Here is a 121,896-nt window from a genome sequence, read left to right on the forward strand (position 1 = left end):
AGACCAAGGCTCTTCCCGAGGCAACCGACTGGCACAGCAGGGCAAGCTAACGTAGCTAGCTAATGCTAGCCAGCATCTCCACATTAAGCAGCTAAAGTCGGCTGACTTTGTACTTTTCGTTTTAACGAACATCTTATCGTACACTGCAGTAACTAATAAGACGTCCGTTAAAACGAAAAGTACCAAGTCGGCGCGGCAGGTTGTGTGTTAAACTGCTGCTTCAGACAATCTGCTTTGGCCACAGCTGTGTCTGTTTCTGTTGTGCATGACTGACAACCACGTTAGCCAATCAGCGCCCGTGATTGGATTTTCAACCGGGGGAAATATTGTTTGCACATGGCGATGCCAGACCAAGAAGAGCCAAATCCACAACTGTGGAGTGGGCGTAGCTTCGAAGGTCTGGAGCCAGGCTATGAAAAGATAATTGTTGTGTGAGAAACTTCTGAGAAGACCATTTATGATTTTTCCTTTAGTTTATATCTGCCCACTGTCTGCTAGGTCAGATGTTACCTTGTGCCTGCTTCACATTGGACAATGCTTTGCCCATCTTTTTTGGTAGAGTCAGCCTGGGATCATCTACTGTCAGACCCAGCACTGTGCCTGAGGCTACCTCTCCTGTGGAATAGATGCCTGGAGAGAAGACACAGGCATGTTAGATAGACAAACAGGTACTGTACATGCATTAGAGCTGCCGAAAATAATCGATTCAGAGATGCATCGCGATGCTTAATAGGACGATTCTGAATCGATTAACAAATATCAAAAATCGATTATTTAATTTTTTTATTTTTTTTATAATCAAATAAAATAGAATGTAAGTACATGCAGTTGTTTATTTTAATTATGGATCATAATACAATGCAATTCCAAATGCACATTTATTTTAAAAGTAGCCACACAGTGAGAAAAAAGAAAGTGAGAAAAAATAAATCATGTATTGCGGAAAAAGTGATGCATCGATTTAAGATGCATCGCGATGCATCGAGATGCATCGTATAATCGAATCGAATCGAATCGTAGACTTGTATAATCGAATCGTATCGAATCGTGAGATCAGTGAAGATGCACAGCTCTAACATGCATACAGGAAAAAAGATTATCATAATTATTTTACGATAATGCTTTGATTCAAGCTGAGGAATAAAGAATAAGCAACCAACCTTTCAGTATGTGAAAAGCATCAGCCTGTTGTCTATGGAGGCTCATCTTGCTCTCATCTTTGCAGTGTTCAGGCCACCAAAGGCAGGATGGCTGGGATTTGCTCATTGCCTAATATCAGACAGAAAACAGTGTCAGTGTTAGATATTAAGATATTTCAGTCACACAGAAAACAGTCTGTCAGTGTTAGATATTAAGATATTTCAGTCACACAGAAAACAGTCCGTCAGTGTTAGACATTAAAATACGGTAATTCAGTGGCTCTGTGCTTTCCATGTTGATAACAGCATAATTCTTACATCACAGTCTGTGGCGGCTTCCAACGTTTCTGTCAGAACAGAATGGGACTGTGGTCCAATCAGACGATAGCGTACAATCTCCATCGTGAGATCACTGCAAAGAACCAGGAATGAAATACACAACTTGTAAATAAAGGTTTTTAGTGCAATATATGCAATGGAAAGTATTAACTCAGGCCAAGCTGGCTCAGTTGGCATCCAAAACAATTTCAGACACTTGACTAACGTTATAACTATTCCAGTTGAGCTGGACTTCCAGGTAACAGGGGTGGTGGGAGATCTGGTTCCATCACCCAGGATCTTCTTGGCTGGAGGTCCATCGGCATCCTTACAGCTACGCTTCCTCTTGGTCCCGGGCGTCTGCTTGGCCTCAGGGGGGTTTTCAGCCTTTAGTTCTGACTCTACAGAGGGAACGAGCTCTGCAGGCGTGACCACCGGAGCAACTGTTGGGAGAACAGCCTCACAACACTGGCACACACTTTGCAACTCACAGAGAAGGTCCTGGAAGAAGCACACCGTTTCTGGAGTTACGAGTACTGCTGACCTTGTGTTCCTAATGATTACCAATATCAATTGTGATAACTTGAAAATATTTTAAAAATTCAATCTTCTCCCCCCAAATTAATTTTACAATCAATTTCTGGATAGTAAAGCAGAATACTACATTTTCAATTTCAGTTGCTTTAAAAACATGTTGTACCTGTTTGAGAGTGGGATGAGCCCAGATCCACAGCTGTCTGTGGGCTGAGGCCTGTGGGCGGGGTCTCCAGAGGAAAGTGACAGGGCCCAGGGGCTGAGTGGGGTACTGTCCTGCTCTGTACACCACCACACTGCCCTGCCTTCGCCCTGCCAAGGACAGTGCTGCAGCAAATGTAGGACCTGGAAACACAACGAATCAGAGGGAGAAAATAGTTCTAAAATAGTAAAATACTGGTCCAGCATTTTTGAGGGGATAGTGAAGAAAGACGTATCCCGAGTATCTGTGGTGGGATTAGGCCATTTTCTCACCCGCCTCCTTGCTGGTCAGCTGTGACAGAGAAGCTAGTAGCTTGTCTTCCTCCCCCTGTAGCTCTATGCAGCAGTAGTATGAAAGGTCCTGTATGGAGATATTTCAATATTAGATGCCTTAAATTACAATCCTAATGTGATAAAGTAAATGTAATAATGTTGACAGAAGATTTAACAGCTGAACTGGGGGTCTCCCTCTGTGAATGTACTATTCAGGATGACAAGTAACCTTCAACTTAATATGCCAGATGCCTCTGTCAGACATAACATGTTTTGTCTTTTTGTCTGCTTCTAACTAGTTCCGATGTCAGCACATTCTGTACGTCCTTGAGAGAGCCTTAAAGGCTAGTTCAAATCTCTCCTTCTTTGAAGAATTGTAATGAAGCCTGCTGCTGAATGCATCTCTTCCTCTCATGAGACTCTGGCACGCAAGTGTCCAGGTGTTATGCCGAGTTTTGCACCCCCGCCCGGCCGGCGCGCAACGCATCACCACCTCACGGGAGCATATTGTAATGATTTATACAGAAACTTAACTGTTTAAAAATGATATAATTGTCTGGGTAGACGTGACCTCGCTGTTTTCCAAGTTAAAACACATGCCGCAGGTGCAAATTAGAGCCGTGCCAAGATATCTGCGGCCCAAAATGCCAGCGCAAACTGGATTTGGGGGGTCTTAAACACCAGAATTATTCACAGGTGTGGCCAGGCAATTGCCTGGGCATTACATCAATCAAACCAATCAGATTCCCGTCTCGCAATCACTGTGTTTGCACGAGGCATGCAATATGGTGTAATTCTCTCCATGCGTAATTTAGATATATATATTTATATACCTATATCTCACAATAACAGCACATCATATACCTGTTAAAAACATCTGTGAATTGATGCAATTTGTTTGCAGTTCTTTTGTTGACTGGGAAATAGAAACATGTTTGCAGTGGGGAAACGGCGGAGACAAAAGAAAATATGGAAGGATTTAGAGTGGACTCACTCGTGCCGAGGACAGCGCGAGATGGAGAGAGCTTGTTGACAGATCGTCTGTGGTGCCAACGACCCTCCGGGTTATGGGATAGGTGAAAGTGAATAGCCTATTGCAAGTAGGCTACAATGTAGATTGTCCAACAAGTTTTCTCAATTAATTTCCCTCTTTGCGATGTGATAAAAGTTTCTCAGTGAGTTATAGTTGATTGCCTCACTGAATTATCTGCTAATACCCAATTTTAGCAGCAGAATTTGATGTCCTTGCGTGGCACATCCGTGCATAATGACATATCCAAAAGGAATTACTCTGCACTGCACAGAGATTATGGTGTGGTCAAGCGCAGCGGGGTATTTTAGCGTGTAAGAGGTGCTTTTCAAAGCTCGTAGCTCAAAGTAATTGCGCACATGCTGACGATGGGTGAATGCCATCTATCCCCCCATTTTTGTGCCGAAACGCCTGGTTTGGCATGTGGCACGCCTATGTCCAGTAGAATTATAACAGGCAGGCTCTTGTGCACGCCCCCAATTTGCATTGCACGCATCGTTAAACCAGCGCAAACGCTAAATTACCGCTTTTGCGACGATAGGGCCCTCTGACTTTAATAAATATATATTCAAGCAATACAAACCTCTGACTCAAGAACTTTTCTTCAACAACTGTATGTTACTTACATATCCCATCTACAACTTTCTGAATGTTTTTACACGATTGAATGTTTCATGAATCACACTCTCTTTCTGTATGATCCCATCCTGTACCTGCAGCAGGCAGTGGCTGCTCATGGCCCTGTAACAGGTGCGGTAGCATTTAAAGGTGGGTCTGTCCCCGAGGCAGTAGCCCCACTTTTTCAGCATGTGGAAACGCTTGGCGTGCCAAATGTGTGTCTCAAGCCACATGTTCTTCCTCTGGCGCCGGTTGAACTCCAGCAGCAGATTGCCATGGCGGCGGCGAGCCTTACGGCTCTTGCTCTTGGCCTGTTCCTTCTTCTTCTGGCCGGCCTCGAGGTGCTTATCCCGCTGGAGGAGGAGGCGGACAAGACAAATGTCACTGGGGGTGTCATGGGAAATAATATAAAATAGGAAGGTAGAGACCATCGGTGAAAGAGGCATCTGAGAGAAAAGGTGTGTGACGAGTGTGTACTCATTCATGCATGCGTCCTGATGTTTACCATCCTGTTGGCGACATCCCTCAGCCTGCAGGGCAGCCTCTTGGTGTTGTGGCTCATGGCCCTCCTCCTCATGTGTTTGGGCATGGCTCCGAACACATGGCAGCTGCCCGTGATCTTGGTGGCGGCATGCAGCATGGTTCTCACCTCCGCTGCCCTGGCCTTGGCAAATGCTACGCCTGGTTCGGGTCAGGTGGGGAAGGGAGGTAGTGGGACTGAATTTTAATAGTCTAATCTGACAGTGACACTGCATTTGTCTCTGATAAACAATTTGATAATGGGTTGCTTCCACTCATGCCTTATTGCTGATCATCAATTGAATTACACTAATTGTTTACTAGAAGGTTGAAACATATATCCCAAGCTATCATGTTTTCTTATTGGGCAATCACACACAGGAAGTATTGCATTCATTTATGTAATCAATCAATACAAAAGTTATTAAACTACAGTGATTTATCTCTGCATTATGTATTAGTAAGAGTGTGCCTTTACCAGTGATGTACTTTGGCATCTCCTTGGCATAGCCCCCACCATCTTTCTGGTGTCCACGGACCCATCCACCCTGACGGGGAGGGTTCCTCTGCTTCGGTGTAGATGGACTGTCCTCACTGCGACCTTTAGGAAGAGAATTACTTTGTCATCCAGATTATCATTTTAACAATGGGTTGTAGGGAAACCAGACAACTAGGTCTGCAACTTTTCCCCCCCAATATTTTATTTTAGATTTTTCTGAACAATACAGGAACAGGACACATGGAGAAAAAAGAAAAAAAAAAGATATATATATATATATATACCGTATATATATATATATATATATATATATATATATATATATATATATATATATATATATATATAACATTCAACACTACAACGTGGTGCTACCAGCCGCCCAAGGCACCTATTTGTTTATAAACGATATTGTGCAAGGGATCCCACGCAAGGGGTCCATGAGAAACCAGCCAGGCGAGTCACCCATCACCCCTAACCTCATCAAGGTAGGCCAGAAACGGGTCCCAAATAGCCACAATTGAAACGAAGGTGAATAGGGGGACTTCCATTCCTTCAGAATGAGTTTCTTGGCAACAGTTGTCCCCTGTGTCAGAGACTGTTGCACAGCTCTAGGGAAGTTCAGAGAGGACTCTGAGCAGCCGAAGATGGCGAGTTCTGCCTCCGGCTGAAGGGTTATTTTGTAGGCCTTAGAGTACCAATCAAATATTTTGGCCCAGAATCCCGTTAGTGAAGTGCAACTATGTCTGCAACTAATGATTATTTTTTCATTATTGATTAATCTGTCAATATCTTGTCTCGATTAATCGATTAGTTGTTTGGTCTATAAAATGTCAGATAATGGTGAAAAATTTTGTTCAGTGCTTCCCAAAGCCCAAGATGACGTCCTCAAATGTCTTGTTTTGTCCACAACCCAAAGACATTCAGTTTACTGTCATAGAGAGGAGTAAACGAACCAATAAATATTCACATTTAACAAGCTGGAATCAGAGAATTTTTACTTTTTTTCTTTAAAATTTACTCAAAACGATGATCAAAATAGTTGTCCTGTTTCTGTCGATCGACTTGATCGTTGCAGCTCTACAGTAGGGATCGACTGATTATCCGCATGGCCGATTATTGACGTTGATATTCAGCATTTTGCCGATTATCTGTATCGGCATTTTCATTGGCCGTTTGCCGATATAATAATTTTATTAAAAAATGCGTTACTTTGGCTCTGATGCAGCTCCAGCAGCCTCTGTGTCAGTTCTGTGCTGCTGAAGTAATGTCCCACCCACAACGCTATCTGATTGGTTACACATTGAGTAATAGCCTATCAGAGTGCTTCTCAGATGAAATCCTCCCTGCCTTCTTTCAGTAGCTCTCGGCTGCATGTGTGCCTCAGTGTGCTTGTGTCGGAGCTAGGGATGTTCATTTTGAAAAATTTCCAAAATCGATAATCGGTGAGAATTAACGATCAATTATCGATTATCGATTTTATTAATACTTCAGAAAATTTTCAATATTTTCAATTTTTTTTTTTTTTTACAAAATGAATGCCTATGGCAGAAAATACGAAAGACAACGTGTTCTCCTCAATGAACTCTTTATTTCAATGTGTCTCCTCTCCAACACTGCTGTCCCCGGCGCATGCCGGTGTGAATTTCCCATGTTTAAAACAGTTTTGTTGGCACAAAGGCCCGTGCCCAGCCAGAAAACTAGAGACTATATGAAGCTCCACCTCACGTTAGTCGGCTGTGCAATGGAGTGGGGCGAGGAGTAACGAATTCCACCCAAACCTAGTCCAAAAAAAAAAAATTTTTTTTTTTTTTTTTTTTTAAATAATTAAAAAATCGATCCAAATGCCACAGCATCGATTCCAATCCTTAACGATCGATTATCGATTTTCGATAATTGATGAACATCCCTAGTCGGAGCGAGTGGACTGGACAGACTGGAGCGGTGGGCAGATAGGCTATTGCTAGCAGGGCACTAGTTTAATTACGTCTTCTTCAGTAGCATAGCTCCACATGGCAAGGGTTGTCGCAAAGCAAACCGTAGCATCCACAAAATACATTTCCCCAGGCATTTCTAGAGTGGAGCTGTTCTCTGTCTGTCTGGGTTAATTTGTGGTGAGAACGTGATCCGACACAACTTCAACAGTGCGCATTTTCGGATACACCAGTAGCTGTAATCAGCTGCGCTGAGCGTAATGGCCTGAAGAGTGAGCATTTTTATCGTTTAAAAAAAACATCTTCATTCTTCAGATCCTGTTTTGGCGACTTGTGTGTTTGCATGGATAAACTTTGGGGGATTTTCGGGGGATCATCACATCAGCAGTTTGAACTCGACCAACTAATTACCTCTGGTCTCCATTAAATAAATGAAAACAAGTCATGGTAATCAGAGCCAGCCTTCTTTGTGATAAGATTCAGACAATCAGACTGATTGCATGTCTGTCTTCCTCGCAATGTCCGTAGGCTATTAAATTATTTATTCATATTTTATTCATGACAGGACAGGTGTTCATATGCGTAAGCCTCTGAAATCTCTGTGATAGTAATAGCAGAAGTTGTGAGGGTCTTTGATCTTCTATCTCCAAATTCCAGATAGATAGCCTAAATAAATACATACATGAATAAATAAATAAACTTTATCCCTCTCTCTCTCTCGATCCCCCCCTCTTTCTTTCTCTCTCTCTCCTCGCATGGCGCATGCCCGACATAGCCTACAATGTAACAAAATGCATTCTTATAATCATATAAAATCTCTGGGAATTATGTTTTCCATCCCGGGAGGCTATTAGCCTAGTTTGTGTTAACACAAACGAACCAAGGTACTGTAATGATCCACACTCTGACCGTGATCACGGAAGAAGGAGGCGTAGATCGACTTGCAATCTGTGCATTTATTTCAGTACCAGGTCACTGTTATGGCTTTGACCTACAGCCACTAAATCATGGAGCAATTCCCACCCTCTCTTTTCCGTTAGCTTGTTCGTTCTAAACATCAGCACAACGTTCCAGACAGACAAAATGGCTTCCCCCTGCTCTACCAATCCCCGGCGAGAGAACATCCACATGTGACTCAGTGTCCTCTTCACGTGCCTCACGCCCGTCTATAGCGCGTTCAAGTGCCGTAGGAAATAGCAACTGTCTTTTATTTTTATACTACACCGCTTGCACAACTTCCCAGTGGAAGTTTAGTGTGCATGTCAGTCAGGGACTACACTGTATGTTCTGTATGTTTTTTCTGTCTGTTGTATGTATCGTGTCAAAACCTCTATGTACTTGCAATATGTGGCTGTGTATGGCACTATCTATGCCCAAGACAATTTTCCCCTCGGGGACAATAAAGTTCATCTCATCTCATCTCATCTCAACTATAACACCCCTGTAACTATACCCGTCGTCAAGATAATCCCATGTTTACCCTAAACCCCACATTGCTACAGTACTACAAATGCAACAATTGTAGGCTATCAATTACCGTAAATTCCGGACTATAAGACGCACCGGTCTATAAGCCGCACCTTCAAAGGTGACTATTTTTTTCTTCTATAAGCCGCACCGGTCTATAAGCCGCGGGTGTTTTGATGTTTAATTACCATATGTAAGGCTTCGTGCACAGAGGGGATTGTCGGGAAAGAGATGGCTGTTTGGGGAAGCTCCCATTTATTAACATTTCAACAAAACAAAAGTCAGGTCACTAATCCCCAGACAAAATCACACATTGTGGTATTTTTTGTTTTTTTTACAGTGCACACAGTGTCCGCGGTGTGGTGAAAAGAGGGCAAGAGAGGAAATTAAAACAGAAGTGGATTTATAGTTAGAAAGAGTGCTAAAGAAGAGAGAATTCCGTTTTTTATTTTTTTATTTTAGTTACTCACAGTACTATTGACCAGTCCAACTCAAAAGATATTCGGCAGTTTCACTTTGAGCTCTTGTTCCGCCGCTGGGCACACAGTGTCCGCGGTGTGGTGAAAAGAGGGCAAGAGAGGAAATTAAAACAGAAGTGGATTTATAGTTAGAAAGAGTGCTAAAGATAGTCCGGTCTGGTTATGACGAGTCTCGCTGGGTACAGTACGCCAAAGCGATATCCATTGACTCGATGATGCTGTTGTATGTTGCGCGTTTCTGTTGCACCAACGCGGAGAGGTCCTGCCGGACGAAAAAGCGCGTACCCTCCCAGGTGAGGGGCTTCTTCCCCGCAGCCTGGAGGATGAGTTGACGGTCGGGCCAGCGGAGTAGGCAGATGAAGATGGCCCTCGGTGGCAGGCCGGGGTCTGGACGTGGCCGAGGCGCCCGGTGTGCCCTGTCCACCTCTGGTGGTTTCTCGCCTTCCTTCAGGTCCAGGATGTAACACAGGATTTTGCCACGAAAGCGTCCATGTCACCAATCTCAGCTCCTCTTTTACATTGATCAGGCGAATGTTATTTCTTTTACTCCTGCTGATTAAGTCATCAACCTGCGTGTGCAGGGTTTCGATTTTGCATTTTATCCATTTTCGGACTCACTGTGTTGTTTTTGTCCTCCAGTGCGCGGATGCGCTTTTCCGCATTATAAACTCTGTTCACGGTTGCCTTAGTTTCTTTAGTGAGTGAGTGGATGGACTTCTGCACGTTTTCAAACTTGTTTTCAAGCTGCTCAAAACCTCTGAGCGATGTCGGACTTAATCGATAGTGTTTCACGGAGTAAAAGTTTAGCCCAAGCGTGTATCTCCAGCCTCCAGCAGGTGAGTCATTTCCTCATTCATGGCGTGATTGCTTCGTCTTTTTCTTTCTGCTTACCTGTGTTGTGTTATGTTATGTTATGTTATGTTGTTAAAAGAGGGCAAGAGAGGAAATTAAAACAGAAGTGGATTTATAGTTAGAAAGAGTGCTAAAAAAGAGAGATTTTTTTTTTTTTTTGGAAAAAATCCATAGATAAGACGCACCGTTATATAAGCCACAGGGGGCAAAAAAGGCCAAAAAACGGGAAAAAAGCCGCGGCTTATAGTCCGGAATTTACGGTAAGCCTCTAAATCGGAACAAAGCAAATGACCCAGAGTTGGGAATACACCCTTCTCTCCACGGCTGTCTTGATAATGTTCCCAAGTCTCCACTACATTGAGCATACACATGGAAATGGTGATTACCGATATCGGCCCTGAAAAAAGCATATCGGTCAACCCCTACTCTACAGACAACAAAAACAGTCCTATGTAAAGCACCACATGTTCCAGAAGAACTAGTACCATACGTTCTGCTAATTGACTGAAGGGAATCATTGCAATCATCATTGCATTTCTGTGATACTTGAGCTGTTTTGTTGCAGTACAATGAGTATGTGTGTTTTTAGGATAATTTACCATGGGAATTTTGGCTTTCCTGTGGTATTTGGGGGTATTCTTCCCTCCTAAATTAATACCTGTGTGGTATGATTTTTTTTCATATTTTGGGTAATTTTAGCCTTCAGCTTTACACCCTTCTGATAAATGTAATAAAATCATGCAATATGGGGCCAGACTCCAGAGGAAAGAGACAGGGAAAACGGACACTGACAAAGGGCAGGCTGCACAGGCTGAAATGTGCTGATCCCTCTGAAACACTGAATGCAGAGAGAGGGGAGAGAGGCCATTTAAAGGAATACAAGGTATACATCAGATCGGCAATTAGGCCCCGCCCCCTTTTAGGGAGAAAACACAAGCCTCTCCCCGTTCACTTCAATGTATAATAGCACTACCAAAACAATTATAGAAAAATAACAATCTCGTTTATTAACACGTTCACTGCCGTGGACGAGTTAACTCGTCAAACAGAAACCAACGGTTGACTGCCGTGGACGAGTTAACTCGTCAAAAAAAAAAAATGTTTTTTTGACGGTGGGACGTGGATCAAAGCCCCCTACATCTCCTATAAAAATATGGGAGCCACCAAAAATAGACTCTGGGTGCAACACACTTTGAAACACGCAGCAGAAAGCCCAGAATCGCACGCAGCTTCATCCCAGCTCACAACCGAAACCCCAGAAACGAGCGAGCCCGATCCAGACTCGCCCGACGAGCGGCCGCCAGGCAGCACAGACAGGCAGCAGAGACTCGCCTGTGACACAAGCTGCAGAGCCACCAGAGACACACCCACGGAGGGAGGAGTTTGCAGGAGAGGGGGGTGGGGGGGTGCTGTTATATTGGAGGAAATTATCGCACGCAGCTTCATCCCAGCTCACAACCGAAACCCCAGAAACGAGCGAGCCTGATCCAGACTCGCCCGACGAGCGGCCACCAGGCAGCACAGACAGGCAGCAGAGACTCGCCTGTGACACACGCTGCAGAGCCACCAGAGACACACCCACAGAGGGAGGAGTTTGCAGGAGAGGGGGTGGGGGTGCTGTTATATTGGAGGAAATTACTGTTCAGAACTATTGTTTAGATGTCTGATGTCTCACTGATGCCAAAAATAAATGGTTCAAGTGACTGTTCTGCCTGTTCTATCGAATTTCACAAAAATGCATTCATCTCAGCTTTCCTTCTCAGACGCTGAAACCATGCTGTATTCAACTGCTAATGCCTACATAACAGAACATGATAAAAACTAACTCTTTTAGACAGAGAAAGCACACATTCTATTAGTTCTTTTGAGATATTTTGTGTTCACAAAGTCCTAGCAGAAAATAATCCTCGGCTCTTGAAAGATGAGCCAGAATCCTCAAAAAAAACCTTGGCAGAAGCTACCTACTGTATTGGATAAACTGTTGGCAGTGAATGTGTTAATGACCCCAAAACACCATGACATGACAATATATTATGCGCAAGATACACCGGAAATATTACTTTGACCCATCTAAAATCATGTGACTCATGTCACATATTTACATTACAGCCCTGAGCCAAGTAGCCTACAACGACGCTGGGCTCCACTACAACAGCATTTAATGTCGGAAGACTAAATTAGCAACAGGCGGACACCGGAACTAGGTCAGAGACGTGTCATGAGTTACATGATTTTAGATAAAGTAAGGAAAGTAATATTTCCAATGTATCTTGTGCATTGTGTGGCCGGCCGAGTTGTAATATATTGTCATGTCATGGTGTTTTGGGGTCATTGATAAACGAGATTGTTATTTTTCTATAATTTTTTGGGGTAGTGCTATTTTACATTGAGGTCAACGGGGAGAGGCTTGTGTTTTCCCCCTAAAAGGGGGGCAGAAACATATGCCGCCAGCAGCCGCCTACAACATGACGTATTGCCGATCTGGTGTATGGGGACAGATGGAGAACAAGAGAAACCGATGCAGATAAATAATAGACCAAAACAGATAAACAAGAAAGCAGTGTACTGTACCGGAGACCGGGGTGTCTCCATTCTGTGGGCTGCTCTTCTCAATGAGGGGAGAAGACGAATACTGTACACTCGTCGGCTGATTTCTCAGCTTCTTCTCCCGCATCTTATGTTTAGCTGCAGACATTTTCTGAGGGAGGAGAAAATAAACATATTTTAACTTCCACCTGCCATGCTCGCTGAATGTTTTACTGCAGTGGTTCACAAAGTGAGGTCAGGAGAGAGGAGACCCTCAGGGGTCCTTGAGGGGGTTCCAGGGGGTCCTCAGCAAAAGGAAGCTAATTTATTTTCATCCATGCACCTGGCCGAGCTGGCCATGCACAGACTTCGGATGAAAAGAGGCATTTATGAGCAGCGTCGAGCTTTCTAACCACGACGTCGAGAAGCAATGAACCCTTGTTCTCAAGTAGGTGGCTTTGAAATGTTTCTGTGGCACTTGTAAATAGTGGGTATCGCTGATGTAGACAGTTTGGGAGCGAAAGTCGCATGCAAGTCTATGTAGGCACACGGGACCCTTTCTGGGTAGCTAGCATTAGCATAGCTAGCAGGAGTACCAAACGGGGCTATGGGGGACCCTGGGACAAAAATCTTAGGATAAAATCGTATCAAATGGTAGCCTCGACTCGACACTCACCCTTCATCATTCAGAATGAAGGCTGAGTCTTGTCGAGGCTAATCAAATCAGTTTAGGCCCCAAACTTTTTCATTAAAGACGCCCAAACTTTAAGAATCAGTTTTTACTGGACCTGACTTTGACATCCCAACCGGCAAACAGCTTCAATGCCTTGGCACACATGATGCTAATATAGAGCTAATGCTGGTGTTCAAAAACATGCAAAACCTTCCTAAATAATAAATACGAAATAATTAACGTTACATGTCGTATATTCTCCTTACGATATATTCCGCAATTACGGATGTAGGTCAAAAACTATACACCAAATTTAAAGCGAACTCACATTTTCCAGCTAACGACGTAGCGTTACATGTGAATTTTCCGCATGCACATGTAGTGTTGTATGCTTCCGGGTATGCTGTGCTCATGGGATATGCATAGTGTATGCATAGTGTATCGGCGCAACGAAAAATTCCAGGACACTACCAACGTATTTTATTAAGTATATTTTTTAGTGTATTATTATGTCCTGTTTATGAAGCTATTTAACATTTTTATTATATAACGCTACCTGCATTGAGAGAATAACGCAACATAAAAAGCATGGTCTGTACGTCTACATGGTCATTTACGGTAAAGCAGCTCTCTGACGCGTTTGTCCATCTGATCTCTGTCGATGGTAGCAACATCAGCTAGCGCTGCACTGTCTTGTCTCATTCTCATTCAGATTCACACTTTGAAATAATGGCTGCAATCATCAGGAGGATAATCAATACGACGAAAGCTCCTGCAGCTATCGGCCCCTACAGGTGAGAGGAGATGTGGATCATGAAGTGAATAGTGAAACCTCGCTGCTTCACGTGGAGTATTATTATTGACATGCAGTAAAAAATAACATAAAAAATAACATTCACAGTTTGAGATCCTGTAGGAAAGTTCATTCAAAAAGTTACTATACGATTAATATTGTGATTTTGTCAATGTGAACATGTTAAATAATTTAACCTACATGTTTAATGACACTTTTTCAAGGGGGGTGTGCACCGTTTTGTCCAATAGTTGTGGTTGGAGGTGGAGCAATTATTCACAGAAAGAGAAAGCTCAGAAAGGAGCAAAGTACAGAATTTTGGATTGTAGGCTAGGCTACTTTAAAACCGCTTTGCACTTTGAATTCGACTTAAATCCAACGGGGAAATATGCTTAATTTTTAGTTTGAAATGTTCTGGATATTTTGGCATTTAGATAGGCTATCTCAAACTTAACTTTTACCATGTCATGTTTCATAGCCTCAATGCGTTGAGGATAGTGTTTCATAGCATTGTTGTGCTGTTTGACCACTGGTTGTCAGTAGATCTTCCATTTTGTAATGTCATGATTATGTATTTGTGTTGTTAACTCACTTCTTAAAACACACAGAGATTTATATGCACTCAGCCTCCTGTAGCAACCTACATTGAAGAAGAAAATAAATTTTTAATCCACAATAGCTGATCCTGTGTCTGTCATAGGCGGAGTTTGACTTTTAGCTGGGGGGGGGGGCACTTCTGCAGGAGGGAAAAAAATTGCTGTTTTACATTTGAAATTGTGCCCGTTTGAACCCAGATTTAGAGGAATATCTAATTTTAAGGCTGGCATCATCATGGTCTCTCTAATTATTGTTTAATAAGTATAAGAATGGAAATAATAAGAAATATTAGAATATGAGTAGAATTACAGTAGCCTGGGTAAACCCAGCCTCCACGTGACCTCTATCTGTGACTGATAGCACATACCGTAGATAGAAGTCACGTGGAGGCTGGGTTTACCCAGGCTAGAATTACAGAACATTAATACTCATTATTGTATGTTTAGTAATGTAATGTATATTATATAGTGCTTCACTGTTCACTGTTGCTTTTAACCGTGCTCAAAGACACTTTACAAATACAGGATAAAACAACTTTAGTAAAGAGAGAAAATATTAAAATAGATGAGAGAGAGAGAAAATGATTATAGGTCAAAAGCAACAGTGAAAAGGTGGGTTTTGAAGGCTTTTTGGAAAGATGATATAATGAGTATGAAAAAGACAATGAGTTTTGGCCTGACAGATGTGACTTGGGAGGGCATTCCAGAGGGAGGGGGCGGCTGCAGCAAGGCCCTGTCAGAGGCCCTCCTGTCACAGCTTTAGCAAAGAGATACCTATGATGCTTGTCAAAGTGGATATAAATTGTATGATCATATTCAGCCAGACCGTGAGATGGAGATTTACAATGGTGAGCAATTTTGTTATTTGTTATTTTTATTTATTTATTTTTACTACTGGGGGGCCTGGTTAACTCCGCCCATGGTGTCTGCATGTCTTTCTCAGCCAGGCGGTGGTGGTCGATCACACCATGTACGTCTCAGGACAGCTAGGGATGGACCCTGCCAGCGGACAGCTGGTGGACGGGGGGGTTCAGGCCCAGACCAGACAGGTGAGCCCTCAAACACCCCACTACTGGGACTCAAAAAAAAATTAGAAACTGAATTATTAAAAACTAAACCAGGGGAATTTGACTTACTAAAATACAGGAAACTGCTAAACTGCTTGTTTCTGATCGAGTCATTTCCTGCAATGACAAGTTGAATGTAGTTCCTTGAAGGAAGGGCTGTTCCAGTTCACCGTCAGTTCACTCTATTATCCTCATCTATTATCTTCTATTATCTTAAATTAGTTTTTCTATTATCCAACTCATTAAGAACTCAGATTGAATGTTTCATCCTAGGCAAATTAAATGCAGTTTCTACTTGTATTTTTAATTTATTATTAATTGAAAGGGAAATTACCTCAGCCCTGCTTGATAGAGCATCATCTGTTTCTGTCAACACATTGCAAATTAAAACATAATAAGAACAGATCAACCATGTCCTGTTATGCTCCCAAACCCTTCTAAAATCTCCAACAGGCTCTTGTGAATATGGGTGAAATCCTTAAAGCTGCTGGGTGCAGTTATGAGAATGGTGAGAGACACTATGTGAAAATGAATGCATTTGCATTGCAAATTCACATAATGGCTGACTGTCATCTTTCAGGCCTGATCCTGCAGTTTGTCCTTGTTTCCTGCAGTTGTCAAAACCACCGTGCTGTTGGCCAACATGAATGACTTCACCAATGTCAATGATGTTTACAAGCAATGTAAGTACAGTCTCTTTATTTATATAATGATATCTCAACACATTTCAATCAACAGAAAGTGTTCATTGTGATGGGTTTCTCATCACTGCGCTGGTACAGCGCGAAATTAAGTCTGGAGATAGTCTGGCAAGGGAAACTTGATTGGTCAGTGGTTCATCACTTCCATTTTGCAATACAAATGTTGTCCATTGGATGTCAGTATAGTCCAGGTTGTTGCACAGGTGACATGTCACTTCTTTCACTCCTATGCACATAGAAGCTGTCCCATCAAAAAAGCCACATTCTTACCAAAAGTTGACCAGAGCACAATCACAGAGAGACTCTTTGACTGTGTGTGTGTGTGTGTGTGTGTGTGTGTGTGTGTGTGTGTGTGTGTGCGCGCGCGTGCGTGCGTGCGTGTACTCATCTATGACTACCTACTTAGTTTGCCATTACCCATACAGTATGTACCCTTACATTTGATATATGTATAAATCAGTATGCACAGTTTGTAGGATACATCCTACGTTCAGATAATTCTCATACTTCAATGTGCCATATTTAGGATGCTTCATATTTTAAGTGTGCAAAGCCATGTACAGTTAGAATTATGAACAACTTTGTTCCAAAAGAGAACCATTGACTTTGCTGAGTCACTATGCCTTAATAAGCCACATCTGATGTCTAATGGGTTCTATGTAGAGAAAAGGCCGTAGGGCTAGCCGCGGCCATGGAAATCCTATAACTCTGGAAGGCTAAATCCTCATCATCACATTTTGTGCGCAGTCTGCGCACAAGGTAGAAATGTATGTTTTTTTCTACTATTGTTTTGATTTGACTTTGTAATTCAGTTTTGTGTGTCCAGTACTGTGGCATCTTTCTCCTTTGATAAAGTGTGAGTCTCTGTAGGTGGCGCTCTTTTCTTTGTTCAGTCGTGGTGGCTATCAGTGCTAATCAGTGCTAATTACCCAATTCTTCTTCATATATTCCAAACAAACCGCATCACTTCCTGTGCACCAGATGATTTTTCCTGATAAAGACCTGCTAGGCACTATTTAGAACGGTAAATGTAAAAGCTTTCATGTACTCGGTATAGGTTGAATCACTGTTGTGTTTATCAGTCAATATAAAGCGAGGAGAGTGAGTAACAAAACAGACGTTTATTTATATGAAAATGAGGTGGATGACACTGACTGCCCAATTTTTACTAAAAGGCCATGATCGTCCCCATATATCGGACTAACTGTAACACACCTTTCTTAATCACAAATCATAAGCTCAGCCACTTTCTTTTTTTTTTAACTTTTTTTTTTATTACAGCAATTCAGACACAGTAACATGGACAACAAATAAGTTAAACCGTGATGGGCACATTGATCATCCACTTTAGCTTCATAACAATTTGAGGATGATGTGTTACGTTCATCTCACCAGTACGTAACATGGATTACACAATGATGTCCATCTCATAAAATGAGAAAAAAAAAGAAGAAGAAAAAACAATAATAAAAGACCAAGACAGGCAAATACAAAAATGAAAATAAAAATACAAAACAAAACAAAACAGACAAAACCCTGGCCGAGGTGAGGCAGGAGATTATCTTATTACCTTAATAGCGTCATCACAGGACTCCACCTTTTAGTAAATGTATGGTTTTGAAGTCTCAGTGAGTATGTTATTTGCTCAATTTTATACACATCCCAGCTCAGCCACTTTCTAGCGATGTCAAAATGTAGTTTTTTCTCAGAGAGTGTTTGTAGACAGACAGACAGACAGACCACTTGGCTCATCTTATCTGACCTTATGTTGTTTAATGTGCTGCCCTTTCTAGTCTTCACCTCCAACTTCCCAGCCAGAGCTGCCTACCAAGTTGCTGCTCTTCCCAGGGTGAGTACCTGGGAAGACTTTTGGCCTTTCACTGTTGATTCTCTGGTGAATTGGACCAGCTACAAGCAAATTAAAGTACGGTAACCATCATGTCTTAACTGTGTTGCTCTCTCTCTCTCTCTCTCTCTCTCTCTCTCTCTCTCTCTCTCTCTCTCTCTCTCTCTCCCCCTCCCCTTCCAGGGGGGACTGGTAGAGATTGAAGCAGTTGCCGTGTTGGGCCATCTCACCGATGCCTCCTGATGAAAACATCCATAAAAAGATACAGGATATAAACCTTTGAGATTCACTGGAATACCCTTGAGCAGTTTTGCCAGGCCAATAGTACTCATGCGTGTCGATGATCTCCTGTCGATGATAATTCCGACAGTTTTCAATGGAAAAAGTCATTAGTTTGACCAAGATGGGCCTATGAAATTACTTTGAATATTGTTTTTATCAATCTTTCCAAGTACCCCCTGCAAGCTGCTCAAGTACACGTACCCCTAGTTGGGAATCATTGATTTAGAGTAAACTGAATAAACAATTTACAGTATAGAACTGATTGATTTTGTCATAGATGTATTCTCTTTTGTAACGCTTTAAGTGATTTAACCCTGGAGGGTCAACTTCATGTGATGAGGATGATTACCTTTGTACGCTGTAGTTTTCTAACAACAGACTAGATCACTTTCTCCTCTCTCATTAACATTGATCAGGTGGTTTTTGAACTCATCTCTGAACTGAACCATAGTTCAATATAATACTATGGCTGAAAATTACCTACTTTTGTTTGTTGTATTGAGTTACACAGTTGCCAGCCTGTGTTATCACATGGTTATCACCATTCATATCTGTGGCAGTCTGTCTTCTCATTGTGTGAGATCATAGATGGTAAATAGTAAATCAATGATAAATGTTTTTAATACACAATAATGCTGTTTTTATTTGTACTCAGAGCACAAGCAAAACTGTGAATTTGCCTTGGTATGGAGCTGCTCAGTGGGCTAGATTGTTTTATCAGACAGAAAACCACTCATACACCTTATGGGTTTAAATCCCAGATCCCACTTCTCAAATGTGTTTCCCATCATCATCATACTTATCCTGGTCCTGCCCTAACCACAGTTATATATATATATATGTTTTTTACATTTACTATTAGCGTAGGGGGGGGGAACCAATCATTCGGTCATGCTAATGTTAGCATGACGCACCACAGCCAAAGATCTAGCTAGCACATCGGGCACACATGATGCTGTGCTGTAGGCTGGCCATGGGCCAATCTCCCAAAAATGTGTGTTGTTATTGTTGGTGTTTTCTTTTAACCACAAGTTTTGCAACACTGTGGTTGCAGAACCCTGTGTGGTCCCCACATTAATTTACAACACAAAATCAGTGAATGTGTTGTTAATAGGTAAAACTTTATTCTGTACACTAAAAAGTTAGCGGCATCATAGACAGAGCTCAGAGAATGAATACGGTATATTACAGAATAGTAATCACTTGCAAGGAGTCCAGGACTTTCATAGATAAAAAAAAAAAGATATCAGACATCAAAACAGACATTTCACCCAACAACTTTCATCACATCTCAATTAAGCTAAAATCTTAAAGGAACTTTACACTTTTGTAACATAGAATGTAGAATGGTAAATTCACTTTTTCTCTGCTATTCTGCTGTGCATGTTGTATGTAATGCACTTAAACCATTTCCATTGTGCATATATGACACCAGCATTGCCAGGCTCTGTGATGCCTTTGAGTTCACTGGTGGACTCCCATATGAACAGGAAAAAGTTAAATTCTGCCAGCTGCAGCAAAATGGCTTCAAAAACAAGATGACATGTCAATAAATAAATTTGCATCATCAACCTGTCAAAGGTTCAACATGTGTTATTATTAACCTACTACACGGCACCGTATCTCTTCCTTACACAAATCTTCAAAAGACATCTATTTTCATGGTTCATACATGTAGCGCAACAAGGTTATGAGGGGAGAAAAGAAGATAAAAAAAACATGCATGCAACTTACAATGGCTTTTATCAAAATTGCACTGTACAATCCATCTCTACTCAACCCTTAGTACTGTCATTCCTATTGATTAAATAAACCTCATTAGCAAGACTGTAATTAAAATGTCATGTGTAAACACAAAACAAACAAAAATGTGGTATTATGACATTATTTACACTGCAACAAATCTGAAAATGTCCATCTATGTCAGAAAACAAGCTGTCAGTGTGAATTTAGCCAACATCTTCTTTACCCTTCCAGTTGGATGTTACTATTACCGAGCTCTTTGCATAATTTTATTCACAGTTTTTATACAGTATGTTTGTCTTGAATTCCTCATAACTTAAGTAGTTGTGGATTTGTTACATGCAGCCTTATTTACACAAATCGCATTGATGAGAGAATTGACAATACAATCTCTTCAATTCACAGTATTGCATCCTAACCTAACGTATCTTGAGTGTGTTCATAGCACATACGGTACATACTGTACATGTATGCGTCTCCAGGCACTTAATTTCTCCGTAAAAAATATATATCAGGAAATAGGAGCAAATGTATTTACAAATGTAGGAACAAAATCATGATCTTTCCTGAATAACAAGATATTAAGGCACCATGTTGTGTGAGACATATGAGTGTAAATGTATGTTTGTTTCGTTGCTTTGTCTTGTTCTCCAGTAGCCTTTACTTGTATCTTTGGAGTTTGTCATTATTTTGGTAGATCTCTGGAAAAGGTCCCAAATTCCCAGCAAATCCATTCTCTGAAAGAAAAGAACAAAAAGGAAATACAAAAGAGGAAGAACAGAATAAGACAATCCACAGGTGTGATAACATTACACTAATCAAATCATGAACTCTTTTTGGCACCTTGTTGTTAATCAGTATTAGATGAGCTTTGTCAGAGTTAGCAAACATCAAATAACTGACCTTAAAGCCTTTTTCAATTTCCATCACAAAATTGTGACTGCAACAGTAAAAAAAAAAGAGTGTCCAGCAGGTATCTGGTTCTGTTCTTACCAGTTCAGTCCTCCTTTTTGGCTTTCTCACTCTCCATTTCCTGAGAGGGCTCTGCTACTGACACCCCTGTCACACACACACACACACACACACACACACACACACACACACACACACACACACACACACACACACACACACACACACACACACACACACACACACACACACACACACACACACACACACACACACACACACACACACACACACACACACACACACACACACACACACAGAGGGAATCAATGCATGGCATTCCCATTCCAAACAACCTGTTACATTCTAGTCATCCATGCTGAGGAGGCTCTGATCTCATGTGATACAGTATGTTAATGGTGACTTTACCGTAACAAACTACTGTATCAACAATGGCCACAACGCCCCACAGAGGGGAAGTCAAGTGTCAACATTCCTTTTTAACTACCAGGACATCTGTTCTGCTGAACCGGTTTACTAGCGAATAGACCCCCCCCCCCTCCCCAGCGTGCACACACACACACACACACACACACACACACACACACACACACACACACACACACACACACACACACACACACACACACACTCTCGCTCTCTGTCTCTCTCTGTCTCACTCTCTCACACACTATCTCACACTATCTCTCTCTCTCTCTCTCTCACACACACACACACACACACACACTCTATACAGTCTGCCCTGCAAACAGCATATAGCCTCCATAAGGAGCGAGAGAGTTATGCAACCAGACCAGTATTATGCACATGCTGCCTGGAGGGGCGTCTCTGCCCTAAAAGTACAACATGTTCTTTGAATGTCAGGAATGGGGTGCAGATTGGACATCAATGGCCTCTGGCCTTACAGCAGCCAATGGACTGCTGGATGTCCAATTACCTGGCTGATCAAGTATAAGTAAGAAGCACATCAAAGTTGTTCTCAAGAATAAAGTTTCACAAGTGTCATTCTCAAACCAACACTGCCCAATTTGTGATTAGAGCAGAATTCACTGCCTTGTAAGGGTTTGATATACTGCATCATTGAACTGTTACCATAATCCAAGAGAGTGTCATCAGCAGAGTGGGAGTTCCTTGGTTCAGGCAGGTTTTCTCTCGGTAAAGTCAACAGTCAAACACACAGTGTACACTTTGGGTACCTCATCAAATTTAGCCCTGAACAAGAGATCGAATCCATTTTGTAGTTATAGAATTCCACATATTGTGGACATAGTCATACATGTAAAATACTACTATTTTCACATTAACCCTGGTTTCATTATTATGGGAAAAATACATACATACATACATACATACATACATACATACATACATACATACATACATAGTACATACATAGTACATACATACATACATACATACATACATACATAGATTGCATTGTTACAACATATTACAAATGAAATACAATCGATGCTACTGTGAGTGTAAAGATATTTATGGGGATCTGGCAGGCATCCCACCAGGCAGAATAGGGAGACACGCATCTACATAACTAGTTTACAACATACATTTGCATAGTGAGTGGAGGCCAGTCAGACGTGTAGAGAAGTTACATTGTGTTATGTAATGTAATTCGAAACAACAGGGCACAATTATTATCTACGCCATTCACAACAGAGCACAATAAGTGAGAGCTGCATGACTGGGACCGTTGTGCTGACAACATGCTCTAGCTATAACTGACACACTCAGGAAGAGCCTTCGCCACTCAGTTTGAGTGTGTGTGCTCCACTGTCCCTCACACTGCATCATCTGTTCAGCCTCATGGCCCAACAATGTCCACCCTGTTCATCCTGTCGACTCGAACCAATCACGAACCAATCAGAGCAGTAGTTTACGAGAGGAATCTGAACCAATCAGAGCAGTAGTTTACGAGAGGAATCTGAACCAATCAGAGCAGTAGTTTACGAGAGGAATCTGAACCAATCAGAGCAGTAGTTTACGAGAGGAAACTATATGAAGGATTGTTCATTACAAGAATAACTGAATGGTTCACTGAGAGTTTGTCGTTGCTAGCCACATGTGTTGGATACTCCCTTAGCAACCAATGGCAATGCCATTGAGGGGGTGCGTTGCAGTAGCTAATATGAAATTAGACGCCATAACAAACCAGAGAAAGGGCATCCGGGTAGTGTAGCGGTAGATTCCCTGCCTACCAACACGAGGGTCGCAGGTTCGCGCCCCCGTGTTACCTCCGGCTTGGTCGAGCGTCCATACAGGCACGATTGGCTGTGTCTGCGGGTGGGAAGCCGGATTATGGGTATGTGTCCTGGGCGCTGCGCTAGCGCCTCATCTGGCGCCTGTTCGGGGTGGAAGGGAAATGGTGGGAATAGCATGATCCTCCAACGTGCTACGACCTGCCGATGAAGCTCCCCGCTGTCCGGTGAAAAGAAGCGGCTGGCAACTGCGCATGTGTCGGAGGAAGCATGGTGCTAGTCTACGGCTCTCCCCAGACCGGCAAGAGGGTGGAGCAGCGACTGGGGCAGCAAGGGGAAAATTGGCCAAGTACAATTGGAATGAAAAATGGGTGGAAATCAGAAAAAAAAGAAAGAGAAAACTTAGGCCCTTGTCAGTCTCAGGTTCCTCCCATTGGTTGAATTGTTCTTGAGAAGTCACAATTACGGCTGGTAAATAAATATAAACGTCACTGCCAAACCCACCCACAACACCACAAGACCAGCTGTCTACATCCATCTTGCTGTTTAGACATTTGCTTAAAGGCCGGCTTTACCGTGGGGAATATGAATATATATTAATTCTTAAAAAATCTTAAATTTCGAATCCGTTGAAATTTTTGAAATTGCTTGTTCACAGCCAGAGAAAAAAAAAAAAAAAAAAGGGCCAGGTGACGCGTTTCGACGCGAAACGCGTCACCTGGCCCAATTTTTTTTTTTTTTTTTTTTTCTCTGGCTGTGAACAAGCAATTTCAAAAATTTCAACGGATTCGAAATTTAAGATTTTTTAAGAATTAATATATATTCATATTCCCCACGGTAAAGCCGGCCTTTAAGTTGCCACAAATGTTGAAGAGGGCAATTCAGTGGCCAGCACCCGTGGGAAGGTGGTACAGGGTAACCTCTTCTGTCTTGATAATGTTCTTAACAGGGTCCTAGGGTTACCCACTGTGGGGGGTAAACCATTCTGTTTTCTGGTGAGGCTAGAGTGAACCCTTCTCAGACCTCCAGATTGATGTTCTTTACAGAATACCCAAAACTTACTGGTCCATCCTCCATAGGGTAGAAGTCAGGACGAACTTAGGATGAACTCTAATGCATCCTGTTAGAGACCCAAGGCCCCTGAAATCTGCAGGATTTTCCTAAACATTTCAGGGTCCATAAATCCTCTGTTGATCAACCTGTCCTATGCAACCCCACCTCTTTACGGCAGGAGCGGCAGGACTTTTGTTCTATTTCTGGTCACAGGAGCCATGACAGGGGCAACCTTGTGAAATGTTGTCTTTCTAAGGGACTCCAGCTATTACTTCAGCCATCTGAGTGACAAGAAGACGGATTATGTGTTCACTTGTGAATTGCTCACCAGAATGTAAACAAGATCTTATCTATTTGTACATTGCTGAGCCCATTCTCGTCAATCGTTCACCTCTTTCTACTTGTTTCGACATGCTTAGTGGCAGACCCCCACCCAAAAACCTATCTGTCACAATCTGTCTATTGATCTGCCATGCTCTTTCTCTTTCTTTCATGCACCATCAAGCACAAGTAGAGCCTCTATATTTAAAGTCAAAATTAGCACGACAGGTTTTTCAAGAAACTGTTCAATGAGTTCAATCTGGCAAATTACTGAACTAGCAAACCTGTCATCAACTCCCTGGAAACTCACGTTGACAATGGTAGGCGCAGCTCATCTGGACCCTATCATATCCATCATCAGCATTAGAAGAAATGTGACCATACCACATTTCAGTGCATCTTTGTCACAAGTAGAATATAATGTAAATTACTAATTGCTGTAAATAGCTAAATATACTATCTGTTCTGTGAATCATTTTTTACTGCTATAATTCTAGTAGAAAGATGATCAGAAATGGGCAAAACAATTTGTAAGTCCCGACGGGGTAGGAGTGGGAGTAATATTGAGGCGTTAGTCATGCTGTTGCGTACCTTCAGGTGTGGGTTCGGGGGCTGGGTTGGCAGCAGGGGGTGGTGCTGGGGCTGCAGCTGCCTCTGTGGTGCTGGGTGCTTCTGCTGGTGGGGCGGTCTCAGCAGGGGTCACAGAGGATTCTTTGGTCTCTTCGACAGGTAGTTGAGGCTTGGCTGGGGTCTGTACTGTGACTGCAGCTATAAGTGGGATCAGTGGAATGGTCGCTGCAGCAATCTGTGGATCTATTATAGACACAACAGCCTCCACTGGTGCTGGTACTTCAGCAGGTACTGGTGTTTCAACTGGTACTGGTGCTTCAACTGGTACTGGTGCTTCAGCCGTTACTGCTGCTTCAGCTGGTACTGCTGCTTCAGCTGATACTGCTGCTTCAACTGGTACTGGTGCTTCAGCTGGTACTGCTGCTTCAGCTGGTACTGGTGCTTCAACTTTTACTGGTGCTTCAGCTGGTACTGGTGCTTCAACTGGTACTGGTGCTTCAACTGGTACTGGTGCTTCAGCTGGTACTGGTGCTTCAACTGGTACTGGTGCTTCAACTGGTACTGGTGCTTCAGCCGTTACTGCTGCTTCAGCTGGTACTGCTGCTTCAGCTGGTACTGCTGCTTCAGCTGGCACTGGTGCTTCAGCTGGTACTGGTGCTTCAGCTGGTACTGGTGATTCAGCTGGTACTGATGCTTCTACTGGTGCTTCAGCTGGTACTGGTGATTCAGCTGGTACTGGTGCTTCTACTGGTGCTTCAGCTGGTACTGGTGCTTCAACTGGTACTGGTGCTTCAACTGTTACTGGTGCTTCAGCTGTTACTGGTGCTTCAGCTGGTACTTCTACTGGTGCTTCAGCGGGTACTTGTGCTTCAACTGTTACTGGTGCTTCAGCTGGTACTGGCTCTTCAACTGTTACTGGTACTTCAGCTGTTACTGGGGCTTCAACTGTTACTGCTGCTTCAACTGTTACTGGTTCTTCAGATGTTACTGGTTCTTCAGCCGTTACTGGTGCTTCAGCCGTTACTGCTGCTTCAGCTGATGCAGCATTTTCAACTGGGACGGCAGCAACTTCAGCAGGAGGCTCAGCTGCCACAGCTGCTGCCTCTTCCACAACCGTTGGGGGTTCTGCCTCCGCTGCTGTAACAGGTTCAACAACAGGGGTAGCGCCATCAGCTGGGGTGTCAACTAGCACACCAGCTGCCTCTCCCACAACAACAGGGGCCTCTGCCTGCACAGCTACAACAGGTTCAACAGCAGCCTCAACAATGACTTCAACCTCAGGAGGGGCCTCAGTCACTACAGTTTCTATGGGAGCAACTTCCTCCATTGGGGGCACCGCTTCCACCACTGCTACAGCGGTCGCAGTGGCTTCTTCTGGGGCAGCAGGAGCCTCTAGAGCTGGCTCTTTTGGGGCAACAGGTTCCGGTTCCGGCTCTGGCTCTGGTTGTGGTTCACGAGCAGCCAGGAGGTCCTCCCCGGAGCCCAGATCCTCCATGGCCTCTAGGGCCACCAGCACAGCCTCCGCTTCGTCATCAGCTCCCGGCTGGAGGTCGTCTGGTAAGGCGGTCTGCACAGGCAGCTGCATCTGGTCTTCGATGGTTTCTGCATCTTCAGCGATGAAGCCATTTCTGACCACTGTTATTAGAGAGACGAGTAAGAAGAAAATGTTAATTAAAGATAGCCTAGTTGTTGGTTAAGCAAGCCTATGGTATTATTAGATTAGTCTTTTCTCCATCTGGCTTACCACTGAAAATGATGGTCAAAAAGAATAAAATATTTCTTTAAACTAAGATTAATTGGCAGTAGAAAATCTACCATTAGTCTCTTCAGCTAATGATGTTCTGTTAATCTGTAACACTGACTACAAGACAACTGAGCAACAGGTAGACACATTCAGGAAGGCTCCTCAAACTTGGTGGGGGGTCTGAAATAACGTTCTTTGAGGTAATCTATGAATCAAGTGGTTTTGTTAATATGTTACGAAATTTGTCATGACAACACTTTAATCAACATACACACAACGCACCTAAACTATGACCCATTCGTATAAATAATATAAAGAGAGAGAAGAGAGAGTGAAGTATTACATAAGTGTCTTCATGAATAATACATTCTTCCCTCATGTGGAAAATATATTGATGAGGAATTAACACTACCGATGCACTAAATATACATAAACTGGTTCAGCAAAAATAAAGTTAACTCAACATGGAAAACAGGAGACATGATAGCCAATAAGGCGCGTAGGAGAATGCATGCTAGAGAAAACATCCTTTCATTTCCGCAGTTGAAAATATTATTGAAAGCTGTATTTTGTCTCAGGCCCTGAGGACAAGCAAGGTTCACACAGAGGAAATAAAATACATGTGGGGATGACTTCGCTGCTCCTCATGTTTGGATAGAAACTCCAGCGTTGTTCCTATTCTTAGACCCCTATTCCTACACACACTATAATTGTAGGTGTGAATGAGTCATATGCCTTTGGTTATGAAACCATAACATCCGAGGGACAATAGTGTACTTGGATACTTCAACTCAAAATGTCAGGTACTGCAATACACACCTTCGGGTCGGGATATCCATTATAGGACTCATAACAGCCTCACAGAAGCTTGGATGTCCCTTATATGACAATGTTCTTTGTTATCTCAATAGTATTTCACAGCTAACCTCCTCACACAAACACTGGGTGCACATTGTTCACAAATGAGACAAACCAGGAGGATTCAGCTCGCTGAATGGTTGGATGGTTCTGACGCCGCAGCTTCCTGATTTTATTTGTCTGTCAGAAGCGGTAAAAAGCACAGGGAGTGATGGGTGGAAGGGAATGTGACGGCCTGGCACGCTGCATGAAAATCAGCCAATGGAAGAACAACCAACAAAGAAAAGTAATTAGGTGCAGCCGAATATTTCTTAACAACCCAGATTTGAGTCAAGCTCCGGAGAGTGTGTTCTTAAATGAAGTTATTCCGCAGCATTTCAGTCTTACAGTTATGTAATTTTATAGGTTGTGAGAAAGAACAGGAAATACTGCTTTGGTGTAACTTATGGGAGGAGGTGCAGAAGGGTGGAGTGAGGGGTGACAGTTAACAGGGCCCATCTGGATCAAGTTACGCTGCTCTCCTGCAAAAGCTGAGATCACAAATGTTTTTTTTCCCCCTTTTGCCTGTGTTCAACATTCCACAGCATGGGATACCTTATAATGATTTACTATTTTTAAACACACACTTCTTGTAAAGATTTCTGACATTTCCAACTCCAGTTCCAGGTCTTCAAGCAACAGTCTCTCTCCCCATCACAGAGAAATGAAAAAGCTGTTGTTTGTCTGTCTGCATGGTTGGCTGGAGCTGGTGGCGAAAAGTGTGTTTGTTTGTGTGTGTGTGTGTGTGTGTGTGTGTGTGTGTGTGTGTGTGTGTGTGTATATGTGTGTGTGTGTGTGTGTGTGTGTGTGTGTGTGTGTGTGTGTGTGTGTGTGTGTGTGTGTGTGTGTGCGTGTGCGTGTGCGTGTGCGTGTGCGTGCGCCTGTGCGTGCGCCTGCGTGTGCGTGCGTTGGGACAGAGACAGCCTCTCTAGCATGGATGACTCGTGTGTCAACATGATTTAGCAGCCAAAGATGACAGACATGACAGTCACAACAGTGGCATGGCTGGCGAGGGCGGGCAGGGCCCCCGGGGGGGATGGGACCACTGGGGGCTTGGATGGCGATGGCATACAGCTGGTGGCATGTATCATCATGTAAACCTCCACCCATTCGCCCCATTACAGAATCCCGCCTGGGCAAAGAGTACAATAAGCACTCTTCTTGTGTGTAAGAGTGTTGTAAGAGCCTGGATAAAGACAGAGCTCCTCCAGGTGACTGTGGTTGTCTGAGCTGGAGAGAGGAGACGCAATGTCCTGACACAAAGAACAGAAAATGACATAATGTACAGTTGGAAGCACTACACATGCTGAAAGAGGAAGTACAGTATGATCCTATAGTATAAGGCTACTCGACTTGCTTTTCCCAGGGGCCGCTTTTGTAAAATGACATTAATAATATATTTCTTTCTGATGCGGATTGTAGGTTTTTGGTTTAGTCTGACAATTTTGTGCACACACAGGATAGTTAGTTTAAGTAAAGTTAGTTAAGTAGCCTACTACAAGTGCCTGGTTGGTCAGTAGGCGGCAGGCAATATTTGGCAATTTAGCTGGAGCTGAGTCAAACTTTATTTAACATTAGTTTTCATTGTGAATTAGAAAATGGTCGGGGAGCCACTTGGCAACCTATCGCGGGCCGCATCGGGTCCCGGGCCGCAAGTTGAGTATCACTGCTATAGTATGTTTTTGATGACCACCCCTGACTGATTGCAGGGGGATAAGAGGATTACTAAACAACACTTTATAGGTCAGGATTTCTCCTTCACTCACTCTAAAGATTCCAGGCTCAATCGTTTGCCTATTCAAATCAAAGTGTGACCTTCACTTAAGCATAAACATCATGCAAAGAAGAATACAAAACAATTCAAAATCTATGTCTATTCAAAATCGCCTACTGTGGACAGGCACAGAGTAAAAGGCAGTGAGCACACTGGGCAGCACACGCTGCACATGAAGCATATTCCCTGCCAGCTGTGCCTGGCATGAAGCAGCCATGTGGCGGCATGTCAGACACACTCATAAATGGACAATCTGTGTCAGGCATCTCTGTGGGCACCTATACAGACTTAGACCATAGAGTGTCAGGCATCTCAGTGGGCACTGGGCACCTATACAGACTTAGACCATAGAGTGTCAGGCATCTCAGTGGGCACCTATACAGACTTAGACCATAGAGTGTCAGGCATCTCAGTGGGCACCTATACAGACTTAGACCATAGAGTGTCAGGCATCTCAGTGGGCACCTATACAGACTTAGACCATAGAGTGCAAAGCCACACAAACCAAGGCAATTAGCCAGCTGCCCTTCTTCAAACAGAACACGACTCCACATTTACATGGAAAAGTGCTTCACAAAGGACAGAGCCAGGCTTTGCTGTCCCAATCCCATGCAGTGGAATGCTGCTACAGGCTTTGGATTCTTTCCAGGAGGGCATCAATCATGTTCCTGCCTCTCCTCATCCACCTTTGCAGCCCTCCGTCCATTGTTTGTGAGAGCTGTACATGTCTGAAAACACATGTGTGCTGTGGATGGGGCACGTGTGTACTTGGCAGAGGCCATTTAACTCACACAGACTTTTTGCACAAACTTTTGAAAACAAAACTTGCTTGCAATTGGAAATATACTGTATTGCTCATCTTATAATCTTTGGGTTAAATATCCCAGTTCAAACTGGGCCAGTTGACCAAAGAAACCCTAAGGGTGACTGTGGTAAAAAAAAAAATCTTTAAAGTCCTGGCTCAGATTTCAGTGAACAGCATGTGTTGAAGAAAATGGTAAAGCAAAGCTGTGCCGTCTTGAATGGCAGCAAACAGGTTGGCTCAGAACTCTTGCCTGTAGGCTGTAGAGAAGAACAGCTGAACACTTCACACAGTGCTATGAGCTGCATGCCGGCCTAGCTAATAACCTACACCAACTTTGTTCAACTATAATGCCCAATTAGCTTTATGGAATTGGGAGAGGTAATTAAACATGATCATACAAGTCAGACCACTTCTCACGTCTCATTTCATCAATAACTGATGCAGTGCAGTTTTTGTCAATGAACACTGGCAGTGGATATTAGGCTAATAACTGACTAATCAATGAGACTCAGTTATTGAGATCAGTGAGAAATAATCATGATAAAAACCTTGTAATACTCTGCAGGAGTTAGTTAGTCAGTTCAGCAGAGCACAGTGAGAAAGCACACAGTGTACCAGAAGGACCGGGCAGCAGTCACACCTCCCTCTGCAAGACTTATGCTGAAGGAAAATAGCCACCTTAAAGCAATTATACCCAGTGGAAATGTATAGAATTTAGATCATACTCCATGCTCATCACCAGTATAAAGTTAACAACAATAAACAGAGAGAGAGAGAGAGAGAGAGAGAGAGAGAGAGAGATCATTTTCATTTTCAATACTTACCCAGTGTTTCTCCATTGCTCTCCTCTGGCTTTGTACCTGGTCTTTTCTCCTGGTCAACAGTCTGTGCACTGGATGAGGAGCACCCCATTTTAAAACAGTTGGCTTCAGAAGGTGCAAATAGTTGGAAAACTTTGAAACTAGGTGTAAATGAATTTCCCACTGCTCTCTGTTAGAAAAGACAGAGAATGGCTGGTGGTTCCTAAGAGTAGCTGGTCGTGGACACCATTATCTCCCCTTGTCTGCCTATGTGTCTGTGCATGGCCTGCTGCCCTCTTGCCCCAGACAAAGCTCTGCTGTCTGTGAGCAGCTAGCTAAGCAGAGCAGGCACTAGGCTACTGCTGAATGTCCCCTGACCGCCTCCTCCCACTCAGGGGAGGAGGAGGAAAATGTGTCCATGTGTGTCCTCACTCCTCCCCCACTGGAAACGATCCACCACCTTGTGGTCATATGTGGGGTAGTGCACAAGTTCATCATGCTATTCCATGATTATATTTTCATAAAATGAGAGGTAAAAAATTATCAAATAAATACAGAATAAGTTTGTATAAGCTGCTAGTCCCAGAGATCCATTTGGTTGTTGCTTTAACACAGCAAGAAAGTTTGTCAAAGGTGAAAAGTGTCAGATATTGGTGTGTCGACTCATTTGCTGATGTGCTCTCAGATTTGATAATTTGACAAAATAAATGTACATTTCCCTTTCAAGTGTTGGACTTTACTTAACAACTTAGATAAAGAACTTTGAACTTTGCTGCAAACATCATAAAGCCTAATAGAAAACATTCCATAAGTAAGTATGAAAACTTTATTTTTCATTGTACAAAGTGTTATTACTTGTTATGACAGATTTGTCAGTATATAACAAAGTAGCTTTGCAGTGACCTGCCATATAAATGTTCTGTTTTAATACCTCCATTAGGCAAAGATACAATTTTAATATCTCTTTCCATTTATACAAAAAGACAATGTGTTGTATACAATACTGTAAAACAGCAGATTCAGTAGAAAGCATTGCATATGTTGCAGTGCAGGAAGCCCTCTGAAGGGTACGCTGCAGGTTAGAGGAGAGAGACACCAGAGAGAAGGTTGAGTCTGTTCTTCATTTGTGCACAAGTTGATTCTCGAGTGTCTCCAGCTTCTTGGACATAGCTTCAAGTAGGCATGTTAAAGAAAGTATCAGATTCAAATAAACAATGTAAAACACACCAAGCACTGGCATTTCTTTACAAGCCCGTTTCATCTTAAAGGGACACTTCACTGAAAAACAATGCTGATTTATTTTATCTCACATATCCAAAAACGGCAAACAGTTTTGTAGACATTCATTTAGTTTGACAGTTATTGAGAGTTGATTTGAGTAAAGTTGTCGACCAGTGATGTCATTCATCCACAAATAACATCACTGGTCCACAACTTTACTCAAATCAACTCTCAATAACTGTCAAACTAAGGCAGGCTTACAAAACCGTTTTTAGATGTGTGAGATAATGTGCAAAATAAATCAGCATTGTTTTTCAGTCAAGTGTTCCTTTAAGTGATATTATGTTAGTAAAGCATTTACATTTTGAACAGGCACACCTTGAGTTCATGAATAGTCAACATTTGTACTCTATTATATGGGAGGCGCTTTCCCCTTTCTTGAAAAGTAAGTCAAACAAAAGAGAGTAAAATGTATTAGGTCACATTACACACATTCATATTTTCTTTCTGGAATATGTTTTGAACTCCCAAAGTACAAACAGCTGATTAAATGTTGCACCAGAGAAGGCAAAATCCTGGACCACTGCTACAGCACCATCAAGAATGCATACCAGGTGACCATCCGTGGCCCACGTGGTCTCAAATGCTATGGCAGATCCTATACTTCCAAACCGGCCAACCTCTGTTTGTTGACTTCAGCTCTCCCTGACCTACTCCTGCATAAACTGAGGCAGCTCAATGCCCAACCCCCCACCACCGCCTGTCACTGGATCCACAAATTCCTCACCAGGGAGTGGGGGTGGTAGCGTCAGGTTATGGGGGTGGGGGTAGCACAGCTAACTACCTCTTCCTCAGCACTGACAGTCTGAGGTGTGCACGCTCACTTTCTTTACTCACTTTACACCAATGGTTGCACTTCCATAAATGAATCCATTGGCATTTTTCACAGCAGCTGTGTTGTATCTAAAAGGCAGGGTAAATACAGATGCAACCAAAAACATGAATGATGGTTTACAAGTTCCAATCCATTTTGGTGTTCTAGTGATGGGGCCCTCATTAATGTTTTGGTTGCACCTGTGTTTAGAGTTCTCAGTTTCAGCCCGAGCCCGATGGGACCCGAATCAGCCCGACGGGCCGGCTGACAATTTATGCTAATTGATTGCATCGGGTCCAGCTCGGGCTTCAAATTACTAGGGTCGGGTCTGGTCAGGTTTGAATTTTCAGGCCCATTGAGAACTCTACCTGTGTTTACCCTGCCTTTTAGACACAAAATGGCTGCTGTGAAAAAGGCCAATTAAACTTCTTAAGTGGGAGGAAACAAGTCGCCTGGTTTGGATCATGGTGTGAAGCCAACAACCTGGAGTCAAACAGAAAACTATGGAGAAGGTCATTGACAGGAAGCCCACTCCACTCCCTCTCTTGGAAACACACTACATTCAGCAGAGCGGAGTCTTACAAATGACTGGGAACTATCATCCAACAGGACCCCGAGTGGGACAGGAACATCACCACAATACAAGAAGGCCCAACAGTGCATGGACATGGTCCAGTTCTACACAGCCATAATAGAATCAGTTATCACATCCTCCATCTGAGTCTGGTTGGGCACTGCATCATCACACTCTTGTGGAAACTATTGTGTGGTGTGTTGAGAAATGGCTGCCTCCCCCCTCTGTTCCAGGAGGGTTCCGAGGTCAAATTTTAATTCTCACAAATTCATAAAAGCCAGGTCTTTTAAACGTTACTCTGCTGCTATGTTAATTGAAGCTATCCGTACTCGGAATTGGTCACCCGTCATTGACACGGAAGATGTCGATCTTGCATGGGCAAATTTTAAATCCTTGTTCATCTCAGCCATTGATCTAGTAGCCCCAGCTAGATCTGTCAGAGTAAAGCAGAGATCTCACCCATGGTTCAATCAGGAGATTTGTGAAGCCATCTGCGATAGAGATAAAGCTCTGTCTGTTTTTAAACAATCTAGGGATCATGTACATTTTATTTTGTTTAAAAATCTTAGAAATACGGTTCAGCTCAAAGTCAGAGAGGCTAAATCAAACTATTTCTCTGTCCAGATAATGGAGAATAAGGATAACCCAAAGGCATTGTGGAAAACCCTAAAAAGTTTGGGCTGTACAACCAAATCCAATATTAACTCCAGTCCTTGCTTATCCCTGCAGGTTGATGGGAAGATTGTCAGTAACAAGAAACAAATTGCCGATCACTTTAACAACTTTTTTACTTCAATTGCTCGTAAGCTTGTTGATTGCCTGCCCTCTGGCCCTGTTACTTTTGGCCGGGACCGTCTCCTTGATTTTTATGCACGTTTGGGTGTTATACCCAATAATTTCTCGTTTAAACCTGTCTCGCTTGAAAATATCGCCAGACTTTTAAAAGGCCTTAAATGTGCCAAAGCCACGGGTCTCGACAACATTTCAGCCAGGTTCCTTAAGGACGCGGCCGACTCTATAGCACCATTTGTTGCTTATATTGTTAACCTCTCCCTGGCACAAGGCATTGTTCCTGATGACATGAAACACGCTAAAACTATTCCTCTGTTTAAGAAAGGTTGCAGATCTGACCCTGGCAACTACAGGCCGATTTCTATTCTCAGTGTCACTTCCAAGGTCCTTGAAAAAATCATTCACGAACAGCTGTATGAGTATTTAAACGACTCTAAACTGTTATTCAAATTCCAGTCTGGTTTCAGAAAGTCCCACTCTACTGATTCCTGCCTGCTTTTCTTAACAGATTTTATTAGAACAGAAATGGATTCTGGCAAGCTCTGCGGCATGATTTTGATCGATCTTCAAAAGGCCTTTGACACTGTCGATCATGATTTGCTCTTTTCTAAACTATCTGCTTTAGGCGTTAGCCCCCCCTGTCTGAGATGGTTTATCTCCTACCTCTCAGGTAGAGATCAAAAAATAGTCTTTCATGATCAAATATCCACTGCCTTGCCTGTGACCTGTGGGGTCCCGCAGGGTAGTGTCTTAGGCCCTTTATTATTTTTAATTTACATTAATGACCTACAAACTGCCTGCAATGTCAACATGTTTCTGTATGCCGACGATTCTGCCATCCTGTCCTCTGACAAGGACGTGGAGTGACTTAAAGCTACTCTGTGTGAGGAATTTAAGAAAATAAAATCCTGGCTCACTGATAACAAACTTTCCCTCCATATGGCTAAAACTGAATTTATTATTTTTGGTTCAAAACCCAGGCTACACAAATTGGTCTCGTCTACCATTGTCCTTGAGGGCCAGTCCTTTGAGGCAAAAGCCTCAGTCAGCTATTTAGGCTGCCACCTAGACAGTAGCTTAGGAGGCGATACCATGGCCCTAAAAACAATTACCAAAGTGATTGGACGAACTAAGTTTCTGGCCAGAAAAGCCCCCTTTCTGGACCAGGCCACTCTTTTTTTGTTGGCCAACTCTCTGGTTTCTCCCTGCTTTGATTAGGCCATCTCTTCTTGGTACGGAGGTTTGACCAAGGTTTTGAAGGAGAAACTGCAGGTTTCCCAGAACCGATTAGTAAGGCTAACTCTAGTCCTAGCCCCTAGAGACCATGTGGGAAAATAACTCTTCCAGAAGCTGGGCTGGCTCCCCGTGGATGCTAGATATGTTCAGCTCCAACTTAACATTGTCCACAACATCTATAACAACAGAGCCCCTGATTATCTTAGCAATCACTTTCTGAGGAGTGGAGATACACACTCCCACAACACTAGAGCCAGTACTGCTGACTTACGTCTACCTGGCTTTAAAACAAACCTAGGTAAGTGCTCTTTTAAATTTATCGGGGCCAAAAATTGGAACATGTTGCCCCTCCACTTAAAGTGTACAAGCAGCCAAGGTGTTTTCAAGAAGAAGGTAAAATTGTGGCTTCTTGATCAAGTCCATGTCTAGGCTATGATGTACAGCTTCTTTTGTGTATTTTGATATGTATGTTTTTTTATCTCTCATTGCACAAACCTACAGTATTGAATGCTTCTGTTAATTATTTCATGTTTATATTGTTGTTTTTTATATCCACCTGTTTTAGACCAAGGACCACAATGGAAATAAGTCTTGACTTTATTGTGCTTTATCCTTGATGTTATTCTTTGAGATCCGTGTTTGTACTTTGTTCAGTATATTGTATTTCAATTTGTAACCGTCAAATCAAATCAAATCAAATCAAATCAAACGCCCCCCCCCCCCCCCCCCCCCCCCCCCCCCTGCCCTCCAGAGTGGTTCAAGGGTCAAAAGGACACAGAGCCCAGTCAACACATTGATAATTTTTGGGCTTATCAGCACTGCTGGTAGCTTCACAAGGACAGCACATCAGTCCTGTTCTGGAAAAGCACAAATCCACAATGAAATTGCAATCACATCTTCACATATGTTTTTTTTAGTTGATCTTGAACATCTAAATATATATATTTGGGAAGATGAGGAAAGATTTGAAAGAGTATCTGGTTTAATGTAAGCTAATCAATGAGCTGCAACGGAGCAGCTCCGGCATTTTGTCACTCAAGTGATCATGTTTGAAGAAAGCTTTGGCAAACTGATCTGCTCAACATCACTTGAATCTTATCTTGAATTATAGAGTCATTTCAGGGTGGATTAGCCCTTCATGAAAGGATATTATTCTGCGTCAATTTCTTCAACTTGTCTGTCACTTGGTTCTGAAACATGATCACATTCTCACACTGGCACATCTCTCCATCAGATGGCTTATCTGTGGGGAGAGAAATAAACAGATGAAATGACTTCCTGTGCTTGGATTTGTCTCTTTCTCGTCTCCTCTCAGGAATTGAGATGTCCTTCCCTGTATAGGCTCTCCTTTCCACATCTCCATGTAATTTAATGTACATTAGTGAGATGCAGACCTGTGTTAGAAGTTGGCTAACAACAAACAGATCCAGATGTCCTGATCAGATCACTGTGCATCACAGCAGCAGCAGGGGGCAGCAATGTATCACTTTAGTGGATACACTGTACCCTTCAACTAGTGTGATTGGCGAGGTGATTTGACCTATAGTGTGATTACATATGAACCGGGTGCTGCTGCCTGATGACTTTTACCAGGAACAGCACAGAGCTATGAGACTTCTGTTTCATCAGCAGTAATCAAAATATCCTTGTCTGGATACACAACATCTCATCACTATATCACTGAAATACTTACCAGGCGGTCCATCAAGAGACATTTGCTGACATTCAGGCATAGGAGAAAATAATTCACATAGAGCAGATCAGTGAAAAGATGAGTTTTCCTCTGTTTCTTTCAGCCTACTTTGCTTGACAAACTTAATTCAGTCATGCATGGAGTACCTCTACATATTCTTGACTTCAGCCTGTTTGCAATTTCTCCCATTTTCTCAAAATCCTCAGCATAATACAGGTGTTTATCATCAGGCTCCGAAGCTATTTCCCTCAGCTCCTGTTCAATAGCTTTGCCAACGCCCAAGGCGTATATTGTGACCCCTGAAAGTGACAGCAAACAGCACAATGAGGAGAAATCATTAGAATTGATTATTGAAGTAAACTGACTTTCATTCAATTCTGAATACTTTTCACAACTAACAGCAGCAACTTTGTGGTTAGGAATAAACAGGAAATACATGATAAGAGATTTTCGATGGTATGGAATATAAAAGTAACTCTACCGGCATTCTTTGCCTTGTTGGCCCATTCAGAAACGTCATCCTGTGAGCGTCCGTCAGTGAACACAATGCTCACATGTGTGATGTTTGCTCTGGCGCCCTCCTTAGCTGAAAAGCTGTACTCAAACATGTGGCGGAGGGCTGACCCGGTCATGGAGCCTCTCCCCATGTACTGCATCCGGGCCACAGCCTGCGTGATGTGCTGAGCTGTGGTGTACTGGCCCAGGGTGAACTCTGTGTGGACTTTGGTGGAGTACTGAAGGAGTCCAACGTGTGTGCCTGTTCTGGAGATGTCCAGCGAGTCCACAATGCCGCTGACAAACTGCTTGACCAGCTCAAAGTTAGCAGAGCCAAGACTCTTAGAGCCGTCGATCACAAAAACCAGATCCATGACTCCATCTCCACACTCTGGCTCTGTCACAAACATGGACACATTATAAATCCATTCTATCCTGTTACCTTTGATGCAACAACCCAATACTTTATGGTTAGTTTAAGGTTTGGAAATTAATGTTGTTCTTTTAATCAGATTGCTACTTCTCAGTCTAGGATAAGACTTGATATCAGTTCAGATCGGATGAGGGATAATAGCAGAGAAAGAGTACATCAAAAGAAGGGGGAGATCATACTTTTGCAGCTCTTGCCATCCTCATCCAGTATAAATCCTTCAAAACACCTGCAGATGTAGGAGTCATTGGTACTGACACACTGGTGCTCACAGCCATGGTCCACTGTCTGGCAGAGATCCAAACCTGTGAGTGGCGTTATAGAGGGACAAGGATGAGTATTATCTAGTTAAACGCTGCTCAGATGGCTTATCCTATTTAAGGTGAGAGTTTTGTGAAAGAGATTAAAATTACGTTCCTGTTTGGTAGCTATTAAAAACAGGAGATATGTTCAGTTCAGGTTGAAACACGTTTGACCATCTTGAATAATATATATTTGTATTCTAAAATGCAAGCTATATTGTAACTGTTGTGCTCATCAACATTATGAACAAATGCTGCTTATTTAATGAGGAAAGGGTATACATAACATGCAGAACAAACCCATTTGTGGTGTATATAATAATACTAGGGATTTTGCGCGCTATGCCTGTTCGATTCCTAGGCTCGCTAACCGCTACACGGGCCCGCCCGTCCTGCAGCTCGCCGAGCTGGCCCTGCAGCTCGCCAAGATGGCCCTGCAGCTCACATTCGCAGCTCGGCCGCTGCACGGGCTTGCCCGCAGCTCGGATGCTGTGTGGCCAATGAGACCAGTATCACTGATGATGTCAGATTTATGACATTACTCATCACTCATCAGATTTATGACATCAGTTGGATTTATGACATCACTGATGATGTCACAGTGGGATTTCATCAGTGGGATTTATGACATCACTGATGATGTCACAGTGGGATTTATGACATCACAGTGGGACAGACAGAGACACAGAGCCCCAGCTCCCATTTATATACTGATGATGATGATGATGATGATGATGATGATGATGATGATGATACGATTTATATAATAATAGTCATATTTATCAAGTAATATAAACAGAGAATATCCCTTTTAATCCTCCTGGTGGGCAAAGCATTGATCAATTGGTCAAATTATGTAACATAAATAGGAGAATGTCACAGAAACATTTGAGAAGATGCTGATGAAAGATTAGATCACTTTGCTTCATATAACTGTAGCAAATATGACATTTTTAAACATCAAAAGTGTGGCTGTGTTTTCTGTTTCTTCACTCCTCTTCAATATGGATTTTAAAAGATGAATATCAGAAATAAGATCAAAATCTAAACTTTTTTGCCTCTACATTGAATCAATTACAATAGCAAAAATAAGTAAAACTTTATCTCTTTAAATCATTCAGCATTTGAATATCCGAACCATATTGCACTTGTACTAGTGGAGTTTATACGAAAGTTCTAAAAGATGACACCTTTGTTTCTCACTCACTCATTCCCTCTCTTTCAGGTTCCCTATACATCTAGCTGTTTAGGGGGGCGTTGGCGCTTTGCTAAACCAATCACAGTCGTCCACATCTTCCCATTCAAATCTCAGCTTTAGCGCCAACCTTTAAGGGCTGTCCTCTTCTCGATCCCTGACTGCTGTCATTTCAGTGCTGCTGCTGCAACCCTCCTCCACCCCATTCTCCTCCAGAAGCCCTTATCAGTTCTTAGAGTTCATCACCACCACCAGGTCTAAACTCCGTGGGGGATATCCTATTCCACTCACAGCTTCACTACCCTCTTCATAATCACAATCAGTGTTGGACAAGTTACTTTCGAAATGCAATATAGGCCTACATATTACTAGTTACTTTCATTTTAAAGTAATATGTTACTTTACAATATTACTTTCTGTGTAGAGTAACTCATTACTTATTACACTACTTTTGCATTACTTTTACCAAAATAACAGCAACAGCAGAATGACATCGCCGCCCCGGAACCATCACGAAAAATAATTTCAACCGCCTTGAAGTCAGTGTAAACAATCCAAAATTCTAAATGTTATTCTTTTCCTTTGTTATTGTCATCTATAGTGGTTATTTGCATAAAAGCACAGTTTGATTAGGACATGATTGTATCTTTTTTAAATATGTGCTTTGATTTAATAAAATGTAACTCAATTTGTAACTTGAGTTAGTTGACAAAGTAACTGGTATAAGATTACAGTAGGTATAATATGAGTTACTGCTAAAAGTAATATATTACAGGTAATATGTTACTTTTGTAATGAGTTACCCCCCAACACTGATCACAATGACGTCAGCACGACGTCTCAACGTCATGATGGAGTCTAATCGCCAAAGCGACTTTGAACATTTCATAACCATTGATCATTTCATAATCATTGTTTATTCCTAATCATTGTTCACATGTAAATAGATCATTGCTCATGTTAATATATCTTTAACTAAATAGTGGTGTCTCTGATTTAAAAAATGTATCATGATTTATCAGCTGGGACTTACTCTTGCATGTTTTCCCATCAGGTCTGAGAGTGTAACCTTTTCTGCATTGACACACACAGGAGTCTTCTGTGTTCATAAACTCCTGCTCACAGCCATGTTTCCCCTCAGCACAGTGGTCAACCTCTGCAAGGGAATAATAGTCAGTCAGAGCAGTTACAGCGAACATTACTTCAAAATATAAGCTATTTAAAGGTAACTGATTGCTTAAAATTGTGATGGTAACAAAATCCTGACTCCCTAATATAATCACATTTTTCAGTTCTTTCCTTTTGGATCAATTTATCTCCCCAAAACTTCCCCAAAACAAATGTGGCGTTAAACAGATGTAGGCTTTGGCTATTTTTCAGGTAACCATATCTTTAGCTGTTTTTCTCTCAACAGGTAACCATATCTTTGACTATTTTTCAGGTAACCATATCTTTGGCTATTTTTCTCTCAACGGGTAAGTAACCATATCTTTGGCTATTTTTCAATACAGTCATTGTAATGGGAATTCAGTCTCTTGTTTTTCTAAGCAGATTGTTACACATAATAAGCTGCTCCCCTGCTGTTGTTGATTTACGCTGGTCAACAAGTTTACATCACTTGCTATAATAGTCCAGTTTCCTGGAAACACGTTTAATCTCTCCTGGACAAAGTTGAAAGTAGACTATATGCAGTTTGTCAAAGAAACCATCAAAGTACTATTTAACTGCTGGCAACTCTGAGAGAGAGAGAGAGAGAGAGAGAGAGAGAGAGAGAGAGAGAGGAAGACATGGGAAAGAGAGCGAGGGAAGGATTTTAATTATGGTACACGGTGAGCCACCGGGGGTCGCACCTAGTGAAGTAGGCCTAAACTTTTTATAACTTATTATAGTTATATAGTATTATTATAGTTTATAACTGTCTGTCGTCGGACCTATTGCAAATAGTTAATAGATCCCTTTTGACCGGCACTTTTCCTGAGTCCCTGAAAACTGCAGTTATTAAACCCCTACTAAAAAAGCGTAGCCTTGATGCATCGGTAATCAGTAACTACAGACCAATATCTAATCTCCCCTTTATAGCCAAAATAATTGAAAAGGTTGTTTACCTACAACTCAATAGATTCCTAACCTGGCCCAATCCAATCAGGCTTTCGCCCCCATCACAGCACAGAAACCGCGCTTACTAAAGTCATAAATGACATCAGAATGAACACAGACTCAGGCAAAAATTAGATTCTAGTGCTACTGGATCTTAGCGCTGCATTTGACACTGTTGACCACTCAATTTTATTGGACAGACTGGAAAACTGGGTTGGGCTATCGGGTACGGTCCTCCAGTGGTTCAAGTCCTATCTTCAAGACAGGAAGTACTTCGTCTCCATTGGCAATTACACATCTGACCTAACTAGGATGACTTGTGGGGTGCCTCAAGGATCCATTATGGGGCCCGTTCTCTTCAACCTTTATGCTCCCTCTAGGCCTAATTATGCAAAAAAACAAAGTAGCCTATCATAACTATGCAGACGACACTCAGTTGTATATAACTCTTTCCTCAGCTGACTATGCCCCCATATAATCATTGTGCCAGTGCATTTATCAAATAAATAACTGGATGTGCCAGAATTTCCTACAGCTAAACAAAGACAAAACTGAGGTGATCGTCTTTGGCCCCAAAGAACAAAGGCTTAAAATCACTGTACGCCTTGAGTCTCTATCCCTGAAGCCTAAGGATCAAGTCAAAAATCTTGGAGTTATTATTGATTCCGATCTCAACTTTAACTCCCACATTAAGTCAATTAGAAAATCAGCTTTTTATCATCTTAAAAATATAGCAAGAATTAGGGGATACATGTCCAGACAGGATCTAGAAAAACGAATTCACGCCTTCATTTATAGTAGGTTAGACTACTGCAATAGCCTTTTTTCTGGTCTCTCCAAAAAAGAACTTAGGCAACTTCAACTCATTCAGAATGCTGCTGCTAGAGTTCTAACGAAGACTAAGAAAGCTGATCATATCACTCCAGTTCTTAAGTCCTTACACTGGTTGCCAGTGTGTCATAGAATAGATTTTAAAATACTGTTATTAGTCTATAAATCACTTAATGGCCTAGGCCCAAAATACATAGCTGAATTGCTCCCACGCTACGAACCGTCTAGAACTCTTAGGTCAACAGGGTCCAGCTTATTAACTGTCCCTAGGATCAAATCAAATCATGGGAAGGCTGCATTTACCCACTATGCTTCTGCTAGCTGGAACAAATTGCCTGAAGACCTCAGATCTGCCCCAACCTTACTTACTTTTAAAAATAGACTAAAGACTTTTATGTTTACCGTCGCTTTTAACTGCTGACAGCTACTATACAAACCCAATGAGTCCTCTATAAGTTTTTAGCTCTTTCTGCAACTGCTGCGCCTGTTGCTTAATGCACTTTTTATACTCTTTTTTTTAAAGTTTTGTTGTGATGCTTTTAAATGTCCATTTCATTCTCTTCTTTTCTTTTCTTTTCCTGTCAACCATTTTATGTGAAGCTGCTGCTTAATGAAGTTGCTTAATGCACTTTTTATACTCTTTTTTTTAAGTTTTGTTGTGATGCTTTTAAATGTCTATTTTATTCTCTTCTTTTCTTTTCTTTTCCTGTACTGTCAACCATTTTATGTGAAGCACTTTGAATTGCCTCTGTGTATGAAATGTGCTATACAAATAAACTTGACTTGACTTGACTTGACTTGACTAAACTTGATTAAATTAATCTGAAGCAGTTGGGACTTACTCTTGCATGTTTTTCCATCAGGTCTGAGTATGTAACCTTTTCTGCATTGACACACACAGGAGTCTTCCGTGTTCATATACTCCTGCTCACAGCCATGTTTCCCCTCAGCACAGTGGTCAACCTCTGCAAGGGAATAATAGGCTAGTCAGTCAGAGCTTGTTACTTAGAAAATATAAGATCAGAATCAGAATCAGAATCAGAAAGACTTTAATGATCCCCGGGGGGAAATTGGGACAGGTTACAGTAGCTCGCACTCAGAACACAATATAGCATAAAATAAATAGTAGTAAAATGCGATAAGTAAGCAAAGATAAAGCAAAAATAAAGTAGAGTAAGTATAAAGTAAGCAAAATAAGTAGAGTAAGTGATGTACATTACGTGTCAATTGCAGTTATTGCACACTGGACTTATATTAAGTTGGCTTGCCCCTTACATTACACGTGGCTCAGCCAGGCACAGTTAACCTATCGGCTGGCTCAGTCTCAGGGAGACTGAGGATCTCCGAGGTGCTCTTTTAAGAGAGGCGTTAAAGAGTCCAATGGCCACAGGCAGGAATGATTTCCTGTGCCTCTCCGTATTGCATCTAGGTGGGATCAGCCTCTCACTGAACGTGCTCCTGTGTTTGACTAGCACGCCGTGGAGTGGGTGCGAGTCATTGCTCATGATGGAGCGTAGCCTGGACAACGTTCTCTTCTCCGACACCGCAGTCAGAGAGCCCATCTCCAGCCCCACAATGTCCCTGGCCTTACGGATCAGTTTGTTGAGTCTGTTGGCGTCCGCTGCCTTCAGCCTGCTGCCCCAGCACACAATAGCATACAGGAAGGCACTAGCCACTACCGACTCATAGAACATCCTCAGCATGGTCCGGCAGACGTTGAAGGACCTCAGCCATCTCAGGAAGTAGAGACGGCTTTGCCCCTTCTTGTAGAGTGCATCAGAGTTCTTAGCCCAGTCTAGTTTATTGTCAATGTACACTCCAAGGTACTTGTAATCCTCCACTATGTCAACACTGACCCCGTGGATTGAAACAGGGGTCACCGGAGCCTTGACCCTCCTCAGGTCCACCACCAGCTCCTTTGTCTTTGACACGTTGAGCTGCAGGTGGTTCTGCTCACACCATGTGACAAAGTTGGCCACCACATCCCGATACTCTTCTTCATCGCCATCTTTGATACATCCAACTATTGCAGAGTCGTCAGAGAACTTCTGAAGGTGGCAAGACTCTGTGTGGCAAGATAACTGGTTGCTTAGAATTGTGATCAGTAACTCAATCCAATGGATTGCCCTGAGTTCATAATGCAAGTGTTCCCAACCTTTTGTTGTTGTTGCTTGTGACCCCACATTGACGTATGATGTCACTTACTGATGACATCACAATTGCTGGACATCAGTGATGACATCAATTCTGACTTTAATAATCTCAGAATTCTGACTTTATTCTCTTCTGGGATTAAAGTCAGAATTTCAAAACAGATTACTATTACACCTAATAAGCTTGTCAAAGAAACCATCAAAGTAGTATTAATTGCTGACAAAGTCCTGATTTGTGGGGGCTTTCGGGTCTCATGTGAGGTAGCCTACTTGATTCCATTAGTGGGAAACATTTGAGACTTACTCTTGCATGTTTTCCCATCAGGTCTGAGAGTGTAACCTTTTCTGCATTGACACACACAGGAGTCTTCTGTGTTCATAAACTCCTGCTCACAGCCATGTTTCCCCTCAGCACAGTGGTCAACCTCTGCAAGGGATTAGTTGAGAAAGAGTACAGGGTACACTGAGTTTAAACATTTATGAGATACATATTTCAGGGCAATATCTTGATGCCAAGAACTGTATTATTATTCAGAATAAATAGAGTAGCAATAAAGTACAGTATCAAGAATGTGGTTAAAGTATGTATCCATGTTACACATTGTGCATTATGGAAAGTACTGATGTGTGAAAAATTTAATGTTGAGTAGGATTTGAAATCTAGCTGAATTCATAAACAAGGAACAGAATTTAAACAGATGTTTTCCATTGACGTTTTTGACAACGCTTCCTTGTTCAAAATGACTCAATCAAAGTCTTACTCTATCACACATGACATCACCAATGAAAGAACTGCTATCAAACAATGTTAACAAGATTCCAGAGTGTTTTCAATAAGCAGCCAAACAACCATAAAACCAAGTTTAGCTGAAGCCTATGTTTGGTTTTATAATGAATTCAACTGTTTTAAATGTTACAGATCGTGGGCATAGCTTGATTTGTATTTGCCGTTCCATTACATATAGTATATGAAGAGGTGTAGCCTATATTATAAGGTGAAGAGTACAGAAACACGTGTGTAGTAGACAATAAAAATCACACTGGCTAGGTCACACCTCTTCTCAAAATGATGTAAAGAACAAGCAGCGCTGTGCTCATTTGATTATGAAGCAAAACCTTTTGCTGTTCTCAGGGTCTGCCTTGTCTAACTTTATATTCTTCTGTACTCAGTATAGCTCCCGGTGGTGAGTGTGTGCAAATGTGTAACCTTCCCTCAACCTGCAACATTTTGCTTGGCTGAATAATGTGTTTTTCAGTCATCTCACCGGATTAAAAAGGATAAAAGAACTTACTGCTGCAGGTCTTGCCATCCGGATTGAGAACATAGCCCTGTTTACACCTGCAGATGTAGGATTGTGGCGTGCTGACACAGTCATGCTCACAGCCATGGTTCCCCAGGTCACAGTAGTCTATTCCTGAGGGTGTGAATTTCATATTAGTGCACATATATTTTCAAATAAAAAGAAATACATGTATTGGGCAAAAAGAGTCAAGAGTCCAAGAGTGCAAGAGTGGATAATAATTTAAAGTTTTTTTTTTTTACAAGAGTTGAAAATGAAACAAATCTCTGTTTCTGGACTTTATCACTTGGATAAACTTGGACTGCATCATTGAGCCAAAATCTTGCAAAGACTCCTGTAATGTGAGAAAGAATCAAATGTTTGGCGGTGGCGTAGAGGTGCAGAGCTGTGAGCAAAGGCTGGAAAGAGGACCACCTCAAGTTTCAAGTTGATTTCAATCCCCATTAGCTACAGCATTGCAGCAGCTATTCTTCAGCCTTGTGTTGCACTCTTGACACACAGCTGCTAGGATGATTGCAAAAGCACACTTCCTTCAGGAAATCTCCCCCACTTTACTCTGCTGACATTCACCAGAGGAGCAGGAGACACATTTTCCAACGGTGGGTGGAGGAACACCACTGGTCACAAGATCGGTCAATTGGCTGTATCTCATTTGGACTGGTTCAGGGGATTAGATCCCAATTTATCCACGAAGCAATCTTACACTAAAAGAGGGAACTGTATAAGAAATATCCATGCATGCATGTGACTGATATTTTTTGTTCAGGGTTGACAAATATGTGGAAATTTCAGGATGCCGTCAAATTAACGAGAGAAGAGGAAGAAAGAAGGGAAAATGTGAGGAGGGAGACAAAGGCATAGTGAAGTAAGAGAGGTGTCGTTACTGCTGCATGTCTTCAGGTCTGTGTTGAGCTGGTACCCCGGGCGGCAGCGACACTCGTAGCCGTCAGGCAGGTTGGCACAGATGTGGGCACAGCCGTGGTCCACCACAGCACACATATCCTCAGCTACAGAGGAACATGGAGAGGCTTTAACCACACAAATCCAATCTAAACATGTTGCGATCTACATTACAATGGACTCTGCAGAATTAAATCACTGGCGGGTGATGAGACCCCCCTAATGCCCCTGATGTTACACCCACATCACACCATCTGTATGACCAGGCCTGCTTGTCTATGAGGTTTACTCATACTCATTGCAACCTAATGATGCCAGTGGCAAAACAGATGCAAGCAGTTTCTTACAGAGAATGAATGGTTCAAACTGATCATATGATAAGATTTGAGGGTGCAAGTAGCCTTGAGTTTAGAGAAGAGGGCTTGTTGTACTTGGACAGTTTCCAGTTCAAACCCCAAGCAACAAACTGAACCCCCAACTGCTCCAGAGGAGCTGCTTAGTGGCAGACAGTAGAAGTCTGTGGTTGTACTGGACAGCTCTCAGTGTGAATGTGTGTGAAGTGTGAAGAGCTGCTGAGTCAAATGTCCCTGAATAAATAAAGGTTTAAAAAAAGATGTGGTTCAGGGAAAATGAGCTCCTTCACCTTGACATGTCTTTACATTACATTACATTACATTACATTACATTACATTACATTACGTTACCTTGACATGTCTTGCCATCAGGGTTGAGGGTGAAGCCTCTCCTGCACTTGCACCTGTACGAGGCCGGGGTGCTCACACAGATATGCTGGCACTGATGTTCTACCAGCTCGCACATGTCTGAACCTAATGCACGCACGCACACACACACACAGACACGCGCACACGCACACGCACACACACACACACACACACACACACACACACACACACACAAAAACACGCGCGCATTGATACACAAATGCATGCATACAGTAGATGCATGAGAGAAAGAATAGGGGGGAGAGAAATTCCCAATGTGGTCAGCATAATGTCAATGGAAAGATTCATCTAGGAATGCGTATGGACATTTTGGCCGATAGCGATATTAACATTGCTGTTATTTTGCTCATCGGACTGATACCGATATATATATTTGAAAAAACACTAACATCGGCCGATATCGATATGATTGCCGATATACACCTGTATGGTGAATCCCTATTCATCCTTCATTCTCACAGCTTCCACTCACCTCCACACAGTTTGGACTGGAACACAGAGATGAGGGTCTCTATCTGGCTGAAGTTGGCCACCAGGTACACATGCTCTGAGTGCGGCTCGCTCCCTATGGCCTTCAGCGTGTTCATATCCACTCTGCCCACTCCAATAGCGAAGATCTGGATGCCCGCCTGCCTCGCCTGAGCCGCGATCTCCTCCACCGTGTCCTGGGGTCGTCCATCCGTCACGACCATAGCGATGCGCGGGATGTGCAGCTTGGCCGGCCGCGCTCCCTCTGCCTCGGTGAAGGCCGTCTCCATGGTGTACTCGATGGCCAGGCCGGTCATGGTGCCCGAGGCCATGTGCTCCATGCTCTTCACTGCCTGCTCCACCTCGGCCTTGGTGCTGTAGGTGCTGAGGGAGAATTCGCTCTGCACCACGCTGCCATACTGTAGCAGGCCCACCCGTGTGGCATCAGGTCCCACCTCCAGGAATTGGAGCAGGTTGACGATGAAGGTCTTGACCTTCTCATAGTCGTTGGGGCGGATGCTGCGCGAGCTGTCAATAACGAAGAAGAAGTCCAGCGGGACGCCTTTACAAGGGTTCTCTGTGAACAAAGACAAACATCAAACTAGTACTATATAAATGTTATATATTATTAATAATAATAATAATAATAATAATAATATGGAGGTAGATTGTGATCTGAGTGCCAAAGAGTGTACATTTTGAGCTCAGTTTAGGCTGAATGTACTGGATGAAATTCAGCCCAGAGCTTCTTCAAGTGTATTTTTGTAATCTGTCCTATTGGTGCAGGTAGAAAGGGAGACAGTCCAATGGAAAAGCAGACATGCACACACTCACCCACTGTGCTGCTTTGGACAGTCGACACATTTCGCCCACTGGATGCAATGGGCCTGGGATGCCGGCGGTCCATGAGAACTGTGTCACAGCATAACAGGCAGAAGAGGCCGAAGGCCAGTGACCTCATTATTTCTAACCAGAGACGACTGGAGCTTTTATAGGAGGAGACCAAGCCACAAGAACAAGAGATGATGGTAACACTCCAACAGTTTAATGCAAGCAGGGCAGAAGGGAGAGACAGAGAGGGAGAGAACTGGATAAACACAGAGGCTGTCCTACCCCAAAAAAGAACATAAATAAACTCAGTGGTATTTAAGTGTCATAGAAACAATCTACAATATCTAGCATTTCAAATTGCATACATGACACCCTGCAAAAAATAGCCACAAGTCATTTATAGTCTAGTCTTGAGTCATAAAATCATGTTTTATTTAATCAAATTGCAAAATCTGCCAATAGGGTGACATAAGTTCACCTGGCTGCAGTCATATTGGTCTGCGGACACGGGTCAGTGTCAGTGAGGCGACGAAGTGATACCTGCTAATAAAGGGGATTATAAATAGGGAGCACTTTCACCTCCTGCCTGTTCGACCTGCCCAGCTTCAGATTTCACATTTTTAACCCAGCATCGTTGTCATACCACAATATACACAGTATTGCACAGCACATGCGGAGCCTCAGGACAGATCAAATTTAAGATATCAGCAGGATCTGTTCAGGATTTGGGGAAAACAAAAATGCAAAGACACGATTTAACATTTTTTGGGGCAGAATTTCACCTTTCTGTGTTCAATAATTTTTATTCCACAAATGGAACAGAAAAAATACAAGACATCAGCAAACATACACAAAAACAACAACAACAACAGGGCGGTACCCTATAGCCTTGAAAACCAGAGTATTTATAGGATATGTATTCCCATTCAGAGAGCAGTTACCGTAAGTTAGAAAGGTTAACCTTCATATCAACTAGGTTATCATGTACGATATCGCCCGTCGGACATATAAACAAATACAAATAAAAGAATTTCACCTTTCTGAAAGATACTGGAGAATCAGGCAAGCTGTTTTGCTGTAGCTACTGTATGTCATGTACTGTAGTTGGCAAAACTCCATATCAAGTGAGCTTTTAGAATAGATGTTTTGCTGCCTGCATAGCGGGTTTAAAGTCATTAAAATACCACAGACTGTTTCCCTATCCAGTCCCCTGGAGAGCCATTACCTCCCTGAATCAAACTGCTGTCTGAAACCAATTCATAGCAAATATATTGGCATGAAAAAATAGACCGGAAGTGGCTCCGGTCATATGGGAGAAATGAGTTTGAGTCCGGAGTATCTTTCTTTCTGGGTGATGACACTGAGAGTTAGTGCTCAGTGTATTGGCACGTCTGGGAGCAGCAGCAGTACAGAACAGACAGGCCTATATACTACTACTGTATATACATCGCTGACCTGAGACCTGCAAGGGTCACACACACATGTTGCATCCCACGCACGCTTATCGACCTCTGCCCTCACATCTGTTTGATGTCTCTCTTCTACAAAAACAGACTCGGTGGTTTCCTCATCAACAACTGTCAATCAGCACGATGACAATTGTGCAATCTATCTACATGCCATAGACATCTATGCTGTAATACCTCTCTGACACAACAGCCCCCCCCCCCCCACACACTTCAAATTTAAGTGCTAATTTGCTAATATCCCCCACAGTTGAGTTCTAAATCATAAGAGTGATGTATTCCTAAATTGTGTGTGTGTGTGTGTGTGTGTGTGCGTGTGCGTGCGTGCGTGCGTGTGTGTGCGTGCGCGGTCGGATTGCATCAAACCCCCCACGTATCAACATGAGTATAAACCTGGGCTTACCACATAACACACAAAAAACAGCTTGTGCAATGTTTTATGGCATCAAGATGTCTGTTTTGCACATTCCGCATGTTTGATGGCTTTTCATGATGCACATGACTGTAAGATGATGCCAAAAAACAGGGAAACAAAACAGGTGATGGCAGATGATTAACCATTTTCTTTCACTTTTAAAAGATAGTTAGTTCTACAACAGCGATTCATTGTTCAGTTAGATTCATTTATTAAAGACTAAATCCAAGTAGAACCACTGATGTAGGGTAAAAAGGCACAAGTTATTTAGGAACATTTTCACAAATCACTTACTTTGTTATATAGATATGAATTCCTCAATGAATTTCCTCAATTCAAGCAAACAAAATATCTCAATAAATCCCAGCAGAGGAGTTCCAGCTGTAAATATCCATCCATGTAGCAGCTACAGCCTCTCGGTGTGAACATGGAGACCTTTCAGCTCTCTGCAGGCTCTTGCATTGCTCTCCCCCTCACTCCTCCATCCACAGTTTCTCCATTCACTCCCCCTGTTCCCCTCCATCCTGCCCGGGAGACGCCTCTTGTCTGTTGGCTAAACAGCAACTCCTGTGTTTTAAGTCACATTCAGAGATTTATACATACATCCACTGATTGAGTCACAGGCAACTTTGTGATAATGCTGAATTATGTATATCAGGGTATTTGCAAAAAAAAAAAAAAAAAAAAAAAGTGACCACTATTCTAACTGATATGACTCATGTTTTCCTTACTGATATAGCCTAAGATGTCATATGGGCTTTCATCATTTCTGTACAGCTGTAGCCTTCTTTTAAAGAGAAATATAAAGCTATATTGTTCATCTGTATTGTCCTGCAATCCTCTCAGATGAGTCTAGTGGGTCTTAGCCACTGTGAAAGAGGTGTATTGTAATTTTATGAGTGAGGTTGGATGACCTCTCCACATCCCATGTCAAGAAAGAGCTCGTATAAGCAGCCATCACAACTCCAGTCAGACTCAAAATACCTGCCTGCCGCACAATAAAGACTAAAATAATAAAGAAGTGTATACAGTTACCCTTTTACCACAGTGACTAAATAGTTTCCAGGAGGCAGGAGCATATCTGCTGTTCAGGCTGAGGACACCCAAGCAGAGTCAGTGACAACAGCAGAAACAATCAGGGACATTGACTCCCTGAATGGGCCATTGATAATTAGCTACAGGTTAATGTGGTTAATCTAATAAAAATCGACTTGGCCCCGACGCATACTCACCTTTGAACCACTAATTTATGGCACACCGAGGTAGGAAAAGGTGATAGAGACACACATTGAAAATATGAGGTCACACACAAGATTCCGCACATCCAAAATAAAACAAAAAAAACATGTCAGTGAAATTTGGTTTTAATAGACAAATAAACATCCCCCATCTTTTCTTTCTTACACAACGGATTTAAATTTTTCATTTTATGTCTGGGCAGCAGCTTGCTTCTGGTGGAACAGACTCCAATGTTTACATACCGGCTCCCATTGGATTGATTGAAAAAACACAACCAGGGTGCACATTTATCGAGCTCCTCGGAGTAGAGAGGGCTGATCGAGGATCAAAGCACCAGGTCATTCATTTAGTGCCTTAATAGACAAAACTGATTCCAGATCAGTGCTAGCTGTCCAGTGCTGTCAAAATAGATCAATCTCAAGCACAGGACTTTTCACCTCATTCAGTAGAAACAGACGAAATCACATTTAAAAGTTATGAAAGTCAATTTGTAAATTCAATCCAACACAACTCAACACTCCTATATGTTTATAATACGAGACAGTTGCATCCACAACTGAATGAAACAGCAGAGGAAGGTGATATGTACGATATGTTATCTATGTTGCTCTGCTATCATGTCAGAATACAGGCAGATGCTTTTCTTTGGAATATTTCCAGTCAAGATGTCACGTCACACGTCATTCTGTAAAGTGCACTCCATCAGAAAGAGAGTTAAAGGCAATCCAACCCTGAACACGAGCAGACCAGACAAATCCCCGCTGACTCTTCTCTCCGCAACTGGATCGTCTTTTTTCTTTTCTTGTATTTGTGCATTAGTGAACATATCTATCATAGGTAGGACTCACAAAACACCATCACAGGTTCACACAGAGCTTAAATAATTTAGATAGAAATAATAAAAATATATATCATCTATCATCCGTCACACTTTCTGGTGCTTTTGCATTTAATTTCACCCAGTTTCAAATGCTTACAAGTGCATATCATTTCCTGGATTATACCATTAAAACGGAGTACTGCAACCAAATAATTTCACTGAAACAGTATAATAATAAAAACGCTAGCATAACAGAAATGGGATAGGTCTATGGAACAGTTACAGTAGAAGTACTCTATCAGTCAATCAATAAATAACACAGGGAGGGAGGGATGGGAGGTCACGGCGGTGGTGTGTGTGTGTGTGTGTGTGTGTGTGTGTGTGTGTGTGTGTGTGTGTGTACCTACAGTATGGGTGTGTGATGTGTGATGGACAGGCAGTGCAGTGCATCAGTTTTGCTGGGGGGTTTTATGAACAGCAGGAGTGGCCCGTCCAGGTGGGATGACTCATGCTGTAGCGGTGGTGTAGGGGGGAGGAGCCTGTTTGGGAAGGATGGCCAAGCTGTCATCATATGGAGGCAGCAGCACCTGGAAACAAAGATAAGGGAAATTAGTCTTTGTATAGTTTGACGTTCCACTTTGCCTCTCTATGTGGGTGATGAATAAGATGTATGACACTATGCCAGTAGAAAGAAAAAAACAAAGCCGGTGTTGACCTCCAGATTTAGTATTCAAGCATCTGAGTAACGCAGGAATGAGTCTGGAAGTAGCACTTTGGTTCGTAAGGGGAAAAGTGAATGGGCTTTTAGTATGGGGATTTCAGTTAAATGCATGAAATAAGGTCTGTGGTTAACAAAGGTTTATGGGAGTGGAAGTTTGTGTTCAGCAGGATCATCTTCACAAACGTGGACCACTTTTATGACTTTTGAAGCGTAAATGCATTTTTTTATGCGATTTTCAGAAAACGTTTAAAAGGTCATAAAAGTGGTCCTCGTTTGTGAAGATAATCCGGTAACACTTTATAATAACTATACACTATAAAGCATTAGTAAATACTTAATTCACCATGAACTCATCATTTATAAAGCATTATTCATACATCACTAAGCATTAGTAACACAGTTTATTCCTGATTAATAACCTAATCTCTAATGTGTTTATTGATTGTATTCTCATACTTTGTAAATGATAGATTCACCATTTACTTACACTTTCTAAATGATCGTATGAACCATTAACAACTCATAAATAAATGGTTTGTAATTGATATAATACTTATTTATAAATGGTGAATCTATCATTTACAAAGTATGAGAATGCAATCATTAAACACATTAGAGATTAGGTTATTAATCGGGAATCAAATGTTTATAACTGTGTTTATTACTTTACTGTATGAATAATGCTTTATAAATGATGAGTTCATGGGGAATTAAGTATTTACTAATGCTTTATTAATGCTTTATAGTGTATATTTATTATAAAGTGTTACCGATAATCCTGCTGAACACAGATTTTCACTCCCATAAGCTTGTGTTAACCACACTCCTTATTTCATGCATTTAACAGAAATCCCCATTCTAAAATCCCATAGCATTTTCCACCTAAGAACCAACATGGCAGCAATTTGTGGTTAAGCCTACAAAATATGCCATCCCTGCAGTACTCTATTTGTTCTACATGAAGAAACAAAGTGGTAAACCAGAAGGATCTCTATTTTAGGAAAGGTCATTTTATTCTTGAATTACAAACACATGTTTACAGTGATCGGACAAATGTGTGATACCCCAGTTGACACATCATAGGAGAAAATAGCATGGAAAGTTGAAGGGAGCTTTTTCTTTCAACAAATTACGGTACTCAGCAATAACTAGGTCAAATAAGCAGCTCTCTCTCTTGTAGGTCCTCTCCCTGGTTCAGTTGACTTCATTTTGACTACACCAACAACATGTGTCCCACCTGCGTCCACAGCATTTCAAACAATGAGCCATTGAAGGTCTCATTCCGTACCAGACAGGCTGGCTGTCCCAGCACTCCACCTTTCTGATCATGAGAAAAGGATCTAAAGAGGCATTCAGTAATCTGCCACCTTTAGGAATTGCAACATTGATAGAACTGATCTCCTCCTAAGGAATCTCTGGCACACACAAAAATCCCCTTGAATTGCAGTGGCCTGTAATTGAAATGTCTGGTGAAGAGATAATATATCACCATGCAAAATACTGCAATAACAATACTGCTACGTATTTGCTTTTCTGGCATGAGAACCAGGCTTTTTGGCCTTCATTCGTCGCACCATCCTCCATCACTGAGCAGCTGAAAATGCCAACGAACGTTGGAAGAATTTGGAAGGGTGTTGATGTCTTGTTCCCAAACATAAAGTGAATTTCTGAAAGCCAGAAATCCCAGAAACTGGCCAAGCAATCATTGACCCATTGATATTAATCAACAACTCTATCAAAGCCCATTTGGTCATTTTGTGTGTGACCTCTTGCCCTTAATGCCATATAGTGTGCTGGACTGACTTGAACCTCTGTGTGTGTGTGTGTGTGTGTGTGTGTGTGTGTGTGTGTGTGTGTGTGTGTGTGTGTGTGTGTGTGTGTGAGTGCATGCGTGTATGTCTAGTCATTAGGAATGTCTATCATATGCAACGCATTATAAACGTGCACCACTGACCTCATCACAGGAGAACTGATGTATAGCCATGCAAACAGTGTTTTCTCTGGGCCTGTGGGGAAAGCCTAATTGAATATGCACAGCGCTGATTGAGGAAGCATACCTGTGGTAGTGAAGCTAAGCTAAGCTAAGCTGCTGTTTTTCTGCCACTTCTCACTAATGACGTCAGTGGCCTCCTGTTTCTCTCATTACAGCTCAGGTGTTTTACAAATCATGAAAGTGTGGAAGTCTCTTTCTCAAAGCCCAAAACATGGCATCGTGCCTGTGAACACAGCGTGCTGTGCATGGAGCTGTTGAGTGTTAGGAATGGTTTGGAACAGTGTGGAATGTTACACTTGTTGGAGGAATCTTAATATGCAGGCAGAGGAGTGCAGCTTTCTCTAAATACCTGTGAAACCCAACATACTGCGGGGCCAAATACTGGCCTTCAGGGAAATCTGCTCTTGACAATTCCTCAAACGTTCATATAGCACAATATTAAACCTCAAAACATCCTATTAACATTCTAGTTTTCTCAGTGTTTCCCATGGAAAATAGGTCTCATGTGTTTCTGCAGCCTCATTCTTCTTGTCCAGGGCTGTCAGAGTGAGAGTGTTGTAATAAGTGTGTGTGGGCAGCAGAGTAGCAGTTTGTGGCAATAGGACACCAACAGGAGACCCAGACACAGAGAGAGAGAGAGAGAGAGAGAGAGAGAGAGAGAGAGAGAGAGAGAGAGCTTACTTACTGTACACCATGATTATAATGGCTTTGCCAGCATGGAGCCTCATCTATCCTTCCAAGTCCCTCAATCTGCCATTTCTAAAACTACAAGTTACCACAGCCCCACTTTATACTTCCTTCCTCCCCCCGCATGATGACTTTACAGTGGCATGGCTGGCCTGACAGCAGGAAACCTACGCACACAATAAAAAACTGTGGCCTGGAGTGCATAAGGAAATCATTTTTCCATTGGACTCTGCAGGAATTGATTTGTCGTCTTTGGATGTGGGCTAAAGCAGTATATCAAGATTAGATATTGTTTTATTCAACTTAAAGGATAGTTTACAAATTAAGAGTGTAAAACATAGTGGTGCATTTCAAACACACATGTTCCCATTCAATTTAATTTGTTTAACTTCTACAGTATATTTGATTATGGTCATTTATTATGGTTATATTTATTAGACTGCAAATCATTTGATATAGATTTCACACTTTAAGAAACTCATTTTAATCTGCTCTGGTAACCCTCACAGTTAAGAGTGAAAAACGTATTTATTCAGCTGCTTCTTGCCCTTGAGAAATGTGTGAATTATTACTGTTGTAGTGAAAGTTTTGTAGCAGCTCAATGGAAAATGTAATTAGCATTCACACAGGTGGTCTGGCGGAGGGGACATACTGTTTTTGTTTAATTGAAGACAACTGTGACATTCCAGAAACATTTGAACAGCTAAAGATAAACTAAACATCAGCTTTCTTCTGTTTAAAGCCCAGTCTTACAGATAACCATTATGGCAATATGGGCCTTTCCTTTATTGCATATACTGTAGATGCATAGAGGTGACTTACTGTGGTGTCATTAGTCGTCACGTAGAGCAGGATTTCAGCGGGGCCTCTTCCACTCACATATCTGTAGCAGTTCCACACACATGCTATCAGGTAGGCCTAGCATGTGTGTGGAACCAGATAGACAGAGAACAGACAGACAAAACACATATTTGAAGAATGAAAACCTATTTACCGAAGAGATGCATAATTTAGCCTGTAGGAAACCAAATATAACCATGAAACATGGTTATTGGTTAACAAAAAAATACATGTTATTCTTAGAAACTCCCACTAACAGCAGGCAAACTCACATCATGTGCAATTTGCAGATAATGGTGGCAGACTTGAAAGGAAAAGCCTACCCACACACATAAAGGGGACTTCATTTTCAGGTACTATCTGATGGTTATACCTCAATCTAGTGTGGCAAAAACACAAGTCCCTGTTGTTTTCTGTCATGCAGTACTCATCAGGCTCTCAGCAGGCAGCCTGCTACTGGAGCTGCCCGGGCCAAACACAACACCATCTGCTGCAGCCATCCACTAGCAGGAGACAGACCTGAAGTGAGCTGAGTGCTCAATAGAATCTATATTAGCCTATCATTAGCCTATTAGCATATCATTATCATAGCACCAGTAGGAGACTGTTAAAATAACTGAACTCCTGAAAGGGGTTTATAATAAAGCCCTTTCAGGAGCTCAGTTATTTTAACAGTAATGCAAACTGCATTACTCCTAGACCAGTGGTTCTCAAAATATCTTGTCAAGGACCCCTAAACTGACACACGTTAGACCAGGGACACCCATTTGATAAGATTTTGTCCTAGGGTCCCCCATCTGATAAGATTTTAGCTTTTAGATGTTTTATTACAGAAGGTGTATAAAACCCATGACCAACATACTCATACATTCTGTCATTGTGTTACTTATGGATGGATTTTTTCCCCCATTGTGTTACTTATGGATGGAATTTTTGCTGGGGACCCCATGGAGGACCCCTGGGGGTCCACGGGCCAGACCCCACTTTCAGCACCACTGAGACCACACTACTGACAGTACTGGAGGGGTTGAATTTTTTTGAAAACTATAAGAATGAAAAAACAAGACCAGGCAAGTCAAGCAGCAAACTCCACCCACAGCTTTTGAATGCAAACAACATCCATTCCTCTCAGTGCTTCCCTCAGTCTGTCTGATCTTATTGTCTAATGGTTTTCCTATGGCAATTCCAAACAGACGGGTTAGCCAATGGGGTTTTTTCAGTAGCAAAAACAGGGCTAAGGACTGCAGAGAGGAAAGCTGACAGGCTATTTGTCACAGTGATATGAAGCCTACCCAGCAAAATGGAAGTGCCAAGAACAACAGAGCCGACAGAGTATCAATAGCTCCCATTCAATTATCAGCTATCAAAAACCATTTGTATTGGAAAGCAACTGCTGTAAGACGCATGACTCCCGCCAAGAACTTCTGAAGGGCCATCCCAGGAGCTGCCATAAATACCAGCCCAATAACTAGCCCATCTTTTCAGACAACTAACATCTTTCATCTTTGATACGACGTTAGTCACAGCAAAGCCACATCTGGACAATAAGTGACAAATTCACTAGTGACTAGCATGTCACAGAAGTGCACAATAAACATTTTCCACTGTAAGGAAATCAAGCGTGCTGCACTTATGAGCCTAGTTGCCCTGCAAGGAACAAGAAGTGCTACTGAACAGGAGAAAATACATACAATATATGAAGTGGAGTTTACCTTGAAGCCCAGAATACAGCTGATGAAGAGCAGCACGATGAGGATCAAGCACACAGTGCTGAGAGCAGCAATCTCCTCTTTATAGGGGAAGTTCTCAGGCTGGATGGGGTCAGCAGAACAACAGCCAATGAGCAACAGGAGTTGCACGTTAGTATTGATTAATGGAATGTTGAATGACCACATTCAGATGCTTACAAAGCCTTTGCAAAGCACTGATCAATAGTATCCTACTGTTAAATGCCTCGATCTTCACAGGCTTCTTACCAGCTGCTGTAGGTAATCTTGTATGGTGTTGGGATAAACAGCAATGCTCACAGCAACCAGGGTGTTGAGCGCAAAGTCAAATATTTGGTAGCAGAAAAATGGGATGATCCAGGCAGCATGAAACTGAAACATACGAGTGATATTTGTGTTAGAGATGAGGGAAGCTATTTAAAGCAGTGTAAAGTGAAATGCTGTGGAGCAGGTTGTTAGCCCGTAAAACATGGCAACCTGTACACCATATACCTGGCAACATTAGCTTTAGGTCACCACAAACAATTTTATGCAAGATCCACATTGAGAAAGTTTAAAAGCCACTGACAGATATACGGGAAAACATCATAAGCAATTGCACTAATTTCCCATGAAATGCTTTCCAACTAAGCCAACCTATTGTATACAGTAAGTATGCAGTAGGGGAGAGTGGGGTAAGATGAGCCAGTGGGTAAGTTGACCCACCCCTGTATCTAGGAAACTGTGCACATTTGTTGTCATAGGACCATTATATATATATATATATATATATATATATATATATATATATATATATATATATACATACATATAATATATATATATAGAACCATAGGGTTCCATTGCCGTTGCCACCCAGTGACGCGGTTTGTTTGCCAAAATGCTGCTCGGCTGATCCCTCGTGTATATATATATATACATACATATATATATAGCCGGTGTGTGTGTGTGTGCGTGTGTGTGTATGTATATACAGTATATAGGCCTACATATATATGTGTGTGTGTGTGTGTGTGTGTGTGTGTATATGTAGGATATATATATATATATATATATATATATATATATATATATATATATATATATATATATATATATATCCTACATACACACTCTGAGAATACAATTGCTGCTTTTTGCTAAATGTTCTTTTTACAACCATAGCTGGATTCACACAAGATCATAAGATCACAATCACACGACAAATCTTGGGCCCTATCTTCCCAAAAGCGCTAATTTAGCATTTACGCTCGCTTAACGCCGTGCGCAATGGAAATTGGGGGTGGGCACAAGCGCATGCCTGTTATAATTGTACTGGGCATAGGCGTGCCACATGTCAAAGCAGGTGTTTCAGCGCTAAAATGTGGGGATAGATGGCATTATCCTATCGTCAGCAGCGTGCAATTACTTTGCGCTAAGAGCTTTGAAAAGGACCTCTTACGCACTAAATACCTCGCTGCGCAGCGCAGTGCAAAGTAAAATTCCTTTTGGATATGTCATTACGCACAGAATTGCCATGCCACAACATCAAATTATGCTGCTAAAATTGGGTATTAGCAGATAATTCAGTGAGGCAATCAACTATAACTCACTGAGAAACTTTTATCAAATCGCAAAGAGGGAAATTAATTGAGAAAACTTGTTGGACAATGGACATAGGCTATTTACCTTCATAACCCGGAGGGTCGTTGGCACCACAGACGATCTGTCAATAAGCTCTCTCTGTCCTCGCACGAGTGAGTACACTCTATTACGCATGGAGAGAATTACAGCATATTGCATGCCTTGTGCAAACAGCCATTGCGAGACGGGAATCTGATTGGTTTCGATTGACGTAATGCCCAGCATTGCCTGGCCACACCCGTGAATAATTCTGGTAGTTAAGACCGCCCAAATCCCGTTTGCGCATGATGATGCTCATCATGATGATGATTTTGGCACGGCTCTAATTTATGGAGGGTGGATCGTGCCTAAATCAAATACAATACACACATTGAAATACTATGCACACATTGAAATACAATACACATATTGGAAATACAATACATATATTGAAAATACAATACACATCTGAAGAATACAATACATGTGTAACAATAAATACAATACCAAAATGCTTAAATACAATACACATATTGAAAATACAATACCCATCTTGAAAATACAACAACTGTATTGTATTTTCGATATGTGTATTGTATTTTCGACATGTGTATTGTATTTCGATATGTGTATTGCCTTTTCAATATGTGTATTGTATTTCAATGCGTGTATTGTATTGAATTTTGGCATGAATAATCCTGACTGGCATTGAAAAACATGGCATTTTTTCGCTATGGCAACCGCAAATCTCAGGCGAAGCGTATTTAGTTGTGTGTATTGTATTTAGTTGTGTGTATTGTATTTAGTTGTGTGTATTGTATTTAGTTGTGTGTATTGTATTTAGTTGTGTGTATTGTATTTCAGTGTGCATTTTTATGACGAGTAGTACTTCTTGATTCTGATTGGCTTGACGTATCACTCCGGACCGGAAGCTCCGCTCAGCTGGTGGCTATGGAGCCATGGAGCAAATTCCTCCTCCCAGTACCCCTCCTCCACCAGCCACTCATCCTGGGCCCTCAATATGCCCCAGTATGTGTTAGCCTCATCTGGATCAACTTCCTTGGGAGTTCGTGGTGCTGTGCATGTAACGTCAAAACGACAGGACAATTATCTAGCTAGCTAGACCTCTGGTTAGCCAGATAGCTAGCGATCTGAGCTAGCTAGCTAGATATTTTCCAGTGGTTTTGACGTTAACGTTACCTTGCACAGCACCACAAACTCTTGATTCCATGGAAGTTGATCCATGTGAGGGTAACGTTACAGACATTGGGGGCACAGGATGAGCTGCTAGAGGAGGGGTACTGGGGGGAGGAATTAGATCCATGGCATTAGCTGCCTCCCGCAGCAGATCGGCCCACGTCTTCGTCGACATTTTGCCAACAAGGTAGCCAAGGTAGCCAACTTAAGCTTAATTTATACTCTTTAGAAAGTGTCTCTCGACACATGGTCGCAGACTAAAAAGAAGTGTCTTTCAGGGTGGTGCTCTGAGCCAGCTGAGTGGAGCGGGAACGGAGTGATTACGTCACAACTCAAAAAAACTGGAAACATTCCTGACTGACATTGAAAATACAATACACATCTGAAGAATACAATACATGTGTAACAATAAATACAATACCGAAATGCTTAAATACAATACACATATTGAAAATACAATACACATCTCGAAAGTACAACAACTGTATTGTATTTTCGATATGTGTATTGTATTTCGATATGTGTATTGTATTTCGATGTGTGTATTGTATTTCAATGTGTGTATTGTATTTGATTATGGCACGAATCACCCATGCCAAAATTCAATACAATATATGTATATATATATATATGTATATATATATATATATATATATATATACATATATATATATATAGAGTGTATATATATATACGGTATATATATATATATATATATATATATATATATATATATACCATTACACACACATATATATATACACACACACACACACACACACACACATACAATACAATATATGTATATATATATATATATATATATATATATATATATATATACATATACCGTATATAAAAACCTGCGTAGCTACATACAGTAAAAGACAGATATATTGACAGGTCAGGTCAACCCTGTGTAGCTACATACAAGACAGATATATTGACAGGTCAGGTCAACCCTGTGTAGCTACATACAAGACAGATATATTGACAGGTCAGGTCAACCCTGTGTAGCTACATACAGTAAAAGACAGATATATTGACAGGTCAGGTCAACCCTGCGTAGCGACATACAGTAAAAGACAGATATATTGACAGGTCAGGTCAACCCTGCGTAGCGACATACAGTAAAAGACAGATATATTGACAGGTCAGGTCAACCCTGCGTAGCTACATACAAGACAGATATATTGACAGGTCAGGTCAACCCTGTGTAGCTACATACAAGACAGATATATTGACAGGTCAGGTCAACCCTGCGTAGCGACATACAGTAAAAGACAGATATATTGACAGGTCAGGTCAACCCTGCGTAGCGACATACAGTAAAAGACAGATATATTGACAGGTCAGGTCAACCCTGCGTAGCGACATACAGTAAAAGACAGATATATTGACAGGTCAGGTCAACCCTGCATAGCGACATACAGTAAAAGACAGATATATTGACAGGTCAGGTCAACCCTGCGTAGCGACATACAGTAAAAGACAGATATATTGACAGGTCAGGTCAACCCTGCGTAGCTACATACAAGACAGATATATTGACAGGTCAGGTCAACCCTGTGTAGCTACATACAGTAAAAGACAGATATATTGACAGGTCAGGTCAACCCTGCGTAGCTACATACAGTAAAAGACAGATATATTGACAGGTCAGGTCAACCCTGTGTAGCTACATACAAGACAGATATATTGACAGGTCAGGTCAACCCTGCGTAGCTACATACAGTAAAAGACAGATATATTGACAGGTCAGGTCAACCCTGTGTAGCTACATAAAAGACAGATATATTGACAGGTCAATTCAACCTTGCGTAGCTACATACAAGACAGATATAATGACAGATCAGGTCAACCCTGCGTAGCTACATACAAGACAGATATATTGACAGGTCAGGTCAAAAGACAGATATAATGACAGGTCAGGTCAACCCTGCGTAGCTACATAAAAGACAGATATATTGACAGGTCAAGTCAACCTTGCGTAGCTACATACAAGACAGATATAATGACAGATCAGGTCAACCCTGCGTAGCTACATACAAGACAGATATATTGACAGGTCAGGTCAAAAGACAGATATAATGACAGGTCAGGTCAACCCTGTGTAGCTACATAAAAGACAGATATATTGACAGGTCAAGTCAACCTTGCGTAGCTACATACAAGACAGATATATTGACAGGTCAGGTCAACCCTGCGTAGCTACATAAAAGACAGATATATTGACAGGTCAAGTCAACACTAGTCTCGCTAGCCAGCCTCCTCTCCCTTCCGCCCGACGAGTCTGGCACCACGGAAACAGGCAACAGGGATAAACCCTCCCCTGCTCTACAGCTGCTCTCCCATTGGAGCGACTGTTTCGGTGGCAGCCGGATGTCCGCTCCCGGCTTATTACAAACTCTGTCAATGGCTCCGACCATGTCAATCAGAGCGGCTTCTGCTCCCTCCTCCCTGTGTTTCGCTGTAAATAGTGCCCTGCCGCCTCAGTGAAAACAACAACGCTAACTAGCTAGCAAGCTAACGACCGAAACCTACACGCTAGCTCGTTGCTACACGCTGAAAACGGCAAGTTGGATTGTTGGAAACTATTTTCCAAGGGCACTGCCGCTAAGCGCCGCCCATCGCAATCCCACTATGGAGACCTGCGGCGCCAGACTCCTCGGATGGAAGGGAGAGGAGGCTGGCCAGCAAGACTAGGTCAACACTGCATAGCTTCATAAAATACATATATTGACAGGTCAGGTCATAGCTGCATAGCTACATAAAAGGAGGTTAAGGAAGTAAAAACAGTAGGATCAACTTACCCCTAATCTGGGGTACATTTTTTTAGAAGTCATATTTCAGGGCCCTTTGTCATAGATGCATTCATATCACTTCAATTCATAGGAGACATCCTGAAATAAGGGTAGATGTTTTCTTATTTCTCCTTGCCTTGAGGACAACATAAATAAAAATTGGCTCATCTTACCCCACTCTCCCCTACATCCAGTTTTAATGCATGTACGATCAGTAGCAACACAGTACAAGAATAAACAATATAATAAAATGCATTGTTACTTTACCTTGTACGCGCCATAAGCTGCCATCCCACAAATAAGTATCATCAGCAGGGAGATGGCTGAAGCAATGCACATATCTAGAACAGAGGGAACAGAGGTGAAGTGAGTGGTGTGGATATAAACAGGAGCTACAGGGATTTACACTATGGTAACAATGATTAATCCTTCAGTCAGTGTTACCTAAGAGTTGGTCCCATCATGCATGCAGGACTCAAATGCTTGTGACACCACTTGAAAAAACTGTCAATTCAATGGACAACGATCTCTCAGTTCTGTGGTGCATTAAAATACCAATAAATCACCTGTACAGTATATTCTGAATTGATGCTGAATATTCTGTAGCTGTCTAAAGCTGTTTGTTCACATAAAAGGATCAGAACTGTATAGCCAGGCTACAGGTATGCCAACCTTTTCCTAGGGTCAAATTCAGCTGAATGTCATATAGGCAGGTTGAATCAGGCCTTTTGAAACTGTGCTGAGTGAGAGAGCAGAGGGCTGTACCACGAATGTTGTATAAGAAGATCCAGGATCTGTCCCTTGATCTGGTTTGGCTAAACCAGATAATTGCCATCTAGCTGGATTCTAGTTAAGTCATACCACGAATGTAGTTATCAACTCGGTAAGTGGATCCAGGTTTTTCTAATCAAGCTGAGAGCACGTGCACATGAAAATGCCCGTGCACAGGAGCTCGTGCCCGCGAAAGAGGCGTGGTTTTTAACAACTAGCCAATCACAATGCAATATGGACTGCTCCAGCTCAGAACCGTAGCTTTTACAGCGCCAGACGACGCCTATTTCCTCATTCATTCAAAGCGCAAATCGTGAATCTTTACTATGTATGTCAGAATCAAAATCCGCGTTGGATATTATTAGTCTGTTCCCGAATGACTGTCTAAAGTTACCACTTTTATTCACATCAGTAATTTCTTTGAAGAGAGGTTTCTGCCTCCACGTAGGCTATCTACAGCAGCTCAATTCACCCTCTCAATAAACTCAATATAACCTGCATGTCTATTTCCAAAATCCATAGGCGTTTTTAGACCATTTAGGCTCAATGAATAATAATGATCTCATGATGTGTTTGGTCGCACTGATGGAATAATTCCTGTAGGCTAATTATAGGCTATCAATAAAAGAATAATGATAATAAAATTGCAGCTGCAAAATGCAGGAGTAGCCTAGATATGAATAATATGTGTGCAGGCGATCCTATATTAAATTGCTTAGATAGTAGTAGGCTATTCTGGCATGTATGACCATGTCCAACCCAACGTCAGCCTCAGCTCCGTTGTGCACACGGCACCGTGCGCTTTGGAGATGTTTATGTAACCTTTTTATGCCGGTTTAGTGATATTTCTCCACTCACCATTCAGCTGCAATCGATCGGCGGGGTCAAGTAACGTATCTAGCCTACTTGAGAGCACAAAAATGTATATATAAAAACATATTCCAAAGTGGTAAGTAGGGCTTAATTTAAATGTAGCCTGCAACAAGTGCAAGGCTTCAGTCCTCGATTAATTCAACAGGAGCCTTTTTTTTCCTTTTGAATGCAATGTATTTTTCATATGGGGACCATAGGCCGCGGAACCGCCAGGGCCACACGGGCCTGGGCCCGGGTACATTTCATTTTTACAATGAGTTCCCAAAAAAATGTTTTTTTTCTTTTTCTTTTTCTTTTTTAGATTTTTTTTTTTTTTTTACAATTAAACCTCATTTACTTATTACACTCGACTGGTTGTTTTTCAGATGTGATGTGAATCTAAAGTGAACTAAACAAGTCAGATCCACTATAAGTGTTTTTCAGTAGATGCTGTGATGTAGCCACAAGAAAGGTGCAATATTAATGTTTTTCAGGAGATGGCGATGTGATGTAGCTTATCAAGAAAGATGCATTATAAATGGTGTTTCAGGAGATGTGTGATGTTGCTAGCTATAGGTTCTAAACAAGAAATATGGTTCAAATGTTTACAGTAGTTTTCCTTTCTTGCTGCACTACAATGTTACAATGCTGTGAGACGGAGCTAAACACAAAAGATGCAATATTAATAGTTTTTCATGAGATACTCAGTATTTAATACTAATACTAATACTAATAATAGAAAAGGAGAAGATACTGAATAATGACATCACAACAGTATAATCCTAATGTTAATTTAAAATTAAATATTCTTCTAAATATGGATAAAAGTCCAAAAAACATAAAATTTTAGGGCAGCGTCGAGATTCCATTCCTTACAGCACCCCCTACTTAATAATAGTTCCAGCGCGGCTGTGAAAATGTGGTGGCGCATTGTGTCAAGTGTACTGGCTCGGGGAACGGTCCGGCCCCCGGTCCCTTAGGTTTCTGACAATGTGGCCCCCTGAACAATTTAGTTGAATAGCCCTGCTGTAATTTATAGATTCATTATGCTATAACTTATTTGTACTGATACGTATGCTTATATTAACCCAGTGGCACTCATATTCTGGTTTATTTCAAGAAAAACATTTTGGCTAGTTGAAATTAATTGGCTCGTAACTTTAAAATCTAGGCTGGTGATAAAAAAGGTTTAATCTCAAACCCTGCAGGGAGAGCAGGTGGTGACATAGGAGTGAGTGAGAAAAGGAGCAAATATATGATTGTTAACTCATTCAGGGCCAGTTTAGGACTGCCAATATTTAGCACAGGCCAAAGATTTTCATAATTGTTGGTCATCTTTCAAGACCCACAGTAAATTATCTATTAGCACCAGAGTGATTTGCAATACCTCAAAATGAAGATGTACGTCTCTGGGTTCACCAGGAAAAAAAAAGTGAGCTTTTAGCATGTTCTGTACTCTACTTATAGCCATTTATATACACCCTGTTTTCCCCCAATAGGTCTCCCTGAGAAAATAAACAGGAGAAAAGGCAATTTTTGTAAAAGGGCACAATCTCAGGCAGAACTCACTCTCAATTCTTTTATTTTGAACTGTATTGACATCAGACATGTAAATATTATTCGTTAGGACACAAATGACAAAAAAAAAAAAAAAAAAATATATATATATATACACATGAAGTGCTTTTTTTTTACATTCAACAATACAGTTTACTCGGTGTGAGTGAGTGTGCAGACAGACAGACAGACAGACAGACAGACACACCGACAGACAGACAGACAGACAGACAGACAGACAGACAGACACACACACACACACACACACACACACACACACACACGATCCCCCTTTTAGATTTCTAACCCCACATAGGATAAGCAATAACCACGCCCTGTGGCGCTGGGATTGGCCAGGAGCAACACTGGAGGGCACGCAGCCCAGCGATTTCATGAACCAACTGCTCTTGAGAAAGGACAGCGGGCTGCTGTGACTGCCGCTTCTGCCTTGTGTGTTTATTTTGTTTTGTTCTGGTCCACCAGTCCTCGTCCATGTCTCCCTGTCATATCCTCCCTGCTATCTGATCGTTCCCGTTTTCCCCTCGGCTATTCAACACGTCCTCACCGCCCTCGCAAACTGATCGATCATTTCCTCATTCCTCCGATGATCAAACACATCTCTTGATTACTTTCTCCCGGCTGGCACAGAGGAAGGCGACTCCAGCTCGTGCAGCGCGCCGAGGCGCGTTTCAATGGCGTTTCTCCTGTCTGCACAAGGAAGCGTTACCCGTTTTCTGCTTTTCCTCTTGCTCAATTTCAAAACAACAGCTGCGGTATGTGTTTGTTCACGTGTTGTCTTAGATGCTAGGGACCTGATACCATGTGACAGGCTGGGGAAGTGTTTTAACTATGCGCTGCACGAATAAAAACAAAAACACGTCAAACACGTCATTGGCCCTCTGGGCTATTCCTGATAACACGTCAAAGACGTCATTGGCCCTGAATGAGTTAAGACTGAATACTGACATCACAACCGTCTAATCCTAATGTTAATTTAAAATGAGATATTCCTATATGAATCTGGCTTCAAACGACCAAAATCTTTATATGATGATAATAATAATAATCAATGATGGTGGTTCACAGACGTGTGTGTGTGTGTGTGTGTGTGTGTGTGTGTGTGTGTGTGTGGGAGGGGGGGGGGGGGGGGGGGGCGACACGCCCCCAGCCCCCCCAAGTTCAGATGCGTTCCGCTGCCTATGATGGGGACCATATGAATGGTGACTCGCTGTTTCCAGAGAGCTGATTGGTAAGCAGGTGGGTCTTTCATGGGTTTTGATCTTATCCTCTAAACTTAACCTGCTACAAAGCAGGTTAGCCGTAGAGCATAAGTTGCTATGGTGATCTATCTCTGTAAGAAGCTGGCGTTGTGGTACGGCAAACCTAGGGTTAAACCTGAAGTTACCTCGCTAAGCCACTAATCTTGCTTCGTGGTACACCCCTCCGGTGAAGATGGCATCATAACACCAACAAAACAAGTTTTATTACAGTAAACAAAAACACCATCAGTGGGTGCTGAGGGTGTGTCCCCATCCCCATGTCCTCAGTGCCTACTGCCCAGGTGGGCTCATCAAAAGGGCCTTTCTGTGTGGAGTTTGCATGTTCTCCCAGTGCCCCCCTGGGGTTTCCTCCAGATACTCCCCGCTAAAAAAATATATAATGGAAAAGGAGCCTGGACACCAGCCAGTTAAAGCATAAAGCTTCAAAAAAGCATAACGCTTCAAAAAAAGACAGTAAGAAAATGAGAAAGTAATTTCTTTTGCCATTTTTTAAATTATGCTTTTGACCCAATACACCCAAAATAATTACGAGTACCTTTGTTAACACAGGCCCAGTATCATATGTCTTGATTCACAACACATGCCGAGTTATTTGATAATAAAATGTCTAAATCGCGGAAACAATTAAGCTTAGCCCAAAATCACAAATCAGAATGAGGTATATTTTCTATCTTGTAAGGGGTCCTTGGCTGAAAAACATTTGAGAACCTCTGCCTTAGATAATCTAATAAATCATTGCAAAAAACAGCTGGCTGACAAAACAGCCCTAAAAGATTAGAGATGAAACCCTCTGTCATGGTTAATTGTTAGCCTGAGGTAGATTAATAACACTAGACATGCAGGTGGATTTGAGCTAGCGTGTCCTTGTGTGATTTTGAAAATCAATGGTTTGTACAGGAAGTGGGTCCAGGAAAAGCGAAGAAGGGAAATTTTGAAAGCTTTTGAAAGTCAAAACAGCAGTCAATTGACAGTGGCTTTGTCTTTCTACTATGTTCTTCGCCGTATAGCGACGTAAGGTTATTATTTTTAACGAAAACGAACGAAATAACGAAAACCGGAAGGGAACTGGTCTCTACTGATGTTTACTGTATGTGTGTGTAGTTCTTCCAAGACTCAGCCCTCAGTCTTAATCCGTTTCACTCCTGTAAGACTGAGAATATTACTATTTAAATCTTTGCATAACGTTAGGTGGCGCTGTTGGAAGCCTTGCATCGGAGAACCAATCATGAGTGCTGTGGGCGGGCCTGCTTTCTGGGGGCAGTTCTCATGCAGAACGCATTTGCGGAGAAACATATTAATCACTTAGAAACAAACATAACCTGTTAATAGGACGTGTTTCATCCGGCCCCGGCGGCTAGAGGTCTTTCCCCCAGCGATAAACCAGACTCCCGAGGCTAACGTTACAGAGCCTGCTGGCTGCTGATGACTTCACACAAGTTCACAGTATCAAGCGGACCACTTCCGGGTAGGAAAGATTATTGTAAAATAAACCACAGCTATAAATTTTGTTTGGAGCATATCAGCTTCATGCTCTGTGTTAGGACTATGATAAATGGCATTGCCGCTACCAAATAAAATTCTAATAATAAATGTAGGCGTGTCTGCTGCCGGCGGTTCTCGCCGGGCTCGGAGACACAGTTTCTGAAATTCCGAGACTAAGTTCTTCCAGGCCTCTTGTATTCCTTGTATTCCAGGCTGTTACTATTACCTTTGGGTTAGTGCGTACAGGCTGTTACTGTTACCTTTGGGTTAGTGGGTATAGGCTGTTACTGTTACCTTTGGGTTAGTGTGTACAGGCTGTTACTGTTACCTTTGGGTTAGTGGGTACAGGCTGTTACTGTTACCTTTGGGTTAGTGTGTACAGGCTGTTACTGTTACCTTTGGGTTAGTGTGTACAGGCTGTTACTGTTACCTTTGGGTTAGTGGGTACAGGCTGTTACTGTTACCTTTGGGTTAGTGTGTACAGGCTGTTACTGTTACCTTTGGGTTAGTGGGTACAGGCTGTTACTGTTACCTTTGGGTTAGTGTGTACAGGCTGTTACTGTTACCTTTGGGTTAGTGGGTACAGGCTGTTACTGTTACCTTTGGGTTAGTGGGTACAGGCTGTTACTGTTACCTTTGGGTTAGTGTGTACAGGCTGTTACTGTTACCTTTGGGTTAGTGGGTATAGGCTGTTACTGTTACCTTTGGGTTAGTTGGTACAGGCTGTTACTGTTACCTTTGGGTTAGTGGGTACAGGCTGTTACTGTTACCTTTGGGTTAGTGTGTACAGGCTGTTACTGTTACCTTTGGGTTAGTGGGTACAGGCTGTTACTGTTACCTTTGGGTTAGTGGGTACAGGAACTACTAGACTATTAATGTGAAGTGTGCTGGCCGAATAGGCCTAAAGCCCTGCCAGGCTACTGATCACGTGCCGTTTACCGTAAACTATCAGCCTTCTGTGCTACTTACTGGCGTCATCCATGACATCCAGGTCATTAGCCAACTCGGCGCTGGTCAGGTGGTACTGTTCAGGATCACCAAGCGCTGTGAGCAGGATGAGCAACACCACGGAATTGATGAGCTTGAGGAGAGAAGGCATATGGGCAGATGAAGTCAGCAATATGGGCAAGGAGACAGGTGGAGGCAATGTGGAGCAGTTAGAATTAGAGAGAAGATGCTGAAGATATCCTGTTATGTAAAGCATTCTAACTGTGTCAACTTAGAGGGATTTATCTGTTGTAGAGAAAACATTTATAATTCAATCTACTCTTGATACACATACCTTATCTATTTTATGGTAGGTAAGACAGTGATTGAGATGAACAAATCCTTAGTTGGAGATATAAAACTATGCCAAATTACATAATGTGAATGAGGCTATTTTTAAAGTCCAGTCCAGACACATCAGCCTTTGTTTTGGACTGGCAGGCACGGTCATTATGCAGATGACTCATTCAGCCCCATTGATCAGGTGAATGTAATGGAAAATTCTCTGCAGTCAATAGGCAAGCTGACACAGAACCTGCAACCTGAAGAGGTCGAGTGCTCAATTATTCATAGGAATTGAACAGAAGCTTTTTTTTTCCACAGGTGGTGTTTGGTTAAGTTAACCCTCTCCTGGATGTACAGTACAGAGGGGGGGGGGGGGGGGGGGGGGGGGGGGTCCATTCAATAACATTGCAGTTTCATTTAGATTCCACATTTGCAATAATGAACAGCAAATAATGAAGGCTACAATGTGTCAGCACAAAAAGCTATAGGCCTATTTATATTCATTTAATCAATGTGTCACCTTGGCCATGATCACTTGATTTATAACATTAATGAGGATTTAGTGGAGTCCCAGAAAAGACAGTTGACCCAGCTTTTTACTTGCAGAATAGAGGTCACCCATTTTTATAGGCTGACATAAATCTTTATGTTATTAAATTCAAAGTATACATCACAGTAACTAACTAATTTAGTGTCAAATTGATCCAAGTTATATGAGGGTGAGGAAAAAAATAGTTTTTTCTTTTTTCTTTTTTAGAATTTGACTTGTTTACATAGGTGGGTCTGGTCTGATGCTTGGAGGTCACAGCTAATACCTTTTCATTGACCACTACATCACTGACATCAATACATTACGAAATGCTTTAAGCGGATTGTTTGTCCCTGCCTGGGTGATGTTTTGCCCTGTGATGGATCTATCTAGCTGTTACATGGGTTCTGTGAGTGGCAGATATAGGCGGTGCTCACCATGTACCAGACCCCAAGGATGATGGTTCCTGTGCGGACATGGCAGCACAAACAGCAGCTCGTGGAGTACCAGCGGTCCCACGGGGAGAGCATCATGTTGGAAAGCTGTCTGCTTCTCACAGCTGCCGCTGCGCTTTCATTCACAGATCTACTGTCTCTCTCTCTGATGAAGGCTCCGCTATCCGGGCAAACCAGAGCGTCCAAACTGAGGAATCACGACCGAGATCCGTCTGCCTCCGACCTGTCCGAGATCACCGTGAACGGATTAACTGTTGTGTCAAGCTGGCCAGTGTAATACCATGAGACTTCCGGTGAGATGTTTCAGAAATAAAACCATGCTCAGATTTGTGTGTGCGGAATGGTGTGTGCGTATATGTATGCATGTATGTATGTAGGCTGGCTATGTATGTATGTATGTATGTATGTATGTATGTATGTATGTAGGCTATGCGTGTGTCTGTGTGGCGTGTGTGCATATATTATAGCCTATATATATATTGTGGCGACCCAGAGTTTGACATGTCGGTGGCGATTACGACGTTACGTGAAGGCAGCGGACCAGCCAGTGCAGGGGCGGACTGGGATCATAATTCAGGCCGGGCATTAGATACCAAGCAGGCCAGGCCGATACGGGCCGACGCGCGTGCCGGCGTCTGAAGGGCGGCGGCGAAAAATTTGGGCCATTTGAAGCTCAATTTGGGCTGTTTGAAGCCCAATTTGGGCCGTTTGAAGCCAGATTTGGGCCGTTTAAAGCCAGATTTGGGCCATTTGAAGCCCGATTTGGGCCGTTTGAAGCCCAATTTGGGCCAAGTCCAATTTTACAATGAGATGCACCCACTTTAACCCTCAATAAAGTAATAAAACCACTAGTAAACCAGTAGGCGGTGCCTGGCCTGCTGTTCCAGGCCAGGCCACCGGGCATTTGCCCGACGTGCCCGATTATGCAGTCCGCCCCTGAGCCAGTGTATAGGGGACTTCCGGTCTCGGGTGGGGAGCGAGTCTGGGAATACGAGGAAGCGGACAGGACGTGTGTGTAGCTAGGAGCTGTGTGTGTAGCTAGAAGCTATGAGTGTGAACCAGGAATAAAGACTGTACCAAGTATTGCCTCTTCTCCTCCTCACTTAATGATCCCGGGAGCGGATTATTACAATATATATATATATATATATATATATATATATATATATATATATATATATATATATATATATCCTGTGCGTGCGTGCGTCTGTGTGTGTGTGTGTGTGTGTGTATATATATACGCCTATGTGTGTGTGTGTGTATAGGATATATATCCTACATACAATACAAGAATACAATTGCTGCTTTTTGCTAAATGTTCTTTTTACAACCATAGCTGGATTCACACAAGATCATGAGATCACAATCACACGACAAATCTTGTGTTCTGTGAAAAGAAACATCTGGCAGCGTCAGGTTCAGGCTTTTCCATCCTGACAAATACAATTCTGGGGAAAACACTAACTACACTAAAAGCCTCAACGCAAATCTTGCGTCGAGGCTAACTAAGTCCATGCCTTCACTTAAAAGTGATTAGTAAACTCTTAATAATAATAATTATTAATAATAATTAATAATTCTGCAACTAGAGTAGGCCTACTTAAACACAGGTTGTTGCTGTCTTCTTTAGCCCAGCAAAGTATTTTGTCGCTTTTTTTGTCCTGTAGCCTACATTCCGAAATGTTTGTTTTGCCCATGTTTCCCCCAGTGACAAAGATTAGGCTACCTTAATTTGAAGGCAAACATCGTCTTGCTTCCGGTCGTATTCCAGTTAACTGACAATTTGACGGAGCTTGTTAACGGCAACAAACACCAGAGCATGTGACCCGCTAGAGGATCAGAGCTCAGTGATGTAATCCGTTTCCCCCAATAATGTCACGGAGAGGAAATGTAAATCCATTATGCAAATACAATACATTTTACCTGCTAATTATAGACAAGTATTACACCATAAATCACTCTATCCCGCCCTCTAGTCTAGAGACATCAGACTGTCTGGTGGTCAACAGTGAGTTTCTGTATAGTTTTTTTATTGTTTCATTTTCAGACATTGGTTCAACTTCAGTAGGCCTACCGTTACCAATTGGGTAAGAACCCATAAATAGTCTTCAAATAAATTGCATGTAATATGATGTAACAGCGACATTGACAGTTTGAGTGCTTGATCTGAAAAGAAACAGTTTTCTCCCACCCCGTGAACTTATGTCCCACATCCAGTCGATTGTAGGCTCCAGGTTTGGTTTTAAATGATTGAAAACAAACAAAAACTTGATAGTAGCCTACTGTAGCCTGTACTACGAAGCTAGTTTAATGCCTTATCCGAGTAAGTTTGAGTTTAAACCTGGTTTAGCCGTACTACAAAGCAAGTTAACTTTCAATCACCATGGCAACTGACGCTGCAAAGCTAACCTGGTCGCGACCAGGTTAGCTTCAGAGGATAAGATCAAAATCCATGACAGACCCATATAATCGGCTCTCTGGAGTCACTCACCGTTCATATAAGATCGCCATATGAAAAATAGATTGCAGTCAACTGAGAATATAACAAGAAAAACATTTGTGGCTCTGTAGGCTACATAATTAAATTAAGCCTACTTACCACTTTATGTCTTAACAGCTCAACGATGCGTGGAGAAATATGATCACTATTAATCACCGCGGCGCATATCATGAATGGACCCTCAAATGGAGTGAGGGTGATATTCTCCTACATGCCAGAAAAGCCTATACATATAATATAGATATGGGATAAATATGGATAGCCCCAATACTAAATATGCAGGCTATTCTTGCATCTTTCAGCTGGAACTGTGTCCTGTAGGCTGTATGCCAATATATGAGCAAAAATAGGCTAGTTTTTATCAATGATAACTATGCCTGCATCGTCTCAATTCAGTTCAGCAGTTTTCTCTTTTATAGTAGGCTATTAGGCTTTATACTAGGCTATTTTATATATGAATTATTCGATGAGTGCAACCACACACATGAGTGATAGAGATCATTATTCATTGAGCATGCGTTTCTAAATCTATGGTCTAAATAGGCTTACAGATTGTGGAAATGTATAGACTGAGATTTACATTTGTTGCTGCTGTATCAATGTATGCAGCTGTATCAGACAGAAATCGCTGATCGAAGTAAATCAAATGACTGATGTGAATACAAGCTGCTGCTTTAGACAGCGCTTCAGCAGACTATCCAACGCGGATTTTCATTCTGACATTAAATCGCGATACATTAAATATCCGCTAAAACTCTGATCATGCACTGCGCTTTCATGGAACGAGGAAATGGGTGTGGAAATGGGTGTGGGCGTGGATCAACTCAGCTGTTCATAATGTGATTGGCTAGCGCACCTCTTTCGCGTGGACGCGCGCCTGTGCACGAGCGAAAAACGTGCGCGTGCACAGGCAGATCCCAGGTCCACTTACCTAGTAAAAAACCAGCGTCGTAGTATCAGTTAACTAGATAGCTTTGATCCTGTTCAGTCAAACCAGATCAAAGGGACTTATCGCGGATCTGTTAAACTAGTTTCGTAGTACAGAGCTCTGGGTGACGTCAGCAAACTGTAAATTACTGTTATCAATGAAATCTTGAAAAACGAACTTTTGATGTGAAAAAGTGTGAAAAACTAAAGAAATTAGATTGTTGTGATTTGTTTTGCATACATTATTAAATAGGTGCACTGCATACCCAGATATTTGAACTAAAAGAAAAGAAAAGTCATTCTTGGGTTCAGCTCGACTTTAAAGTTTTGTTGTCCAGCCAAATGTATTGTAGGAGGAAAACTGGAAATGTGTTAATTATTAGTTTTTTTAATGTAGTTATTTATCGACTTTTTTTGTCCCCCTCAAACTTGACCTTTGACCCTTATTTGGACGTTACCTTACTCTGGTTTGCATTGTTTGCAAAATAATAAGGGGTGATGCCAAGCGAAAATACAGTAACTTCAATTTGATCCTTCACATGGTTGCTTATCACTATATAAAACCAGTATATGATAATAATGATAACATAGACATGAAGTCTAATGTTCATGGCACAATTAGGCTTAATATAATTATGTATAAATATAATATAACTAGATTATCAGGCCACTACACATCCTTCAACCCTAGTTTGGTGGGACTCTTGTTGGCCCGTTGTTGTGTGTCTGTGTGTTGGCGCCTCGGGGGTTAATGTCGTATGAGCTGGCTCCTCAGGGGTTAATGTCGTATGAGCTGGCACATCTGGGGTTAATTTCATTACATACATGACATGTAATGTAATGTATACACAATACAATACACATTTTTGAGATTGATTGATTGATTGATTGACTTTATTTGGTGATGTCAACAAAACAGGGCACAAATACAAAAACAGACAATCACCGAGGATAAAAACACAATAAAGCCACAGGCTTATTTCCATTGCGGTCCTCTGAACATAAAACATAAAAGAGACAGACATGAAACACGGATGGGTATCACGTCAACACTCAAATTAAGATTAGTAACATTATTACTAGTTTGAAAAGTAATAAAGGCACACTTCAATATTATACAATACATATACATTTGTTGTTATATGTACAGGAATTACACATAAAACACATACAAACAACAAGAAGAAAAAGGGGGGGGGCGTTGCCAAAGGGGGGGGGGGTGGGGGTTTGCAAGAACGGGGGGGATGTTGCTGAAGGCGGGGGGTGGGGTTTTAGGAAGGGAGGGAGGGGGGGTTTGGGGGAGTGCGTGAGTGACCATGTGTGTAGGCCTATGAGTCCTTTAGGGTCCATGTGTGTATGTGTGTTTGTAAGTCTGAGCTCCCTCCTGGCTGATTACACAGCGGTTGCTATGGAGATAGCCTCGATCTTCCCAGACCAAAAGTCAAGCAGCAGATGTGAGGGCGGGGGGGGGGAGAATGTTGGAAGCACAAGTTGCATTCGACGCTTCAGGAGATTTTGCTGCTACTGGCCTTGGAGTCCAGATTAAATCAGATGTTTGGGTTTCCCGGTAAGAGCAGGGATCAACAGCATTCCTCACACGAGTCTGTCCCTGGTCCTCAATTTTAAACACTTCGGCTCGCGGCAGTGATATCTCCCAGAAGTAATCAATTTTTGCGATTCAGATCAGAAATTGCAACAGTCCGAGTACTCACTGCCCCGCTCATCTCATTTATTGTGACGTGCAGCCTAGGGTCAATGGCTGCTGTCTTCCCGTATCTCGCGGCGAAAGTCCCGTCTGGGCAGAGGGGGGAGGCGGGGGAGCGTTCCCCGCATTAATTTTGTCGATTGCGTTGAGAGACTAGCTTAATATCCATATAATCCATATTTGTAGTTTCGAAGAGACAAGTGCAAGATTGGCTCCGGGTAGCAAGCACAGGGAATAGGGAGAGGGAAAGAGGAGAGGAGAAAATGCGACCGCCTCCTTTGAAAGCAACACCAGCTTGCTGAGATTGTCCCAATGATGTCATCATTCCCCAGATGATGTCATCAGTGATGGTGATGTCTTTTCATAATTCCAATTCCAAAAGATTCCAGTGAAGCTTTTCATAGCTGGCTTTATTTTGTTAATGTTTTATGCTCGAGATAAGTCCGGTTGTGCACTACAGTGCACATGTAACATTTTAATAAAGTTAAGTTTAAAAAATCTTTGAAATGTGTTCTTTACCACCCCAACACTTAATTTATCCAAAGAAATGCAAAATTACAACACCCGCTTTCTAGTTCTCTTAACAGTGAGTTCATAGTGAGCCCATGGCCTCATATTGGTATGTTTTCTGTGATTTCTGTATGCTGGTCTAAAATGTACTGTATATGCCTACTGGAATTCTTTTTCTGTGGCCTGCTTGGCCAATGCAACGCCTCTCAATAGGTCAGTGCTCAAAACCCGAAGCTCCTGCTGAAATGCTGTTTGTCTTGTATGTCTAATGAACTCTGCTGACTGCCCCTGTAAGTGATTAAGATGTCTAATGAACTCTGCTGACTGCCCCTGTAAGTGACAACAGCATAGGCAGCGGAACGCATCTGAACTTGGGGGGGTGTCTGTGAACCACCATCATTGATTATTATTATTATCATCATATAAAGATTTTGGTCGTTTGAAGCCAGATTCATATAGGAATATCTCAATTTAAATTAACATTAGGATTAGACGGTTGTGATGTCAGTATTCAGTCTTAACACGTTCACTGCCGTCGACGAGTTATCTCGTTAAAAAAAATCCAACGGTTGACTGCCGTGGACGAGTTATCTCGTTTTTTGAAGGTGGGACGTGGATCAAACCCTTTTACATCTCCTATAAATATATGGGAGCTATTGAATGTGTATAACCTATTTTACCGACCCACTAAGTGGCGACAGTGCTCTCCAGACTAGAGGAAGCCGAGCAAAAACACCAGGAAAAAGCGTGAGGAAGCCATTCTCATGAAAATGGATTGGCGAAAACGCTTTCGCGCTGGCGCACAACGGTGGGCGATTCCAAAAATAGACTCTGTGTGCAACACACTTTGAAACACCAGCAGAAAGCCCAGAATCGCACGCAGCTTCAGCCCACCACACAACCGAAAACCCAGAAACGAACGAGCCCCATCCAGACTCGCCCGACGAGCGGCCGCCAGCAGCCAGGCAGCACAGACAGGCAGCAGAGCAGAGACTCGCCTGTGACAAACGCTGCAAAGCCACCAGAGACACACCCACGGAGGGAGGAGTTTGAAGGAGAGGGGGGTGGGGGTGCTGTTATGGAGGAAATTACTGTTCAGAACTATATTGTTTAGATGTCTGATGTCTCACTGATGCCAAAAATAAATGGTTAAAGTGACTGTTCTGCCTGTTCTATCGAATCACGCACGCACGCATGCACGCACACACACACACACACACACACACACACACACACACACACAAACACAATACAGTATACACACTTGCCCAAGGGCACCCATAATCACAGGCACGTGAGGTGGTTCTAAAAATCCATTTATCTCAAAACTCTCTGAAAATCTCTGAAACCATGCTGTATTCAACTGCTAATGCCTACATAACAGAACATGATAAAAACTAACTCTTTTAGACAGAGAAAGCACACATTCTATTAGTTCTTTTGAGATATTTTGTGTTCACAAAGTCCTAGCAGAAAATAATCCTCGGCTCTTGAAAGATGAGTCAGAATCCTCAAAAAAACCCTTGGCAGAAGCTACCTACAGTATTGGAAAAACTGCTGGCAGTGAATGTGTTAACAATCATATATTTGCTCCTTTTCTCACTCGCTCCTATGTCACCACCTGCTCCCCCTGCAGGGTTTGAGATTCAACTTTTTTTTTTATCACCAGCCAATATGGCTGCTAGATTTTAAAGTTACGAGCCAATTAATTTCAACTAGCCAAAATGTTTTTCTTGAAATAAACCAGAATACCGGTATGAGTGCCACTGGGTTAATATAAGCATACGTATCAGTACAAATAAGTTATAGCATAATGAATCTATAAATTACAGCAGGGCTATTCAACTAAATTGTTCAGGGGGCCACATTGTCAGAAACCTAAGGGACCGGGGGCCGGACCGTTCCCCGAGCCAGTACACTTGACACAATGCGCCACCACATTTTCACAGCCGCGCTGGAACTATTATTAAGTAGGGGGTGCTGTAAGGAATGGAATCTCGGAAGCGTCGAAGAAAATTTTATGTTTTTTGAGCTTTTACCCATATTTAGAAGAATATTTAATTTTAAATTAACATTAGGATTATACTGTTTCGATGTCATTATTCAGTATCTTCTCCTTTTCTATTATTAGTATTAGTATTAAATACTGAGTATCTCATGAAAAACTATTAATATTGCATCTTTTGTGTTTAGCTCCGTCTCACAGCATTGTAACATTGTAGTGCAGCAAGAAAGGAAAACTACTGTAAACATTTGAACCATATTTCTTGTTTAGAACCTATAGCTAGCAACATCGCCATCTCCTGAAAAACATTAATATTGCACCTTTCTTGTGGCTACATCACAGCATCTACTGAAAAACATTTATAGTGGATCTGACTTGTTTAGTTCACTTTAGATTCACATCACATTTGAAAAACAACCAGTCGAGTGTAATAAGTAAATGAGGTTTAATTGTAAAAAACAAACCTTTTTTTGGGGGGGGGGGGGGGGGGGGTACTGAAATGTACCCGGGCCTGGGCCCGTGTGGTTCCGCGACCTATGGACAACAGCACATATGCCCGGGGGAATTCTCTATCCTAGCTCATACAGAGCCCTCCTCTCACCTCAAGAGGAGCGCCATCTTACAATGGAGTGATTAAAGTGAGGTTTCAACCAAATTTCAATCAGGAAGGCCGCCATTTTCACGTTACCTGATCAGCCCGTGACGTCAGTCAAGCCCAAGCGTGACGTCAGTTAAACTCGTCCAGTATGACGTCAGTCGTCGCCAGTTCATCCTAGTACATATAGCAAGGGTCCTACGTCACCCCCCAACCTCTGGTGGATCATAGCAGCAGTTGGCATCACGGCTGCCCATTCCCCCCAGAGTATACTCAAAAGCTGTTGTTTCACCCCACCAGCCTCCCCAGAGTCTTGACTCCTGAAGAATGCCCCACAGGGGGGATTCTCTATCCTAGCTCATACAGAAGCCCTCCTCTCATCTCAAGAGGAGCGCCATCTTACAATGGAGTCATACACCCCTCTTCATCCATAACCATCATCTGACTAATCATTAGACAGTAGCGGATTGCTGACTCAAAAACACAGTGTTCTACATCTACATGGAAAGACGTTTATGTTTTCTTGTGTTCAGACATAGGTTTATAGATGTTTTTTATTTACCTTGATAGTTTCGACGAGACACTCTCATCTTCTTCAGAAGCAGTCACACTGACAGCTGGGTATGACGTGTCAACCAGTTGCTTTTCAGCAACTGGCGGTGTGCCCAGCTGAGCTGCCAGGTCGGCCACGCCCACTATGACGTGTTGTGGCCGGACCGACAGACCTAACAGCCCCGCCGGGCACACCGTGCGGGGCTGAAGAAGACGAGTGACTCGTCGAAACTGTCAAGGTAAATAAAAAACATCTATAAACCTGTCTGAACACAAGAAAACATAAAACGTCTAATTATAAATGAAGACATGATGAACATCATTGAACTATCTACATGGAAAGGAAAAAAAGAAAAGGGGGGGGAATCCAATATAGAAAAACAGGCCTTTATTTAGTCTTTTTACATATGGCTTTAGCTTTTCTTTAATTATAAAGAGGTTTTACAAAAGGTTTTGAAGACTTTTGAATCAACCACAGGTGGACAATTATGAAGATGACGACACTGCAATGGTACATCTAAGATGTGAATCACCTAGACTCTGGCCACAAAGTAGTCGCACATAGAAAAAAGGAACAGCAAGGAAACTATTCTCTCAATACGTACAGCAGCACAGCATCAGACGAGGGACACACCGGATGGATTCAGTTGAGTGAAATGTTCATTGCAGTTACAGATAGAAATGCAAAAAGTACAGAGCGGACACGGTTCCCTTTTCTGCATCCGACGGCTTGTTTTTAAAACGCACCTTTCTATGTTTCCTTTCTGTAATGTTTCCTTTCTGTAATGTTTACACCCTGTTGAGCCCAACTCATGGTTGGCGTCCGTCGCCGTTAAAACATCTGATGTTGCGGTTGTGCTTCTGCAGGACATCCGTCTTACCCAAGCAGCGCTCACCAAGCAGCGCTCACCGTAGCAATGTAGCTCGCGACTATATAAGAGAGCAAGATAAAAAGACTGCAAATCAAAAAGCCAGTTGGACATTATGGCCTAAAGTCTGATGTGACCTGAAGCGTGTTGTGGACCGTTTCATTTTCTACCAAGTATATCTCACAGCCGTTAGCCACCACAACATCAATTTTTTTTCTAAACAAGATCAGTATTTTCTACATTTCTAATAATTACAGTACAGCTCCTTCATAGATCAGTCAGTTACTTGATTCAGTGGAATTAGAAGACAGAATCTGAGTGAATCAAATGCATAATTGAAAAATTGACGTTAACACCGCGTTACAATAACTCGCACTGCGCTTAGGTTCAGTTTCACGTGATCCACCCCACTGACACTTGATGTGTCAAGGTTCAGAAGTCTTGATTTTTCCAGACAGGTTTTTAAGACAAATCCATCATGTATGTAGAGTTCCGTTCATAGTTCTCTTCATAAAAGGTGTTGTTGCATAAACAGGATATGGAGTCTTTGCATACAGAAGTCTGCAGACCGGACTGTCTCATGTCTCTCTCCTCGCCTTCTTCTTCTTCGCTGGCTTGGGGCCTTGACTATCCTCAGGTTTTTCTGTGGTTAAAAAAGACAAAGAAAAGGAGAGGGAGATTAGTCATAAAACAATAAACATCTATTAAAGAGATACTCAACACTTTTTCATGCTGTAAATCAATATATATATTGGAAATTAGCTGTGTTCTTGAGGAATCCGGGTTAAAGTCCTGACATTTACTGTAAATCTGAGTAATTTCTCTTCGGTGGAGAAATGGGCTGCCTCATGTTTCTCACGTGCAGCATGATCAGCTATGCAATCGGCAATAATAAAGCAATATCTGCAATCAGCCGATCGCATATTTGAGGACAAAATAAAAAAATCGGCAGATACAGATTGAGTGCCGATCGATCGGAGCACCTCTACATGTGGCTGATCAGATAATCAAGGATGCATTTACTCAACCAGGATCCAAGAAGCATGGGGAGTCAGTTTGGACCAGAGGAGCGAGCAGACAAGACATCAGAAGCCATTTCAGAATAGAAGGCCCTAAAAGAGCCTTAGTGGCTGGGGGGACATGGGTGGTTTTTGGGTAGGATAAGGGGCTGGGGGCATATGGGTGTTGTTTGGGGGGGGTGGGGGCAAGTTGGGAGCGAGGAAAAACGGGCCATAAGGTTAGGAAGGTGCTAGAAAGTTGGGATTCGAGGGGTGGGCAGGATTAGTGACTGGGGGGCTATCGGTGGTGTTTGGGGGTGAGGGCAAACTTTTGTGCAATGTCCGATATTCATGACACTTATGCATGTCAGGCGACCTCCACTAAATGTATTGCTGCATTAATGCCCCACTTGGGTAGCACCCCAAACAGCATCCCATTAACATAAAATGTACACGGTCTGCTCTACACGATATACATCAACCTGACATAATTATTTGGTCTTCCCTAGCGCCACATAGTGGACGCAAGAAGTAACATGTAACTCCTTTGTGCAGTATCCAAAACGCATGAAAATTCAGAGCTGTGTCACCTGGGCGCCGTTCAGCTGTGGCAAACCTGGACGTGCAGAAAGGGGCGGTGGCCCGGCCACAACTCATTGCTGCGCAGCAGCTATAATTTTATATTATTTGGCAGGCTAAGGTGTTAATGTGTGAGCCTCAAGCTTACTGTGTGTTGGAGCAGGAAGGTTGTTCTGCTTGGCAGTGGGCTCTCCGTCAGTTGGCTTCTGTGGCACTTGTGTGACAGGGGGTTTCTGGGATAGGTTGTCCTTCACTGGTCGCTCCACTCTCACCTAAAAAGGGAGAACAGGGACATTTTCGACCACACCATAATCATGATCATCACACTACTGACATAATTGGCAGCCCCACATTTCCCCATCACCCTGGGTGACTCCCCAGTGAACACTGTGGAGTCCTTCCGCTTCCTGTGCTCCATCATCAGCCGGGACCTGAACATCAGAGCTCTCACCAAGAAGGCACAACAGAGGATATATTTCCTGTGGCAGCTGAAGAAATTCAAAGTGCCAAAAGCAACGATGGTGCTCTTCTACACTTCCAACGTCGAGTTCATCCTTACCACCTCCATCACCATCTGGCATGCTGCTGCTTCCCTCAAAACTACTACATGAAAAAAAACTGTTATATACAGGTCTATAAGTGTCTTGGATTTGTCTTCCAAGCAGTGTCTGTTCCATCAAAGGGAGGGCTTGTTTTAAATAAGGCGGCTGTGGCTCAGGAGGTAGAGCGGGTCATCCACTAATCAGAGGGTTGGTGGTTGGATCCCCGGCTCCTCCAGTCCGCATGTCGAAGTGTCCTTGGGCAAGACACTGAAACCTAAATTGCTCCCGATGGCTGTGCCTGCACCCTGCGTGGCAGCTTGCCGCCTTCAGTGTGTGAATGGGTGAATGTAGGCACATTGTAAAGCGCTTTGGATAAAATCGCTATATAAATGCAGTCCATTTACCATTTAAACAGAAGCTCAGTATCCATCATACACGATATCACACACACATTGATGTTGGTCACATCACTTTGACTTTACTCTCAATGTGTTTTCTTAAGTACAGAGAGTTGTACTTATCCTATGATATTTGGGCTAAAGGTCAGCTAGAGGACTAGCTGATCATGCCATTGTCTGTCTTCTGTTCTGTGATTTTCTTTTGTGCTTATTGCATTTTACTATTGCTTGTCATTATACTATTGTCATTTTACCATTGCTTGCATTCTACTATCGTTTGTTATGTAATGTGCTTGGACCCCAGGAAGAGTCGTCTTGGTGGCAGCTAATGGGGATCCTTTTAATAAACAAATAAACATCTCCAGAGTGCAGCGCATCATCCGCTGTGCTGAAAAGGTGATTGGATGCAGCCTGCCATCCCTTCAGGACCTGCACTCCACCAGCACACTGAAGCGGTCTTGGAAAACCATGGCCAACCATGGATCAAACCCTTTTACATCTCCTATAAAAATATGGGAGCCACCGAACGTGTACAACCCATTCCACCGACCCACTAAGTGGCGACAGTGCTCTCCAGACTAGAGAAAGCCGAGCCAAAACTGCAGGGAAAAGCGTGAGGAAACCATTCTCATACTGTAGAATGGTTTGGCGAAAACGCTTTCGCGCTGGCGCACAACGGTGGGGGGTTCCAAAAATAGACTGGGTGCAACACACTTTGAAACACGCAGCATAAAGGCCAGAATCGCATGCAGCTTCATCCCAGGGGGATGGGGGTGCTGTTATGGAGGAAATTACTGTTCCCGATCCAGACTCGCCCGACGAGCAGCCGCCAGGCAGCACAGACAGGCAGCAGAAACTCGCTTGTGACACACCCGCTGCAGAGCCACGGAGGGAGGAGAACACCCACGGAGGGAGGAGTTTGAAGGAGAGGGGGGTGGGGGTGCTGTTATGGAGGAAATTACTGTTCAGAACTATATTGTTTAGATGTCTGATGTCTTACTGATGCCAAAAATAAATGGTTAAAGTGACTGTTCTGCCTGTTCTATCGAATTTCACAAAAATGCAATTATCTCAGCTTTCATTCTCAGACGCTGAAACCATGCTGTATTCAACTGCTAATGCCTACATAACTACTAACTCTACAAACTAACTCTTTTAGACAGAGAAAGCACACATTCTATTAGTTCTTTTGAGATATTTTGTGTTCACAAAGTCCTAGCAGAAAATAATCCTCGGCTCTTGAAAGATGAGCCAGAATCCTCAAAAAACCCTTGGCAGAAGCTACCTACAGTAAAAAAAAAACTGTTGGCAGTGAATGTGTTAAAGGGCTTCACTTTACATTTTTGTGATCGTTTTGTGATCGTTTTCTGTATAGCTTTTGTCTTCTACTACTGATGTGACTGCTACGCTGCATACTGACCACTACGCTGCATACTGACCACTACGCTGCATACTGACCACTACGCTGCATACTGACCACTACGCTGCATACTTGCACTCAGATACATTTCTTGTTTGTAATCTGATTACTTTATGTGGCTATTAAAGTGAATCTTGAGTCTTAACTTAGCAAAATAGATCATTTTCGCAACAGTCGTCTGTCGTGTCAAGTATAAATGTTAAAAGCTGCAGGGAAATTCATTTGTGCATGATGCGCTCCTTGCCTCAAACATTAACCACACTGACCTCAACAGCAGCTGCTTTGACAGGCTGCACGGCAGCAGCGTTCTCCTCAACAGGCTGCTGCTTCTTCACCGGCGCCTCAGGGGCCGTCTCCCTCTCCGCTAACTCTCCCTCCTGAGGAAATCAGGAGTCAGGACACAAGCTCAGTTTCCATTCACCTGCAGACTGCAGGGTGACAACTTTGTTCAAGTCTCAACACATCCATCCCTGCACTGTGTATGTCTGTGTCTATCACTACGACAGAAGTTTTACCTGGCCGGCAGCTCCTCCCTCCTCAGCTGCCTTCTTCTTCTTCTTTTTCTTCTTTTTATTTTTAGCTGCTCCATCACCAGCGGCCTCTAGCTTGTCCTTCTCTTCCTCATCCTCATCCTGAAGAAAACATGCACATACAACATGACTCAAAAGACAAAGATCCAACTCAAACACAACCAATGTTTTACATCTGACGGCATTATATGACTGATTAAGCCTGATTTTGAACAAAGGGTCAATGTTATAACATTTTACCATAACTTAAATGATTTTAAAAGGATTCACACAGCTACTGAAGCTGTGTGTTAGACACAGACTTTGGGCAAGAGTTAATTACTGAATTATTTAAAAACATTTGATAGCAAACATGCATACGGTAGGTTCCTATCACTGACCTATATGGACACCATGTCTCCACCTGCTACTGGTATGTAATAGTGAGGCAAAAATACCCCAGATTCCACGTCATTTGGGGAACAGTCTCCGCGCAGTAGTGACCAGTGGATGGGACTGGAGCATAAGGTTCCCACCCCGCTCTTAACTTTTTATGTAGTTGCTGGTTGGTTCAGCTTTCCGTAGTAGCATTAGCGTATATATACAGTCAATGCTCTAGTTCTGTAAATATGGCACTTTAAGTTCTAATAATTTTTGACTCATCAAAAGTAACCATGTAGATTCCCACTGTAAGGCCAGTTTATCAAAATGACACCTTGGAAATCTGATTTTCGGTGTCGGAGATTGAGGAACCGGGGGCCAGCTGGTCATCTCAGCTGCTAGCAGCCAGACTCCAAGCTAATGGGGCTGCTTCTCTAAACTAAGGGTGTCAACTGTTACAAAAATGTCTAAACATGTACACTGGACCTTCTGCCAGCGTGTAACCATTTAACCATTGTTTTTTTGTTTTTGTTTTTGACTGCATTTGCGCTATATAACCGCTAGAGGGCACTGTCACCATTCAAAAACCTCCCAAATCCAGATTCATAGTTGGTACCAGGTAGATCATGGATTCATGTGGGTTTAAACGACTGTGCCGAATGCTAGTGTTTTAATGGAGACTGCACCTTTTCTCTGCCTGAGGAAATGTACCATCAATGGTAAGGAACCAGCATTAGGATACAGCAGCACTTGGATACAACTGGCTAACGTTAGGTGTTAGCTCCATCCGCTCACAACAGTGGTTTTCGCTACAACGTTAGCAAGTAAATTACGTTACATAACAGCTCATTACCATCTTCAGTGAATCCCAGCTGCTGGGTGATCTGAAGCCATAATGTCCTTAATTTCGTTGTTGAGGTAGGCTAGTCCTCGCGGTGTTTGTCATACATAATTGGATGTTGAGAAACCAAATTGATGAGCCTGGGGTTGCTCCTTTAGCAGCAAGCTACGCAAGCTCATGGAGGTATGACATTTGTAAACAAAGGATTTCATTGGTCAAACACATTTTTCCTGTCTGTGAACACTTTAGTGTAACATTAAAGTTATGATCTGTAGCTTACAGGCAGCATTATCACCTCTAAACAGCTTATTTTTTAATGAGAAATGGATTGAGAGTCCAAAACACAGTACAATTATTGTCAAAACTTTATTTAAAAGGACAAAAAAAGGCGTGTAGCCGGTTATTGGTTTTTCTAAATGTTTATGAATTACTATCAGTTATCCCTGTACACGGTGACACCCCTACTCTAAACAAAACAAATCTCTTCAACATGCAGTTAACTTATCTTGCTAATCCGTCAAATTATTCCTGCAAAGGTCAAGTAGCTAATCCGTCAAATGTTTGGCTGAGTTTGTAGTTAACATTGAATGGACTGTAAACGGTGCTCACGTAAAGGTTTTGTTGTTTGTTATTTCTTGACATTTTGGTCTGCAAGGTAGGCAAACACCCAAACTTAATTCCTTGAAGCAGTCTAGTAGAGGAGCCATGGGCATGAATGGATGAGTTTCATTTCTTCTGGTCACTTATGGCACTCTCTCTTGCCAACTGTGTCAGACTCTGCTTCACAATTGGTTTGGTTTGGTTTGTGGCATTAGTTGTTTGCCTCTGTGTTCTGTCCATCCTAGGATGGCTCCCAAGAGGCCGAATTTCACATTAGTTTAACAAAACAAAAGTAAAATAAAGAGTGTGTGTTTTTAACCTATTTTAATCGACTCATTACTGTCAGCAGCAGGGCCACTGTTGAGGGGAAGAACTGGGACAGCTGTCCTGGGGCATGATGAGCTCTGAGGAATCATCATACTGTTAGTGGCTGTTATTTTTACAAGTTCTAGGTAACTCCCATAATGCCAAGTTTCGCCCCATCCAAGCCTGGGAGTACTTACAGCTGCTCTGATCAGCAGATTAACCTTGGCAGGCTCAGGGATGGGCTGCTCCTGTGGGGCAGGGGGCTCAGGAGTGGGCTCCTCATAGTTGCCCCAGACTTCAGAGGGGGCGTTCCAGTCAGAGCTGGGGTCGACTGAACTGCCATCTGAAAAACACAAACCATCAAATCTAGAAAATAGTTGAAATGGTGAGGGTTTATCATGGCTATGAAGTTAAATCAGCCAAACAGAGAAAGAAAACAAATAAATCATCCTTACTCAATCCGGACCACTCATCCTCCATTTGGGGCTGGCTGAGCCATGGCAGCTCGGACCTAGTCTTCGGCTCTACATGGACAGAAAACACATTAATTCAACCTGCCAGGCAGCGCTTAGCCTGGGTAAGTACACCATCTAGTGGTACAAAGAGTTAAAGAGCGTGGTGCAGTTTTTTTTTTTATTATAATTTTTTTTACAGTTTGGGCTCAAGATTCTTATGAAAATACCACAAAAAAAACAAAATTATAACATGCCCCCAGGGCAAAAATATGGAGGAAAAGGTGGCATTATGATGCACATGCTCAAAAAAAAGTCATGCCATCTGGGCTGATAACACCTGTGATGTCACTCGGACTACTGTACTTACTCTAACAGGGTCTAAAATTCACTTTGCAAACTAGGGGGGAATTCCCCCCCTCATGTTCTTCACATAGGGGGGATTTATAGACTTTGGGGGGGATTTATTCAGTCGCTGGATAAAATGGTTGGTCATTTGAAGCCAGATTGATAGAAATATCTAATTTTAAATTAACATTAGGATTAGATGGTTGTGATGTCATTATTCAATTTTAATTACTGAGCATGAAGAGAGCTGCGCGCTTGACATCGGTCCTAGTGATTCTTGCTTCTGGTGCGGCAGTCAGATAAGATACAGATAGCAAGCAGTGGAGGACTCGCACACAGAACTATAGACAAGACAAAAAGTCTTAAAAAGTCAGATCCTACAATAAAATGGATCTGACTTTTTAAGACTTTTTGTCTTGTTTATAGTTCTGTGTGCGAGTCCTCCACTGATTATTCAATTTTAACCATCATATATTTGCTCCTTTTCTCACTCACTCCCATGTCACCACCCACTCTCCCTGCAGGGCTTGAAATTAACTTTTTTGATCACCAGCCAATATGGGTGCTACATTTTAAAGTTACCAGCCAATTCGAATTTCCACTAGCCAAATGTTTTTCTTGAAATAAACCAGAATATGAGTGCCACTGGATTAATTTAAGCATAAGTATCAGTCAAAATAAGTTATAGCATAATGAATCTATAAATTACAGTATTTCACTGGTGTGATTTCAAATTGTGTAAAAATAAAGATTTGTATTCATTACATGTAAATTGGTAGGAGGGGAGCACTTCAAGTGTGTCACTGGTTACTCTGTGTATATAAAATATAACTGAATCACTTTGTTTGACCAAGCAAATAAAAAGAATTATAAGCATTTTACAAAATGTCTATGGAAAAATGAATGGCTGACCAGTCTCCACCAGGGACACTGGAACTGTTTAAGTAGGGGGTGCTGCAAGGAAGGGACAATTGACGTTTTTTTTTAACGTTTTTTTAGCCATATTTAGAGGAATATCTCATTTTAAATTAACATTAGGATTATACTGTTATTAGGGGTGCTCCGATCCGGCTAAGCCACGATCCGATCCGATTCCAATTCCTGGGGTCACGATTCGATTCCAGAATCGATTCTCGATTCCAACGATTCTCGATTCCAGAATCTAGAATCGATTCTCAATTATGTAGTTTTATATTGCATTATACAACAGGTAGTTCCGGCCGAGCAATTTGATTGGACAAGAGGGATCCTACCAGTGCTGATATTTCACGATAACGCACTGGCGCTTCACTGTGTGTAGATCACTCCACTTCACAGCTGCCCTAATCAACAAAATGCTTCACAGCTGTAGAGTAGACAGTAGTAAAGTAGACAGCCTGCAGTTAATTAGGCTGATTAGGCTACATTTTCGGCAAAGCAGAAAGCTGAGGGAACTATTTTTGTTGGCGGAGGAATAAATAGAGAAATCATATATTTTCTCAGTTTTTTGTCATTTTTTAAAATCAGCTTTGTTTAATAGAACTGTTGTATAAAAACAATATCACACTCGAGGTCATGCTGTTGTTGTCTAATATCGGCACTGCTGTGATTATCTTCGGCACTCGGCCTGCGGCCTCGTGCCTACGACCGAATCACAGCAGTGCCGATATTAGCCAACAACTGCAATCCCTCTCGTGTGATATTGCTTAAATAACACACAAAGGTAAATCTAAGACAAAAAATGACAAATGTATTAATGCTGAACTTCAAATTAAACTTCTGAAGTATTACAGTCAGGGCCTAAATTCATTTTGCAAACTAGGGGGGAATTATGTTCTTCAGATAAAATGGATTTATAGGCTGGGGGGGATCTGTAGACTTTGAGAAGGATTTATAGATTTTGGGGGGAATACATTAACCAGAGTTCTTAGGCACCGTGGCAGTACAGTACAGAAATGACATGAACATTTGGACACTTATTCAGCCGGTATCTTGCATGTTGCGTTCAGGTGCACTGTAAAAAAAAATAAAAAAAAAATGTTTTGCTTTTTTTTACAATACGAAGAAGAATCGATTCTTGGGAGTTTGTAATCGATCCAGGAATCGTGGCATTAAGAATCGCGATCCTTTCAAGAATCGATTTTTTTGGAGCACCCCTAACTGTTATGTCATTAATCAGTATTTTCTCCTTTTCTCACTCATTTTCATGTCACCACCTGCTAGGTCGTCTTACACTACAACAGACAGCAACACAGGTAGAAACAGTGAACTTATTTAGTATTATATTTTATTATCTTATTATTATAAACCAAACATCAAAAATAACATCACCCTCTTTGCTTTGCTCATAGTCTTCAACTAAACCCTAAATATCGCAGTATAAAACATATAAAACACATTTTAATCATATATATATATTTTTTTTTAATTGACATTACAATTCCAATACAAAACAGCAGAGGGTGCTGCAGCACCACAAGCAGCCCCACTTCCCGTGCCCTTGGTCACCAGTTGCCCACAGGCATTCAATGACACTCAATCATGAGACTTAATCTTCTTGGAAACAATTGGAAACAATAAAAAAATAAATACAGGCTCCTTGCTTTCCACCTCTCTGCACCTCTTTTCTTCTCCATTTTGGCACCATTGAACAGCAAGCCCTGCGCACCACCATGCTGGGGTCCCAGCAGCTTCTGACTGAAAAGTTAACTCATTCCTCCCTGCCTGGCTGCCTGCAGCCTGCCTGCCTGCTATCTGCACAACTAGGAACACTTATACATACTGGCCTGCTGTTCAGTGAGTGGCCTGGTGTGCAAAAAAAAATAAAAAATAAAATTTGAAGGCCATGCCATGCCAGGCCACCGGGCATCTGCCCGAAGCGCCCGATGTTGCAGTCCGCGTCTGTAGACAAGCCAGTCGTATGTAACGTTCTGCACCATCGACAGCATAGACATCAGTTCGCGCAAACAGATGTGGGATTATTCCTGCATTATAAATTCAAAATATGTGAGAATTTCCCAAAATATGCACGATTCCCGCAATCCCGTGCCAAATTTTAGGCCCTGTGTAATAATAATAATAATACAGTCAATGTGTATAGCAGAAAACCTTCCAAAACACCCAGACTCAGCGTTTCCAGACGTACGATAATTATCGTATTTGTGCGATACTTTACCTCCAAAAACGATCGATAATGGTACGACAATTCAACATTTACCATCCGTACGGGTCAGCCCCCCGCGGTTCGGAACGTCCATGGTCCGCGGGTTTAACGTTAGTGTATGAGAACGCCTGCAGCGCAGCCAGACACAGACAGGCATCATCATGGCGAGCGCAAGTACGAGCCGACAAGCAGCCCGCATCATTTAAATCAGCTGTATGGGAGCATTTTGGCTTCCCTGTCAAATCTGGCTACTAAAGACAGCAGCGCAACAAACTTATTTCAACACCTCCGAAAAAGCCCAGGAATGCGAGCAGCGTGTTGCTGTGGGCTGCAGCTATAACGAGAGCCACCACACACACACACCGGACGGTGAAATGTTGGCTTAAGACACATAACAACAAAACAACACGTGGGGCCACCGAGTAGCTTAACGTTAATGTTATGTTTCCAGACTCACCCTGTCTGTACCCGTGTCAAGTGACCAGGGCCGGGCTGGTACCAAAAAGAGGCCCTGGCAGTAGGTCCAGACCAGCCCACCAGGGGGGAACTCTTCCAAGCCCCCCCCCCAAAAAAAATTGGGGGGCGGAAGCCAGATTGAGAGAAATATCTAATTTTAAATTAACAGACTGAGCAGGTGTAACCAAGGCTATTTTCCAAACTGCTCAGCCTCCTGGAAAGATCCATAATCACCAGACTAAGTACATTGTCACTGTCCAGGCTCAATGGACTTGACAAAAAAGGAGACCACACAAATCTTAAAATTAAATCTGCATGCATTACCATGAAGGAAAATAGTCTATCACTAAACTTGCCCCTTGCATCAAACTCTATGTCCTCTTCACTGACGACAGGGCTGGGAGGACTTTCTATTCTTTCTTTGAATTTTGAACTGGCTTGAGGAGAAAAAAACACCAGAGTGACGTTTAATGCAGCAGAGGACAGCATACTACAATGACTACGGTACTCTATTATCTTGTGTTATACAACAGGTAGTTCCGGCCGAGCAATTTGATTGGACAAGAGGGATCTTACGAGTGCCTATATTTCACGATAATGCACTGGCGCTTCACTGTGTGTAGAGTAGGCTATATCACTTCGCTTCACAGCTGCTCTAATCAATACGCTTCACAGCTGCTCTAATCAACAAAACAAACACCAGTCACGTTACATTGAACGTCATTCAAAGCGTAACCGAGAGCGCAAAGATGGATTTTTTTAATAACATAACTTTTGATTTAAACTATGAATGCTCGTCAGAAGAGGACGAAGGGGAGCAACATTCTTCTACGGAAACCTCCAGGTTTGCTCATATTTCACCTGCAGGACTTGACGATTTGGAGAAAAACAAAAACGAAGCAAACACTGTGAAGCAAACAGTCTGGGCTGTGAACTGCTTTCAAACTTGGCTACGTTCAAAAACTATGACCATCAACTTCCAGTCAATTGAGAAGACAGAGCTGAATACTGTTTTGAGGGAGTTTTATGGATCCGTACGGACGAACAAAGGAGAGCTATATGGGATAAGCGGTTACCTTGGGCTTCGCGCTGGTTTAAATCGCCATATCAACGAGCCGCCTCTCAGCCGTTCATGGAATTTAATGCAGGATGCTGAATTCCTTCCAGCTAATAACGTTTTCAAAGGCGTTGTGAAACAGATCAGACGAGCCGGGAAAGATACAACAACACATCACCCGGCAATTTCAACTGAAGACCAGCTCATCTTAAAGCAATCTGCTGCTTTACGCCCAGACAATCCAAAGGGTTTACAGAACAAGGTCTGGTATGACATTCAGTTGCATTTTGGACGCAGGGGCAAAGAGGGGAATCGGGCTCTCAAACCTGATTCATTCACCCTAAAATACGACGAGAATGGAGCAAAGTTTTTCACAATGACTTTCAATGAAGAAACAAAAAATCACAAAGACCCTTTGGAGAGAGACAGAGAAAATAGGAGGGGTGCCATGTTTGAGGAGCCAGGAAACCCCCTCTGTCCAATTGTTTCTCTTGAAAAGTACTTGAGCAAACTTCCACCTGACGCAAAAGCCCTCTATCTGCAGCCCAGGAGGAATGCAGCTGTCACAGATAGCGTCTGGTACACCGTAACTCCGCTTGGAGTAAACCAGTTGGCACAGATGTTACCCAGGATGTGTAAAGAAGCGGGGACACGAGCCTCTTACACCAACCACTGCCTCCGGGCCACCGCCATACAGAAGCTGTCTGATGCAGGACTGGAAGCCAGGGAGATCATGGCAGTGAGTGGGCACAGGTAAGATGATTAACGCCTATAAATACAAATTCGAGGACGGGATGACAACGAGGACTGTGATTAGTGATACTTCGCCACACTTTTTTGTCTTGCAGGTCTGAAAGCTCGTTAAAAAGTTATTGGCGACCATCCACGGAGAGCAGGAAAAGATGGAGCAACATACTATCAGATCAAACAAGCTCATCCTCGGTATCCGACATGCCTCCTGCAAAGCAACAGTCAACCATGCCCTCACCAGACTCTGTTCTCTTCACTGGCTGTACAATAAATGGAAACGTGCAAATCAATGTGTATGACAAAAAGTAGGCTAGACAGCCTGCAGTTAATTAGGCTGATTAGGCTACATTTTCTGCAAAGGGAAAGCTGGGGGGACTATTTTTGTTGGCGGAGGAATAAATACAAAAATCATCTATTTTCTCAGCTTTTTGTCATTTTTTTAATCAGCTTTGTTTAATAATAGAACTGTTGTATAAAAGCAATATCACACTCGAGGTCGTGCATTGTTGGCTAATATTGGCACTGCTGTGATTATCTACGGCACTCGGCCTGCGACCGAATCACAGCAGTGCCAATATTAGCCAACAATGCACTCCCTCTCGTGTGATATTGCTTAATTATAGGCCATTATAGCAGTGATACTCAACTGGCGGCCCGCAATAGAATTGCAAAAATTACTATTATTATTTACAGTGCAAGAACGCAACATGCAAGATACCCGCTGAATAGAGAGCCGCAGGGATGACGTATTTTTGTAGTCAGAACGCGGAAGTCCCGGACTTCCTGGTTCTTCACTGTTTCTGTCTATTCCGGACTTCCTGGTTCTTCACTGTTTCTGTCTATGGGATTTTTGAATGGGTTTTTGCCGCAATGCTTCTAATAATCTCTCTGGGCAACGCTGGCTTAATGAAAGGCGAACCAGAGTTCATCTCTCTTCCCAGTGTGTTTTGGGCTGACTTGACTGACAGCGTACTTCGGATTAGGGCTGGGCGATATGACGATATATTTCGTCTGGACGATAGAAAATGTATTTTGTCTGATATGATGCTCTATCGTTTATATCGTTGTGTTGCAAATCACACTCTGTACGGCAATATTGTCCGTCATTTGGATGACGCTGTGCTTTCTTCATTCATTTTACTCAATCACGTCCACAGTCCACACACGCACCAGACTGTGTCAACAAGCCCCTTGCGTCCCTTTATAAGTGGCACAAATCAGCCGGTGAGTAGGCTAAAGAGCAGGGAGATGTTACCTCCACTCCGTCCGCCTAGGCTACCCAGGCATTTGCGCTGTGTTTGATCCATATTTGCGTGTGTCCTCCTAACGTTAAACCTGGCAAAACATCTCCTCCCATCCTCTCATCATCCCAAGGAAATCCCTTGAGGGCAACAAACCGTCTATTGTTAGCTTTAGCTTTTAGCTTTCCCTGGGTGAGTTGTGTTGGTTCACGTTGTTCTTCTTCTACCGTTTTATTCTTCTTCTACTGAACATGTAGGTATTTTGACGTTGACTAAAGAAATACTGCCGCCTAGTGGTCACTTTTAGATATGATTCCAGATTAGTGCTTAAATCAAACACATCAATAGCAAATGCTAGTGAATGCTAGTGTCCTCTTTGAAAATCGAACTGGTGGTGTGTGGTTCAGTTTGTTTCATTCTACTGCCTGCAACTAATTATTATTATTTGTGTTGTAAAGAATAGCCATGCTTATCTGTATTCTGAATGCATGTATCCTTTGTGAGGTTTGACAACATTTTAACTGGTTTAACTGCTACATAAATAAATGGCCATGTGGTCACTTTATATAAACTATAAATAGAAGTTACAGAAAATATGCTATATCGTGATATATATCGGTATCGGGATATGAAATGACATATATCGGGATATGAGATTTTGGTCATATCGCCCAGCCCTACTTCGGATACATTGAGGGGATAAATAAACGTGCGGTCAGACCGGCCCAGAGCAGCCCAAAATCACAGCGGCCCTTCTGGCATTTGCCAGAATTGCCAGATGGCCAGTCCGGGCCTGCAAGTGACTGCAGGTTAGCAAGCAACAGCCAGGAAGTTAGGCATAGCAGTGCCACGCTAAAACAGGAATTTGGGTTTTTCTGCCTTCAGAGTAAAAGCATAAATTGTATCACTTATGAGAATTTTTTTTTTGTTGAGCTGTGCAGGGCAACAAATGGTTAGATAAGTATAATAGTATTAAAATCGAATCGAAATCGAAAATCTAATTTTGAGAGAAAAAATCTGAGATTTTATTTTATTAGTGGCCGGGCCAGCGAAGCGGCAGGGCCACTTCTTGTATTTGCCTGTATTCTTCTTCTTCTTCTTCTTCTTCTCCCAGGAAGTCAGACTTCCCATGCATGAATATAAACCAAACTTTGCACAAAGGTCCAGTCCCATGCCAAACTAAGTTGACGTGAATTTGGCGCCAATAGTCCTGATGGTGGCGCTACAGCGACTGTCTAAAGTTTCAAACTTTGAAAATTCATAACAAATCAGGCATATGGGCTACGGCTTTGGCACTTTCACCGAAATGTGGGCCCAAATGAGGAGAAACTTTTGTACGCTGCAACCTATGGCCAATTATGAAGTCTAAAGACCGCAAAACTGCAAAAACTGTAAAACGAATTAAACCCTACTCCTCCCACATTTTTTCTTCAAACGACACCAAACTCCAGCATCTCCATCGGTAGACTGTCCTCCACAAAAGCATCAAACAGATTTTTGATAGATCAAAAATTGAGCCCACAGTGGATGAAAATGTTTTACTGTAAATAGTACTTTAAACAGCTAATGCAAATTCTTGCTAAATAAAGCTTGAATCTCCACGAAAAAAAATGGACAAGATTTTGCTGTCAGAGTGGTTGAAGTGTGCAAAATCTAAGAATTGTATGTCAAAAACTGAATTTTTGACAGTATTTTGAATTCTGCCCTCATGTATAGCCTAAAGAGCATCGTAATTGCCCTAATTACTTAATGATGTGATGTCACTTGAGCAATGACGTCATCAGTGATGTCATCAGTGATGATGTCATCAATGATGATGTCATCAATGATGTCATCAGTGATGAACGGCAGTGTTCTAATCTAAGCAGACTGGATTGCATGCAGCAGATGATAGAAAGCTCATCCATAAGAGACTTGAGACTTGACTTGGACTTGTGACTAAAGACTTGAGACGCGACTAAAAGACTTGAGACTTGCCCGGCCATGACCCATTGCTGCGCAGCAGCTATAATTTCATTTATTTTGCTGATGCGAAAAATCCGTGATCCGTGGCTCAAAATTCGTCACGCGATCCGAACCATGAGTTTTCTGATCCGTGCCAGCCCTAGTGGTCTCTAACCGGCACCATGCTCTTTAACTCTCGACTCATCCCATCCCAACTCATCAGCTTGTACGGCCACTTACCAGACGCACCACCTCCCAGTCCAGTGAAAGACACTAGATTTAGGTCTGATGTCTTCACCCCACTTTCAATGACAGTCCATGACCCTGAAACACATTTCAGAGTTGACATAAAACTTTGCTGTTCAAAATATCAACTAGGTCAACCAATTCAGTTTGTTTGATCAATTAGCTCAACAACAAAAAGAAACTGAACAAAAAAAACTAAATCAGTGAGTGTCAATGAGGACTGATTATGCTCCGTTTGGTTGAAAATAAATAACATTGATTCCTGACACTGTTGACAACTGTCTCAATATTTGACTGCAGTGTGGATCAATTCTGATCAACATTTCATCAATTACTTCACAGTAGAACTACGTACCTCCGCTTGCAGAGTGCTGCCCTCCAATACAAAGTCTGACTGGGAAATCAATTAGCCGCAACTAAGCATTAATTTAATCTTTTGCTCTACACCAGGGGTGTCAGACTCATATTAGGTAGAGGCCCGGATTTGTTCAACTGAGACCTCATGGGGGCCTGATTTTTTTTTTTACTAAAATCAATTCGACTCATTTACCCATTTACGGTACTTCACAAAAGAAATACTGCTCTTTCCATTTCTCTTGAAACTGCCTGCATTCCGTGTCAACCTTTCTCTTTTTCGACAGCATCTTGTTGATTCCTTTGTTTTTTGGTAGGTAGCCGAATGCGCGATTCAATTCCAGCGTGGCATCATGGCGGCTTTGTTTACACCTGATGACCTACTGACATACTTCCTTGTAGTGCAGGTTAATTAACTTATGAATGAACTCTTAGCTTGCTTATTAGCCACACGTAGTTCATGATAATGGGGTGCGAATTTAATAATAATAATATATATATATATATATTTTTTTATATTCCAAAACATCTCGCGGGCCGGATGCGGCCCGCGGGCCGTATCTCTGACATCCCTGCTCTACACGTACATTACATGTAGGGCTGCACGATATATCGTTTACACATCGTCATCGCAATGTGCGCATGCGCGATAGTCACATCGCAGGACGTGCGATGTCAAAAGCAAAAATTAACTCGTCATGTTGCTTGATAAACTCTCACTTTAGGGGTAGCCTACTGAGTGAAATGCAGTCTCTCTCAAAGGAGAGAGACGCCCCACTACTGTACTCACTCATTTAGTGCTTAGCTTCAACACAACAAACATGCACAGAGCTCAATTGAATTGTTTTTGCTTATGTTGCGTTGCTGACAGTAGCCCGTCTGTAAACGATGTGATTGCGGAGGCGGACGCGTCCACAGTTTGCAGCGCACTAGTATACAGCAGGCTGGCTGCTGTAACTCAACATGTCCATGGAGTGGAGATATTTACTCTTGAAACACCAAAAAGCAAGACCGCAACTTATAATGACACGAAGGCTAAAGTGATTACTGAGAAGTTGTCCGTGTTATCACTGCAGCTGTCTCTCCCCCTCACGTCTCTGATGATGCATCAGATGATAGCAGTAACGTTACAGTAGAGTTAATCATACATAGCGACTCATTTACACAAAACATGTCGGTGAAAATAAAAAGACAATAGACATAGCTGGGCAATTAAATGTATATTTATTACTTTTCACGAATGAATTGTTTGTCACCGGTCGGCTGCATGTGAATCCTCTCTCTCTCTCTGTACTGCCCTGCGTGCGCTCAAAAACCGGAACTCCCCAAATGCGGAGCGTACCACTTGGTAGTTTCTGGAGGGGGGTCAGACCAAGTGTGTGAAGTAACGTGTGAAGTGGCAGCGGTGTTTCATTGTTGATTTATTGAAACGTTAGAAGAACGAAAGAAGTTGAAAGCAGTGATTATAATCAATTAAATCTAATGTTTTTCTGCAAATAGCATCATTGGGAGGTAGATTCTGGCACTCAATATTAGGGGTGGGCAATATATCAAATTTATATCCATATTGTGATTTGAGACTATATGGTCTTAGATGTTGGATGGTAATATGGTGATACAGCATACATGTTGTCTTTCCCTGGTTTTAAAGGCTGCATTACACTAAGTGAAGTATAGGCTAGTGACATTTTAAAGTAGAATGTCATAACTCACTCACTTTTTCATGTATGTAAGTCATGGAAATCCATTGGTCAAAATGTGTATGCACCCTGATAGATGACGCTCTGAGGCCTACCAGTAGGTCACAGCCCAGTGGTTGAGAAACATTAAAATACCTAATTTCCCCTCCAAAATCAGATGGACTCCTCTACAAAATCATCCCAATCATTCTAGAAATATTATTTTCTTTCAAATAGAGCTATTCTGGTAATCTGGTGAAAATCTGTATTTTTTCATATCGCAATATATATCGCATGAGCGGGGAATATCGCAATGTCAGTTTTTTCCAATATCGTGCAGCCCTAATTACATGGCATTCTGCGATTCATTAATTAATTACACTCTACACGTACATTACGTGGCATTCTGCGATTCATTAATTAATTACACAGAAATATAAGTACCGGTATTCTATCATGATTCTGGTAATTATATTTGTAAGTTTGCCATTTTTAAGCGCCTGCAGTCATGCAAACTATGGCTCAAGAGTTCATTTAACTAGAACGAGCGCACCACGGATATATGCTTCCGCCAACAAGTGAGCAGTCGACATCCATGGCTGTCCAGACTTTGACGTTTGAGCCAAATGTGAAGAAATTCCGTCAAGGCGTTACTGAGATATTGAGTTAATGAGCTTGGAAATGGCATTCATGAGGTCACAGTGACCTTGACCTTTGACCACCAAAATGTAATCAGTTCATTCTTGAGTCCAAGTGGACGTTTGAGCCAAATTCTAAGAAATTCCGTCAAGGCGTTCGAGATATCGCATTAACGAGCTAGAGAGTGGCGTTCATGAGGTCATAGTGACCTTGAACTTTGACTATTGATGACCAAAATCGAATCAGTTCATCCTTGAGTCCAAATGGACGTTTAAGGCAAATTTGATGAAATTCCGTTAGTCGTTACTGAGATACCGCGTTAACGAGGATGAAACAAGCGGTTAACGAGGATGAAACAAGCGGTCGTAAGGTCACAGTGACCTTAAACTTTGACCACCAAAATGTAATCAGTTCATCCTGAGTCCAAGTGGACGTTTGAGGCAAATTTGATTAAATTCCGTCAAGGCATTCCTCAGATATCGCGTTAACGAACATCGGAAGGACGGAGAACCCGAAACCATAATGCCTCTGGCCTGGCTATCACCGGCGGAGGCATAATAAAAATATTTTTGTTAGATGAGGTGTGTACAAAACCATAGTTTGGCCTGTTTGTTTCATGATGTCCTCTTAAGAGTCATGACAACCATACATACATAGGACAAAGGTCCTTGCTTTGGGCATGGCAATTCACCAAGTTGGGAATAAAATGCTGACCTGACATCATTTTAAGGGCTTTGAGTGCTAGATTAATAAAAAATAAATTTGGCCATTTGCCACATTTAGCAAACATTCACATAAAAAACTCTATATGTGAATGTTTTTTTAAATGCCAATTAATTTACTTTGTTCAAAAAATATAAATTTGAGCCTATTACAAATGAGAGGGTCTAAGGTGGTGGTGGATCACAGCAGAGGCCTGCAGCTACATCTTACTGTGTTGTCAAATTGACTGCATAAAAAGGCCAATTAAAATCAATCTTTTGGCAAATGAAAAAATCAAACAGCCTCAAATACTTAAAATGTGTATATTAGTAGTTATCAGGTATGAAACTGCATCATGAAATACAACAAGGCTTCAAGCATTACACTGAACACATGCAACCATCACAGGCTTAATAACAAAGCGCTATAAACATGGAAGCATTGCTTCTGAGTTTTACCATCAAGCTCCGTTCCCCACAGTGGTTTTGTTTCCCGGGTGGCTGACCAGTGGGCCGGGTCTGGACCAACTGTGCGAGCGGGGATCTTGACGGCCTTGTCAGTCAATCCAGCAGCCAGTACTGGCGCCTCGCTGCTGTTAACTAATACCAAGAGAGAAACACCTGATACTGAGCCAGAATACACGGAGATCAGACTGGTAACACAATTCAAATAGGAGTTCCTGAGAAGCATATTAACTCATTGATTAACTAAAATGAAATAAATTAGATTGTAATCAGTCACTGTGTGAAGTGTTTCTCTGGTACGGAGTATTACCTTGAGATACAACGGCCTCGACTTTCTCTGCTTTCACTTTAGTGGTTTCCCCTGAAAATAAAAGGGTGAAAGGTAGGATCATTACAAGCAGAGTACAGTTTCCATATTAGGCTGTTTGTGAAGGGAGCACACACACATGCAAGCACATGCACGCACACACCTCAGCTAGCCAGACAAAACTCACTCGAGACTCTAACCAATTCCCCAATGCCAGTATTTATAGTCAATCTTGTCAACAAGAGACCAGGCGAACTCAACAACAGACTCTACAGAAGCAAGGCATGGAACGGTCTCTCTCTAGATGCCAAATTAGGCTGTTTATCCAAGATGGTCTGGAGGGTTTATGGTGTGTGAGCGTGTATGTGCATGTGTGTGTACATCCAAGCACAAAACTAAGGGGTTGTCCTACAACCCAGGTTTTATGAGTGAAGCGAGGCTCCCACCTATTGCCATCTCTGCGTGGTACACGCTATCGAATGCTCTTACCTTTTATTACTTTACAAGTGTCCTTTCCAACCATCCATTAGACCGTTGACAGGATGCAGACTGGACCCTTGGAAAATCCGGGGCGATCCTGACGGTCTCATGGTCTCCGATCCAATAGCAGGAGTAGAGGCGGGCACAAGCTCTCACGCCTGGAATTGGGACCGGGAAAACACCACTCACCCGGCATTCGGCCACCACCAGACAGACTGGCAGCAAGGCACCTGAGGTGGGAGCCTCGCTTCACTCATAAAACCTGGGTTGTAGGACAACCCCTTAGTTTTATTTCGTTGAAGCTCGGCTCCCACCTATTGCCACCTTACAACCGACCTTGCTGCAAAGGAGCACCTAAGTGCCCGACCTTGCGACTCTCGATCGAAAAATGGGCCGTCACGGCTTATAGCGCATGGGAACCCGATAAGGATTGGGGAGCAGTCAGCGAGGCAACTAGTCCGCGGAGGCAGACAGAACCGCATGAGCGAATGTCGTGCCTCCCACATCCAGACTATAAAACCTCACAAAGGTATGGTGAGTCGACCATGACGCGGCTGCGCACATATCTTCCACCGTCACACCGCGCAACAGCGCCCAGGAAGAAGCCACGCCCCGAGTAGAGTGGGCCTTAATTCCTTCCGGTGGAACCTTCCCAGCGGCAGAATAGGCCAAGTTAATGGCCTCCACTATCCAGTGCGATAGACGCTGTTTGGACAACGGCTTGCCCAGAGCCTTAGCCCCATGGCACACCAGAAGCTGGTTAGACGTACGCAAGGTACGCGTCTTGGCCACATAGGCACGGAGCGCCTGCACGGGGCAGAGCGACCGAAGTCTCCTCTCTTCCGCCGAAGAAGAGGCGGAAGGCTCAAACGCGACCAGGTCTATGGTCATGGACCTGAAGCCAGCCCCAATACACTTAGGCTGATAAGCAGGGTTCGGGCGGAGCGTGGCCCTGCGCCCATCGTTAGAGAACACCATGCACGATTGTTGCACTGACAGGGCAATCAAGTCTCCCACTCTCTTGCCGGAAGACAAAGCGAGAAGCAATGCCGTCTTCAGCGAGAGGTGTTTCAGGTCGGCAGCGTCGAGTGGTTCAAACGGAGGCCTCGAGAGGCCATCCAAGACCGTGACCAAGTCCCACTTGGGAAAGATGTTCCTTGTCTGGGGGCGAAGCTTGCGCACACCCGTCATGAAACGAGAGACCAAAGACAGGCCTCCCACTGTCTTGCCCTCGATGTCCATGTGGCAGGCCGAGATGGCGGCCACATAAACCTTAAGGGACTGCGGCGACTGGCCCGCTTCGTACAGACCCTGGAGGAAGCAGAGAATGGGCCGAACGTCGCAGGTCACCGGGTCCAGGTTCCTTTCTGCGCACCAGCGCGAGAAGGACCGCCACTTGTATGTGTACTGAGTGCGAGTCGAGGTGGCTCTAGCACTCTGTATGGTTTGCACCACGTTCGCAGGCAGGCCCTGGGCTAGCAACCGTTCCCGTTCAGGGACCAAGCGGCCAGCTTCCACTTGTGTGGGGATGGGTGGAGTATCTCTCCGCCCGCCTGCGACAGCAGGTCCTTCCGACGCGGCAGCAGCCACGGAGGACCTCTCGTCAGAGTGATCAGATCCGCAAACCAGACCTGCGACGGCCAGTGCGGGGCTACCAGAATGAGCTGTAGCCCTTGCTGTCTCACCCTGGCCAGCACCTGGGGAATCAGTGCGATTGGGGGGAACGCATAGAGGGCCGCCCTTGGCCAGACGTGCGCCAGCGCGTCGTGGCCCAACGGTGGATCGTCCGCGAGGATGGAAAACCACTGGGGGCAATGGTGTGCAAGCCGCGAGGCGAAGAGATCGACGCTGGCTCGCCCGAACTTGGCCCAGATCTGCTCCACCACCTGTGGGTGGAGAACCCATTCTGAGTTGCGCGGGTTGCCCCGCGATAGCAGGTCCGCGCCCAGGTTGAGGTGGCCCCGAATGTGTGCCGCCGACAGGGACAGCAGGTGGAGACGGGCCCACTTGTGGATGACCGTAGCCAGCTGGTTCAGAGCCAGCGACCGGACACCGCCCTGGCGGTTGATGTACGCCACTGTTGCGGTGTTGTCCGACCGTATCAGCACATGGTGGCCCATGATCTGATATTGGAAGTGCCAAAGAGCGAGGCGAACTGCCTCCAGCTCTAGTACGTTTATGTGGCGAAGCTGTTGGGCTTGCCATCGCCCGTTTGCAGCCTGGCCTTCGAAGACCGCGCCCCAGCCCCAAAGGGAGGCGTCGGTCCGAATCACTCGCCTGAGTGGGACCGGACCCAGTCTGGCGCCCTCTGAGAGCCAACAGCGGTCCGTCCACACTTCCAAGGCTTGGCGAGCGCGGTCCGACAGCGTAAGGACGCGGGACCGATGTATCGCTGGGTCCAAGCGATGACCGAGGAACCACCTTTGGAAGGGGCGCATGTGCAGCAGCCCCAGAGGAATTGCCGCGGTCGCCGCGGCCATAAGGCCCAGTAGCACGGAGCACTGGTGAACGGAGATCGTGCGTGCGCGACGCCGAGTCTCCGCTGTCCTCCGAAGGTTGTCCAGCCTCTCCGGAGAGAGGCGGGCGCGCATTGAAAGGGAGTCTAGCTCCAGACCCAGGAAGGTTGTGATCTGTTGAGGCACAAGGGCGCTCTTGCGCCAGTTTATAAGGAACCCCAAGGCCTGGAGGTGGGAAGTCAGCACCTCGGTGTGTGCGGACACCATCTCGCTCGAGCTCGCCGCTATCAGGGCGTCGTCGAGGTAGACGTAAACGCGGATCCCCATCTCTCGGAGGGGAGCCAGCGCTGTGTTGACGCAGACTGTGAAAGTCCTGGGACTTAGAGACAGGCCGAAGGGGAGTACGCAGTACTCGTAGGAGACTCCCTGAAAGGAGAACCGGAGGTACCTCCTGTGCCTTTCCACGATGGGAACGTGGAAGAAGGCGTCCTTTAGGTCGACTGACGTGAAGAAGTCCCCGGGTCTGATCGCTCTGAACAGTGTGGGGAGCGTCAACATGCGGAAGGGAAGCTTCCTGAGCAGGGGGTTTAGCCGCCTGAGGTCGAGGATGGGCCGTAAGGACCCGTCCTTCTTGGGCACCAGGAAGTACCTGTGGTAGAACCCGGACTGCCTGTCCTTGTCCGGCACGGGCCGTATCGCGCCCTTTGCCAGAAGCGAGGAGACTTCCTCGCCGAGGACAGCCATGGAGTCCGCATCCGCCAGGTCTGAGACAGGGATGCCCGTGAAAGCAGGCGGGGGGGCCGCGAACTGCAGCGCGTAGCCCTTCTCCAGCGTTCGCAGCACCCACGGTGTGGGTCTGCACAGCCTCTTCCACAGGGGGAGGCTGTTTGCCAGGGCAGGTCTGGTGCCCTGTGTCGGGGTTACCCTTGGCACATGATCCTGAGGCGCCACGGCACACGGCCCCAGCAGGACGTCCCCAGGGGGGGTGCGTCCCGGAGGCCGTGGCAGCATGGCGTGCAGCCCCGGCAGGACCAGCCCATAGGCGCTGCGTCCCGGAGGCTGCGGCGAGTCGTCGCCCGTGGTGTGCGGCCCCAGCAGGACCAGCCCGGGGGGGCTGCATCCCGGAGGCCGCAGGAGGTCGTTGCCCGGCTGGTGCGACGACAGCTGTGGGGGGGGAATAGCAGGGGGGCCTGCAGATGGTGAGGTGCCCTCCGAGCACCTCGCAGCTTTCGCTGGCAAGGGACACGTACTGAGCAAGGCTCTCTTCGGCGCTCGACAACACTGTGGGACGCCAGGTCCTGGCAGCGTGGAGGCTGCCCCTCCCCCCCCCCGGGGGACCGCTAGGTACGCGCCGGGCCTCGGGGCCCGGTCGCGGTGGCCGACTTGTCAGGGTTACGGCGGGAGCCCCTGCTGCGGCGGGCACGGCTTCCTCGACCCGCGCCAGTCCAGGCTGGCTGGGGAGGTGTTGGCCCCGCGTTCCTTGGGGCATTCGAGCTGTTCCTGTCTGCGTTGGCTGGGGGACCGGACCACCCCTGGGGTTGCCTGTCCCGTGGACGGCGTGCAGGGCTGCCGCGGGTCGTCGTCGAACGACCTCGGGCAGGGGGTGGCCTCGCTGTGTGATGGGTCGCCCCGGTCTTGCGCGGCAGGACTCTGCCGTCCGCCTCCGTGTCCTCACGCCGCCTCTGGGCCCTGCTGGCGAGGTCCGCCATTGAACCGAAGAGCCCGGTAGGGCAAACGGGTGCGTTGAGGAGGTCCGTCCTCTCATGGCCACGCAGGCTGGTGAGCTGCAGCCAGAGGTGACGCAAGGCGGCCACCGAAGATCCCATGACCCTCCCTGAGTCCTCCGACACACACTCCAGCATCTTGAAGACGTAGTCGGAGACCCGGCGTAGCTCAGTGAACATTTCAGGCTCGGGGGCTGCTTGGACCTGGTCTACCAGGAAGCAATGATACTTCAGCAGGAAGGCCATGGTGTTGGCCATGGAGGCCGCCTGGCCTGCCGCCAGATAGGACTTTTCCAGGAGCGAAGCAGTCTCCCTGCAGGCTGGGGAGGGGAGCAAGGGCTTCCCTTCCTTCTTCTGGCCTGGAAGCAGGTGGTCCGCCACCGCCTTCTCCAGTGGGGGGGGATGTTCATAGCCTGATTGGGCCCCTTCCACGACGCTAGACCAGCACTTAAAGCGTCGGATGGGGGCCTCAGAGGAGTAGGGTTTGGTCCAGGATCGCTGAACCCTACGCTGCACGTCGGGGCAGAAGGGCAGGCTGCCCCGTAGCGGCGTCTCAACGGCGCGGAAGTGGGAGGCGGTGAACATGTCCTTCTCGACGGTAGGGGGCGTAGGCCAGTCCCAGTCGAGGGCGGAAACAGCCCTGGCCACGACCTCCCTGAACTCCCTCTGGTAGATCTCAGAGGAGATGTCGTCAGGAGGGGGGAGCCCCCCGGGGTGAGCCCTTTCTGGGTTACCCGGGCCGGCCAGCAGGGAGGCCTCATCATCCCGTTTTGGGTGGATCTCGAGGAAGTCATCCCAGAGTCCCCCGCCTCCGGCCATCTTGGCGGAAAGGCGAGCCCATTCCGAGACACGGGAGTTAGCCGCACCTTCAGCCGACCTGGGGGAGGGGGACAGGGAACAGCGGGAACCATGTGGGGAACGCGGGTGGGGACCGCGCTGGGAACCCGTCTTGTGCTGTGAACCCGCTGGGAAACTGTGCCGGGTATACTGCTCGCACTGCCGTGATCCCGGCGGGAAGTCACGCTGGGAACCTACCTGGTAGCTGTGCTGTGAACCCGACCGAGAACCGCGTTGGGAAATCCGCGCGTCATGCCGCGGGCGCTTCGGCGGGGAGCACTGTTGGGAACCTACCTTTTTTCTTTGGTAGCTGTGCTGCGAACCCGACCGGGAACCCAGCGCATCTTGCCGTGGGCGCTTCAGCGGGCAGCGCTGCTGGGAACCCTCCTTGTGGTTTCCATGCTGTGAACCCCAACGAGACGCACGTGGGGAGCTTCCCTGGGAGCACTGCTGGGAACCCTCCTTGTGGCTGTGCTGTGAACCCAAACGAGAAGCACGTGGGGAGCTCTCCTGGGAGCTGTGCTGGGAGCCCTCCCGAGAGTTGTCAACGTGCTGCTGTCCGAGAGGCAGCGGGGTGTCGGAGGTAGCAGGCCCAGAGGTAGTCTGACTCTGGCTGGGCTCAGCTGCAGCAGCAACGCCGCCAGCGTGGCCTCTGAAGAAGTCTGCCCTGTATTTTTGAGTGCTACGAGGCATCTCAGTACAGGCGAGGCAAAACTCCGGATCTCCGAGGCAGCTATCTGCGTGGGCCTGTCCCAGGCATTCAACACACAGCGTGTGCGAGTCCTTGGCTGATAGCCACGCGCCACACTTGTCCGCACAGCGCTTCGCCTTGTTAACACTAGCCATCCTGTTAGAACACGCGGTAGTGACAGGCGAACAACGTTAACGTTAATTTTATCCTCTTCTTTTTCGCCTTGTGGGTAACACTGAAGCAAGCGAGTTAACACAACCACTGAACGTGGCAGACCGAGCGCGCGTAGGCGGCAGGCTATTTTAGCGGGTCTTAACTCTAGCAAGCTAGTCGGCAATGGTGCCGACTAATACCTGTACACAAGAACGAGGACTAAGCTACGAAACACGTGACGCTAGTAGCGGAGAGTTATCTCTACGTGAGGTTAGCTTAGACAGAGCAATTCAATTAGCAAGCATACAACGACACTCGGACCGGCTTGTTCTTAAAAGCCGCCGACACGTGAAAAAAAGCACTTAGCTTTGTCGCCTCCAAGTTTCACCGCCCAGGCGAAGGTAACCTTCCAGACCGGAAAATCAACGACCGAGGTTCCCGTCCGCTACGCCGATGTACGGGGAGCAGTTGAAGTGAAAGTGGTCGGGCAAGCTAACGCTAATCTGGAGCAATAATTCACACGTCTGTCCTTGGCCGAATGCAGGTAAGAGTGATGTTTTCCCGGTCCCAATTCCAGGCGTGAGGGCTTGTGCCCGCCTCTACTCCTGCTATTGGATCGGAGACCATGAGACCGTCAGGATCGCCCCGGATTTTCCAAGGGTCCAGTCTGCATCCTGTCAACGGTCTAATGGATGGTTGGAAAGGACACTTTTAAAGTAATAAAAGGTAAGAGCATTCGATAGCGTGTACCACGCAGAGATGGCAATAGGTGGGAGCCGAGCTTCAACGAAATAAAACCTTGTTAGCTCATTCACTCTTTGCAACTAAAAATAACTCAAGAAACAGGACTTAAATGAAAATACAAAATTTCAAAGAGCCCCTAGCTACCTTTCTTCTTCTTCTGGCCAGCAGGTGCAGGGGCTGCAGCCTTGGGTTGCTCTGAGGGAGCGTTGACAGGAGTGTCGCCTCCTCCAGGACTGGCTGAGCCATCACTGGAAGTCTTGTCCTTCTTACGTTGCTCACGCTTCTCCTTGTTGCTGACCTTGGTCTCCCACGTCCCTGAGAAATAACACAAGGGCAGTGCAGAGTTAGTTTCAAAATACTGCAAGTGTGTAGTATGGGATTAGTGGGGAAATATGCTATGGATTAGGGGGTTTACAGGAATTGACACAGAGCACGTTCAACTGCACTATCAATATGTTTCTGTTTTGGAAAATGCAAGCTACACCTAGCCTGATTCTACCATGTTTTAAACAAAGCCACCACAAACCAGTTTTTAAACAAAGCCACATTTGAATGCATTACAACAGTGGTTCCCAACCTTAGGGTCGCGACCCTAAGTGAGGTTGCCTGTTTTTATTTTATTTTTACACCACACACTACTTCACATTTTGAGTAATGCTTTACAGCTTCACTATTATGTAATCTTAACATCAAAACTAGAACGACCGCAACGTGGACTTATGCCTCCACCATTAGTTCATTCTTGAGTCCAAATCGCCATTTGAGGCAAATTGGAAGAAATTCCATCAAGGCGCTCCTGTGATGTTGCGTTACAGAGCTTGGAAATTGGGTGTGTGAGGTCACAGTGACCTTGAACTTTGACCACCAAAATGTAATCAGTTCATCCTTGAGTCCAAGTGGACGCTTGAGGGAAATTCGAAGAAATTCCATCAAGACATTCCTGAGATATCGCGTTAACAAGCTTGAAAATGGCATTCGAGAGGTCACAGTGACCTTGACCTTTGATAACCAAAATGGAATCAGTTCATCCTTGCGTCCAACTCGATGTTTGAGCCAAATCAGAAGAAATTCTATCAAGCCATTCTTGAGATATTGCGTTAACCAACTTGGGAATGGCGTTCGTGAGGTCACAGTGACCTTGAAGTTTGACCACCAAAATGTAATCAGTTCATCCCTGAGGCCAAGTTAATGTTTGAGGCAAATTTGATGAAATTCCGTCAAGGCAATCCTGAGATATGGCGTTAACAAGCTTGAAAATGGCGTTGGAGAGGTCACAGTGACCTTGACCTTTGATCACCAAAATGTAATCCATTCATCCTTGCGCCCAAGTCGACGTTTGAGCCAAATTGGCAGAAATTCCATCAAGCCGTTCTTGAGATATCACTTTAACGAACTTGGGAATGGCATTCGTGAGGTCACAGTGACCTTGACCTTTGACCACGAAAATCTAATCAGTTCATCCTCGAGTCCAAGTCAATGTTTGAGGCAAATTTGATGAAACTCCGTCAAGGCATTTCTGAGATGTTGTGCTAACAAGCTTGAAAATGGCGTTTGAGAGGTCACAGTGACCTTAGCCTTTGACCTTTGACCACCACAATCTAATCAGTTCATCCTTGAGTCCAAGTCGATGTTTGAGGCAAATTTGATGAAATTCTGTCAAGGCATTCGTGAGGTATCGCATTAACAAGCTGGAAAATGAAGTTTGAGAGGTCACAGTGACCTTGACCTTTGACCACCAAAATCGAATCAGTTCATCCTTGAGTCCAAGTCGATGTTTGAGACAAGTTTGATAAAATTCCGTCAAGGCATTCCTGAGATATGGCATTAACAAGCTTGAAAATGGCGTTCCGAGAGGTCACAGTGACCTTGACCGTTGACCTTCAAAATCTAATCAGATCATCCTTGAGTCTAAGTCGATGTTTGAGGCAAATTTGATGAAATTCCGTCAAGGCATTCGTGAGATATCGCATTAACAAGCTGGAAAATGGAGTTTGAGAGGTCAGTGACCTTGACCTTTGACCACCAAAATCTAATCAGTTCATCCTTGAGTCCAACTCGATGTTTGAGACAAGTTTGATTAAATTTCGTCAAGGCATTCCTGAGATATCGCATTAACAAGCTTGAAAATGGCGTTCGAGAGGTCAGTGACCTTGACCTTTGACCACCAAAATCTAATCAGATCATCCTTGAGTCTAAGTCGATGTTTGAGGCAAATTTGATGAAATTCCGTCAAGGCATTCGTGAGATATCGCATTAACAAGCTGGAATATGGCGTTTGAGAGGTCACAGTGACCTTGACCTTTGACCACCAAAAACCTAATCAGATCATCCTAGAGTCTAAGTCGATGTTTGAGGCAAATTTGATGAAATTCCGTCAAGTACGTACGTACGGACGGACAACCCGGATCCATAATGCCTCCGGCCTGGCTATCGCCGGCGGAGGCATACAGTAAGTCAAGTCAAGTCTATTTGTATAGCACATTTCATACACAGAGGCAATTCAAAGTGCTTCACATAAAATGGTTGACAGGAAAATAAAAGAAGAGAATAAAATGGACATTTAAAAGCATCGCAACAAAACTAAAAAAAAAATAGTATAAAAAGTGCATTAAGCAACAGGCGCAGGAGTTGCAAAAAGAGCTAAAAACTTATAGAGGACTCATTGGGTTTGCATAATAGAATAAATAAATTTATCTATATTTAGTCCCCCGACATCATGACTATATAAGAAACATGACTACGCACACATAAAACTCTGGTCTGGGTACGGTGTCCTCTTTTAAGCTCCTGTTACGCGTGCGTCCCTCCTGACGCATCACCTCACCCTCTTGTGAGTATATCCGTATTACGGAACCATCCCCCAGACCTGCAGCTTTTAGCAGTAATTGCAATCATCTATGTTTTAAAACCAATTGTATAATAGTGATTGAGAAACAGCTGTCAGCAGTTAAAAGCGACGGTAAACATAAAAGTCTTTAGTCTATTTTTAAAAGTAAGTAAAGTTGGGGCAGATCTGAGGTCTTCAGGCAATTTGTTCCAGCTAGCAGAAGCATAGTGGGTAAATGCGGCCTTCCCATGATTTGATTTGATCCTATGGACAGTTAATAAGCTGGACCCTGCTGACCTAAGAGGTCTAGAGACGGTTCGCAAAAGGGAGCTATTAACTATTAGCAATAGGTCCGACGACAGACAGTTATAAAGTAAACGCTTTTAAAAAAGCTTATTGGAAGGGTATCGAGACAGCACGAAGATGATTTAAGGCCTTGCACAGTTTCCTCTAAGATGACGTGGTCGATAACGCTGAACTGGGACAAATTTATCGAGCTAGGGATCTGCGGGTAGGATGATGTCACAGCATTTCTTGGTGTGGAGCCACTAATAGCCTGCCTGATATTAATAATTTTGTCCGTAAAAAAGGCAGCAAACTCATTACAAGTATTTTGATACAATGTTTGCTGCTTCGTTTGTTGAAACCTTTTTCTCCTCCAACGTGCATCAGTGAGGCTTGTTTAAATTACATTAGTTTGAAATTTTTACCCGGAAGTTTACATTTTGTTTTGACTGGCCTGAAGCGTGTCTGGAGAGCCATGAGAGAAGAAGGGAAAAGGGAGGGGGAAGAGACAGCCCACAGCGGTGGAGAAACGCGGGTTGAGAGTGCGATATAAAAGTTTAAAGGCCATGCTGCTGCTACCCCCTGCTGCTTTCCAGGGTAACAAAAACATGTGTACTAGTGGGACTTTTGATGTAAAAAAGGTATTCTATACTGCAAAGGCTTCAATCGATGGGCCATAACCTCAATGACCATTGTGTTGACTATCAGTTAGATGGTGACCTTTATTTTTATTAAATGAAAATATTTGAGATTATAACTTTAAATCAGGATTCTGAGAACAATGTCAGAGTTCTGAAAGAAAAGTCAGAATTCTGAGATTAAAGTCAGAATTCCGAGTTACTGTTATAATTTTGAGGAAAAAAGTCAGAATTTTGAGATTAAAGTCAGAATTCTGAAGGGAAAAATAAGCATACTGTTACATGTGACATCACTGATGATGTCACTGATGATATTCTTGATGGTGTACCGGAATTTGAATGTCTCGGGTCCCTAGATTTTTGTGACGTCAAAGTCGGGTCAGGTTGGGAACCCCTGCATTACAATGTTAATAATAAACTTGGCAGCTTCCGAAGTAGTGCAATGACCTGGTTGCTGAAAATATACTGACATCAAAAATCAATTGAGCTCTGCTTAATGGGTGAGAACAGTGTTAATAATAACAAAACGCGTTCAAAAATGACTATGATTCACAAAATGTCACCTTCTTCTGGTTCTTTTCTGCCTGCAGTCAGCGTCTTGGTCTCCTTCACGGCCTGCTTGGCCTTCTTCTTGGCCTTCTTTATCTGGAAGAACAGAAACAGGGGGGGTATAAAAGAAATAACCTGATGCTGCCAGATGGATGTAAGTTGGTTCACATTTCACAACCTAACATCCATCTGGGTTTGGCCAAGCTACCCTGCTGAAGAGGGCGGTCACGTTTTTCAAGCTACTTGGCAGGTGATTGGATGGACCGTCTGTCTGTCACCGTCTGGGCATGCCAACGCCAACCAATCAGATCGACTTGCCTTCATGACGTAGCAGCGGCAGCGCCTGGTAAACAGCTAGGACTACAATTGCTAAATAGTTAGCATGGAGGTCGCAGATTTTTCCTCAAAATTATAACAGTAACTCGGAATTCTGACTTTAATCTCAGAATTCTGCAATCCACAACTAGCTAGCAGCCGCCCCGGCCTCCGGGCGGGCCACGCCCGTGCCGGGGGCCCCTCTCCCGGCCGCGACCCAAGGCAGCCACCGCCCACGCGAGGGGCTCTTGGCGTGGGCGGTGGCTGTGCGTGGGTTGCCCGCGGCCGGGAAGGGCTCCCGGTATGGGCGGCGCCCGCCCGGAGGTTGGGGTGCTACGTGATGATTGATGATTAATGTTAACGTTAACAGTGATTAATTACTAACACATATCGTTGTTCGTTTCTTCAGGGAACTGATGACACGATATGACACCGAGTGGCACGCACCCTGGACGACTAACGTCATGGAGACGCAACGCTCTCTAGCCTGGCAATAACATCATGGCAATAACATCAGCCAAATGCTTTGATACAATATAATGATTTAACGCTACTATTTAGCATCAAGGATTGGTGAATTTTAGCATATCTGTCAGTGGAATGGTAGATGTTTACGCATGACTGGAGAATGTTATTTGCTTACTTTTGTGATAATAAACTAAACGGAGAAAAGACGGCTGTGTGGTGTTGTTGTTACTTGTTACATAATCTGTTGGTCTTGAGGCACGATTGGATAAAATGATAAGATGATGCAAATTCATAAAGATGTTGATGTCAGATGAATCTGCGAAAGGGAGCTGCCTGGAGCCCAGAGGACGTCAAGGTACTAAGGTATGCACAGAGAAGAGGAAAAACACCCTTAGGTTAGTACAGTAAGTACACCATGCAGCATGTATTTGGATATAATCTCAAACTTTAAGAATGGTTCCTTGTTTATTTATTCCTAGTATTGGCTCCCATGCCGTTTGTTTACCCCTATCTAAAGTACAAGTGCAAAATCTTAAGCTATGTTCTATCGATAAACCAATTTCTCGAGTAACAGCTCCAAAATATCAGACATAAAGGACTACAATATGCTTGTGAGAGCTATATTCACACTTCACAGTATAATTTATGCAAGCGTCATACGGGGGAAAATATCAGATAAACTGATTGTTATATCCTGAGATCTTTAATCTCGCCTGTATAACATAATATGTCACTCGGACACCAACGTGAGTTAACGTGGTTTATTAGACAGCAGCCAACATTCCAATCATGCCAGTCATAGCAGAATACACTGCGTTCAGCTACGGTAACAGTAAGGGGACAATACATCACTGATCTTTGCAGTTCTGTGTTGATTAGCTAATATTTCAGTGGCATTTTGATTAACGTTATGATTTATTTCTATTTGGAACAAAAATGATGGTTTAACAGATTACATGTTTACTGGGCAGTGGTGAGAAGGGCTTTGTGTTTGTGTGACTCTGGCGTGAATGGCTAACGGCTAGCCATTCACTAGCCTTACAGCTAGCTGATGGCTGCTAAGCAACGGTCTGAAGGCTATCTCCCCAAATTCTACAACAGTGTCTTGTTTACTAACGTTCATAGTTAATAACGTTACAGCAATACAGTTACGGTTTCGTACTCACTGTAAGATCAAGTGTTTAACGTTTATATTAGCTTATTGTTTTGAATAGAATGTTTGACCAGCCCACTGGAGCTAGCCTCGGTAGCCGCCGCCATGTTGAATAGTTAAAGAACTACAACGCACAGGCGCTTCTCGGTGGCGTCACACCCGGTCTCGCCTAAAGCCCGCAGCTCACACTGATTGGGTCGCCTGGGCGCTAGGGGTGTGCCACCTTAGGCACCTCACGATTCGATTACGATTAAGGGTGCTACGATTCGATTATTAAACGATTATTACGATTAATCACGATTTTCGATGCATCTTTTTCACCAAACAGGATTTTTTTTAAGCAAGGTATATTTGTCAGTATCCATTAATTAAAGTAAACAAACAAATGTACCTCCATTATCTTCAGTTGCGACTGAAGTCCACGCATCACATGTTACAGCCACCCTGCATGCTTTCTTCAGTGATTCCAGTTTCCAGTACTTCGGTTTTGGTCTCGTTTTACAGTTAAGGAACTGCTTTCTGGGCGAAATACCGTATTTTTTGCAAATAAAGCAAAAAAATAATTGCAAAAAATAATTGCAATTTTTTGCAAATCGATAATCGAACATTGTGAATCGATTTTAATCGTCACGTGACTCATCGCGATGCATCTAAAAAACGATTAATCGGCACACCCCTACTGGGCGCAGGCCGGTTTAAACTCCAATCTTGAGCCGAGGTCAGACGGAGGTGGGATTGTGAATTTGTGGAACAATGCCGCCCCCCATCTGGCGGAGTCAGGCTATAAAAGAAAGGCATTGTACCTGAAAGAGCCTGGTGAGACTGGGCTTTTAAATAAACTGATGGCAGTTTAAGACTACAGAGGAGATACTATACCATATTCAAGATTTCACCTTTAAGAGCAGTCACTGGACAAGTGACCTCATGCTGAGCCATTAGACAGTCAATCAACGTTTAAATAAGTTAAATTACCAACACTGTCCAAGAATTCCTAAATCTAACATTTTTGTAAGGCACCATTGATCTGCTGTTGTGTACATTATTCCCTCTATAAATACTTCAACTATTTATTTATTTGTATCTTTTTTGGGCCATTTTACCTTTAACTCATTGAGTGCCAATGACGACAATCGTCGTCAATTCGAATACTAATGTAGAGCGCCAATGACGACGATTGTCGTTAATTGCGTTTTTTGACGGTGGGATGTGGATCAAAGCCAGATCCATCTCCTGTAAAATTTTGGGGCATGTTGAATGTGTATAACCTATTTTACCGACCCATTAGGTGGCGACAGTGCTCTCCAGATTAGAGAAAGTTGAGTAAAAAACAGAGAAGAAGTCGTTATGGAAACGGAAACAGCATCGGTATGCATCGATATGCATGAAGCATAACGTTAGCTGTGCCTGTGAACAGCAGTCAATCTGCTGCCACAATTGAGCCCCTCCGTCTCCACTGCGATAGCCCCTTCATATGATTTAGTTGCCGACACCAGCGTCTTTCTGAAAAGTTACATTATTCTCAGCTGGGACCCGGCGACACGCTGTGAAAAAGCGGGGTGCAGCCCACTTTTCAGTGCAGAGCAAACGCAGAGCAAACGCAGCAGAGCCGCCAGAGACACTCCCACGGAGGAGGAGGAGGGGGGTGGGGCACGCAGGGCAGCATACAACCATTGACAGTAAACACAGACCCAGACAGCAGGCTCGATGGACAGAGACAGGCAAACAAGCTAGAATATCTGATGCCCACCAGCAGTAAATCAAGACCAGCAAGAAGGTGTAGGGTCTGTGCACACAGGGGCCAGCGCTGCTGGTTGCAGCTAAAAAATATTATTTGGCCAAACAAAATTCCTTTGTTTTCACTGTTTTATTTAGGGATGCACCGATATTAAAATTTGGGCCGATGCCGATAACCGATATTAACATTGCTGTTATGGCCGATAACCGATATTTACCGATGTCGATATGATCTGTATAAAACCACATTTTTATGATCATCACATTTTGTACATACTGAAAAACACATGTTAACACTGAATTTGAAAAAGTTATGCATTTCTTTATTTGCAAAGCCTTTGGAAAAGCCCATAAATCATAGATTTACTGCATTATTTCATATCAATGTGAAGAATTTGGCTGATAATGATAACCGATATTAACAATGCAACATCTGACCGATACCGATATGACCAATATGTTAAAAAATGAATAACATCGGCCGATACCGATATGTTTGCCAATATATATCGTGCATCCCTAGTTTTATTGAAGGAAATTATTTTTGAGGTGTCACATCAGAAAATATTAGCTTCAGAGTCAGTGAATGTGCTTGAAATGCTTCATTTCACAAAAGGCTGAATATCTCAGCTTCTAATTTGAAACGTCTCTTTTTGCTCAAAACAACCTATCTTCTCCGGCTGATAACTAAAGAACGGAAAATGGTATCAATAAACTTTTTTTTGCTGATGATACAATAGAGTCTCCTCGTTCTTTGTGCGTGTTCACATAGTAATATCACACAATATTCTGTGGGCCTCGAGAAATCACTGAAAACGCTCTGAAACTCTGGCACTGGGAGCGTCCGTTCTCCATAAGTGGCTGGCACTCAATGAGTTAATTGATAGGATAGTATGTGCTAGACAGCGACAGGAAAGCAGGAAGGGAGAGGGGAGGACATGCAGCAAATGACCGCAGGTGGGATTCGAAACTGGGTCGCTGCGTAAAGGACTAAGCCTAACGGTACGCGTTCTACCAGGTGAGCCACCGGGATGCCCCATACTTCGGCAACTCTGATGAGTAAATAAATGTGTCCAACAGTTACATCTGCATTGTTTTTGTGGCACTTGATGAACGGAGCACACCTGACACTGCCCATAAGTCAGGAGCCATCCTACAGGATTATGCTGCATCTGCAAGTTAAGACGGTAACCTAACACTGCCAGTTGGTCCACCCGCATCATCACACGATGACAGCATGGTGGACTCTCATCTGCTTCTCAATGGAGAGGAGGACCCACAAAATGTGCTGATAAGATTAATAAGCTTTAGCAGTTAAATACAGCCATTGACACAAACATTGTCAAGTGTGACAAGTTAATCAGACCAGGTCACACCATATTTCAGTACATGTCTTGCATTCGTACTTTAGTTGACATTACTCTTTTGCATTGCCTTCACTTTGTGTCCACAGCTAGTTACCTCGGCAGCCTTCTCAGCCTTGACTTCTGATGGAGGCGGCTGGTGATGTGGCACTATCTCCTCTGACAGTATGGCTTCTTCCTGTGGTTCAGCGACAGCTCTCCCATTTGGCTGGGCTGCCTGTGCTTTCTGGAAGTGTACAAGCGAGGACAATAGTTTGAATAAAGTCCAGATCAAGTACCTACGTGCTGAACCATTCTCATTTTTAGAAAGTATGTCTAACGTCACCAATGTCTCGCCTAACAAGGCCACTGCTTAGCGTTAGCAGCAAGCTAGCTTATTAGCCACGATTCAACTGTTCCTGTCAGTGAGATGTTAGCCAGATAACGCTAGCTAGCCTAGCTAACGGTAGGACATGATGCGCGTGGATTATTTTTTTTACATGCCTTGTCTGCCGCCTTCTTCTTTTTCTTCTTCTGCTCCTCGGATTTAATCACAGACTTGCTGACACCCGGCTTGATGAGAAGGCCGTCATCCACAGTGGGTCGTTTCTTGAAGAGACCCCGACAGGCTGAGGCCCACAGAGCGACCATTAGCACCAGCCCGATACATGCTGCTAAGAGGATCACCCATGGCGGAATAAGCACAGACTTCAGCCCTAAATCCACGCCGAGCTCGGAGTGCAGCAGCTCCAGGCCGTTTGACAGCACTTCATTCAGGCGACTTGTAAGCAGCTTGACCTGCCGAGAGGCCGCGTCCTGCCACTGCTCCATCTGTATTGTTTTTCTAACAACGGACCGATTAGTCACGCTTGCTTGTCACTATTAGCTAGCCTAGCCTGCAATGCTAGCTAGCTAAAAATAACGGGACGACTTCGACATGATAGAAAACAATAAAGGCATCGCCTGCTTTGACAGCAACATCCGCCTAGCAAAGCAGCTAGCTAACACCCAAATCCAAAACTTCTACACGTTGCGTTGACACGCTAATGAGCTAGTATCATCGTAAGATATCAGGCCACCGTTAGGGCTGACCACTACAATGAATGCATCCAGTGTGTGAGGCTTGACCGCGGGCAAAGCAGGTTCACCTCATATGGCTCCGTTGTGACTGGAGGAGAAAGGCTACCTTCAGGGTCCGTCGAAAACTGTGCCCTCCCACATTTAAAGGTGTAGCCATAGTAGACATGTCACAGTCAGTTAACCTCGCGTCACCAGGCTCTTCTCGGCGAGAAACAGTCAGTAGACATTCAAACGAGATAAGAAGTGGTAAAAACTCCGCCCCCCTGATCATCTCTATTGTCAAATGATTTGTTTTTAGGATGCATTGTCATTTAAGACAACACATTTACACATATTGCTCGTTTTCACGTAACTTTTATAGTCATTCTAATGTTGATATATGAAAAACCACCGGGGGGAAAAAACTTCACAGACTTGTCTTAATTCTGTTGTGTTAATGTGTCCTTTAATAGTCTGCTCAACCATTTGGTAGAGCACATTTTGAGTCACTATTATTGAAAAATGTGGTGTGGCGCAGTGACTCGGTTGAGGTACAGCACGAAATTGCAATGCGAATTTTGACCCACCTGTCAATCACAGCAACAGATGTGTACACCAAAAAATAAACGCCGCTATTTGAGGGATCAGCCGAGCAGCATATTGGTAAACAAACCGCATCACTGGGTGGCAACGGCAATGGAACCCTATGAAGCATGAGCTTGAGCGTCTGACTCTAGACGGCTGACCCTGTTTACATTTTACAAACTGTGACAGCTCACACAACTTTAACACAACATGCATATATTGTACATCAAACTCTTGAACTACTTCTGCTCTCACTCAGAATGTCAAAATATAAGCGATGTGACGTATAGTTTTTGAGATATTAACGTTTGTTTGGAACGATTCAACTAGTTTACTGCTGTGGGGTTCTGCATTTCTGGGTGGCTGTGATGTCACGCTCAATTAATCGCATGAAAAATTCAGTCATTCAGTCTGCTCCCAGGAAATTGGAAAAAGAAAATCACTCCTGACGTGGACTAATTTTGGTTGAATTTTCAATGGTAAGCTTAGTTTTTTTCAACACATTATATCATCTAACATGTTACTTAACAGAATTATGTAACTTGATGGAACAAAATACCGTCTTATAAGGGTCAAATATTTTTTTTAAGTGCTCTGCCAAACGGTTGAGTTGTCAATTCATGGTAACATTTTCCATGGTGTGGCAACTCAACCGTTTGGTAGAGCATGTTTAAAATTGGCTATTTTCTATGGAATAAAAGCACTTCTGATCATGCATCGTTTTTTGGTAAATAACGTTTTTATTTATTCACACACAGACAGTAATAATAATAATAATAGTATAGC

At 43.4% G+C, this 121,896-nt stretch overlaps 6 protein-coding genes across 7 annotated transcripts in view; 1 reads left to right on the top strand and 5 right to left on the bottom strand.

Annotated features, from left to right (window-relative positions):
* Window positions 1-12,558, bottom strand: part of pop1 (POP1 homolog, ribonuclease P/MRP subunit) — a gene marked incomplete at its 5' end in the record, with an annotated part of 26,710 nt that extends 14,152 nt beyond the window's left edge. The window contains 10 exons of the mRNA XM_083644105.1: window positions 511-630; window positions 1,161-1,269; window positions 1,458-1,551; window positions 1,684-1,958; window positions 2,158-2,336; window positions 2,466-2,553; window positions 4,209-4,466; window positions 4,619-4,794; window positions 5,111-5,217; window positions 12,491-12,558. Coding sequence (XP_083500231.1) covers window positions 511-630; window positions 1,161-1,269; window positions 1,458-1,551; window positions 1,684-1,958; window positions 2,158-2,336; window positions 2,466-2,553; window positions 4,209-4,466; window positions 4,619-4,794; window positions 5,111-5,217; window positions 12,491-12,558 — 1,474 coding nt within the window. The remainder of the gene's footprint in view (window positions 1-510; window positions 631-1,160; window positions 1,270-1,457; window positions 1,552-1,683; window positions 1,959-2,157; window positions 2,337-2,465; window positions 2,554-4,208; window positions 4,467-4,618; window positions 4,795-5,110; window positions 5,218-12,490) is intronic.
* A 247-nt stretch (window positions 12,559-12,805) lies between these two features.
* LOC310773776 (2-iminobutanoate/2-iminopropanoate deaminase-like) lies at window positions 12,806-18,967 on the top strand. The gene is made up of 7 exons (XM_083633726.1): window positions 12,806-12,837; window positions 13,775-13,856; window positions 15,395-15,500; window positions 15,972-16,026; window positions 16,133-16,201; window positions 18,013-18,068; window positions 18,249-18,967. The coding sequence occupies exons 2-7, from the start codon at window positions 13,792-13,794 to the stop codon at window positions 18,306-18,308; spliced, it is 411 nt and encodes a 136-aa protein (XP_083489852.1). The 5' UTR covers window positions 12,806-12,837; window positions 13,775-13,791; the 3' UTR covers window positions 18,309-18,967.
* A 5,598-nt stretch (window positions 18,968-24,565) lies between these two features.
* On the bottom strand, window positions 24,566-31,315 carry LOC310800683 (uncharacterized protein; the record flags this gene model as incomplete). The annotated part of the gene is made up of 4 exons (XM_083663299.1): window positions 24,566-24,573; window positions 25,205-25,381; window positions 26,378-26,818; window positions 31,228-31,315. The coding sequence occupies 4 exons, from the start codon at window positions 31,313-31,315 to the stop codon at window positions 24,566-24,568; spliced, it is 714 nt and encodes a 237-aa protein (XP_083519425.1).
* An 810-nt stretch (window positions 31,316-32,125) lies between these two features.
* LOC310780815 (matrilin-2-like) lies at window positions 32,126-49,469 on the bottom strand (the record flags this gene model as incomplete). Its single annotated transcript, XM_083641314.1, has 13 exons — window positions 32,126-32,379; window positions 37,051-37,143; window positions 37,740-37,892; window positions 38,075-38,485; window positions 38,701-38,823; window positions 41,049-41,171; window positions 43,786-43,908; window positions 45,401-45,523; window positions 46,389-46,511; window positions 47,282-47,404; window positions 48,002-48,124; window positions 48,513-49,085; window positions 49,343-49,469. The coding sequence occupies 13 exons, from the start codon at window positions 49,467-49,469 to the stop codon at window positions 32,324-32,326; spliced, it is 2,274 nt and encodes a 757-aa protein (XP_083497440.1). The 3' UTR covers window positions 32,126-32,323.
* A 4,316-nt stretch (window positions 49,470-53,785) lies between these two features.
* LOC310782019 (lysosomal-associated transmembrane protein 4B-like) lies at window positions 53,786-73,126 on the bottom strand (the record flags this gene model as incomplete). Its single annotated transcript, XM_083642670.1, has 7 exons — window positions 53,786-53,866; window positions 57,503-57,598; window positions 59,233-59,331; window positions 59,497-59,619; window positions 65,118-65,191; window positions 71,762-71,873; window positions 73,031-73,126. The coding sequence occupies 7 exons, from the start codon at window positions 73,124-73,126 to the stop codon at window positions 53,786-53,788; spliced, it is 681 nt and encodes a 226-aa protein (XP_083498796.1).
* Window positions 73,127-82,218: 9,092 nt separating this feature from the next.
* On the bottom strand, window positions 82,219-120,609 carry LOC310776368 (protein LYRIC-like). Of its 2 annotated transcripts, XM_083636564.1 has the most exons (13): window positions 119,971-120,609; window positions 119,585-119,713; window positions 114,468-114,549; window positions 110,299-110,469; window positions 103,073-103,123; window positions 102,757-102,897; window positions 98,919-99,002; window positions 89,744-89,812; window positions 89,486-89,631; window positions 87,167-87,283; window positions 86,918-87,028; window positions 84,440-84,563; window positions 82,219-83,357 (listed from the first exon to the last, which is right to left on the bottom strand). In XM_083636564.1, exons 1-13 carry the CDS (start codon window positions 120,295-120,297, stop codon window positions 83,293-83,295), a joined length of 1,617 nt encoding a protein of 538 aa, XP_083492690.1. In that variant the 5' UTR covers window positions 120,298-120,609; the 3' UTR covers window positions 82,219-83,292. The 2 variants fall into 2 exon arrangements, with proteins under 2 accessions (XP_083492690.1, XP_083492691.1); XM_083636565.1 differs by lacking the exon at window positions 119,585-119,713.
* Between the last annotated feature and the right edge of the window lie 1,287 nt (window positions 120,610-121,896).

This window comes from Poromitra crassiceps (assembly GCF_964638095.1).
Source record: "Poromitra crassiceps genome assembly, chromosome: 1".
NCBI lineage: Eukaryota > Metazoa > Chordata > Actinopteri > Beryciformes > Melamphaidae > Poromitra > Poromitra crassiceps.

Coding starts and splice junctions, on each gene's coding strand:
- LOC310773776 (XM_083633726.1), top strand. CDS start 13,792: ATGGCTGCAATCATCAGGAGGATAATCAATACGACGAAAGCTCCTGCA. Junction 15,501..15,971: donor TTCAGGCCCAGACCAGACAG/GTGAGCCCTCAA, acceptor AATCTCCAACAG/GCTCTTGTGAATATGGGTGA. Junction 16,027..16,132: donor TGGGTGCAGTTATGAGAATG/GTGAGAGACACT, acceptor TGTTTCCTGCAG/TTGTCAAAACCACCGTGCTG.
- LOC310776368 (XM_083636564.1), bottom strand. CDS start 120,297: ATGGAGCAGTGGCAGGACGCGGCCTCTCGGCAGGTCAAGCTGCTTACA. Junction 110,470..114,467: donor CAGAAAAGAACCAGAAGAAG/GTGACATTTTGT, acceptor GTTATTTCTCAG/GGACGTGGGAGACCAAGGTC. Junction 83,358..84,439: donor CCTTCCTGCTCCAACACACA/GTAAGCTTGAGG, acceptor TTTTAACCACAG/AAAAACCTGAGGATAGTCAA.